Below are 143,373 nucleotides of genomic sequence, written 5' to 3' on the forward strand. Positions count from 1 at the left end.
GCAGTTATACAAAAACAATAAACTTGTAATGGTCACTGATCCACAAATTCATAAAAAATTACTTTTCTGAATAGCCCATGACGTCGTCTGGTTTAAAACTTTTTTCCACAGCCGAGTAGTTGAAGGGTAAGACAGGCCTACGCATACACGCTAATTAAAGGTCATCATGTCAAATCCAAAGACTGATGTGACAATCACTTGATCCGCATCGGAGTACCACCATCTGTACAAAGACCCTGTCACCATTCTTCAAATAGGCTGCACCGTACAACATCCTATGAAAAAACTCGCTTTCCTGCTGAAGTTATTTGCGAGCTCTCTTAAAAGGGGCATTTAATTTCACTTGCAAACCAATGTCCACAAAAAAATGGACCAGTCACGACCTGATCCCTGCTGGAGCACCCTGATATGAGAGAATTTAACTCTTTATGTGCAACAATGTAGCTATTGTAGCCGTTGCATTCTTGTAAACCATCCAAATTTTGCGAGTCTGCTGGGGTCTCCGCGCAAGTTGGAAACTTCGTTACAGCGCAATACTGCAACATCAGACGCAAAAGTCCAGCACACCTTGGGATGAAACTACAGTAAGTTTAATCCACCGAGCTAAGTCGCTTAAATTAGGAAGAGATGAAGAAGGGACATAAAATAAACAACAACAAAAATTGCCACTGCGTACTGTACCATTTTGACCCGAGGTTTTGCGGCGTGAAGGAGTCCCAAGATAACTCCTTCGTTATCGGACCTGGGCTAGCCATGAAAACGTCCGTTGTGTTTCCCCCGTTTCTTCAGCTTTGTCTCGCACTCGGTCTTTTTTCGCCGTGCTAGCATTCAGACAGACAAAAATGCAGAGCCTGCTTTTGCAGGAGGAATTGGTGATTGGAGCTCTGGGATCATATGGGCTTTTTGTCAGAAGTTTTAAAGGGACACGGCACTATATAAGATGTGGCTTTTCGCAGGCTCGGTTTCTACTAAACGCTAAACGTAGGCAAAATAGTGTTTTTTGACAAGCGAGTGCCAGCTGTGCAGTAAGTCGCTCGGCACTCTGCGTTTCCAGAAGTTTTGTGTGTGTGTGTCGAGTGTTGCAAGTGTCAAATTAAGAAGTAGCCTACTGCTACCTGAAATTCTAATATTCAGATATATTTACAAATGACATATTTCGTTGTATACTCAAGACTATTATGATGAAATATAAATGTTGGTAGTTACCACACGGGTTGTAACAAGAGGATGCTGCTTTTTGAACAGTGAGACTCAATTCGCATACAAATGATGTGTGTACAGGTTTTATGCCAAAAAAAGAAAAAAAACCCTGAATTATTCGATGTCAGAAGCATCTAATTGGGAGCGTCTTGTAAATCATGAGGATACCCATCAGGATTGGAGCCCTTTCCGCGCAGCATGGTCTTCACCGGGTTCGTCGGTGTACCAAGGTCGATCTCCCTCGTGTCTTTTACCGCGATTCTTGGACCTCCTCAACTACATCAATAAAGCGGAGACCCTCCAGAAGTGCGGTTACGTTATTATAATTCCATTAACAAAGCTTCTTCTGCAAAAGTGTGTTTGACACAGAGGATTTCCGTCGAAAAGATGTAAATGGTGCCAAGACAATGTTTAAAATTACACAACCGCAGTAGCCTAATACACATTTTTATTAGCTTTGGCCAGTGAACGTTTACCAAACACGTTAACTTGCATTTTTTTTAATAATAAAAAAAATAGTATCAATAGACAGTATAGGAAGTCATTAATATTAGGGCACAGCAGTATAAGCTGAAATATCTCCATATAAATAGTGATTTTTGAGGAAGTTAGGACCTGTGATATCAGAAATACAGACAACTCACCTAATGGTTGCAAACTGATATTGATATTAGAAAAATGTCCCCCTTTTCTATTAGTATGTGTGTATGTATTATATATGTATGTGTATATATATATAAAAACAGGGAATGACCTCTCTGTCCTGAGAGAACCAGTCCCACTTTCCACTACTGCAAAATGGAGACCTGAAACTTTACATGAAAAGTTAAAAACAACACAAAAAAAAAAAAAAAAAAAAAAAACACAACAAAAAAAGGTCAGTGTCACGTGCCAACCTCCCAGTCCTACTGTTCCAACACAAATGGACATTTAGCTCTCAAATGGAGGTTCCTGATCAGACAATGTCTTAGCTAAGAAATGTGTGTCCCTCACGATAACATGATGAATTTCATACAAATGTAAATCAAAAGAGTCAAATCAAATTTTGTATAGAAAACATTCATACAGGTCACAAGTTTGAAAAATAAAACAATTCTGTTAAAACGCTGTTGGAATTAAACATTATGTAATGGTATAATCACACAGTGAGGTATTTACAAGCCAAAAAGAAAAAAAAATCCCTCGTTTCAGAAGAAACAACCCCTAATTTATTTTAAGAAAACAAGATCAAGGAGGTTGTGATTCAGCTCCAACAGCCGCTGAACAGAAACAGAATTTGTCTGAATGTGTAATGTGATCTCTTCCCAAACTGATCTCAGCTGCATCGGCTGCTGTGACTTCCATGCCTCGACCAGCTGCGACTGTAGGACCGATACGATCTGCAGGACACAAACAAACGAATAAACACAAATATGCATATTGAACAGAAAGGGAAATGAAACATGTTCATGAAAACATTACACAAAGCGTAACGTCGAGCCTACTCACGTAGATCTGCGGTTTGAGCTGTCACTCCGCCCCCGCTGACCTCCTCGGCTACGGCTGCGGCTGCGGCTGGAGTAGCTGTCGTAAGTGTAGGATCTGGATTTCCACCCAAACACCGGCCCCCGCAAACGGTATATCGCACCGGTCAGTATAACACACAAACTGTTTCAACACAACTGCAAAGAGATGCAGGCATTCTTTTGACTAACCGTGATCTATGCCGACCTCTGGAACGACTCCTGGACCGACTTCTACTGTATGTATGACTGTGGGGGTGAAGAAAATAAATCAATCCACACACTAGAACGGGAGCTGGGATAGGGCACAGTGAAAAACTCCAGACCCCTCCTGTGTTCTGGCTTCTGTTTTGTGGACGGTGGTCTTGTACATCTACAACCACTGAGTGTGTGGTACCCAAACAGTGGTAACATCACCCACAAATATGGGACAGTTTATTTTTGGTTAGTTATTTTTGGTTTTGATCACAGTCTCGATGCGGATGCAACACAGATTCAGAACTTCCCGAAACTCACTGCAGGGCGGCGCCATAGCTGCCAGCCCCACTTGGTCAGTCTTGGGCACCTTTTTCTCTGCCCGTGTTTTCTGCCAGCAGTCATGCGTGTACTTTGCCAGTGAACCGTGGTTCTGCCATGATCTTACAACATGCTTGCAAGCAACAGCCAACAGGATCTGCCAGCGAGATTTCTATGCTGCCAGTATCCTTTGAAACACTTGGCTATGGTGTCGGCTGCATTATCGAATAAAATCAGCAACGATCAATCACTGCTTTTCAGGGGAAAAAATAAGGACTCTAATGTTTGCAGTCAAAGGGGCAACTAATTTTCAGAGCCAAGTGTGGTACCTGATGTGTTGGTACAAAGCAACAATCTCAATGTCTTTGAGGACTTTTTTTCCCCTCCTTAATGAATTCAACGCAATGCCACAAAACCCTTAGGGGAATACGCAGCCAGAACCTGAGATGCTCGTTTTGGGCGCCTGCCTTTCCCCCATTGCTGGACACTTTCTACTTCCCATTCGATATTTCATGGAGCTGTTTCCAACTGGCCCGGCAGCACAATGCTGGCCAAAAATAAACAGCAATAAACTGCTGTAGTTGTGCAGTTGTTAATTTAAGCTTAAAGAAACAGGTTTACAATGTAGTTTTGGGAATGACTCACACAAAGTACTGTAGAAATGGAAGTTGGAAATGGATGTTAAAACATTTTTTTATTTTAACAAACTATAATTAAACTATATTAAACTAAGTACCAAGAGTATGCTTTGCTGCTTATCATAGTAATTGCTAAAAAAAAAAACCCTTTCCAGTTACCTGCGATAACTGTTGTAGGTGCTACTTCGGGAGCGGGAATGCTCTCTACTGTATCTCCTTCTGCTTCTACTTCTGCTGTAGCTCCTGTGTGCATAGAGCATGCAAACATTTAGTAAAAACCCGATCTCGTGAGAACGACCGAAATGTTAGCTACTTTTCATGTCATGTGCAGTCATGCAATTCTGTATACAAATGCATATTTATGTGAAGTGTATGGACACAATAAACACACCTTTTTATTTAAACTGTGAAAAATGTTTTAGAAGGTACACACCTGGAGGAAGAACTCGAGCTCCTGGACCTGCTTCTGGAGCAGGTGTATGAGCGAGACTTGTCTTTACGACGGGACCTGGGACCGGACACGGAACGGGACTTGCTACGAGAGCTCTTTCGGGATCCAGCCGGCTCTGCTGGTACAGAAGGCGAGTCCTCTTCACTGGAACTGTTCTGATTTCTTGGCCGCTGGTTTAGTCGAGCAGTTTTCCGCACCTCGTCGAAAAGGGACCCCGGTCGGACCCTGCTTTTGCTCTTGATCTCAATCTTGAGGCCGGGAGTCTTACCCTCCGTTTGCTCTTGAGGCCTGTTTACTCTCATAATGAGAGACCCCTGACCGAACGTCTGTACTGCAGCCATGCCTTTTAAAGGTTTCCATTTAGTATCTGCAGGTAGGTCAGTGTTACTAGATGTAGATTCTCCTGGTTGTTTGGCTTGAGTTAAAGCAGGAGGAGTTAAAACTGAGGCCTCTTGACATTTCTGAGGTAGTGGAAGTGGATTGCTGTTCTTAACAATATTTTTCAGTGGTGTCAGGTTAACTACAGCGGGTGCTGGTGGTTCTGTGTGGGTCTCTGGGGTGTGCTCAGGGGTACATATCTCCATATCATCTTGCTCTTTTGGTCGATCTTGTCCATGTGCAGTAGCTTTTGACTGACTTGAACTAATATGTGGATGGGTAGTTTGTGCTTCACCTTTTGTTGACCGAAGATTCAACTTAAATTGTGGGCTTTTTGTCACATTGCCAAAATGCTCAGCAGATTTAGAAGCCTCCATGGCGTGGTAGCCATCTTTTGAGGAATTGTGACCGACACCTTCATAACCCTTGATTTTATGATCTTGAGATTTCAGCTGATTGGAATGCTTCACCTGGGCAAGAGCACCATCATCTTCTCCTTCTTCGCCAAACTCTAGTGGAGGCTGCCAGTGAAACACCTCCTTTGGCTTAATGTGTTTCTTCTTGGACTTCTTGGTTTTGGTCTTCGGTCTGTGGGAGTCAGACCTGTCCGAGTTTCTCTTCTTGTGTTTGTGCTTGCGCTTCCCCTTCTTGCTCCTGTGCTTTTCAGCTTTTGCATGACAATCAGAATTTTCCTCATTACTTTTGAATTTCTCAGACACCTTAGTGGTTTGGTTTGGTTTACTGTGCAGCCCAATTAGTTCTTCACTGTCTGAACTGGCTTCACCCTCTTCCTTGTCCGACAAACGTTTGACTTCAGAGACCGTGCTCTTCGTTTGCATCAGTTCAGAGTCACTTTCAGACTCCCAGCAACGGGTCAAATTCTGCATCTTCATTTCAGGAAGTGCTTCCACTCTAGCAGGAACCTGAGGTTTACAAGAGGTTAGCTTGTTCACATCATCACCTTCACTTTCCCATCCAGACCCTGTTTTACAATTGGCAACACCCACTTGGGAGGCTTTGCTGTCAGTGGAATTCTTCGCTTTTCCTGCCTTGAATCCAAGATCCGACACAGAATCTACTGCGTCATCCTGCACCCCAGAACCACTGCGCCTGCGTATGGGACCACGTGCTCCATCTGTTCCGTCATCCGAGTGGGAAAGAGACGTGTCGTTTTTAGCACATCTCTGTATTACATTCTTGGTCTTCTTTCTGCTCCTCCGGTGAGAACTATGACGGTGATTACTCCTCTTTTCTGAGGATCTTCTTTTATGTGAACTATAAGAGTCTGATCTGCTGGATGAGGAGGAAGGTGTAGAGGACCTGCTGTTGTACTGGCCAGGAGACACAGACCGATACCCTGAGCCACTCCTGCTCCTTGACTGACTAGATGATCGACTCCTGGATGAGCCCCTTTGCAGAACATCAGGTGGTTTGATGTCATCTACGTACTTATTTATGTTACTGGAGCTCCTCTGACACATGGGCTTCTCCTGCTGATCCTTCAACGTCGATGGTGGTTCCGTCTCCACCGTCGTGCCCTGGGTTCTGCCAACACCAGCATGCAACGGCACGTCCGTCTTTGCCTTGATTTCTTGAATGCGGACATAGGAGGGTTTCCATGGTTTTTGCCCTGGTTTCCACCGAGATGGTGGGGGACTGTCGCTCAGAGGCAGCACGGGGACAACTTCAGAAGATGCTCCAGGAGCTCCTTTCTCCAGTACTTGTGCGGTGGAGAGTGTTTGATTGTTCACCTTCTGAGTACCACCGTCGGTAAGCTTTCCTCTTACAGGGGACCTTGACGGGTGCCTTTTTCTATGATGTGGTGATGGTGACCTGTACCTGGATCTAGATCTGGTTCTGGACCTTGTCCTGTATCTGGATCTAGAGCGAGAATGTGACCTGGATCTAGAAACAGAGCGACACCTTGATCTTGAGTAGGATTTAAAGCTACTCTTGGATCTCGAGTAACTTCTGGAATAGGATCGGCCTCTAGATCTAGAGTAAGATCGAGAATCTCTAGATGAACCTGACGAGGAGTGCCTCCTGTTTGACCCTGATCTATACGTCCGACGTGAGTGGCGTGAAGTGGGAGGAGAGTAAGATTGAGAATGAGAACGAGTTCCCTTGTCATGACAGCTGGACGGTCTCGACCTCCTATCAGACGACACGGACCTCTCTCCCCCAGAAAGGGACACCGCTTTGTATTTGTTTTTCTTATGTTTTTTCGAATGTTTTCGTTTCTTTGCCTTCTTCTTGCGTCTGGCTTTTTTCTTTTCCTTCCTGCGTCGGTGGTGCTGGATGGAGTGGTTAGAAACGCGGTCTGTAGAGCGTCCTCGAGACCTTGATCTTGACCAAGGGGTATCACTCTCATCATCCCATCTGGCAAATTACAGTTACTTGGTGTGTTTACCATCATCACCATCAGTGCTTATTCTCTACCCAACTAAACATAAACCACCATAACTATACACCCACCATATGCAAACCATATGTCCCCCATCTATGTTATCATTTTGAACTGTGACGCTGCTATAGATGTACGTTCAGCAACAGCAACGTCAGCACATATAGTTTATGCATCATGTCTGACCTAGGGCAGGTTCATACATCACAGCGTGCACGTGAAAAGCCTTACTGTTCGCCTCTGCTCCATTTCTCCGTGTTGGGAGGCTGGTAACTATTTGTTCTCTGCATCTCGTCTTTCCAGTGTGGAGGGGTCTCACTGCTTCCTCCCTCGTCCTCAGACTCGGACCGGGACTTTGAGCGAGGAGGAGTGTGGTACCTCTGAAGTGAAGAAGCAACATCATCTCACTAACAGCTCTGCCGCCTGCTGAAAAGACTGCGACTCCCTTTATTTTCTCACATGTTCTCCACACAGCTCAAATGGCTCTGATTACCTTAGTTCCAGGGAGTCAACATCGAAGGTTTAGAAAATTAAGTTAGTAGAAAATTAATCTAACAGTTCAAAATCAGACAGAGGCAGTAATAGTGAGAAATAGTGGGCAAATATGGGGGCTGAGAATGAGGGCTACACTGACATGGCTGAACGTAAAAATAAAACCGATTTTACAGGGTGCGTAGTGCCAATACTGGATCAAACTCCATCAGACAGCAGCCATCACTCGTTCTGTGTAACCGTTTACGTCAGATGAAAAGGAGTAGTTGCTGTGTGTTAGTGGGAATACCATGGTTCCACGGCCTTTCAGCTTGCGCCCAGATTTCGTGAGTGCTGGCTTGGGATCGTGTGGAGTTGCAGTCATGTCTTGTTCAGTCCTGAAAGAAAGTGCGTGGGAAAGAGAGAATGCAGACAGAGAAAGTGAAAGAGTGAGTGAGAACAGGAAAGAATGAGTGAGAGATAGAGAGAGATAAAAACAGAACCATACCATTTCACAAATTTACCATGAATCACAATTTTAGTTTTTTTTACACGTGTTAAGACTGCTGACTCCACTGGCCCTGAGAGACCTGTCCTGACAGGGAAGGCCTACATGTTAGCTGTGTCTTCTTGTCCTGGCATGTCTCGCCGGAGCAGGAAGCGGTTCTCTGGCACGGGCGGGATCTCCTCTGGTCGAACCACAGGTTTCTCCCTCTTCACATTCTGCTCTTTCTCTCCATCCTCTTCCTCTGCCATCTCCTGCCCAGCAGGGCTGTGGAAAACCCAATGGGGAAAGGGTGAAGAGTCAGCATATTTCAACACGCCGACACACAAGCGATGACCAGGAGAGGAACTCCACATAGAATGATTAATAAAGCAAACAGTCCAATGGGTGTGTGGGCCTGTGTCACATGGACTGTATAAATTTGGATTTATGAATATTCCAGGTCACTGATCAGTGAGGATGAAGAGTGCCAACCTTCCTTGAGCTTTCGCTTTTCCACGCCGCCCCTCTCTCCTCCTGACATCTTTATTTCTCCTCTTTGAGGGCTTGCTCTTGGACATCTTTTTCTTCTTTCCGTGCATGTGCTTTCCATCAGATTCTCTTCCAGACTCGACAGATGAGGACCAGGACTCTGAAGAACTTTTCGAGTCGTCCTCAGAAAGGAAACGTTTCCTCTTCTTGCTTTTAAGTACTTTAGAATGCCAAAAAACAGTGCTATGGTTAAATCAGCAAACACTTGAGATCTCTTGAGATTAGATACATTTGATTTTGACGCTTTTTCTGTATACCCTGCACATGACTAGGTTTATGTCACAGAAGTTTTTAAAAAGTTTAAATGTTACTCACAGGTTCACTATCCTGGTGCAAGGGATACAACCAAGTCCACCAATAGAAGTGCTCAATCTCTCTCTCTCATAAAATTTACATTTATAGTACTGCCACACCCACATACATTTACTACACACACATTTACAACACTAACACACATACACATTTTTAGCATTTCTCTCTCTCACACACACACACACACACACACACACACACATCTCGAGGGCCACGATTACCATCGTTAGCGGATTTTGTGATTAGCTGTCCACAGTCGATCAGTCTCACGTCAGCATAGGGCCTGCTAGCAGAGTCAGTCTTCAGGGCCTCGATTCTCTTGATCACTTCAAAGCCAGAGATGACCTGCCCGAAGACCACATGGACTCTGCATTCAAACAGATCAAACAAGCTTAACACGAACCTTTGGAATAAATCCCAGGCAGAAGTTGGTGCTGAAAAACAACATTCATTAATCAAAAACATGTCAGAAGCCACACCATGGCATGCAAAACTAAACAGTGTTTGATTGTAGATTGTTTGGTTTGAGTGCAGACAGACCTACCCATCAAGATGCGGTGCTGTCTTAGTCGTTCTGTTTACGGGATAGTGACATTAGGAGAGCCAACGCAGGTCAGTCGACACACATGTAAAGAAAGAGAGAGGAAGTGGAAATCCATTTAACCCTGAGAAACCCCCACACATGCCACGACTCATGTGCAGTCAATCATCAAGTGGATAACTGGCTCCACACACGCGCACACACACACACACACACACACACACACAACAGGTAGAAGAAGAGCTTTATTCAGAGAGGAATGTTCACAAATCAGCACAGTTTACACCATAGAAAATTATTTAAGCTTAAAAATGATTCATAATTAATAGCAGGTGTCATAAGTTAGGAATTTCCACTGGTTTATTTAAACCAGTATCAAATATCATCTCCAACCTCCTTGCACATACTAAAGAGTACTAGGAACTAATGTCTGTGGTGTGAGTTTTCACAACCATACGAATCGGTGCTACTTAAACTTAAGGAGAGACAATCTGCTATCCACAGGTCTCTTAAATACTGAACTACTTCACCATTAAAGAGTCCAGCTCAGCACCAGGAGTGAAATTGTTTACCAACTTAAACACAGTTCAGAAATAAGTAAGACGTGGCAAATACTAGCTAAAACAATCAAAACAACAGTCAGGAGAGAGAGAAGCACAGCCTTGGAGAGACACTTTACCTTGGTAGAGCAGGATGCTAGAGTTTCTGCAAATTTTACACAAAAACGGCAAGAGAAAAATTGTAATACATTTGTAGGCAAAAACGGAGACCAAGTTTGTTTGTAATATATTTCTAAACGTACACTGAGAAGGCAGAGATGAACATGTAGAGGGGGCCCGCATCACACAGAAATACTGTATGCAGTGTTTCCAAAATAAACAAGGAAAGCAAAAGTAAACAAACAAATAAAGTGTAACTTAACAAAAAAGAAGGAGGGGGAGCTATTTGCAAATGTCACAGAGTTTATGAAAAGCTCCAGTGAGATGACTGCTTTTCTAATGGGCCGCGAGCCTGAGTGAGTAACCCAGTTAGGCTCCCAGTTAGCCACACTCGGAGCAGCTAGCTGAGGCCGTCACGCAACACCCACTTAAAGAAACTGGGAACAAAAACCATGAAGAAAATGACACCTGGGTCAGGAGTCCAGACGCTTCCTCCATTCTCCACTGAACAGCTCGACATTACACTGCTTCACTGCCGTACTAAGGAGCTATTTCTACGAGTGACAGTGGTGGTTTTGTCCCCATAGAGGGTGAAACCAGAGTGTAATAAATCATTTAAACATACAGAATGGTGTCATTTAATATTGACCAGTCAGTCACATTAAATGATGAGCAGACAATGCACATTTATGTGAAATGATTAATCAAGCCCACCCTCCTATACACACGTCCACATCTCCACACCCCCTCACGCACTCTCCCCCCAGCAGACTAAGGCATACTCACATAAAAAACTGGGAACCGTTGGTGTTTTTGCCACGGTTGGCCATGGACAATAGGAAAGCTCTGTCGTGGTTGAGAATAAAGTTCTCATCTGTCGGAAAAAGATATGGGGAGAAGGAGAAGACACTGAGTGTGGGCGAGGCGCTTCAGGAAGGAAGACATGTTGAGGAAAACGCTCCGACCAATCACAGCCTTCCCTCCGACATCACAGCTACGTCACTCCCCACCACAGTGACCTCTACGGTGCTCCACAACACTGGGGATCAGGAGGAATCAGCTGGACTGATCCTGGAACAGTGCTGTGTGCGCAATGGACCCTCAGAAAACCATTTTGTGTGGGAGGGAAACACAGATGAGCCTTAATGAGAGCATGCTGTCTGAAGGCCAAGGCTTCAAACGTCCTGTCCGAATCCGTCCAGAACAGTGTACTACAAGCTAGATATACTGTAAACAAATGAACCTAACCAACTACACTGGAAGGAAAATGAAGGAGTGAGAAAGTAACAAATAAGACCGGATCAAATTCAAGACTCGAGAGTCGTTCGTGAGTGGCCTGCAGATGTTTAACCCTCGGGTCACACAACAGAAAGGGAGGGGCAGTGGTTAGATTGTGTTACTGCACTGTTCATATCTCTTACCTTTTCATTTTGCAAAAGACCACACTCTCTACAAATAAAAGAATATGTTGAAACATTTAGGCAGGAAGACTAGATTTGTCATTAATGAAATACTCCCTAACCTCCATGCTGAGTCAGAGAGAAACCCATTGTACACAGACAAAAACCAACACCTACATGAACAAAAATTATGTATATCCATCCATGCATGAATTTAATCTGCCCATGCACCCTCTTAGCCATGCAACACACACACACACAAACACACACACTATAGTCACATCATTAACATAATCTGTATTTTTTACAAGTTTTATAGCAGTTTACCTTCAAAATAGCCACCATATATGGACTCTCCTCCTCTTCCATTGCCTAAGCAAAACAACGACAGGCATAACTGCTGAATAACTACACTGTTAACCCTGAGCCTTATTATAATCATAAAGCAATAATGTGGTGTAAATGTTTGAACATACCTTCCGTGAAATCTCCACCTTGAATCATGAAGTTCTTAACTACCCGATGGAAGGTTGAGCCTTTGTAACAAAGGTCTTTGCCAGTGGTTCTGCCCGAACCTTTTTCACCTGCAGACAGGTCAAAATGCTCATATGGTTTTGCCATTGCTTTACTGTGTGCTACACCTGAACAAGGTAAACAGACACCACCATGCCTGTGGAACCCGCTGCAAGATTTAAAACCAAAAAAGTCTTAAACACAGAAAATGAGGAACAGGACATCTCAGGTCAGTAATTAAAGGAGTGAAACAGGCACCGTTTTGGGATCTCAGATCTGTAGCTAATGTCATGTTCCCTTTTGCGAGCCAGGAAGGTAAGAGATCTGCGTATCGATCTATCCAGGAACTGCATTTTGATTTCCAGCACAGGGACATCCACCCAAATCCAATTCATCTCTTGGCACTGTCAGCATGTCATTTACACTGCTTAAGGTACAACACACGTCGGGTGTCTCTGCTCAGGGCGTTACCGTTTTAATCTGCAGGAGCGCGAGTGTTTCTATGCTCCGTGCGGACTGCTTTGCGAGCTTGATTTACCACTCTGCTTGAGCCAGTGGGGATATTACATTACACCGAGGTGAGGGGGGGACTGTCATAGCGACTTCATTATGAGTTTAAACCTGGAATCGTTTCTCTTTTGATACGCATGTCCTGTGCATTGCTGAAACCTTTACTGCAAACTGAAGGTGCGGTTTCAGAAATTGTACAGCTGTATTCTTACAACACGGTACGCACACACTCACCAGTACACAAACAGAGGAAATTTTTGCTCGTCTTGGGACAAACATCGGAGAACAGTTGAAATACAATGCGTCCAACTAGAAGAAAAGAAAGGAGAGATAATTAGACCTCTGGTGGACAGAGACAGTATTGCATTACCCTTCACATAGCCCATATAAGTTTCATGAGAGCATTAAAAAGAATTGCTGTGTGAAGCTATATTTCATTTCGGCATGTAGCGTACAGCTGTTAGGTCTCCTTCAGGGTGGCATGAGGCAACCCCCCTACTACCACTCTAGAGTATGTGGGTATTCAAATTACAAAGGTCATTCTGTGTTATATCACTGGACACAGCACCACCAATCACACACCAAGGGCTCCTGACTTCAGAAGATTAAAGGATGTTTAAAGAGCTGCTTCTTTACTGGATGTAAAGGGGGGGGTTGATTTATTTAAAGCTATTTCAAAGTTATGCTTTTAACACTCTCCAACCTCCTAGCCGGAACTCCAGTTTGGACTAAACTCAGTGCTGGGAATATTAAAGGAGGATCAGGGCAAATACAATAATCTCATAATGAAGCTTGTAAATCCACAGGTATTAATAAGGATTTAAATGACTTACAAGTAAGACACGCGTGTTATTAACATCTGATGAAGAGCATGTAGCAAGACCTGACAGTGCCGTTGGGGAGTGACTGTGCTAGCAGTACTCAAATCAAAACCTCATGAAGATGAGTGAAGAATCTTCCGACAGGAACAGAGGACTACCCCCATTTTACCTGCACCACCTGCCACATCTGTGTACATTCGTACTGCGCACATTCGAACCCAGTTGGGCCAATACATTTGGTCCAAAACAGAACCATGGCAATGAAAAGACTGAAGAGACCAACTCGGCTTTACATTGGCACTTATGTTGCTACAGTTTTCTATGCAAGTATCTTCTCATCCAAATTCTCAAACTGTGGCAAGACATGATTTCATATCTTGCACAATGGTTTCAACAGTTCAATTACCTAAAAGGATGAGCAATTTATCTTAAAGGACAAATCACTGCAGAGTTCTCATCATTGAAGGACTGCAGGAAGAATCATAAATTAACTACAGTCATAATGTTAAGGTCTGCAATCATTGAGAAAGGCCACATTTAATGCAATTTGTTTTGTTTATGCAGCTACTGAATCAATAATAAGGCCTTTATGGATTGAGATAGTACCACTCACTGAGTCTCCAAACCACAAAGTGGTCTATAGAAACCCCACGACTGACACACTAGTAAACAAACAGAATCATGATTGTGTTTAGAAATAGGATTAGGGGCAACACTCAAGATATGGGGTAAATAAGGAAATATTCAGATGACTATTGAAATGCCAGTATTTACATGAATGTTGGCATCTAAAAACCACCCACAGTGGTCTATGGAAAAGGGGTTTCTCAGTGATTCTTTAGTTACGGCACATGTTAGCATACTGATTAAATCCAGATGTTTCAATACAATGTTATTCAATGCTTTCACATATCTGATGTTCATGCAAAACCCAGTTAAGTGGACTATGAAAATAACTATCATTTCTCAACTCTTCTGAACTCTGGGACATCAAGAAATGCCTTTTATGTTTCTGGAAAGGGGTGCACTCCTATGACAGCTGACTTGTGACTTACATGTGTGATTGATGTCCACCTCTGGCATCTGCTGCTGATGGCTGGGAGACCAAGTGACTATATTTTGGTGCCATGTTATTGGTACATGCAGGCAGATGATAGCAAAGAAAAGAAAAACTAATGGACATAAAATGCCCTATAATTAGTTATTTGAACTTCAAAAATAATTAATGGGATGGTGAAATAAGGTGCCTTAACGTGATGACAGTAAACTAGGTGCACAAAGCATGTAGTTAGCAGAAGGCGCCGGTGGAGTGCAGGTGCTAATTCAGCACATCTGTGGTGGGTAAAACCAGTACTCAGCACATGACGTGGTCCCTCTTCGTCAGCACACACAGTATAAAGGGATTTTAACACCTTCGACTTTAAAACGTGAAGACGATGAATGTGCAATATTGCTATCTACTACTTGAGAACATCTACCCACAGAAAGTTCAGTACTAATGGGTCAGATGAAGCTAATCTCCTGGCCCGAGTGCTGGCCATTTTAGGTAGTCCCAAATCACTCTCCCGCAGAGTTCCTGTAATGTGTCACAATGATTCCCGTTGTGCACAGGGATATAGATTTTATAGATTATAGATTATTATATCGATTCTTCAGTAAATAGGATATTACTTAAAACACCTTTAAGCCGCAAAAAATGTCTCGTCTTTCCTGCACAAAATCAAAGACTTGTAATGTTCAAAAGCCTTTGAATTGCCTTTGAATAACCTTGTTCTTTAACTGGTAAGCCAGTGTCACCTCTTACCTGGTTCTCTGTTGATCTCCACATCAAAGTAGCACTGGGGCCGATCCTTCACTCCCATTCCCAATGGTGCAGCCTGCCTAGAGGTTACTGTAAATGTTGGACAGAATGCAACAGCGTTAAAGTTCTTCCTTTTTCTTCTTGGTGTTCTCAGGTTCTTGTAGTAGAACAATGTGTCTTTGACTCCAAAGTGTTTAGCAGTGCATACAGGGACGACTGAGACCAGGGACGTGTCCCTATCTACCAATGACATGCAAATCCCCACACACTGTTCTGCAAGCAGAGCTTCCAAGCGCTCTCCCAAGCCCTGCACGGTCACACACAGCCCCTGATCGCCAAACAGCAATTCACCTGCTGTTGTCACAGCAGAGAGAGAGAGAGAGAGAGAGAGAGAGAGAGAGAGAGAGAGAGAGAGAGAGAGAGAGAGAGAGAGAGAGAGAGAGAGAGAGAGAGAGAGAGGTGCTGTGTTGTTAAACCAAGAAACCCTGTAAACAAAAGCCTGTGCAGTGTTTCTAAAAAGGCACCTGCAAAAGAAGACATGCAGTGTTCTCATTCAGGGGTTTAAAAACATGGCGGGACACTTTAAGCACAAAAAAGTGACTTGAAAGGATGATTCAAACAAAAACTTTAGGTATGTACACATTGGAACAAAAACTATGTGGGCCTATTTAAATTACACATCTCTTTCTGACATGATTAAACATTCTGGCTGTTTTCCAGAAACAAACTCAAACAAGCTTGACAAAGCTGAAATAAGAGATCAACTGTACAAGCAATCCACTGTGTAGGGGCCAGTACAGACTACAGTTACCATCAAAGATCACACGACAGGTGTTTTCGGCCGGTCAAGTCATCTGATTTTCACACTGGCCTTCAAGCTTATACAGGATATCTACAGAAGAATGCTCACCAGCTGGATTCAATAGGAAAGAAATGTCAGGCAAATGTTGGAAATGCAAGCTGCAAGGGATTGAGCAGGAATCAATCCCTTCAAACTAAATCCATTTCAAAACTTCACACCAGACAAAAAAAATTACAAGGCTTAATTTGCTAGTGCAAATGAAGGCATACCTTGATTCCTGCTTACAGCATACACAACACATATTTTGGCCCTTACTACTCAAGAGTAAAACGAGGTATATTAGATATATATTTCTAAAGGAAACACAATCACAAATTCCTATTACACTGTTCCAACATAATCTTGTTCCAACATCCTCAAACAGCAAAAAAAGACAAGATACCATCTTCAAGATACAAATATTCTTGTGCAAAAACAACAGAAACAGTAGATAAGAGCCAGTTCCAGACTGGCAAATATTAGTGGACTCGCCGTACACATGTGGTGAAAAGATAATTAGCCAGCCCATTATGTCTTTACTGAAACAGGTTAGTCAGGAGGCGCAGTAATTGTTTATATGTTTGTTTATTTATTTGTTTTGTTTCAGTTTTGCGGGAGAAATGTCGCTATCTAGTAACATTATGCAGAGAAACGTAGGACAAACCTATACGTGAAAAGTATTCACGTCGACAGTATCAGTTGACAAATAAAAAAAATTGTGGACAAGTTCGACGAGTGGTTATGATAAATCCCAGCTTTGACAGACACACATCAGTTAATTTAACTAACGTTAGCTGCTATTTGTTAGCTAGTTAAACAGATAACATTATTGTTGTTAGGCAGCCAGTTGGGAGTTATAGCGAACTTGTTAGCTAGCTGCATAGTGTTAAACTATCGGGTGAAAATAGCTAGCGTAGCTTTGAGTTAGGTAGTAAACACTGCAAATTACAAGTCAATACGGCCAACATGCATTAGTCTGGTAGTCAGAGTTATGTTTAAGGAGCTAGATGATGCATGTTGGCGAAAGGTTTTCCTAACACGAACCAATTTAGTTTACGATACCTAACCTAGAAATGTAACCCTGTTAGCTGGGGAGGGGTTAGCTAGTTTACCAGACTCGTACTGAACTAGTACAGCCGTGAAACGTTCATCAACGCCGCTCGCAGCATCGCCGAGCCGGGCTACATCACAGCCCCGACGGCAAGCACACGCCTGCGACCTAACACCGTTTAAACGGCAGCGGTGTTCTTACCTAGTTAGCTACAGCTGTACGCGGCGTGACCGTCGCTGGACTGGACGCGATGCCACAACTTGCGATGTTTCCCCCCATCGATTACCAGGAAATAGGATCGACTGACGTTAGCGGGCTAAACTACCTGGTCCGATCACAACATCCAAACAGGGTTGTTAGAAAACCTGAAATATGACCTTTTCCAGAGAAAGTCGAAGGACATAAACGTCCTGGCTATGTACTAATAATGCAACGTCACGTTTCGGTAAAAAACGAGTAAATCCTCTAATACTGTAATTAAAACGATACCTTTCAGTAAACTGTTAAGAATTGAGGGCTTTTATTATGAAATGCGTAAAAAGTCAATACCGGAAGTTGAGTACCTACGACGTTCACGTTTCTGACGTTCTATACGACGCAGAGATAAATACAAAAAGCTTTTCACTGTTGACGCGCTCACGTTTTAAAACAATAAATAACTAGACTAACCAATACACTGTGGTTGTCGCGATGCTGAAGATATGCCATAGTACATTTAAAAACATTTCACCAGTGCCATATAAAAAGAGTTAAATCGAGAAAGTATGAGGTAAGGCATGGTTATATACATGCACCTGCTAACGATAACAAGTCACTAGTCCGCACTGAATAAATCCGTCGTGATTTTTTTTTCTTCCTGTTCAACATGTAGTATAACAACATTCCACTGTTAAACTACCATAACTAATCCGCGAAGATCAGCCAGTACTAACGGATGCCACCGCAAACGGCATCTACGATATATTTAGCCAAGTACAGAGAAATATTTTGTGTAAAAAATAAATTGTTGTCATCTAAGCATAGCGAAACAAAGCCGATAAGTAGTGCTTTGTATTTGCATCCTAGCTATATGGCGCACTGACCTTACCTGGTGGTAATCATGCTCTCTCTCCCTCCCTCCCTCCTCTTCTCTTCTCTTCTCTTCAGGATGCACCTTCCTCAGAGAGCATGTCACTGATCCTGTTTGCCTTTGTGGTTCGGGTCAGGGATGGGCTTCCTCTGTCCGCATCCACAGACTTCCAGCACAGTAAAGAACTCCAGGAGAGGAAGCAGCAACTAAAAGCTTGTTCAAAGTTGCTGAACTCGTTCCCTGAGAGAGGGACCATCAAGGGCCATGAGCTTCATATTCAGTGAGTTACAAGGGAATATCAACCTGTATTCATCATGTGTCACAGTGGCACCTGCACCAAAAGTGATAAGTTAGGGAGGCACAAGAACTCAAACCCAGTTGTAAAGGAAGGGGGTATTTTACAAAGCAGGTTCTCTCACTTAGCTAGATAACTTCAGCTGAAAGTCAAGGCTGTCCAAACGAGGGAGAGGTCGAAGGCATTTCTACTTTACTGGCTTTGGTTTGAGCTTAAGTTGTTCTGCTTACAGAGAAATGATGTATTATAAAATACCGTGGGTTCCTCCGTGGGTTATGTTGAGAGGCCTCGGTCAGTGGTTAAATTCCTCTATTGCTTGAATTGGAAAAAAAATACTTGAAATTAATACTAAGCCAAATGATGAGTGTGCATAAGGAGAAGCAATCTGTTGTGCATTTGTGTGTTTACTCAACGGGCCTGTGTGTGCTGCTGTAGCTTCTTCTTATCTGAGGGCGTGGCCTACTGGACCGTGTGTGCGTGCAGCCTGCCTTCTGCCATTGCCTTCTGCTTCCTGGAAGACCTCCGCTGGGAATTCACAGCAAGCTTCGACAACTCTGTGGTCACCCTGGCAACCCGGCCATACCCGTTTTTGGAGTTCGGTCAGTGTACAGAAGGATGTGTTTATAGTGAAGAGCAGTACACGAACTGGACACAACAGCAGGATGACAAATATTATCGCTAATTTGCTTATCAATGTGTTGCGTTAAGATTAGCCTTTGATTTATCATGCCTCTCCCTCTGCAGTTACACTGTTGCTGTGCTAAATTCAGGCTTGTCCTGAATGTGGTGTAGGCCAGATTTTGCACAGGGTTCAACGTCCCTTTCCTCTGCCCAGACAGTGTCATTCAAAAACTGCAGCAGCACTACAACCAGAGAGGGGGCCCATCTCTGGACATCACTCTGGCCGAAGTGCAGGAGGAGATGAGACTGAACCCTCCGCAGGTCCTCACCATGGATGACGTGCAGCTCACCAACGGATCCGCCAATGGGCATGCCGAGCCGGCAGCCTCACCAGGTTTGTCCCAAGCTCACCGCACTACCATTGTGATGCTCTGAGTCAGTGGTCTGAAAGGCAACAGCTGCAGTGACTGAACTGCTGGTTTTGAAGGTCAGAGTCAAAGGCTGGAGCCAGTGTCGGCTCCTGGCATCCTCTCCCTGGTGCTCAACATCATGTGTGCTGCCCTCAACCTCATCCGGGGCGTCCACCTCATCGAGTACACCTTCCAGGTAACGCTCTGCTAATGAGGAAGCGAGCAGTGAGGAATATTCCCATTATGTCTGGAAAATCTTTGATTTGATGAGTTTTGTTGTTTTTCACAGGACGATTATGATGGATTGTGGAATGTTGTGGCGTTTCTTTTGGCTTTTGTCTGCTGCATTTGCCAGGTTTGACACCCAGTGTTCCACTAAACACTAAATTAATAATGCATCTGCCAAATGCTATACCTGTATAAGCTATATATGCAAGAATATTTACCTGTTAGGGTGCTTGATCTTGCCACTGTTGTGTTTTATAACGATTGTGCAATGACACAAGGATGCTTGTCCCATTGCACGTTCAGACCAAGACTCTCACCTTCTCTTCCGCACAGTGTCACCTCTACTTATTCAACTCCACTCTGAAGAAGCTCAAGTCCTTCGCGCTACTCGCCGTCATCGTGCTATGTAACGCCTTCTTGTTCGGCCTGAGGAACATTTGGCAGTTGGCCTTCCACGTGTCTGTGGCCTGCCTCTCCACACTGCTCTGCCTCCACCGAAGGCTGCTGGACAGGGCTGTGGACTGCGAAGTGTGAGTGTCTCCCAGAACCACGTTTGGGACGGGCACGAGGTAGGGCACGCCACTGCGTCTCTCTTTTACCGTGAACACTCAACGCGGCAAGAAGAAGTGTCGGTGGAAGTCTGTAGTAGTACGTGCAGAGGCAGCACAGAGCAGCCACACATCGGTCTTCGTTAGGAGACTAGCTTCAAGGATTGACCAATCACTGAGACTGGTCAGGACAATGTCTGTATGTCAGGAAGTATTGTGTTTACAGCACCTGTTTCCCCTTTTTACTGAGTCATTATTTGGATATTGGATTAATATACAGATTATAATCTCACTCGCACAAGGATACTTGAGGAAAGGTTTTTACTCTAGGCTTTTCATTTCATTTTTTTCTTGATGAAATAAGGTCACAGTACTTTTCAGGGCATAATTTATATTGTATAATTTGATTGTACGAAGGTTAAGGAATCCATAAAGGTTCACTGTATCAAAGAATTCATCAGAGAATCACCTTAGTTACTCATCGAAAATAGGAAAATGTCCCATTTGGTTTAACAGAGTTTTTAAAAAGCTACATTTTGATATAACACTTGTATGTATGGATAAAGCTTAGTATTGAGGCTTAAATTTAAATATGTTTGAAAGCTAATTTCAAGTTTCATTCTAATTTTCTAGTTTCATTCTCTTCTAAAATCATGATTTTGTTTAAATGAAGCAGTTTATACTTTATAATTTATTTAATTACCTTGGTCAACATTCAGTAACAAATATTTCACTCAGTTTTCCTATGAATCCGAAATGTGTTTTTCACCGATTTATCAATCATTGATAAATTCACAAAAATGCATTTGTATGTTTTCTTAGATGTCATTTTTGTAGTTTACAGAATTAGATGTTTTTTAGTAATGAAACATGTCTGGTATTCATAGCAGATGAAGAATAATATTTTATTTATTTTTGCTTTATTTATTTATGTCCACTAAAGTTTAAGAACCTTTAGAGATGTGGCTGTGATGATAAATGACTAGATTATTAATATTCAATGGGACATAAAAAAAATAAAGTCAATTTTCAAAATCTTTCAATTATCATTTTATTTTAATTATCATGATTTATTTAAAACTAATTAACACAAGTTCATAGAATTGACATAGCTTGCTTTGTTCACTGTCACAAATGGGTCACATAAGTACATCTGGTTGAATCCTGCTACAACAGGACCTAACATCTAGATGCTTTGATACTTAATATAGCATGGGGTGTTATGGCAAAATACGTTGGTGGCAGTTAAGGCTGAACTTAACTGAAATGCATAAAAATCATAGAGAAGCAAACATTTCCTTATTCATATGAAGTATTCAAAATATGCTTAATGTTTTTTATATATGGGAATTCAATTATTGTAAACCCCCAAAACTAAAGAACCCTGCTGCTATATAATATCAGAAATTCTGTTTTAAAATTAATATACAGATCACATGACTACTAAAATGACTTGTGACAACTGTAAACCTTCTAGCATAATGCTACAGGTTTTTAATCTTCAATTTGACAGTAAATCACCAAATAACTACAAATCTACACCTAATCTGGCTGACAGTGAAACCTAAGAATGCATGTGCATATATTTGCTATGTGTAGGCTATACTGTTTATTTTTGGAGTAATAAACACATTTTATCATTGTACATTTTAATGTTTATAAACAGGTATTTTGTTTACAGTGGAAATAATTAAGGTTGAGTTTGAGTAGTATTTCAAGAAAACATTAAATGGTTTTGAATTGTCTTCTCTATTTCAAAGCACATTTTATGGGAAATGCTTTAGGAGCTACTTATTGTTTAAGATGATGTATAAATGATTATTTTATTTTGATTAATTTTTATTACTGTTGGTTTGTATCAAATATAAGTTACATGGCATATACTTATATATACATACTTATGCTTACATGGCCCACCTTAAATATTTCTACACCATAAACGGGAATTTGAAGATAGCAAATAATTTTATTATTTATTTATTATTCAAACTTTCAGTCAAAGGTGTTCAGAGCTCCCAGAGCTTTTTCTGGCTCGTATGCAGGGGCTGGGTTGTTCGTTGGGGAATGGGGAGTGATTCGGCCTGTGGTCTCCAGTGCAGCTGGAGGTCTGGAGCTCTTCACAGCAAATAACCACCATGGTTAGTAGGAATGTTATGGAGGGAAGATCATCAACTGTGCTGTATCTTGGCTGTCTGGCTCCACAGAATCAGGCTGACATTTAAGATGTGACATCCTTTCTGTGCTCTGAGTCAGGCACTGATACTCAGGCTCATGGGGTCCTCTAGGGACACATGTTGTACTTCAGAAGTGCTCAATTGGCTTTCAAGTGAAGTCTCATCCAGTGCACTGCAGGGGTGACTTAGTGTTTTTTGCTCTGATTGGTTTGTACCAAAAACAGATACATGTGATGCTTGTGAGATCATAATGAATGTTTGATTGGACATTTCAGTGTTTCAATATTTGAATCTTTAAATATTTTACAGTTATGCTATAATGTGAGACTGTGTTTATTCAGCAAACTGCTCAAATGATTTTACAGTTTGTTCTGTGTGTGGGCGTGGCTATGATTAATTCGTCAAGGATTTATTTTTTCCTTCCCAATAGAACTGTGGTTATTCAACAAATTAATAAACTGTGCTGACCAAATGAACAACATTTGTGATCGTTTCCATAAGTGGAATGAAATGTCAGATTTTTCAAATGGTTGTAATGAACAGGACCTTTACAGCTTTGTCATACACAAAGGTTTGTCTGTATTGTATCAAGCACTATTTTTATCATGATTTTTAAATTAAATAATTTGTTACAAAAACGGCTTGTATTTTGCTCATCTGTTGAGAAAACAACAGCGATGGACAGTCAAAAAATTGTAGTAAACAATAAACTTTAGCCAATAATATAACTGGTATCTTAACATTTTTCTATGTAAATTGTTATAATTTTTCAAATGTTTAATTCATTTTTGATTATTAAATGTATAATAAATTAACAGACTGTATTACCCCTGCTTCTTGATAAGAGGATCATTAAGTGTTCACAGGGATCCAGTTGACAGGGAAGACTCATCCAAAGCGCTTATCCAACTTGGACTTCAGACCACAGAAGGATTCTGTATGTCTGCCATACAACTTTGCATTTAAACATGAAAAGATAATAAACCAGATCGTTAACTGTGTAAATGTCAAATTGGATTTTCCTCCAAGATACAGTATATGCATTGATAGGAATATAAAAAACAAACAAAAACCCCTGTGGTAACACTACAGGACAGGACAGGACACTTGCACAAGTGTTTTAAGACAACTGACATACATAAATGCTTATTACTCAAATGTGCATAAGCTGTTGGATAATTATTTGTCCTTTGATGTCAAGTTGTAATAACTATGTCACAGATTTCTGGCAGCATTGTGATTTGCAGCTATGTTTGTTTTTTGATTTATTTTTTTTGGTGTGTCAGGGTGACATAATTCTGATGACATTATCAAGTGAGACTGCTGGTAAAAGTCAGGATTTAGAAAACATGCTGTGGTTTTCTGCACTGTTCTACAAGATAGCCAGGATGTTTACATGATGTTTGAATGAACTGACTGTAGCACTGAAGCACTACCTCAAGACTTATCTAATATTTTAGAGCTATTAAAAGCTACAAACTAGTGCTGTCAATTCCAGGTGCCGCGATTAAAAGTCCTCACCAGGATTTTGCTCAAGCTTGCTAGATTTTCTAATTAGCAATCCAGGTAAAATTAGTGGAATCAACACAATCCAGAAAGCCTGAGCAAAATCCTGGTGAGGACTTTTAATTGCGGCACCTGGAATTGACAGCACTACTACAAACAAGATGTAGCTAGCGTGCTATGGCTAGGTATCTACTTTCTTCTATTATAGTTTTCATCCTTTCATTGTGAATTTCCTCACTGTGGGACTAATAATGGATTATCTTATTCTCCAATAGATGAATTAGATCGGAGATATCCTGATGGCTCTTTGATCTAGCCATGCTTTCTATGATGTTACAATAGGCTTTGGATTGTTAAGTAAGCTAAGATACTTGGGCCTTCTTTATAAACAACTTTTCATCTTATGTACTCTACATAAGTTATTACATTATTCTTTGCATGGGACTATGATGAGCTCATAGGGAACTTACCCAGACCTCTCTCTGAGTACGGACGTACTGAGAACATCTACAGAGTCAAGGGAAAAAATGGAAGCTGGTGAAATGATTGTTCAAAACGTTTTTGAGTAGAGGGTGTCCAGCTCACCCAAAGAGTGTGAACACAGTTAAAACAGTTAAAAGCCTGTCTGTCAGTGTTTATACAAAGTCCTTTAATGGTAGCAAAATAAAAAATTTATAGAATAGACAATATCTTCAAATGCCTAGGTACAGAGTTTTTACAAATTCTTTTACAAACTGACTTTGCCATGACTGTTATACCAAATAACATTTTTGTACTGTGAAGCTTACAAGTTTTTTTTTTCTATATATTATTGCTGACAGTACAAGCCTGGATAATCAAAAGAATATGATCTATGATTTCACTAAAAATGTACAAAGCATGCACTAAAAAAGAAAAACATTTGCTGTTAACATGTATGCCAGGCAAGAAGCTTTAATTGCCTAAACATCAGGTGACTGAAGCTACAAGCACAGTGAGAAGACCTTACAGTCACAACATTGGTTTACATGGTTTAGTTAGGGTTAGGGCCTCTCTCACACCAACCTCTTAAATCCTTGTTATGTTGTCACTTATTTCTGCGCCATCACAAGTGCTTTGCCCAGTATTCACGTTCCACTCATGTTTAGGCTTGTTCCAAAGTGCAGAGAATGTTCAGCATGCTGACCAGTAGAGGGCGTTTTTTGCTTTACTGCACCTTTTGGAGTAGGCTCTACCTGTTAAAATGTGTACTAAGAATTTGCCTAATGTGTGTTGGCCACTAAATATTCACTGCAATTGTCACAAATCTTGTATATAAACATTTTCGAACCAAGACAAGAGCATAACCGTTATAGCCCTGTTCCTTTAACCATTTCATCAAGCAAATACATTCTCTATGTATTACACTTTAACTTTTACACTAAAATCACACTCAGATAATAAACTGCTGCCCAATCATATTAGTGCATTTAAATCAGCAGTATGCAACTCATTACCATAACTGTGCATATAAAGAATACACAAAGAATAGTCACGGCGATGTCCATGGGTGGTAGATATGGCCTTATTTATCACATACTCAGCCACAACTGTGCAGAAAACCCCTAACCCACACAAACATTTAACTACACGGATTGTTTAAATTCCAACACCTATAACACAATGCAGCCGAGGATTAAGCTTGACTGTACAACACAACATAAACACCAAAATAATACAGAAAGCTCCCTGACTGCCCTAAACTGCTGGCTGAAGCTGTCCTTCCTTGTATTCATTCATCCATGACGAATCAGGAATTCTAGATGATCACAGAGAGAATGTTTACACTGATGTCCAAAAAATTGTTGACCTGAGTTAGAGGATGTTCATATGAAAGGACAAAAAAACCCCACAAGATGTATCAACTTTTCCCAGCAAAAGAACAGACTTAATGGGTGGTGTTTGGGTGCAAACTTATTAACATTTATTTACACTCAGCCCTATTCATTAGCTATTATGTTTAGCAATATCATTGATTATCCAGGTGCTCAAGTCATTAGCTACCTAGTGTGTCTGCCTTAAACATCACCAGTAAACAATTTATAGTGAAATATTTGCCTGAAATTCCTGTACAAATAGACATGGCATTCTAAGCTCAATCTTTTAAATCAGGTTAGAGAAGCGCTTGCTTCAGACAGCTCTGTGCACTCCCGCATGGCCACAGTTCCCCATCATCTTCTGATTCAAGCCTGCTCAGCCATGTGAATGTGCCCTACCTATCAACCTAATTATGCCATTTTATTTTTTGCAAATAATTTCTACAACAGTAATGTCCATATTTAAAAATACATTTTGTTAAATATGTATATATGTATGTAAATATGTTCTATGTATGAATCAATATTTGCTCAAAAAAATAAACCAAACCAAAAAAAAAAAAAAAAACAACACACCTCAGGCGGCTGATGACCCTTGAGCAGTACCAACCTGGCCCACAGGCTTGAAAAGTCACCACTTTATAGCAAAGAAAGTATCGTGTTCCTGTGCGCTTTAGATGGACTGTAGGAGAGGACAGAATGGACTCAGGGCATCAGGACACCAGCTGCACCGTCATCGTCGTCCGACTGCTGCTCTGCGGGGATGGTGCGGGTGTTGCTTGCTCGGACGCTGGTGAGGTGAGGGCAGGCGGTGACCAGCTCACTGACGCCCTCTAGTGTCACGCCTGTGCCGTCCAGATTCACCTGACTGAGTCGCATACGATAAAGGAACTTCAACCCTGGAGGAGTGAAAGTGAAAGAGACATGATTTGCAGAGGTGTGTCTGGGCACGGCTGTGGGTTTAAACTCGACTATCAAGATTCTTCCTGCGCATACACTTTATATACACTCTATATTCAAAGCACTTTGTAAGTCGCTCTGGATAAGAGCGTCTGCTAAATGCCGAAAATGTAAATGTAAATATTCTCATATAACATCCACTTACAATCACTACAATCAGAAAGCATTGGTGGAATGATAATACACAAATTTCTAGGTTCTGTATGATACTGGAAACTTTGTGTACTATATATAAATATATGTCCCAACATGTATGCTATTTAAAGCTTAAAAATACTAATCATATGGAGACCCATCTATTTCATTACAAATGTAGTAAACCCTATTTTACTCAGTACTTTTTTTTACACTCAGTAAACCCATCCATCTATTTTACTACAGACTCAGTAAACCCATCTATTTTACTACACTCAGTAAACCCATCTATTTTACTACAGTAAATGCCTTTCAAGTAAAGCTGTGAGGTAACGCCGTGAGGTAACACTGTGAGGTAGAGTGTTAGGTGTGATGACGGTCTGTGAGGTGGTGGGGTAATTCTCACCATGGTCGGTAATGCGGGTTCTGCTCAGGTTGAGTTTAAGGAGCTGGGTGCAGTGAACAACACCGCGCTTCAGGACCGTGTCTCCCACAGGTGTGCTGGCCAAACCGATTACCTTCACATCACAAATATTCCATAAGTGCACAGGTGCATACTAACAAGCACACAGACAGACCTCACCATGCCAGCTGACTTCTATAGTATCTGAAGATCAGTTTTAATACTGACAAATATGAAACTGTGTATTAATGGGTTTCATGTGTATATCCTCATGACCAGTACCCTTAAGTACACACTGCTGCTATCTAGGCATGTTATCTAGAGCTACTGGGTGACACTGGTTGATACTGCTGGGGAAATATATAGGTCTTTCCTTTACAACACGAGTGCTCACCTGCAGCTGGGACAATATAAACAATATGAAATACCAAAGCTAAAGACAAACCCTGGGGCTGGGGTACCTGTAAGTATGGCAGGTGCGTAACCACGGCAGCTACACCTCGGCTGGTGACGGCGGTGCGGTTCAAGCAGAGCTCCAGGAGCTCCCGCAATCCCTTCAGGCTGGCCAGCCCCACATCACTCACCTGAGTGTTGCTAAGCGACAGCTTTTTCAGCCTATCGCATGACAGGAGAGGACAATGGACAAAGGTCAGGTGCATTGCCACAGCGGGTTATGAGAAGTACATCAAGCTGTTCAGATTTTCTAAGCTGTCCGCTGAAACACCTACTGGGCCGTATGCTATTTGACTAAAATCAAATAATACCTGAAAGAACCAAAGGCCAAAAACAACAACAACAACAACAACAACAACAACAACAACAATTATTGTTATTATTATAATTATTAATAGTAGTAGCAGTAATAGCAGGACACCTGTGTTACTGGCCCACACTAAAAAGTCTTTAAAAGGTTGGTTACATCATATGGCAGCATTCCTGCTCTCCTGACACGAGGCACATGTACCGGGTCATACTGGCGAGGTGGCTGATCCCCTGGTCCGTGAGCTGTGTGTAGTCGGTCAGGTCGAGCTCGGTCAGCAGGGTCTGCTTGGCCAGGTATGGCAGTCCAGCGTCAGTCACTGAGAGACGTCCAGGCAGGGTCAGCTGGGTCAGTCTCAGACCTGCAGCGCACGGAGACGATGGACGCTCTGTTGAAGTTTGTCTTTGACGTTTTTGTTTTAACTGGGAATTGCTGCATATATAAAGTCTGGATAAAAACATAGTCCCCGCACAGGACCCACCAGAAATGATCTCCAGTGTGTGGTTGCCATCGGCGACTGGGATGGAGGCGATGCTGAGAGCCGCGATGCTGGGCAGTGCTGCGATGACCCGGAGCGAGTCCTCCCGCACCCTCGTACCGTCCAGGTGGAGCGTGTGGAGACAGGGCAGCGCCACCAGAGAGGACACATCACTCACCTGCAAGAGAGACGCAACACACTCACACACAGGCAGCTCATTCATTTAACAAATGAATGAAGAGAAAAATGCTGACAGTTGAACAGATCAACAGGTAGACAATTAGTGCAGTGTTTACAGTATTACAGATTAGTGCAGAGTGCAGTGTTTATGGGATTACAGGTTAGTGCAGAGTGCAGTGTTTATGGGATTACAGGTTGGTGCAGAGTGCAGTGTTTACGGGATTACAGGTTAGTGCAGAGTGCAGTGTTTATGGGATTACAGGTTAGTGCAGAGTGCAGTGTTTATGGGATTACAGGTTAGTGCAGAGTGCAGTGTTTATGGGATTACAGGTTGGTGCAGAGTGCAGTGTTTATGGGATTACAGGTTAGTGCAGAGTGCAGTGTTTATGGGATTACAGGTTGGTGCAGAGTGCAGTGTTTATGGGATTACAGGTTGGTGCAGAGTGCAGTGTTTATGGGATTACAGGTTGGTGCAGAGTGCAGTGTTTATGGGATTACAGGTTAGTGCAGAGTGCAGTGTTTATGGGATTACAGGTTGGTGCAGAGTGCAGTGTTTACGGGATTACAGTATGATCTTTAGTAGAAACCAGGAAAAATAAGCAGTGTAGAATTTTGATTTGAGGAATAACATAATTGAGAATTCAAAATATATGACCAATACCAAAGGAATGTTTAAAATTTTTAAGCTTTTGTTTGTCCTGGTTAGCTATTGCAATTTACATTTACATTTATGGCATTTGGCAGACGCCCTTATCCAGAGCGACTTACATTTTTATCTCATTTTTTATACAAGTGAGCAATTGAGGGTTAAAGGCCTCAGGTCTGGGGATCGAACCCACGACCCTCCGGTCACAAGACCAGTTCCCTAACCACCAGGCCACGACTGCCCACGATTGCCCGACTGCAATTCTGTCCAGTGGTCTCCACGAGCTATCCACCATCACGCAACGTTCAGCTGCCTGCATCTCACCAAGGCTAAACCAACCATACTACCCATAGATACAGCAGCTTCCTAATGCTGCCCCTCACGTCTGACACGTAGAGGAAAACACAGCCATCCTGTCTGAAGAGTCACTCTTCCTCCCACGTCTTCTAGCAGCCCAGAACTGTTCTCCACTGAGACTCCACAGAGACTCGCTAACTGCTCACCAAATGACCTCAGCACTCATACTGCTGCCTACCCGATCACTAACATACCAAAAATCTTAATTATCATAACTATCTTAAGTATCATAATTTGCTTAATTATTTTAATCAGCATAACTATAGCGAGAATGTTTGGAGTGCATGGTAAGAATGTTTAGAATGTTTTCCGTGTTATTACATATAACATTGTGCCACTTGACAGGACAAATAAACAACACATCGGTGCCTACATATAAACATTCCTTCTCACATTCACTTCCTCAGATGCTGTCGGTCAGTATTCAGACAGACAGCGAGGATTCAAGAGCAGGTGTGGAGAAGGTGACTGAAACAGCACACCGGTCCTCCACGCGTCGGGGGGGACGGCGGTTACCATGGTGCGCGCGATGCTGAGCAGGCGGAGCTGGGGCACGCAGGTAGGCAGGGCCGACAGGGTCGCCTCGGTGACGGCGGTCTCGTTCAGACTGAGGTGGGAGAGCGCGGGGGGGGCAGAGCGCAGGAACGGGAGCAGGCCTGCGTCACTCACTTTGGTCTTATCCAGCGCCAGGAACGACAGACACTTCAGATCTGAGTGTAAAACACAGGGAAACAACTCTTGCTTTAAATCAAGACGAAGGGGTTATCGTCTCAGCAGACATACTGAGTTTGTACTGGCAACGCGGCTGTGATCGTCCTTCGGCTGCTGTGGGCTGTGATAGGCCGGTAAGGGGTGGGGAAGAGCGGCTTACTGGAGATGTGCTGCAGACAGCAGTCCGTGAGCTTGTTGCAGGACGAGAGGTTTAGATGCTGCAGTTTCAGAAGGCCGGACAACACTGACAGCGCAGCATCTGAGGACCACACACAAACACACACTCCATCACTCCACACGCAACAAGGCCAAAATATGTGGCACCATCACTTACTATTTACTATATGCAACCTTATGCAGGACTGTAAATGTACCACTAAGACTCTGGACAGACTGATGGGTGTAACACACACACACACACACACACACACACACACAAGCCCACTTGCACAGCCTACACAAACACAGAAAAAATAGATGCACTCAAATGGGTATACATGGGTGTATACGTGCAAATACACACACACACACACACACACACACACACACACACACACACACAAGAAATGTAATAAATTTTTTCAAAGCATAATCCTAAAACTAAACATCCCACAAAATAAAATGGTCACCCCTTACCATTTTAAAAGATGAATTCTGGCATTTGTAAAAAGCACTTTGTAAGGGTTATTTTGGTACATTAGCCATTTTCTCCTAAACAGTCAGGACATTTTTGTCCTGACCATTCACACACCTGCACACACACACTCACCCACCAGTGATGAGCTGTGAGTTGACCAGGCTGAGGTGCTTCAGGGCGGGGAAGGCCCTGAGTTGTCGCAGTAGCTCATTGGTGGCATACGGGTAGCTGTTTAGGACAAACTTCCCGAGAGGGCAGCCAAAGAAGAGCTCGAGCGTGCGTGGCCGTAGGAGACGCTCACTGGCCATGTGTCCCAGCAGAAGCTCGGCCAGCTGTGGGGTCAGGCCAGAGAGACTACTGGTGTACTGCATCCTCGGAGCTGAACGGGTAGAAAATAGGGAGGTGAGACGGGGGAGAAAGAGAGGGAAAGAGGGAGAAAGAGAAGAGGGAGAGAGTGCCAGTTGGACAGGGACGAGGAGGGACGAGGAGGAGGGGAGACAGAGAGGGGGAGAAAAAGAGGGAAAGAGCAATAGAGAGAGAGAGAGGAGCAGGAGAGAGGAGGGATGAGAAGGAGGTGAGAAAAAGAAGGTGGCAGGGAGACAGAATGACAGAGCAGCACTTTTGATACTTTATTTAATCTCTATTTACTATTTTACTGCATTATTGTTTTTCATTATGATTTTGTTACTTATGACTCATTTCCACAGAGAACATGTTTGGGAGAGAAAGAGATCTGTTCTTTGGAGTGGCTTTGGTAGCTTGTAGTTTCTCTGACTGACCCAAACTGTTTATCAACTCTGTAGCCGATGTCCGTCTGGCTACACTGTGGCCTGTTGTTCGACTACATTAAGGGATCACCCGGCTGATTCTTAACCCAGTCCTGGACTGGATGTAGTAGTGGCTGAATTTGCAGAATGCGGCTTGTTAGTTCACCCTAAAGTTGAACAACAACAGCAGGAAGACGTGTTGTTTGTGTGACCTGTCATGAGAGAGACCGTGGCCCGCTTGGCCAGGGCACAGAGGGAGGGCACGCTGTGGCTCCTCAAGGCTTTCTTAGGTGGGGAAGGCTGTCTGGACGGGGCCTGCGGCTCGTCTACACGTCCTGCTCGCTGGAGACGTTCTGCTGCAGCTTGTCCTGGCATTCGGCTCTCCTCTGGGGACGCTGGCTCATTAGCCACAGGCTCCCTGCAGAGGCAGAGGCACACACACACACACACACACACACACACACACACACACACACACACACACACACACACACACACACACAGACACACACACAATATAATTGTAATACAAGCTGAATAATTACAATTACTGAAAAATAACAATTACTGTTATGCCATTTGACATTTAGTAATTAATTACAATTACTACTAATAATAATGATGATAATAGTGAGAACAACAACAAAAATATACCACCAAAATTAAAATGTGATTAAGCATCATTAGAATAGTTTTCCCAGTAAAATGTCAGGGTACAGCCCGACCCCTGACCCCTGCCTTCATTCGTTTGTGTGTAGTTTCATGTTCATGTTTCATGTCTATGTCCATGTTGTGCCCGTCGCTTGTCTTTGTTGAGTCAAATCCCTGTTGCGTTTGTTTCATGTTGATACGCACTAACGCACTGTATTCACTAACTTTTTTTGTCAAAGCAACACCTCGGTCTCGACATCATCCGAACCCCACGTTACAAAAATATAAATGCTGTGCCATTTGGGCCACGGTTACTTAGATTTAGGATATGAGGGGTCGATGTTTTAATCCATTTATGTTAAATATGTAAATTAATCACATTTTCATATTTAGACAAGCCACTACTTTTGTCATTTAATAAAACATACATATTGTGACCGGAGATGAAGTGCAGGGAAAAGGTTCAGGAGGTTTGATCAGTTTCTAGATTTTCTACCTGAGTCTGTTTCCCTGGTCTGGCCAGAAATGTGGAGGCTCTACCCCACCTCTGATCCTATGCTCAGGGTAGGGAAGAAATGGAGGCAGACCTGCAGAGAAAGCAGACTGAGTCAGGACAGACCTGCAGAGAAAGCAGACTGAGTCAGGACAGACCTGCAGAGAAAGCAGACTGAGTCAGGACAGACCTGCAGAAGAATTACACTGGATTAGGACAAACTTGCAGAGAAAACAGGCCAGGTTTTTGGGTATAACACTTCTGCTGGTGTTCATGAGTGAAGAGAAGAGAAGGAAGTATTTAAAGTATTTCTGCATTTGATCAAATAAAGATGCCCACCTACAGACTTCATATAGTTCAGAGGCAAACCAAGGAGAAGTATGAGATTATGTGATCAGCCAAGGTCATTGAACAGAGAGACAAACAAGTTACAGGAAGAATGTATGTTTGTGTTCAGGCTATACAATTTGTCAATATTTGGGGTAAGGTTTCTGTAATGATTTGGTTCAGGGTTTGCCAGTAATGTTGTCTTTCAGGGTTTGTTGTGTTTCATTACGCTCAGGTTCAAGCTACATCATCATTTGGTTCAGGTTTTAAGATTCATTAGGGTTCACGCACATAAGCTTCCGTAACTGGGATTCACTGTGTCATTCTGAGTCACTGTGAATCACTGTGTTTGGATTCAGGCTGTGTGATTCATTGTGTTTGGGTTCAGGCTTTGAGATTCACCGTGTTGGGATTTACACTCCGCGATTCACTGTGTTTTGGTTCAGACATTGTGATTCATTGAACTGGGCTTCAGTACCGTTGAAAAGCGGCTCTGCTGCCTCCTCTGGCAGTTCATCCTCAGCTTCACCAGACACCAGACGCTGCCCACGCCCTGCCAACCAGAGACCACTTCAATTAAAGAACTCACTTCAATTATTCCAAAACCTTAGTTGGCCAGAGTGGTGCACAAGACATTTGTATGGTCAAAGAAAAACATTTAATGTCAATTCATTCTAAAAGCCCTTTTGTTTCGTCACGTCTGCGCACTCTAGCCATGGTCAGCGGACTAAAAGCTTCAGATTCAGATTTTCTTTTTGTCTTATCTCCTTTTAATGTTTCTTTTTATTTATACTGTAAAGCACTTTGAGTTGCATGTATGTATGAAAGGTGCTATACAAATAAAGATTATTATTATTATTATTATTAGTTCATAAAGTATTTGTGCACTGAGTGGCACTGGTTTATACCCCAGTGGTGAGAAATTCCTGAGTGTGGAGGTTGTATCCCAGCATGCTCTGCTGCCTCTGCCCAGAGTTGGTGAGGAAAGGGTTGCGGGGCTCCCGGCTGGTCCAATCCGGCGGCCTCCTGCTGCTGTGGGTCAGTGGGCTGTGCAGCAGGGTTCTCCTGCTCATCAGCCACGTGGCCCGTAGGGGGGGCCGCGTCCTGGGAACTCACAGGGGTCACGGCCTGTACACAAAGTGATGCGTTGGGAGTCAGTCCCAGTGAGTGCAGGGAGCAGGCCAGCTCTGCCTCGCTGAAGCGCCTCCGGGGGAAACCCTGGACCAGGGTGAAGGCCGGTAGAGACGGATGCTGAGAAGCAATGTGTTCCACAACGCTGCTCAGAGAAGAGTCGGCCGGGAAACGTTCACGCATGGACGCGCCGGAGGGGAGACGGATCTGCACACAAGACAAAGAAGTAGATATTACTAATTAGCACAACTGAGGAAAAATACATGATCCTTCAATCAAGACAGCACCATTACATTACCTTCAGGCCTATCCAAAATCCACTGGTAATAGTGTTCATATTGTCATCGTTGGGTTATTTTTGGTCATTGTGATTAAGATGTAATGTGTATCAGGTTTTATGGTGATCCTTTCAGTGCAGTTTACTTCTCAATTAAATGGAGACGGGTAAGACAGCAGAAGGTGGATGGTGCATGGTTTGCTCATCCAACACAGGTCCATGCATGGACGTGCTGCTAAAGTCCTACCACTGAAGTTCCTCATGATCAATAAGCTAAATCTGTCCATCTGTCTAAGTGCTTTTACAGAGAAATTTACAATTCCATATATTGTAAATAGCCAAATAGGTGGTCTTAGGAGTCTTGTCCAAGCACGCTTATTAGTACAGGGTGCTGTGTATGTCCAGAACGTCCCCATGGGAGAGGCACGGTCACTACACTAATAGGGTATTAGTAGGCTTAGCCAAGGCACACAATGCACTTTTGTCATCCAATACCTCACCATGAGGGTGCACTGGTTGTCAATGCTGGGGTGGACCTGCCCACCCAGCCTCTGTTCCTGAGCCTTGGGTGGGGAGGTCAGGGCCTTGTCCTGCTGGCTGTGCCGGTCTTCTGCTATCCTCTTCAGAATCAACTCACGCTCCTGAGGACAGCAGGCAGTACTGTCATGTTTTTGGGATGAGGACGTATCTGAAACATATCTTAAACATATCTGAAAGCTCCAATCTGAAAGCTCCAATCTCGCTCAACTCCATAATCACAAGTGTGCATTGTAAGGTAGACTACCAATTTCACTCAGAAAAATGCCATATCTGCTCGTAATGTCACTCTTGTCAATCTCGTGTACCTGTTTCTTTTGTTTCCTTTCCACCTGAACCTCCTTTGCCAGTCGTTGTCTCTGTTGTTCCTGAAAGTTGCTGGTGTCCTGTTTGATGCGTGACTCTACTGGCGGGGGCTCTTGTACTGTTCCTGGGGCCATAGCAGCGGGATTCAAGACTAAAGTCAGACCTTCCAACACAACAATGCACAGAACAATCAGTTTTTTTATTTGCATCAGAATCTGTAGCTCATGATAAAACAAAGTAGAAAAAGATAAAGATGGAGTCACTCAAACTGCTTCAGATTACTGCAGCAGAGCCCAATGTATGACGCCATGTCTAATGTGCACATAGCTAAGTAGCTAAAGCTGGTATACAAGCAATTATTCACATGGGGCTGCTTGTAATGACAATGTTTTCCCTCAGTAATACATTGCTTGCTGGATACTTAGTGGATGCACAATAAAGAGGGCATGGGGATAAAGGGTAATCACCTTGTTACGACAAAATCTTCATAATCAACAATATCCAACTGTCAGTGTTGTCGAATAATGGCTTTAACTGTACACTAATTAAATGCCTGAGCCCATTAAACCTTAAAAAACCCAACTGATTAATGTTACATGACACATTTACTTCCTCCAATGAACTCACGCACAATGCGACAGCGCAAACACTCTTAGAGATAACCCGGTGTGAATGTAGTAAAAATGTAGAACTCATACCGGTTCCTTTTGACTGTGGAGCAGCAGAGGTGCTACACCCTGGGGCATCTTTGGGGGGGTTAAACGCAGAGAACGCACCAGCGGATGACTGTGGCTGCTTCACCAGCCTGTGCCTTGGACTGCCATCGTGCACAAGCCTACCAACACAATCCAACAGGAAGTATGTGTGTGTGTGTGTGAATTACATATAAATATATATATATATATATATATATATATATATATATATATATATGTGTGTGTGTGTGTGTGTGTGTGTGTGTGTGTGTGTGTGTGTGTGTGTATGAATTATTTAATTCATTCAGATCCACTAATTTGATCCCACAATCCCTCATTCACTCACACACCCACACATATGTGTCAATCAATTAAACAAAAGCTAAGGTGCTCCACATTGTAGAGGACATTAAAACACAAACACACAGTTCTGGATAAATGTTATATGATAGGAACAGACCTCAGCATAGGTACTGTGCACAGAACTGCCCAGTTTACACTGAAATACTGCAAATGTACATTTACACTTCAGAAAAACCGTGTTAGTATACAATTTTGAGGGGACACTGAGGAGTGAATGAATGTGTAATTAGAGCATATTGTGATGCGGACACAAGCTCACCATTCTGCCGCCTCTGGAACAGACAAACATCCAGCCTGAATGGCAGACTGTATTTGGTTTTCAGTGAAGCCCATTTCACTGAGTGTCTGCAGGAACTCACCAATTGTCTGCAAAAACAAAAGCAACAAAACAGATGCAGTGTAAAAGTTCAATAAACTGCATCAAAGGCCATAAGATACACGTCTTTACTGCACATCCGCGAACCTGGCAAGCCACCATTCATGTACACGCTCAGTATCGTTAATGAAATCCAACTCCGTTAACTAGTTAACAGTTCAACCTGATGCATTATGCATACAAAGAAGAAAGGTGTTTGAAGTAGTTGACAGAGTCTTCATCAAATTTGTACATAACGTTCACAACTAAACCACAATCACGTTACAGTTTTTTTTATGTGGTGATGCAAGGATTTCAGACACAGCCTTCAGTACTGGACCACCCATTTGTGAAACCCTGGAAAACATTTCACGGTTGAATATCCGAACAACCTCACTTGCATTAACACTTCTGCGTTTTATTTTTGCCTACACAGGAACTAATCGTTTGCCTCAACATCACAGCATAGTACACAACAGTAAAATACAGCAGTACCTTTTAACACCCACCCCCCTACAAGTTCAGCAGGGGTCAGCTAAACACACTGTGATGAAAGAGGGGGCAGGCCAAGACCGCTGTAGCTCCTTAACAATTATCTAGCTAAACAGTACCTAATTGTTTAAACATTTATGGCATTACATTGCGAAATGCGCCCTTGCATTTTGTTGTAATGTTGTATCGTCTAGTTAGGAAGCGAAGTTTGCTGGACGCCTAAGGCCCTTCTTCACCCCCTTGGGTTAGTTATAGTCCGCTACCATGTTCGTCAGCTTAGTAAACCTAGATGGTTGTACACTAGGTGCACATGCCAACTTAACGTTTTATTAGGTTATTAAATAGATTAAAGAACAAAGCACAGTAACTGACACAGCTACATGTCTGTTATTAGGAGGGACGCACGCTAACCAGCTAACGAAGAAACCAATACGCAAAACAGCGACAGTTAGGAGGGTTACGTGTCTCGTTTAAGGCGTTAGCTGTCTGTGCTCCAGCTAGACGTCCAGCGACACACACACAGCGGGGGTCCGTGCTCCAGCTAGCCGTCTAGCGACACACACACGTCGGGGTCCGTGCTCCAGCTAGCCGTCTAGCGACACACACACGTCGGGGTCCGTGCCCCAGCTAGCCGCCTAGCCTCCCGTGTGTTGACAAAGTCGAACGGAAGTTTGAATGGCCAAATCTCACCGGCGAGGACTCCATTATCGCAGCTGTTGGTGACAGTCCGACGTTTCTACCAGATTACGCCCGGAACAACCGTCTGAGAGCTCGGGTAAGTGGGGGAAAACTGTTGATGTGAAACTAATTTTCTTGTAAAAAATGTCCAGTGACAGTACTTTGCACAGTAAAAAAATGGGTGGAGCCAACCGACAAGCAGATTACAAGTTCCGATGACGACGTGTGGGAGATCAGCGACCACATCACTACCACATGAGGTAAAAATAAGCACGGTGGTTGACGACTAAAGGGATAGTTATTTACACTTTTATTTACATGAAATATTACTTAATTAGCCCAATAGCAACATTTATTTTTATAAGCATGACACAAGACACAATAACATTGAGGATAAAGCTATAGTTAGTGTCAGCATTTTGACAAGCAATGACAAAAAGTCAATCCACACACGTGCAGCAAATGGCTCAACTCTGAATATATACCCTAAATAACTTAATTTGTCTGTCACGTCACTCATGGATGAATTTATAAGTAATTAATTCTCAAATACTTTGGTGACAAATAAATACTGGAAAAATTAATAATTTGGAGCGGGTATATAGTTGTGTAGCTCATAAAGCAAGTACTTAAAAGACTCAACTATGTTTGTTGTTGCATCTCCCCACCCATTTACCAAGGGATATGTGTAATGCCACTGTAACTATTTAACTTTCATCTGAAGATGGTGCTGTTTATCCCTTTTTCCACAGCAAGAGAACATCCCCCAACATCCCCCAACATCCCCCAACAGCCTCGTATGGAGTAAGTCAAGCAAAAATTATCTTACATACAGGCTGCATATAGAATATATGGTGGTACTTACTGAACTGTAAAGACAAGGTTCTGTCAGACATGTATGTTGTTAAAAGTAATTACCTAGAACTTGATATATAAGTAAATGTGGTAAATACAATGTAATTGTATTCTATATTGTTTATTGGTGTGTTCAAATCAAAATACCCAGTGATTAATACACCTCCAGCATACATTTAAGCTTAGCTGGATTCAAAACTTAAACACCAAAAAAGGACAAAAGCAAATCTTTTGTACAGGGAATTAAACAGTACTTTCCTATTTCAGTAAGGAGCGTAAAAATATATAAGTACCAGTACAGGAAGATATCTGTAAAAGCACGAACGCAGACTTTTTGAGTTTTGAACACAGACTTATGTGAAAAAGTTATATAACCCCCTCTTCCCCCATGATACTGGGAAACTCGTAAATGTTTCATTACCTTTAGATTAATCAATTGCAACACATATGCTGCACTGCTGTAAGATTATTAAACATTACCTGCATGTGTCACAAAACCTAGTCAGGTGTAAGGAAAAATTTGTGCATTATCGACATGAAAATGTAGAACCTTTTTTTTCCAGCTAACACCAGAGTTAATTAGCTTATTTGTACAAGCGAAAGCTGATCTCCCCTCCTGCTGACCTGCTGATCAGCCCACACTCCTTGGGTGGAAATGTCCCCTGACCCCTCCTCTGTTTTCTGAAGCAGGTCTGAGAACGATGTTGTACTTCTTTGGCTATGTCTGAGGGTAAGAGCCCTTCAGGCCTCTCTCTCCATCTTATTATGTAGGCACTGGTTTTCATCTCCAAGTTAAACATGCTTGACTGTGAGAAGACAGACTTACCTTTTGTTTGATGGAAATGTGAGTTTGCTCCAGTGCGCTGGTTAGTTATGATCTGCTTCTTGGTGAATTAGCAGGACCCTTAAAGTGACATAAAGCTAAACACTTTGTTTATTTTGGTATTTGTATGGGCATGATTACGTGCATACTAGTAATGACCTTCATACCAATATTAAACTTCATTTTAGACTATTTTCTGAAAGAAGAAATACAACATTTCTTTATGTATTTACAATGAAGTTCTTATTTCTTTAATCCCTCAAACATTTTTACAATAAAACATGGCATATACAATGACGATAGCAGTCTCTGTTTATAGCAGTCCCTTCTCCTCACTTCCCCTGGCTGGGATCACATAGAAGGCCTAACTGTGATAAAGGCTGCACTCACACACCAGACACGTGCCTTTCTACCTTTGTGAAATAACACACGTTTACCCGAGTGTGTTGCACGTCTCTCTTCCCCTCGGCTTAAACAGCCATTTTATACCAACGTGAACTGCGCATTAAACGTTCGATTGTGCAAGAGTAAAGGGCATAGGATACAGGAATGGTCCTTGCACAAATTTGGCCTCCGCCCACTAATTATCTCGCCACACAGGAAATTATATCAGGAATGATAACTTTGATCTTGTCTTTTCCAACATTTTCAAATAAGTTCAAATAATTTTCAAATTATTTTGAAAAGTTTAGTTCCAAATAATTTGGAAAATGCAATAAAAAGAGAACATAAAAAAACACTTAACAAGTTCACACGGATTCTAAGTAATTGCTTCGGTTAGGGAGTATTGAAGGGTCTACACATATAAGCAAGTTCACATTTACCTGAAAATACCACACACATTACTGCAATGATGTTGACATTTACCTGAAAATACTACACATATAACTTCAAGCATGTTCACATTTACCTGAAAATACTGCACACATAACTGCAATGATGTTGACATTTACCTGAAAATACTACACACTTAATTGCAAGGATGTTCACAAAATTACATGTATATACTACACATATCACATCAAGGATGTTCACTTTTACCTGCAAATACTACATATCACTTCTTGGATGTTCACATTTACCTGTAAATACTACACATAACACTTCAAGGATGTTCACTTTTGCCTGAAAATACCACACATATAGTTTAAAGGATGTTCACATTTACCTGTGAATACTATGTGTGTACCTTCAATAATGTTCACATTTACCTGAAACAGAAACTGAGGTCTGAAAAACTTATACATAAAAATGTATGTACAGTTCAAATCACCAACAGTGTGACTCTTGGTCACTGTCCTGGAAGGAACATTGTGGCTGATGTAAGCTTTGCATTCGGCATTCCCCCTGAAAAACTTGGTACCACTGTGCTAAAGTGCCATGTCTCTTCAAGTGACAGAACACTGTTTAATCTGACTACAGGCACGTGAAAAGTCACAGTTGTGAGAGAAAGAGGAGAGGCTACTTATAAAGACAGTAACATAAATGACTCCTGATCATTGGTTCCTACCATCCCAGATTTAGACCAAAACAACCCTATCAATAGCCACCAGCGGTCCCTCTTGAAATAAAATACAATTAAATGTGACATTAATTCAATTGCAGTAGCAAATTAATTGAAAACACACACACACACACACACACACACACACACACACACACACACACACACACACAATTTTAATTTATTCTCACACACCCCATATCCAGTTAGAGCAAATTGATCATGTTGTGTTGTGGATATAACTGATACATGGCAAAAGACAATACCACAAGTTTTCGGAGCTGCAAACAATACTTTTATCATTTAGCATTAATGGAAAGTCCTTGCCTAGACTTCTTGCTATTTATGGCTGAAAAATAATAATGGTAAAAAAACATATCAGTTTACTTATTCATGTAAAATAGTAAGCACTTAGGAAATATATAAAATGGAAAAATATAGATTAAAATATGTCAAGATTGCACATTAGGAAAATATATGGAAACATAAAGCAGGGGCTGACTGGAGTGTCGTATTCCTGTATTTCCCATTCGAATCATACACATGTGATGTCCAGTCGGCTGTTTTTCCTGCTGGAATATGTCTGACCATAACAAATACAAATACACAGTCCATAAAATACAATACATTCAACAAGTTGAAGAAAAAATGCTTTCACACAAGTCTGTACAAATGTAAATAATAATGTTTATTCATAGTACTATGCCTCTATTGATCTTGTGTAATTTTAATGTGTGTGTGTGTGTGTGTGTGTGTGTGTGTGTGTGTGTGTGTGTGTGTGTGTGTGTGTGTGTGTGTGTGCGCGCGCACACACATATGTACACTCACTTGCGTGCTATAGTTGACTCACTACTGAGTAGTAATCACATGGTTGGACATCAGAGGTCCAGAGGAGGAAACATAATTTGCTGGAGGAAGGAACTACCCACCAGTGTGTGCAAAGAGGCTCTGCTGGAGTGGGAGGAGAAGCAGTCGGCAAACCCAGAGCAGCAGATAAGCATTCCTCTTCCCGTTCTTCCGCTCTCCCTCACGTTCTCCCGCTCACTGGGCACTTCCTTGTGCAGTGACTGGTCTTCAGTAAGATGTCATCTGCAGTGCCTCTGCACTAACACACTACGGTAAGTCGCTAAGAAATTCATTAGCTTTTCCTCTGTTTCTTAAATTTCATTATGCAGATGCAAAATGGTGATGTAATATCCAAAAACTTGGTATTTATGGTATTTAGGGTTTTTATTAGGCCAACAGTGTAGTGACAAGTTGCATTATCTTCTAAGGCTGTGTTTAGCTTTAGGCAGTGTGCCAGGCCTGATTAAAAGTTAAGTACACATTACCTCCAGTTACACCTAGTTTTGTACTTACTGAAAAAGCATAAAGCATTGTGTCAAAGAAAGCAAGCTTTGCATTTGGACAGGTTTATAGAAACTGCCATTTGGGACCAGAGTAAAACTTTCATGCTTCACCTCTGAATTCAGTGGGTTTTTTTGTAGAAGGGTTTTTTTTTCCATTCAAGCATTTTATTTACTACTACTGTATATACTTAAGTAGCATTACTGCTGCATTTAATGTTTCAGTTAGTGTTACTGTGGTTTTTCAGTAACTATTGATATATAAAAGTGTAATTGTAATTTGTATAAATGTAAACAGAAATGATAAAAAGCATGAATATAGTTAACATGATCAGAACAAGTTACATTGAGCCTCTTGAAGCTTTTTAAAAGTTATTTTAGGTTAATTTAGACACATCAGGCAAAAGTATAAATATAATATAAATATAATATTTTGATTCATGTTGTGAAACACATCTTGGAGTTGCTTTCAGTATGTTGTTTTTCCATTACCCAGTGCACAGAAAGAGGTAATAATGTGTGTGCTACCTGACAGTGGCTTCTTCAAGATGACGTCCAGCGACGCTTCCAATACCCATAGCATTCAATTATCCAACTCATGTACTGCTGGATAAACTGGTCATGATATAACAATAGCCTATTTGTAATGTTTATCTTATTTCATAGTATAGCACTCAATAGCAGGGATTAGCATTCCATAACACATTTAATTCATGTGTGTTTAAAGAAACGTGCAGAGTAAATCCAGCCTAATGTGCTATTGTTTCCATCCTCACCCGTAGTCTTCCTCCCTCTGGTGTGCACTACATACAGTCACAACCACATGACTTGACCACTTCCTTGTTCCCTTGTTCTCTGCCCACTTTAATCTGTCATTTGATGTTGACTTAAGATTGCACCTTGGATCTACAGTAATCATGCTAGATGCTGTATCATAGCATTGACCTTGCTAACACACACAAAAGACACGTTTCTTTTACGGTTTAGGAAAAAAAATTGCCATTACAAGAAATGTCTTCTTCTTCTTCCTGTTGTTATTAACATTACATTTTTTGTTATTATTACTTTTGAATTCACAGTAGGCTATAGTATGCTGTAAAGAATATTGTAATGGTAACTGATACTATTCTTTCAGATCTGTATATTCTGCTTTTGAATACTTTATGGATATACAAGGGCAGATTTAATAATAGTTTATATTTATTTTACATAGTCTCTTAATATATTTAATCTCATACTTTCTTTTATCTTAAATAGAATAGTTTGATCTAAGCATAAAGTAATTATTTTACTAAAATTACCAGAGTGAAAAATACCCTAAAATGATAGCTCGGTGTCTATTTGAGACAGAATATATGCTTTCTTGTATTCAAAAGCTATGACATACATTAGGAACACCTTGGCCTATAAGACTATGTGTTACACTGTATATAAATCATTCTGTGCTTTCTGCTCTCAGGTTATGTTGTTCTTAAGCTCCTGTTTGAACTTCAGTGAGAAAGAGAAAGGCTAAGGTCAAGTTTCAGCTGTCCCTCCACAATATCCTGCAGCATGGCCGATCTCCAGACAGCTAGCCAGCTGACTGATCATGTGACTGTACTCACCCACTATGTAAGTACTCTGAATAACTATTTGTTTATAATGTATTTCATCAACTTTGACTTCAGTGTGTTTTAAGACCCACAAAAAGTATACATGATGACCTACTGTTTCGTGAAGTTAAGATTACCTTTCAGATTTCACTGCACATGACTCAAAATGGCTATGATGACTGGAAGTATGATAAATACCTAAACATGTTATTCCCACAATACCCTACTATAGCACACTGTATGTACTGAGCGTCTATACACTGTGGTATTAAGTCACACATAGTAAAGTTCCTGACACAACATGTATGACAGTGTAAATGCATCTTTAATTTTTAGCATTCTTCAAAGTTGCTTTGTGCAGAATTTCTGGAGATATTCATGAGCAGTGGTATATAGCGGATAAGACATTCTCTATCTATCTATCTATCTATCTATCTATCTATCTATCTATCTATCTATCTATCTATCTATCTATCTATCTATCTATCTATCTATCTATCTATCTATCTATTGTTGTTTTCCTTTTTGAAATCTGGGCTGTGTGGTGGGCCCATAGTGCCCCCCTCTCACCCGGGTTGTTCCCTGGTTTGCATCATATCCTCTGAAAGTGCTCTCTGGGCTGATTCAGCTCTTTCCAGTTCATGTTTTGGAACCAGTTCCAGCTATCTCTCTCTCTCTCTCTCTCTCTATCTCTCTCACTGATACCTTTTCACTTTGTTTTGCAAAAAGAGCAAGTTTCAAATGTATATACTTCTTTGTATAAAAACATATTCTCTCAATAGCAATGGCAACGGGCAATGAAGTAAAAACCTGTTGCTGATCAAGTGAAACTGGATGATTGACACTGTAGTCAGCTGACAATCTTAAAAACAACCCTGAATTTAGTTACAGTGAGAAAATGCTCATTCAGTCCCAGATTCTGTTTGTTACTCCAACAACTTAACTCAATACAACTCTAACTAGAGTAAAGTATAGGAAAAATGGATCAATCTATGGGACGGATTATAATTATTATGTGTATGAAAATAAACTACAGGTGCTAACCATAAAGTAAAAATAAGGTATCACTCCCTTAGCATCGTGATACATAAAACCACATTCATTCTTACAGATTTTATCTGAAATTTAATTGCCTAATCAAATTTCATAAAAAATGTATGACTTACAAGTAGGCAGTGTATCTGGTTTATGGCCCAGTACTTGCAGAATGGCACAATCTGATTGGTGTCAAAAGAGAAAAATTGTGTATTGAGGGTAACTTGGTTTGCTGCTATTGGCTACTATCCTTATTACAAGCAAAAAGGTAATGATTAAACTGCTTGAGCCATGACTGTATGTTGTTTGTGTGATTTGGGGGAAGCTCGGAAAGTCAGTAATTGCAGTTTAAGGGCCCAGTTTTATGAAACTGAATCTATATCTTCTTCCAGCTCTAGTCATGTGATAAGGGATGTAAGTTGCATTATTGTGAGGTCTGTTTTATGAACATACAGTAAATGTGCTTCAAAGAAGAGCTTGTTATTGTTCTTTATTTGAAGAACTCGCTGAGGTTCAATGGAGTTCCTTTACACTAAGGTCAGTATTTTTCCAGAGAAAACCCTACTTGAGCAGCCCCTGGTCTGTGTGCTTATACGAACTCTGAAGAGAAGTCTGATGAAACGGGTGAAATCTGTAAACCTGGAAATGCAAATGTGACATTTTTAAATAACTTAGCATTATACTGTTATATCATAACAACATAATGAATTTAAATAACAATTATACAAATGTGCAAACCAATTCTCAATGTATAAGTACGATTATGCTTAATTTTAAATGAAGTGAAACATAAATCAAGAATGTATAAAATATTAATGAACTTACCTACTTGAGTACTGATGCACTTGGGATTGTATATCTTAAACAGTTGTTTTCACACAAAAAATTGTAAATTGTAAAATGTGATTAGAATATAATTCATTCCTGATATTTGCATTTTTACATGCATTCTTTCAAAGCAAAAAAAAAAAAAAAAAAACGCTATTCCTTCATAATAACCCAGAAAATGGCTTTTGTTCCAAGACTTGAAACGATTTAACGTGTACATAACTGGCACACCTTTTGCACACAGGTGCACAGAGTCAAATCCCCACCAAAGATTTGGATGCAAATAGTTTTCTTCAAGAAATAATTAAACGCTCAACATAAAGTTAACAAGAATATGTCTATTTACTTGGTATGAGTGGGACAGCACAAACAAAGAATGAAAACCAAATGCTGAGAGAGTGCCATCCCATCAGACCATGCAAATCCCATTTGAATGAACGTTGGGTCCAGCAGTGCTTCTGGGGTCCTCTCACCTTCTTAGTTGAATGGGAGATGCTGTTTACTGCTTGAGCAGGAGAATATTATATACTGATAAGGTGCAAAGCCTCAGCCCATATGGCACTACGATCATGGTGTTCATGCAGCCTCATATGCTTCCACTGCATCAGAAGAACCTGAACTTCTGTCTCTTTTGTGTTTCTTCATTTCCAACTTCTTCCACTGCTCTTTCCACCCATCATTGGCTGCTTCAGTCTTTCCAGGACACCGTGTGGTCTGTGCCTGTAACGTCTTCCAGGCTTGGACACCTGCCTGATCTTCCTACCCTGCCTGAAAGATCTGCGTGTGATCGTTGTAGGTGACGTCTTTCGCTGTGACTGCGAGCCCCACTGTATAGTCTCAGTATTTGTACAGGCAGATCAGCAGAGTGTACACACCTACGACAAAGCAACGCGTCTGTTTCCTGGTTGCTCCTGCAGGTGTACTGCTGAGAGTCTGTGGTTGTGCGCCCCCCCCCCCCCCCCCCCCCCCCTGTGAACAGTGCAGCTGTTTCCTGCTTGTCCCTGTGCCACCGCACCTGACATTTCTGCCTCCTCCAAGTCCTTCTTTTGTCTGTCAATTCTTTGTATGTGAAAGTATATTGATTTCATAGGGAATCATCATCAGGGATTTCATATTCCATGTCCCATGTCTCCTAGTAATTACATTTTCTGAGTGAAATTTCCTTACAGTCTTGATGAACTTGCACTGAGCCATCAAAGAGCCAACATAATTTCAGAAGCTTTACTGCATGAAATTTTAGATATTAACAACTTAATACACAAAAGAATATGAATTTTGAGAGGCTGGATTAAATTGCTTGGATTTTAATTGTTTGTGGTTAGTAACTAGCCAGAGCTAAATGCTAAGCCACTGTTAAATCACTAATTGTACCACACATCAAAATGGAGGAAATGTTGTTGTTGCCTGTCTTCAGCTCCAGCCTGTTTTGTGTAGAGATGGGCAGATTTGAACAGTTAATGAGCCTTAATAGTGGGAATTGCTTTCTCACTTCCTAAGAGCTGCTGCTGAGTCTGCATCCATTGTTTCTGTGTTATTTACTATCTCACCTTTGGTCTTGTGGTTTGCTTTAACCTCTCGTCCCTCATAACAAAAACTCTTTTCTGCTGCTTTAGGTAAAAGTAGTGTCTTCTCTTGTGTCTTCTCAACTGGCCAAGAGATTTTCTCAGAGGTTTATGATCAGGCCTTGCTCATCTCCCCTTTCCTCACCCTACTATAATATCCCCATCGGTACCACTAGCACATATCTGGCCAAGGTCAATATTATTTTTGCATTTAAAGTCTTGCTTTTTTAAATTTTTACTTTACTTTAACTTTGGACTTCCTATTCCTTACGTCCAATCTCATAAAACTCATTTGTATTTGAATTTCTTTTTATCATTCTGGTCATTGTATCCTCTCTAACTTTATTTCTTTAGTTTAAGCTTGATCACATCAAACATACATTGTTTAGCTTTGTTGACTCTCTCTCTCTCTCTCTCTCTCTCTCTCTCTCACACTCTCTCACTCTCTCTCTCCCCTAAACACCTAGACTACATCTCTTTTGTGTTTCTTCATTTCCATCTGTGTTTCCCTTGCCAACATCTGCATTATGTATCTCTGGTTTTGGCCAACATTTCTTTCTTCCTCTAAAATTCTGTCTCTTCTCCTCTATGACCTGAATCGGATGCCTCTCTGTTCTGTGGCTATTATGGTCTGTGTACCAGTTGTTGGTTGATTATGCCAAGACATTTCAACTATGCTGAGCTCTGTATTTTCACATGTATTTTCTTCCATTTTGTTGTTGATTTACTCCTGTGTATCAGATCATTGTCTGGTTGCATCAGCCAATGTCCGTTAAGCTTCAAGTGTTGGTCTGTTCCAGTAAACCTGCAATTGAGAACCCGTCATTCTCTGTATAATAGCAAAGCTGTCCAAGTCCCGAGGCAGACAAGCTGCTCTAGATTGTGGTGTAAAAAAATTGACATAGAATGAACAAAAAAAAACATAATTTGTATGTGTACTCACTTTTGCTATACCTCAACCAAGCTAGGGTTCTCAAGGTATGCTGCTTGACTTCGTCTTAACTCAGGCGGGGCTACAGAACATGGCTTAGTGTTAAAAGTAGGGCACTCACAGCATACAGTGTGCTGTAAAATCCTCCACAGTACTCCCAGGACCTGGCTCAAGCCCTTCCAGCAGACAGGGCAGCCAAACAAAAGTCTGACCTGTGTCTTAAGACTTAAGTCTTCGTTCGGAAAATAAACAATAGCCTGAATGTTTGCAACAAACTGCCTATTTGGATTGCAACAATCTGGCATCATATTTAACTGCTGGACATGCCCCAGGTCAAATAGATTACAAAGATTCCTGAGAACCACCACAGTTTGGCATTGTACCAAGAACTAATACTAATAACTCTTACAATTATAGAGTGTAGCTTATAGAACACTGATGTAGGTTAATGCTTATATTAATTAAGCTACTGTCATTAGACGGGAGTCATGTAAACGTGCAGACAAACAGGATGATGGGGCCAGGTGACCACATCTGACCCTCAGAAAGTGGTTAAGACAAAAAAACACAAGAGATGACATTACAGGGAAGCAGTGATTAACCATAAGTGAGGAAGGCAGTGAGAATTCATTCTTTCATTCAGCCACTGCTGTTTTCTCCACTGTATGCCGTTATTCACTGTATAAAAAAATTATGATTTTTCCAGGCAAAATATCTTCCACCCTGGGTTCAAATGCCCACACTAAAGGTGTTTTCTGAGGTTTAGGATTGCTGTAGCTGTATCAAATGCTTGAATCTGTTGTCAGCATGTAACATGAAGATTCCCAGGGGTTTTGGAAGCCTTTGGACTGTAATAGCTAAACAATATTCACAGTTTATTTTCTGACCCCCTGCCAGAAGTCTTCAGTTTAACTTCAGTTAAAGGTTACTTATAACTACAATTAACTATTGTTTCAGTACGAGAAGTTAGAAGTCCTTTTATGAATTCTTAGCGTCATATCTGTGTCTGACCTTCAGTTTATTTAGTAAGGTCAGCTTTACAGTCCTGAATAGAGATTACCTGAAGGAGAACAAACATGTCAATATTTACCTTTGAGGAAATGTCGAAGTGTACGTCTGAAAAAAAAAGATTGCTTTGATCTAGATTATCTAAATCGCGTATGAGCTTATGACCACACGCGTTGGTCCTCACGCAGAGAACCAACACTGTTTGTCTTTAATCACGATGAGGAGAGAGCGGATAGCCAATGCGTCCAGTCTGATACCAAAGCCACCGATACTCCAGGTTCACTGCAGTAGTGACGGGGCATTCACGTACTCTGCTGCTCACATTGTTAAGAGCACTGGCGGCATTAGGCAGAGTTGGCACGGGCAGTATCACTGGACGTCTCACTACTCCACTGCTTGTGAAACCAAACCATGAGTGAGGTAGGTTTGATTCTTAGGCAGGGCCGTCGACTGGCTGGAACCAGGAACACTGTAAAGAAACATTTACTAATAAAAATACTAAAATGATACTGTAAAAACAGCCCTTTGAACTGAGTCATATATAAATGTCTATTGTGTTGTTAAATGTTTGGTTTTCCACAAATCCTGGGATGGTTCTTATTTTGATTGAATGATAAGGAATACCTTCTCTCCACTTACTTTGTTTGTGTTATTTGTATCTAGTATCCACTTCTTCTCTTACTTTCAATTTTCTCTGTTTGTCTTACTTGGGTCTTGTATTGGCTGTAATATTTTCTTTTCCATATCTTGTTAGTAGTTACACCATTTTTGAGCCAGTTCTTATGGAGTTAAATTCACTCAGAGTTAAATTATAATAACTAACTCTGCAGAGCTGCATCTAATCCCTGAGATTTAACCTTGCACACACTTGGAAGGCTCTGGACTCCAAGTGTTCCGTAATCCCTCTAGGTCTGTAAGCTCACACCTCTGACCGTTACATCTTGATGAGGTACTATGCATCCATGTTCAAAACAGTTTGAGCAATGACTTGAAGCTCCAGTGATCTGTCTCTTCCTTCCAGTGGGTGGTCATATTTTATGTTTGTTCTCACTCTTGGGTCTTCTGCCAGAGGGCTGCTGGGAGTTTGAGGGTGAAGCGCAATGTTGTCGTTTTTTCTGGGATTATGTTCTGCTGGACTGGAATTGATGTTGTCATTTCTGTACGGTGTTTGATCCACTCCTTCAGATTATGGGAGTCAGCCTCATGTGACCCCTTTCATCACTGGAACAACTTTCCTGGACACTCTTATACAGTTGTAATTGTATTTTGACGCGGTTCTCTCCAGAAGTGTGGCTAATGCCTTTTCAAATGTCATGTTTCCAGCCTGCGCTCACAGGTCCTGGGACACAGAGAGAGGAAGAGGAGGATGAAGGAGACCTGAACAAGGCCTTGGGTGTTCAGAGATTCCAGCAGATCCTCAGTCCCAATCTCAGAGTGCCGAGCGAGCAGAAGCGGAACTACAACGAGGAGGACTTCGAATGTGAACTTACTTTCTATATTCTTACCGTCTCTATATGTTTTGGCTTTCTATCCACTAGTCTAACTTACTGTAGCCATAACTTAACCAGTCTGTAAATGCTATTGGTCTCTATATGAGTCTACACAGGCTTTCTCTCTCTTTCTGTCTGTCTTAGCCTTAGTTTATTGCATCTGCATGCTTCAACTCCATATAAGAGTCTCTCTTTGCTGACTCAACTTTAGCATCTTCACATGCATTTTGTTGTCTGTGAAGTTAAAAACCAGAATGTGAGGGTGTTTTGATCTACACTGTGTGAACAATACAGGTTCCCCGGGTTTCCTGCATTCACTAAGAAGAGTAAGATTTATTCAGGGCAAATCCATAAGCAAAATCATTAGAATGGTCATATTTTGAGGGTAATCAGAGTCATATTTTGAGGGTAATCAGAGCTTCAAACATAACTAACACAAATGGACATGATAAATGAAAGTAAAACATGAGAAAACGAGGCAAAATATAGCTGAGCTAGTTACAGGCTAGGATAACGACACACGGAGGCAAGAACTGTGACATGTGACCTGTGACAAAGAACTGAAAACACTGGATATATAGGATAACAAGTACTAATAACAAGACACGGGTGAGGAGAGACTAAATGATGGGCGTGGAAACCAAACAAAAACAAAAAGAACATGCAAAATGAAAACAAAGATGTGATTGACAGGTGGGGGCGGGTCTAGGCATGACAGACTGTGGAGGCAGGCAGAAAAAGTATTCCAATTATTCCGATTCGAATTTTGTTGACATGTTATGTAGATGTAATCTTAAATTAGGGATGATTACTATACTTTAACCTTCAAGCCATTGTTACTGTCCTTATATTCTTCAAAGCAAAAGAAGAAATGTTTTGTTTCTTTGAAGTGAACATGAAAATAAAATTAGATTAATGGTTTTGTTTTGACAAACCCACTTGCAAACCACTTCATATAAATTTCTTTAGCAGTAGATAACAGAGTGGAACTCTTTGAATTTGCTTCAAACTTTGGATCTGTGCAAAAGTTTAAAAGTGAAAATGAATGAGGTCATAAAATCAAAATGGTGTCCAACTCTCCATACTGCTGCTTCATGTTCCATCTTCAGATCATCGTCAGTCCTCCCACCACATCCACCACCCTCTGTCCAAGCTCCACTGTGACAGCAAGAGAAGACGAAGTGGAAAGAAAAGGAAGAAGACCAGGGATGTGGGGAAAGTGAGTCCCAGTGCCAGTGGGGCTTTGACCCCAGAGGAAGCAGAGGAAGAGGAGGAGGAAGAAGATGAATCTGTCAGTCATGCAGACAGCACTGTCCCCAGACCAGAGCATGATGTTGGGGAAGGTGTTCAGGTATTGGCACAGTCCGAGATTCTTGCAGCGGGTCAGATGAGCAGAACTTGATAAACTAATGAATTCCTATGAGTTTCTTTGAATACACTAGCAAAGTTTTTCACCATGCTGGTTGTGGAGATCCCCGATCCTTGATGAATCTCCTCAACAAGGAATTTAAACTCTATTTACATAAATACTACACATAAATTATGTTTGGTTAAATTCGTTAAGTTTAATGGCTTAATTTGGTCTTCAAGTTTGGGCTCACCAAAATTAGGCTCACCAAGTAAAACACTAGAAATGCTGACAAATTCTTATGAGTGTAAGATGCTATAGCCCACAGCCACCACAGGGGGTGCTAGAGTGGCTAGAGAAAGAAGATGTGGCACTGATCCATTGAGAATGGCATCAAATCTGTTTTTATTCTGCCCAGTTCTTTGTGTCCGATGACGACCCCCACCTTTCAGTGCTGGATGACTCAGAGAGTTTCACTCCTACCCAAGGCGCCCAGATGTTACCAGTCTCCTCTGTGGTGACTGAACATCTCTCTCACGCTGAGTAAGTCACGCTGCTTCAGGTCCTCATTTGAAACTTCAATGACATTGCAACTATTGAACAGTTCTTTAGTGACAGTAGAAGATTCTCTTGAAGTAATCAATGGATTTGCAGCTCTAGAGGAGGAGCATTCAATATTCAGACTGAATTCAGTATTCAGACTTCCCAAGAAAGCTCTGTAATTTGGAACATGTTTCAGGGCAATGGAATTTGATTTGTTTCTTTTTTTCTGTGGTCTCAGCTCGGCCTGTTGTGGGTGTGTTTCTTCAAAATGTTTGTTTTCTGTCAACTATCTGATTTGACATTTGACCAGCTCTAAGTACCTCTGTGCACGTTACTGGCATCTACTGTCTCTATCTGTAAAAGACTGTTCTGCTCCATCTGGCTGAAATCATGCATGACGTCTGTTGACCTGATTATATTTCATTCCAAAAAATGTTTAGTAGTCCAGAATCCATCTTGATGATGACTTCTACTCTAGAGAGGATATGCAGTTTCCTTGAGAATGTTTGGCATTATATTCATGTTTGTGTACATGAAAGTTCTTGTGTTTGGCCTGTGATTACAAGTTTATCCATTTAATTGATCAATTTAGTTAAAAGTATTTATTTACCAGGCTTACAGTCACTTGGTCTTACAAAAAAAACTAAACAAAAATAAACACTCATTTAACTCCTAGGTTGGCCACTCCAGAAAATAATGTGCTTTCCTGATCTTTGTGTTTCGGGCCTGGTTTGGCTTAAGTAAGGATATAATGTGCTTATACTGTATGCTGCATGATTCCCAAGCTGTGAGCTGGTTCAGTAGCAAGAGTCCCACCTCCTTCCAGAATAACCTCTGTCCCATTACTGAGCCGTCGCTATTAGCAACTGTATTTTTTCCCTTGATCTGCCTGCCTTGTTCTCCTTTCTCTGGAGTTGTACTGGTCTATTTCCATAATACCTACATGCCTCTACATCCATCCAGTTTAGGATCTCTTATCTATCTGGGTCATCAACCTTTTCTCTTCCCTCTGTCATTTTGTATTTAATACTGTCGGAAGTCATGGTAAGTCTTGTTTTATGATTTGATTTTGATTTCACGATGCTGTGTAGACGCAATCTGTTTGCACTAGCATTTAGTGATTTGAGCTGTAGTTTAACTGTTCTAGTTGCAGTCGTGATTACCTGTAAATGCAGATTTCTCTAGAATTAAATGTAGAACTCTATATCATTAAATCAAGTGTTTTACCCTTTAACAAAGATTTGCTTTGATTTGTGAATTTTATGTGCGTTGGAGATGACGGACACAGTAAACAGAGTGTGGAACTGTTAACAGGAACTCTGTTAAATAAAAAGAAAATTGCAAAAAAACATTCTTATGCTGAAAAAAACTTACACATACAATACACACACACACACACACACACACACACACACACACACACACACACACACACACACACACACACACACACACACACACACCCATCTGCTTGCTTGGTACCAGGAGAATGTGTTCTGGTGACTTTGCTGTTTGCATCAAAGGACAGTATAGAATATAGAATATGTTCAATATAGAATTGTATGGAAAATAATTAATATAAGGAACAATTCAATATTGTATTTACACAGTATAAAGTGTGAAGACAGAAAATGTGATTGAAACTGTGAAATTAATATTGAAATAATTGATCTGCTTTGGAGTTTTTTTTTATAAACATACCTTTTTTTCTTTATTAGTACCAGTTTGTAAAATACTTTTTGCATTTTACATCATGTGTTTTTGTATCATTTAGCATACAGAGGTATGCACTATAGAGGTGTGTACATTAATATAGGGTTTCATATAGGGTTTCATACAAGATTTCATTTAAGGTTTCATGCAGGGTTTCATTTAGGGTTTCATGCAGGGTTTCATACAGTGTTTCATTTAGGGTTCCATACAGGGTTTCATACAGTGTTTCATTTAGGGTTTCATACAGGGTTTCATGCAGGGTTTCATACAGTGTTTTATACAGGGTTTCATTATACAGGGTTTCATTTAGGGTTCCATGCAGGGTTTCATACAGCGTTTCATATAGTGTTAACTAACCCTTTTTATTTTCTCTTTACCACAGTACTCCTGAAGCCAAACCTCCACCGTGTGAGTCCGTCTCACTCCCCTGTGCGTCCTCAACAAACCGCAGTCACGATCTTCCACAGCAGCACCTCACGGGCATCATGACGGGCACGGAGGGAACCAAGTACCAGCGCATCCCTGCCGAAGAGTCCGAGACGCACACCCTCGCCTCCGCGCACCTGGATGGCATTAAAAGTACGTGGGTGATTAAACTTAACGCTGTATTTGTCTTAATGAATGAGGCTTGTAGTTCTGCGTTCTTCTTCTCCAAAACACCAGACTAACGTGATGTAGATTGATGTTGTCCAGCAGAACCTTAAATAATTGTGTTGAACAGGAAAGTCACTAAAGGAAACTGTGACCAGTAACAAAACCAACATCCGTGATGAATGTAACTATTATTAATAAAACCTGGTGATTTGGCTAGCTTTCTGCTTTAAATTCTGCTTTAAATGCAAGATGAGTCTCATAACGGAGACATGTGCATAACAAAAATATTCAAGATTCTCTTTTCCCTTTACAGGGAAATGTATCTGAATTTGTTTAAATTAAGGTTAAATGTCTGACTTTGTTTCAAAGCCTTCATGTCTGGCCAGGTGGTCACAAATCCTTAAAAATTATTATTGATAAATGTCAGTACAGTCAATAATTAATAATATTAATAAAATCAATAATATCAATATTTAAGGCCTGGCTCAGCATCTGTTTAACTGAAAGCAGTTATGTGATGGAGTAGGAAGAGGAACATGAATCTATCCAATCACAGCTCTTCACTCTAGATGAAGAGGAGCATGAATCCATCCAATCATAACTCTTCACTCCAGATCATTATGTCCTATTTGTTGGTTTGATTTACTGGTCATCTATTTTAAATTATATTGATCCTGGGAAAATACTCTACCTCAACAATTGAATAAGTAAATAATATACATATACTTTTGTATCACACTGGTGCTGTTGCAGTTTTTAATATGTCTTGTCCATATCTTTTCACTGACATCATTAGGTAATAAGATTTTTAGAAGGACTAAGTTAACACTGAGTTAACACTGCCCTGTGATATTTGGCGGTGTTACCAGCTGAATGGTTTGAACTGACCTTTTAAATCTCACCACATCCATCCTGGAGTCCCTCCCAGTCATTTAAGGCTCCAGGTTTGTGTGTGTGATGTCTGCATCTCTTCATGCTACACCCTTCCTGCAGAGCTTTGACATTAAAACACTCCACCGGTCTCTGTCCATGGCTGCAACAGCAGGAGCGTGTTTGAACTCTGAGCTTTTACAGTACAAGTACTGCTACATGTGTAAGATGAAATTCTGCTATTACTTATGTATTACTTACTATTGCAAACAGTTTGTGACTGTGACTATTACCGGTTTGTTATGGGTGTTACGTCCACTATGAATCCATCAGAATGTGCTCAGAACACTGCAGCCAATCTTGCAGGACAAACAGTGTTTAAATACTATTTCACTGTTTGGCCAAAGTCATGACCTTGATAAATATATGATGAAATGCAGTGTTCTATGTGACACGAGGTTTTGAGTGCATATTAATATTGTTTAATGACACCTGGAACATCTGCCATATTCACAGTGCAACTCCATATGTCTGTCTTTGATCTTTCTGGATCTTTAACATAGGGTGACCTATTTATGCACAGGGTTACATGATCAAATGTACTGTGTAGTGAAGTTTAGTGTACGATAAAATGTACTGTGTGTACCAACCATTAGCATGTCAAAGTCCCAGACTAATCAGATCTGTGACTCGGGGTAGAGACATGAGAGACTTAAGTCAAAGGTTTAATGGAAGGCAAAGCCTTTTACATAAAGAGTGTAAATTAGAATCAGTGTTGTCCATGTATATACTGGTTTGAAGATTATATTGTGAGAATTCAAGCTGATCTGGAAACAGTCCTTACAGTTTTGAAACCTTAATGAGCATCATGCCTGGGCGCCTGTACAACGTTAGTAGCCACAAGCAAGGTTTTCCATAGAAACTTCATAGTTTGGGGTGATTTGTGTGCGGCACCCTGCTGTACGCCCCTGCATGGGACTGTTGTGTCTCTGCACATCAGCCCTTTCACAGATTACAGCTGTATATCAGCGGACCCTTTAGCTTACAACATTATGTGTGTTTGTTCTGCTGTGGGCTCTGTTCATTAGTTTGGGGGGATGATGATTCTGGTTGTGGTAATGGCTGAGCAAAGTGAACTTCTGTTACTCTCACTGTAGTTCAGTGTTGGTCTAGTATTTCTCATAGTTACAGCACAGTGAAACACAGACATCGTCACTGCCGGACTTGTGAAAAAGATTTATGCCCTTTTGACATCACTGTTAACACAGCCGCAACGGAGTATTGAGTCTGAAAGTTGGTTTAAATGTCAGGGTTAGTGTTAAATTACAGGTTTAGTGATAAATTAAGTACATGGATTACATATGGACAAGGATTAACATACTTATACTTAGTAATGTCATGATTATTATCGGACATGTTGGTCATGACACAAATTTCCTAATCACACAAGGGGAGTGACAGGTGTAAATCTTAGTGACACAAAAATCAAATGTAGGCAAGATTTTAAACCTCTATTCATTGGTTCATAACTCCTACTATGGACAAAATATAAAGGACCAGACTTTAGATTCAGAAAATGTTTTGAACCACGTAGCTACAATGTCTTTGCATAGAGAAATTAATAAAAACATTGATTATGACGTGAGTAAATTGAACGGAGTATAATATGTTTATAGACTCACAAGGATCTGCACAGATAGGCACCATAACCATGCCATGAATGATTAAACGGCATTAGCATCAATTTGTTAGCTAATGTTAAATTAAGCTACTAAGACAACATCTTTTCTTTATTCTGTTGGTAAATTTGCCAACCAAATTGCTATTGTTCTTTTACTATTGTTTTCTCAACATCATGCTAGTTCAGAATCTGAAGTTTTAAAGACGATACACAATCACTTCATCATCACTTTATCATGATTGAGCTATTTTTTTATCACTGGTAAAAAAAAAAGATGGTAAAGTAAAGGTTCTGATGCTACTGAGTCCTGACAGGTTCTGATCCTAGCTGAGTCATTCAAGTAAATTCTCTTTTTCAGGTCATCGTCTTGAGGACGTCCCAGGAGTTCGGCGACATCTGGTCAGAAAAAGCAACAAGGCTCATGTAGTGCACGTTAGCAAAGATCACCATGAACTCAGCACACGAAACCGCAAACTAGATCGGACCCCCCATGAGGTAAGGATCTTCTCAGGTTTGAAATGCAAATGTAATATTGACTAAACTTTGAATGATACCATCCTTATAAAGCACTCCCTCCTTATGAAGAACTCCCCTCTTATAAAGGTCACCTTCCTTATGAAGAACACCCCTCTTTTAAAGCACTCCCTCCTTATGAAGAACACCCCTCTTATAAACCACTCCCACTTTATGAAGAACACCCCTCTTATAAACCACTCCCACTTTATGAAGAACACCCCTCTTATAAACCACTCCCACTTTATGAAGAACACCCCTCTTATAAACCACTCACTCTTTATGAAGAACACCCCTCTTTTAAAGCACTCCCTCCTTATGAAGAACACCCCTCTTTTAAAGCACTCCCTCCTTATGAAGAACACCCCTCTTATAAAGCACTCACTCTTTATGAAGAACACCCCTCTTATAAAGCTCACCCACCTTATGATGCACTTTGTCTCGGTGCTTGGCTAATCTGGCTAAAATACACCCCAGGCACATTTAATCCTGGCTGTCAATCCCTAGAAAATCACAATTCTTATTTTGTTAAGGAAAATCCAAATGTCCTTTTAAACCAATTGTCAAGGGAATTGAAGGGACAGGACCTCATTAAAAATGAATTAATGATGGTTTCCTTTCACACACCTGAGAGAAAGAGGTTGGGATCAGCTTGGGTAATCGGACACCCTGAGCTCATGGAGTTAGCCATGCTTTATTAATGCCCTCAGACCCCCAGCACTCAGGTAGACTACAGGTAATCTCAGCCTGTCTGTGTGAACGCCTCCTCCTGCTGTGGGCCAGAACACATGCCCGTGCCTCCTGCACCCCCAGTTAGTCGTGACTCCTGGACAGACAGCATGGTCCTTATAGACTTCTCCCTGAGGTTGGCCCAGCAACAGAAGGTTAGAGGTGCATTTTGTATATGGTGTGTGTGTGTGTGTGTGTGTGTGTGTGTGTGTGTGGGGGGGGGGGTGATGTGAGTCTGTTTGTTTTTCTGTTAGTCAGTAGCCACATTGTCTTATATCATTTGGGTTATGCTGAGCAACATGAAGTTGTGTTTGACATGTTCACAACCTCATACCTTTTCACAGGTCGCGCTCCACACTGCAGATCAGACAGCAACACGGTTGTACTGTCAGGAGGCGTTGACAATTAATGTTTTCCATTACACGCAAAATGTCCTCATAATTCCACTGGGGAGAGCAGGCAGGCAAGAGGAGCAGATATGTGCTGAATGTCTGTTACTTTATACACCTGCTTCTAACTTAAGGGACGACTGCAGTAATCGTGTGGATGGAAGCTCAGTGCACTGTGAACCTGCTCTGGCTCTCAGTAATATGCGATGCTTGTCTTTCACGTATTCTACAAACATATCAAATATGCCCATACTTTTTATGCATGATTGATTTTAAGGGTATGTAACCATGTAACAGGTAAGAAACAACCAAACTAATATAGTGTTAACAGTGTGGTTGAGTACAAGGAAGCATAAACTATTTAGTTGGTGTTTCTTTCCCGCAATTGTTGTTGTTCTCAGACTATGAGACAGCCAGTTGTTGGATCGCTGGACCATCCCAGAACGATCCCAAGGCACTTGTAGTTGGATCGATGGACTTCACTGAGCGTGAAGCCTCTTATCGTTTCAAACTTCGCAGCCACCCTGACACTGCACGCTGTTCCGCATGACTCACAGGTGTTTGTGGAGCTGAACGAGTTGATCCTGGATAAGAACCAGGAGATGCAGTGGCGGGAGAGAGCGCGCTGGATCAAGTTTGAGGAGGACGTAGAGGAGGAAACGGATCGCTGGGGTAAACCCCATGTAGCTTCGCTCTCGTTCCGTAGTCTGCTGGAGCTGCGCAAGACCATCTCGCATGGTGAGGACAGGGGACTCCTGGGGACACCTGGGGACACCTGGGGACACTCACCCACCTCCTTCACGCACTGCATTACTATTCTGTTGCTGCTCAAATTACTGTTACTGTTCAAATGTCCTGGCTGGTTGAAGGGACGAATGAAGGGGAGGGAAGAGTTGAATAAAATTTTTGGTCTCCGGCGAAGTGAAGAAATAATTTTTTCATTATTCATTATTATTAGTCATAGTAAGTATTACTAATATTAATTGAAGCAGTAGTAGTTGTGGTGGTTACAGTAGCAGTATAGTAGTAATTGTGGTAGTTACAGTAGTAGTAGTACAGTAGTAGTAGTGATGGTTACAGTAGTAGTTGTGGTGGTTACAGTAGTAGTACAGTAGCAGTAGTGGTGGTTACAGTAGTAGTTGTGGTAGTTACAGTAGCAGTAGTGGTGGTTACAGTAGTACTGTAGTAGTAGTGGTGGTTACAGTAGTAGTTGTGGTGGTTACAGTAGTAGTACAGTAGTAGTTGTGGTTACAGTAGTAGTAGTAGTAGTATAATAGTTGTAGTAGTAGTAGGTGGTTACAGTAGTCATGGTCTGGTGGTTAGGGAACTGGTCTTGTGTGCTCTTGAGCAAGACTTAACTCCAGCTGCTCCCCTGGCACTGTGCTAGGGTACCACAGCCCCCTAGTGATTACTAGTGTCCACTAAATGCCCTAAATGTAAATAGTTACAGAAGTTCTAGTGGTGGTTACAGTAGTAGTGGTGGTTACAGTCAGGGTACCCGCGGGTCCTTAAAAAGTCTTAAAATGTCTTAAATTTAGTTTTCCATATTCAAGGCCTAAAAATGTCTTAAAATGTCTGGAATTTTATGAGGGGAGGCATTAAATTATTATAAGTGTGTGTTGTTCAGTTGTTCTGGCGCGATGTGAACGCGATGAGCTATTGCAGAAAAAAACCGCTCCAGGGTCCTAGTGCTAGATTTCTAGCGTTGGAGTATACAGCCTCAACAACGTCAACAATTCTCGTTCGCCACCCCCCAACCCCCCCCCCCCCCCCCCCGTCAACGATGTGGAACACACCTGCATCCCCAGTAATAGTATTATTTTTTCTTGTGAGAGGTATTAAAAAGGTCTTAAAAGTCATTGAATTTGAGATTTAAAAATGTGCAGATACCCTGGTTACAGTCCTAATGGTGCTTACAGAAGTAGTATTGGTTTGTTTATCTTGACTTTCAATAGCGTAACTGGAACCTCCAAAAATGCTTCGTTTCTCAGGCGCTGTCCTGTTGGACTTGGATCAGAAGACCCTGCCTGGCATTGCTCATCAGGTGGTGGAGCAGATGATCATCTCCGACCAGATCAAGGCAGAAGACCGGGCCAATGTCCTGCGTGCTCTGCTGCTCAAACACAGGTGACCTACATTGTATGGCTACTCTAGTGGGTTTGGCACAGTGGCACTAGGACACATGATTCAGAATGAGGAGATACACTGTGACAGCTGACCTGGATTGATAATGAAGATAAACTCAGAAGCAACAGCAGTTGTAGCTTCACCAATTACTTCACATGAGGGGAGGAAATTACGCTTTGTAACATAAGCTACACTGTGCCTGTTAATATTTAGAAATGATACATTTTTATTTCAATATATCAGTAGGCAGCTTGTGTGGTAGGCTGCTCAGTAATAGCTTATATTGTTTGTTTATAACGTTTGTTTGTTTATAATGTTTGTTTGTTTATACCATTTGTATTCAAACACCACAATAAACACCAACATGCCAGTTTACTCCAGCTGTGGATCGCTGTGTATATTTATAAATAGGATTCTTCATATTCTTCATATTCTCTACATCTTAGACTTATCTGTGCCAGTTATTTTCGCTGTCAGACCTGAGCCATACGTCACCCTCCCTCCTCTGTAGCACGCTTATGCTGCCACACTCCTCTCACCAGTGCATGACCACCTGCTGTCCTTGATGATCTCTCTCCTCTAGTCATCCCTGCGATGAGAAGGAGCACGCACCCTTCCCGAGGAACATCTCCGCGGCGAGTCTGGCCTCGCTAATGACCCACCACCATGGCCACTACCACAGCAGCAGCAGTAACCACCTGTCCCAACCCGAGGCGTCGGTCACCGAGCCGCTCATGGGCAGCTCCGCCTCCAAGGCCGACACCATTCTGCACATGGAGGTGGAGAGAAATGAGGCAAGCAGTGGCACTCAGAGTGACAAAAGCATCGTAGTGTTAAGACCATCTGGAATGAGAAGGAGACTGTTGAGTATTAATATCTCTCTACCATTTAAAGACATCTTTGTGTAGCAATGGGGGAAACCCACTCCTGGTTTATATTTGCACACTTCATATTAATCCAATAATCAAAGGATATGGTTTTCATACACACCAGCTAAAATCGCCTAAATATCTTAAATAAATTCAGGCAAAACATGAAAAAGGCTTAAAGAAATTACTTAAATTTGGGGACAGACACCAATGTAATCCATTCATGTCTAAAAATGCATAATGACTCTGAAATTATGTCATACTAATGTTTTCATGTAACTGAATATTTTGCAATACTTTTATTGCAGAATATTCAGTGGCATTTTCATGTGACTGAAAAAAGTCATTGATTATTTATCCAGATAGAAAGATCGGTCTAAGACAACTCTAAAGCAAAAAGCTTGATTTTGCATATATTAATTTATCTATTTTTAATTTGTATTTTAGTTAATTGATTGAGTGTATGTTGCTTGATTCTCATGTAATTTTCATGCATATTCCGTGTGATTGCAGAAAGAGACTGCGCCAGCTATTGGCATGCACAAATCCAAATCAAAACATGAGCTAAAACTGTTGGAGAAGATTCCAGAAAATGCAGAGGCCACTGTTGTACTTGTGGGTAAGTTGTTTGTGGGTTAAACCATTGCTATTTTTGCGAGTAAGGTGTTTGTGAGTCAAACCATTGTTCTTGTGGGTAAGGTGTTTGCAGGTAAGACCAGTGTTGTACTTGGGGGTAAGACCACTGTTGTACTTATGGGTATGGTGTTTGTGGTTAAAAGTAGGCCTACTGCTGTACTTTAGCCTGCTCTTGAATACTCTGTTGTTCACATTGGCCACTAGAGGGAGGCAGAGAGCTCATCTTAAGTGATAACTGGCACTACCTTTGCCTTTTGTCCCTCTTCAGGGAGCGTGGACTTCTTGGAACAGCCCACCATGGCATTTGTGCGTCTTCTGGAAGCCGTAGAGTTGGAGTCAGTTCTGGAAGTGCCAGTTCCTGTGCGCTTCCTCTTCCTTCTGCTCGGACCCCCCAGCACCAGCATGGACTACCACCAGATCGGCCGGTCCATATCTACCCTGATGTCTGACAAGGTCAACTAAAGCCTGCTTGTGACTCACCAATCACAACCGGCCTTCAATTAAACCACTTTTACATAACAGACAGCTTTACGGCCGACATGTTTAAGGTAACGGAAGATTCTCGTTTGACCCATGTGCAGTCCTTCCATGAAGCCGCGTATCTGGCGGATGAGAGGCAGGACCTGTTGAACGCCATTAACAGTTTTCTGGACTGTAGCATCGTTTTGCCCCCCTCTGAGCTGGGAGGGGAGGAGCTTCTGCGATCCGTGGCTCACTTCCAGAGAGAGCTGCTCCGCAAAAGAGAGGAACAGGAGGTTAGCCTGATGTCCAAAGAACCCAAGAGCACCGAGGAGAAAGGTCAGATAGTGTCTGAGGACATGTGTCAGAAATCAGTCACAGACAACTACAGACAATCACAGTCTGTGACTTTTTACACCGTGTTACAGCTTTTACATCACAAATATATTAAAAGATATGTTATAATATATACTGGTGCATCTGAAAAAGTAAATTTATTTCAGCAATTCAATACAAAAAGAGAATCACATATATTATATAGATTCATGACTAAAGTGATCTTTTTCAAGTGTTTATTTCAGATAATGTTGATGATTATGGCTTACAGCCAACAAAACCCCAAAAGTCATTATCTCAGGAAATTAGAAGACCAACTGAAAAAATTATTTTTAATTCAGAAATGTTGTCCTACTCAAAAGTATGTACAGTAAATGCAGTTGGTCGGGTCTCCTTTTGCATGAATTACTGCTTCACTGCGGTGTGACATGGAGGCGATCAGCCTGTGGCACTGCTGAGGTGTTATGGAAGCCCAGGTAGCTTATATAGCAGCCTTAAGCTTGTCTGCATTGTTGGGTCTGGTGTCTCTCATCTTTCTCTTTATAGTACCCCATATATTCACTATGGGGTTTAGGTCAGGTGAGTTTGCTGGCCAAACAAGCACAGTGATACTGTGGATATCAAACCAGGTTTTGTACTTTTGGCAGTGTGGACAGGTGCCATGTCCTACTGGAAAATTAAATATTCATCTCAAAAAGTTTGTCGGCAGAGGGAGGCATGAAGTGCTCTAAAACTTCCTGGTAGACAGCTGCTGATTATGGAAACTTCACACTAGACTTCAAGCTTGTACTACGTGCCTCTCCACTCTTCCTCCACACTCTGGGAAATGAGGTCCCAAATTAAATGCAAATTTGTATCTGAAAACAACATCTGAAAACAACACCTTAGACCTCTGAGCAACATTCCGGTTCTTTTGCTCCTTGGTCGAGGTAAGATGCTTCTGCTGTTGTCTCTTGGTCTCCTGAGTGGCTTGAGACAAGGAATGCGACATTTGTAGCCCATGTACTGGATACGTCTGTGTGTGATGGCTCTTAAATTAAGCCTTGAAATAGTCATGAATCAATAATATATGCGTTTCACTTTTTGAGTTGAATTACTGAAATAAATGAACTTTTTGATTATATTCCAATTTAGTAAGATGCACCTGTGTATATACATACACATTTATATATACTGCAATGCTTTTTTCAGAGCTCTTCAGTGTTCCACAGTAAATGTAGGACGGACAGCTGTTATACATGATCTGACTTTGACTGGACCCTTGGTTCTCCTCCTGCAGAGGCCCTGCTGGCTCCCTTCAAACCTGACCACGACCCGCTGCAGCGCACGGGCCAGCCGTTTGGCGGCTTGACCCGGGACGTCCGGCGAAGGTACCCGAAGTACTTGAGTGACTTTAAGGATGCTCTAAACCCCCAGTGCATGGCCGCCGTCATCTTTATTTACTTTGCCGCTCTCTCACCTGCCATCACGTTTGGAGGGCTGCTCGGTGAGTCCAGCACACCTGCAAACCTTCACACACGAAACAAGGTTTTGCTGAATCGAAACCACTAAAAGGTCATCAAAATGACCTATGTGAATGCACATCCAGATCAGGTGTATATGTGAAACTATCCTAATAAATCTATGTTTTATATTTAAATCATATACAGTGCGGTTTTAATTATGAGTTATACAAATTCTAAGATAAGCTGAAGTGTAGTCATCTGTGTTTTAAACCCAAACTGAACTATTCCTAACTGAACTGAGCTATTGTGAAGAAAGTCGCTGAACTGCCTTGAACATGTAGGTGAGAAGACGGAGGGGCTGATTGGTGTGTCTGAGCTGATTGTGGCCACGTGCGTACAGGGTGTGCTCTTCTGCCTGCTGGGAGCACAGCCGCTGCTGGTTGTGGGATTCTCTGGACCTTTGCTAGTATTTGAAGAAGCTTTCTTCTTTGTGAGTTCAAATTTTTTATGCACTTTTATACTGACAGCAGTTCTTAAATTGGTTAATGACTAATTAACACACCATGTGTATATGAGTTAGTTTATAAAATATATTCAGTGCCGTGTTGGGCCCTTATATTGACTTCAGTTCAACATGGTTTTGTTTGTTGAGTGTATAGTTTGATAAACAACATACAATGATTTAACTTCTGGTTTTGTTGGCTATAGTTTTGCAAGAGTAACGATCTGGAGTACCTTACGGGCCGGGTTTGGATTGGATTCTGGCTTATAGTCATCGTGGTGGTCATGGTGGCTTTTGAGGGCAGCTTCCTGGTTCGATTCGTGACCCGTTTCACTCAGGAGATCTTTTCTATCCTAATTTCCCTCATTTTCATCTATGAGACCTTCTTTAAACTTGCCAAGGTCAGTTTGTAGAAAAATTATCCAGTAAACCGAAAGTGCAGTTTCGAGTGAATACGCAGCTTCTGGAAGTCAGCTTTGATGAATATACCATACGGTCCAATATGAGCTTTCATCAGTGTGCATGATGACTTAGCTGTTTTATTTGTGCAGTATGTAGTTGTGAGTGTACATCTTACTTTTCATGAAGATATTTCAAGAACATCCACTCCAGCGCTGCTCGCTTGTGAACGGATCAGTAGTGCTGAATGAGTCTGAAAGCTCCTCTGTGATGAACTTCACCTGGAACCAGCTAATGGAGAACAGCAGCTCAACACAGACGGATGAGGTGGTTGGAGAGCCAAACACGGCTCTCCTCTCCCTGGTGCTCATGTCAGGGACATTCTTCATTGCTTTCTATCTACGCAAGTTGAAGAACAGTGCCTTCTTTCCCGGCAGGGTGAGAACATGTCTACTTGTTTTCTAGTTCTTACACCAGGATCCTATAAAGCTATGAAAGCAGACAAACTGCACTTATACTATCAGCTATTTGAGTTTACTGATTTAAAGTATCACTGAATTAAATGTGTGGCCTATAGCAGGATCAGCGTTGATATCCTCTTTGATGTCTGTCCCAGCTGAGGAGAGTGATTGGAGATTTTGGCGTTCCCATTGCCATCCTGGTCATGGTTCTGGTAGACTACAGCATCCAGGACACATACACACAAGTGAGATCCCGACACTGTTTGTTCTATGGCTGTGAAAGCGACCGTGTCGTGATGGCAGTAAAAGTTCATCTCACTGTCCGTGTCTCCAGAAGCTGAGTGTCCCGCACGGTTTCTCGGTGACGAGCCCTGCGAAGCGAGGCTGGGTGGTGAACCCCTTGGGCTCTCGGACACATTTCCCCATCTGGATGATGGCTGCCAGTGTCCTGCCTGCTCTCCTTGTGTTTATTCTCATCTTCATGGAGACTCAGATCACCACGTGAGTCCCACCCTTCTCACCTTAAACACTTTTCCTCAAGGACAGAGCTTCAAAATACTTTGCTAACTGAACTTGTAACATTCAATTTGAGAAGATAAAACATTTGAATTCTGTGGAAAAAAAGGGCAACACAAGCAAAATACAATAATGCAATTAATAATATATATTGTATTACACACAGTAACACGACTGCGTAGTGAGTGAGTCGAATGTACATTGTGAAGCACTGTGGCGTTTTTGCTCTTAATCACTGCAGGCTGATAGTGAGTAAGAAGGAGCGCATGTTGATTAAGGGCTCGGGGTTCCACCTGGACCTGCTGCTGATCGTCACCTTGGGAGGGACGTGCGCCCTCTTCGGCCTTCCGTGGATGGCTGCCGCCACCGTGCGCTCCGTGACCCACGCCAACGCCCTGACCGTGATGAGCAAAGCCGTCGCTCCCGGAGACAAGCCTCGCATCCAAGAGGTCAAAGAGCAAAGGGTGACGGGACTACTGGTGGCGATCCTCGTAGGTGGGTCACCTGCAGCATTCTGATGTCAACATTCCAACTTAATTGATTAATTAAAGCACGCGCAGGTGCATAATTGATAAATTAAGGCACATGCATGTATAGCTGGTCTGGTGTAGTGATGAGTGCTGTCCCTGTCCAGGTCTCTCCATAGTGATTGGGGATCTCCTGCGCCAGATCCCTATTGCGGTGCTCTTTGGGATCTTCCTCTACATGGGTGTCATGTCCCTGAATGGGATCCAGTTAACCGAGCGCCTCCAGCTGCTACTCATGCCACCAAAATACCACCCTGACCACATCTACGTCCGTAAGGTCAGCACTGATGTGTCCCCGACACGCTCTCACAACACAACATGGAGCTCTACGCCCATGTGTTTCTGAAGGAGTACGCAGTGTTTGCACTTCTGTGCTCAGTAATACACTGAACATTTAGTTAGTAACAGAACTTTTTCACAGCTTGCTGGTAGGACTAAACTGCTCCTGTTATTTAAATCGTGTCTCCCTTTTTATACAGTTTTTCCATTTCTGGAAAGACAATATAAAAGAATAAATAATAACAAATTGCTTTGTAGTTTGCAAGCATTCAATAACTTGATCAGGAAGTCAGTGCCTGAGTCTGCAAGCCATGGACATCTGCAGACATTGGGTCTGATTCTGCAGACATTGGGTTTTATTCAGCCGACTTTTGGTCTAGTTCTGCAGACATTGGGATATCATGAGTAGCCTAGCCTATTCATTTTTTGTTGTTTTATTAATACTCCATATCCATAGTGACCCTCGATTTGACCTTTGACCCCTTGTGCTTGGCCCAGGTGCGGACTCTGCGCATGCACCTGTTCACGGCGGTTCAGGCGGTGTGCCTGGCCGTGCTTTGGGCCGTCATGTCCACCGCAGCCTCACTGGCCTTTCCCTTCGTCCTCATCCTCACCGTGCCCCTCAGGATGTTCCTGCTTCCGCGCCTCTTCACAGCGCGCGAGATGCAGTGTGTAAGCATGACGACGAACCCGCCATCGATGTTCACACACGCTTCACAGGGTCTTTCCACATCAGTCTGGTTTTCAGTGACTTTGATTTAAGCCTGTGGTCATGGATGGAGAGAGTCATGGGTTCTCATGTCTGTAAAGATGTACAGATACTCATATGAGGAAATTTATCAATAGAATAAGCACTGCTGTCTGTAACGTGGTGCCTATGGGAAATATATATATTTATACACACACACACACACACACACACACTATATTTGTGGAGCAGGGTCCTATTCTGTGTTTGGCCTCATGCTGTTTACTGTGCCGCAGCTGGATGCAGATGACACGGAGCCGACCTTTGACGAAAAGGAGGGTCAGGATGAATACACAGAGATGCACATGCCTGTGTGACCTGTGTGACCTGTGCTGCTACAGCTCTCCCCTCCCCCACTACCCTTTTACCTCCAACGTCCCTTGTTCACCCATTATTGGTGATGTATTGATACTTCAGCAATGCATTTTATTTTTAGCAGCATATCTGCTGTATTGGGATTAAAGGGTCAGTTTTAAGGATGTGTATGTTGGTAGCTCTGATCAGTAGCTTTGCCCATAGAGGTGATTGATTTATACACTTGGCTTTAACTATGTATAATCTTCATATTTATAATCTTGATAGAGAGTTGTTGTGACGCCCATATTTACAGTTCAACACACTTGAAATCCATGTATGAAATCTGTGTCCCATGTAAATGTTACAAGAAGTCTGTAGAAAATTACTTCGATATTCCCAGACTAGAGGCATCGTTGAGTGTTACTGAGGGGCCAGACTAGAGGCATTGCTAAGTGTTACTGTTTATAAATTCACATTGACAAAAGCTGAATTCTGTTCGGCCGCATCAAACAACATTGAAGAAAACCATTTCACTGGACCTCTCCAAACGAGCTTGGAGATATTATAAATAAATATTTTGCTTTCACCTTTTCTGCAGCTGCTGTAGGGCCTTTTCACATGTCGCTATTATTTTATTATGGTTATTAGTTTCCTGAGCTGTATTATTTAAAATCAGTCTACATTGCAATACAGATACATCAAACTATGACAGTAGACTGATGGTCATCCATTAATCTTAATTTGAATTCAAAGCAACTCTTTGCGTACCTTCACACTGCAGGTAAATAGTAGGACAAATCCAGTTATTTACTCCCTATGTTTTGTCAGCAACAGAACAGATGCAACAAGGTATTCATCTGCAGGGAGTGGTCCCTGGGGCTGCAGGGAGTGGCCCCTGGGGCTGCAGGGAGTGGCCCCTGGGACTGCAGAGTGTGGCCCCTGGGGCTGCAGGGAGTGGCCCCTGGGACTGCAGGGAGTGGCCTCTGGGGCTGCAGGGAGTGGCCCCTGGGACTGCAGAGAGTGGCCCCTGGGGCTGCAGGGAGTGGCCCCTGGGACTGCAGAGAGTGACCCCTGGGACTGCAGAGAGTGGCCCCTGGGGCTGCAGGGAGTGGCCCCTGGGGCTGCAGGGAGTGGCCCCTGGGACTGCAGAGAGTGGCCCCTGGGGCTGCAGAGAGTGGCCTCTGGGGCTGCAGGTAGTGGCATCTGGGGCTGCAGGGAGTGGCCCCTGGGGCTGCAGGGAGTGGCCCCTGGGACTGCAGGGAGTGACCCCTAGCGCTGCAGGGAGTTGCCCCTGGGGCTGCAGAGAGTGACCCCTAGGGCTGCAGCAAGTGGCCCCTAGTGCTGCAGAGAGTGGCCCCTGGGCCTGCAGGGAGTTATTTATAATTATGTTTTAACACTTTTCATATGCTGCTGCATTCACTAATGTAATTTGCTTGCAAACATTGGAGATACAGGGTAGCTTGTAACTACCTTGAATTTTCTATTAATCAAAAAAATATATATATAATTGTTTTGTTTTGCAAAGACTTAAAATTCAATAGCAATAAACATAGTGCAATTACTAGTTGCTTTCATTTCAATTACAGTATTTGTAGACAGTCTATATACAGATTTTAAAATATAAAACGTAATGAACCAGTACTAAATTACTGCACTTGGCTATAGCACACACACTTATTTGGCTTAGAACTTGTTTGGGATATTTTTCCTTTTATAATCAAAACATTTTTAAATAACATGAACATCTTATGTACTATGAAATTTAAGGAAGAGTAATACAGTAATAGTAGAGTAATACAATTCTGATTCTGATGCTAGGCAAAATAATTAAATAGTACATTTACATTACACTTGCCTATTGCACCTGCTAATGACTCACTGAACATAAGACTACTGTGTAGACTTGTTATTCATCAATAAATTGCATTTATTGATCATTAAAGTTATTAATAAGAGTACAATAATATATCTGTTTATATTCATTTTGAAGTTATATTATTCTGTGGATCAGAAATAATTTATAGCATAATTGTTTGACAATAAAATCAGTTCATGCAGTTGTTTTATTTTATTTTTCAAATTACACTTTAGTATTTCAAATTGAAGTCCTCATATTTCTGTGACAGCTGAAGACTGACTTTGCAGCTTAGTGAAATGTGTGTCATTTTGGGTCTCAAATGATTGTTTGACTTTTATTAAGGCTGAACATTTTAATTGGACAAACTGCTTTGTCATATCATGGGCCACTCTGTTCATCCTGTGATCTTAAACACACGTGAAAGCACTTTTATAGATCCATATATGAGACATTAAAATAAATAAACATTTCAGTCACTTGGGCTGGGGGAAGAGGCAAATCCATGAAATATGTATTGATATAACTTTCTTTGGTAGGCCTATAAAAAGGTTTGTCTAACTCCCTATCACCCTACGTATTATCAAAAGTTACCAAATGTTTTTGAGGGAATTTAGTAAAAGTATTTACTGCTAAGATCAATATGTAAAATAAAATACATGATGTAAAATAAAATACATTTTTCTATATGTTGACATTTGTTCTTATGGAATTTGTAAACAAATACACTGTGTGTCAGTCATATTAACCAATGTAGTCTGATAGGAATAAAGTTGTAGTTTATTTTTAATAAACCCAAGAAGAGGTAATATCTGATTATCATCATACACTTAAAAATAAGTTTTAGAAAGTGCAAATTGATCATAATCAATAAATGCTCTGCAATTACTAGGGTAGCCCAGGCACAGCTAGGCAATCACCTAGCAGCATTAAAAATAATTATAATAAAAATAAATAAACAACAGCATGGTTTTACTTGTATCATTTACTTTCGTCTCTTCAAATATTTAGTTGATGGGGAAGAAAGCCCTCTAAATGTTTCTTAGACTAAACTTAGACTAAACACAAATTGTCAAAGGCTCCTTTTATTTTCACACTGGTAATGTCTTTTATCATAAAGATCATAAATCATATTATAAATTCAGACACATTACACTCATCCACGATTATGGATAGATAACCATGTTCTGCCATTTCTTGACCAAGAGAAGGACTTAGGAACAGTATAATGGAATGGAAAAATGTCAGCATGCTGGGAGTAACAATACCATGAGCTACCCTTTGGTGATAAGAATTACAGGTGATAATGAATGGGGCGGAGCCAATTACTGTAAAGGGCATAATCTGGGTGGAGACACACGCATGGGGTGGACCAAGTAGGATGGGCGGAGACAAAACTGACATTAGAGATGGAGACAGGAAGTATGTGCTGAATGTAAACAAAGGCAGAAGGGAAACAGGCTAGACAGGAACTCCGAGGACTGAAGAGGAGGCCATGTTCACTCCTCAGTGGAGTGGTGGAGTGACAGGAGGAAACCGTCACGCCTTCTATGTCACATGTTTATTTTCTCTAAAGCACTTTGTAAACTGTGTTTAAAATGATGTTATGTGTTATACAGTATTAGTGTTATATTAACAACAACAACTTTACTTATGATGAAAACAAAGGTGAAAGAGGGATTAAGTTAATTTCCCAGTCCTTGATCATACATCTGCTGTTGACTGTAGATCATACATAGTTTTGAATATATATATTGCAATTTAAAAAACTTCATAAAAATTTCATCCGAAATGAAATGATTATGGACCAAAGGGCACTGTCCTCTGAATTGTGCAATTCAGTTTCAAAAACAAATCAAAGCCCCTGTTGACTGTGACTTGAGGGACTCAGTTAATGTTTAACTTGTTTGCTACATGTCCTTTACTTCACCCACAGACACTCAGAGTGTAGAGAGATGGCTGTGTGGCTGTATATCGTGGGTTCTCTTGCTGCAGTCTTTCTAAGGACATCTGAAGGCCTTAATGACTTTGAAAAGCTGTCAGATTCCTACAGAAAAGGAGTGGAATTGGCTGTACAACAAATTAACACGCATGAAGGTGTCCAGCAGCATTTTCTCTTCTTCAAAAGCCTAAAGCAGTCCTGCTTTGAGGTATTTTTTTTATTTTACCTTTGACATGTTTGTGAAGAAAACTTTTTGTTCACTCTCATTATATGTTGGCATTTCCTTTGTGAGTCCTCACATCTTTTAATCACAGTTGTAAATTATCTAAAATATAGAACATTCAGGTTCTTCGGAACCCATTTTATTGCCATGACGTATGATCTCTAAGCAACTCTGATGCTGTAATGTGTAATGAATTGTTTTGGCAGGCAGGATTTCAAGTGAGTTACATTTACCATCATTTTTACCTCAAAGCAACCAAATGCACCCGTGGAACTGAGAACGCAGACTCAAAGAAATGTCCTTTCCGAAATGACAGGGTATGTCCTCTTTAAAAAAAGTAGCTAAACTTCTGGACGTGTTAATTCAGGTTTGGAGTTGCACCTTGCAGACAGGAATATGAAATCTAAATGTAGGTGCCAGTTTGAGAAGTATTTGATACAGCGGTTAGCTTTCTCCATCGGTTGGCATTTGCTAATTAGCTCAAGCCAACAGGTCAGACTGGTCAATTAAATCACCTGGATGATACAAAATCATAGCAGAACTTTTTTTTTTAGAATGTGGTCACCACCTTTGGTTTGGTTTAAAAATAATCTCAGTTTGCTGCATCCAATCCACAATAAAACCCCTGTCACTTTATTTTAGCTACAATGTGTGTAAACACAGTGTTGTGACATATTCCGTTCACACACGCCATGATAGTCATATAGGTTATAAACAGTGACCTCATTTACAACCTGAAATACACAATAAGGGTTATATGTAATATGTGAAATCTTATGTGTACTTGGTTTATACAGCCATTTATTGACTGTGCCATGTGCTACAAGACCTTTTCTGGGAAGATAGAGGAAGACCCAAAGCCATTTGTGCACTGCGTACATAAGCCTGCCCTGACAGAGGTTTGAACGACATCTGTAATAGTATATATTAGAATCGTCTATAAATTCAAGTGCAAAACCTTTGGGGATCCCTTTGAAACACTGCATAAAAATGTCGCAATTCACTTTTGTTTTGATTTGAAGGATATGATGAAGACTCGAGTGGACCACTGTAACAAAATGGGCTACGGTAGCGGATCTCCAACACTTCTGGCATCCACAGGATCTGACTGACCTGACTCTGTAGCACTGTATAAGTTATCTTTCTTCATCAGACATGGATAAAACAATAAATTGTAATATAGTTTCCGCATGTGATTGAAAACAATTGACAACTAATATTAAATATTAATAAAGAATTCAGAGTTGAATGTCATTATTCCATATGCCTGTATGTTAATGTACCGTTTATGTTTATGTAAAAAAATTACAGTCAATTTTTTTGAGTGAAGCCACTGTTTTTGACAACCACCAGATGGCAGTACAACCATGTCATGTGAAATATATTTTGAAACGGTTATTGAAAAGGAGAGCGCGTGAGGCGGGAGGGGGTCCTGTTACGCAAGTGAATCCTTTCATTTCCCAATTTCTGGTAAGTGATCGGGATACGCTGGTGCGGCTTTGTGCGCAGTTACCCTGGAGTGTGCGGTCTTTTTTTAGTTCTTGACAACGCTGTTAGGAGTAAAAGAACAACTAAAGTTAGAGAAATCTGAGATTTAACCAGGTCAGATTTGAAAGATGGTCGTCCAGTTACTTTTTGGGATGTTCTTTGCTGGAGCTTTGCTGAGCTTTACTGAGGGGCAGAATGACTTCAAACTTCTCCCCGATTTCTACAAGAGAGGAGTAGAACTCGGATTGCAACAGATCAACTCGTCTCCAAACGTGCAACAACACTTTCTCTTCTTTAAAAGTTTGAGCAAGTCGGATATGGATGTAAGTTTACCGTTTGTGTTGAGTTAATCCTTCATTGTAAACGCTGACAATACATTGTACTCTGGTAATGGGTTTTGTATTTTAGAAAGTGCAGTTATTTTTAAACAATTACTGAAAATATGAAATGTCTTGGTGGATAATGTTTGAGTCATGTGATCCTGTTGAAAATAGGAAATGTGAAATAGTGATGTCGTTGATTTTATGATTGACAGGCAGGTTTTGGCGTGAGGTACGCCTATCATCACTTCCTTGCCAAAGCTACCAAATGTCAAAGAGGAACTGTGGATGCAGATATCATGAAATGTTCATTCAGAAATGACAGAGTACGTTTTTGGTCACTTACAAAACCCCTATTGTTTATAACTGTTGCTGTTATACAATTCAGCAATAATTATATAACAATAATTTCTTTTGAAAGTTCCTACAAGTCATAAACTAGTTCAGCTTGCATTTATGTTAAATGTAGTCTGCACAGTAAATACATTATCATGAAGCAGGATTTGTTATTTTCTTAAAGTGCAACTTCATTTATTTTTCCTCCCAAAGCCAGTAATAGACTGCGGAATATGCTACAAGACCTACAATGGACGGATTGAGGACAATCCGAAGCCCTTCATACACTGTGTCTACAAGCCCAAACTCACACCGGTCAGTCAGTATGCTGGTGCAAACAACAGAGTTGAGCACTGACAACGTCTGTACTTTTTAGAGTTCACACACGTGGGAAACCTATTGTAATTGTTAGGATTTTTCCTTCTTCTTCTTCTTCTGCCCATTTTGTTTTTTTTTACATAAAATGCATTGTGCAGCCTACACCATAATGCCTAGAAACACCAAACTTGGCAAATTGGTAAAGTATGGTCCAAGGACCACACTCTAGTAGAGACCCACATTGGCCTTCGGATGGAGCTATAGGGCACCATGTTATGTTTTGGCCCTTAAGTCATAGAAACAAAATTCCACTTTTTATGCACTCCTTGGCAAAATTCAATGGGACTATTCATATATAACCATTAAGCTCCGCCCACTTTGATTTGTTGCTAATTTGCATAATATGCAAAACCTACTTTTTCCTACTAGTCCTTGGTTTTTCATCTGATCACCACAATCTTGGTGTCAAACTATTCACAAGACTTTCATTATCAGGAATTATCAACAAAATTCCATAAAAAAATGTGACTGTCACATGTCAATCAATCTGAGGCGGGGCATAATTTACTTCAGCAGTTATATCTCAGCAATGCTTTGACCAATCTTCATGAAACTTGATAGGCCAAGATTTTCCAATAGGGGGCGCTATAACATGGAAATGGTCACATCAAGCCAAAACTTTACATGCAGCATCAAAGGGTCAAGTGGTATCAGGAAACTTTGTGAAGATGTCATCACTCAAAAAACATGGCCACCATTCGCCAATTAATTGGTTTTGGCCATTTGACAGTCTTATCATAGGTACATACACATGGGGGGCGCTATACTAGAAAATCCAGAAAATTTCTCCTACATATTTTCACTTATCAAGACAAAGTTGGACTCATTTGATTCTATGCAGTATTCCTAACAACTTTGTAATTACATGTGACTTGAGGCCTTTGGGCTTTTTTGCCTTTTCGTGTGTGAACCCCCCATCGCCGCTTGCAGCTATATTTAGATTTATTTTTGTTACTTTACTGATTTTCTTACTATATTTGGAAAACCCCAGTCCTGTTTTGTGGTTGACAGTGGAAACTTGCTGACACAAGAACTAATAAGAGAGTGAGGCCTCTGAGAAAAACAAACATCTATGAGCTCTCATTTGTTCTGACTTTTCCTGAAACACAGTTCTAGGAAACCAGACCTGTTAGTCACTGAGTAATTCCCCCCGACACGTGAACGTAAGAGAGAGTGACACCTGTCATCAAAAGAAAAACAAAATCTCTGAGCTCTCAAACACAGTAGCAACTAGTTCAATAAAAGTTTATTATCAAAGAGTGCAATGTTTTAAGATTTTAGCATTAGGAAAGTGGTGGAACTTAAAAAATTCAAAATGGTAAATTACAATGGCAAAGGTCGCACAGATTTAGATAAGAGTTTTCAGTTAAATATATACAGACAGCCAGGCAAACAAACACCAGGCAGACAGACAGAAATCACATGAATGAGATTTACTGCATGTGGAAAAAACGTAAAGTATGTTGGGTTTTTTTTCCCATGAACCTGTATTTCATATATTGCAGGAAATGATCAAAGAAAGAACTGAGCACTGCAACAAAATGAGCTACAGCAGTGGATCTGCAAGCATCATGTTGGTGAGGGGAAGCAAGTAGACGTTCGGATGGAGCGCCTTGTCGTGGCTCACACTGCACCGTCCTGATAATACTGCTTATGACAACAACATTCCTGTATCGGCTCATAATGGTATTCCACTGAACCACATTTCAACTTTGTTAATAATGCCTGGTTGCTCACAGGACATGTCAGGACATGAAGACGAACAGTGATTCATCATTATTACATGAGTTTTGTTTTAGGAAATTTCAATATTGTTGATTTAATAAAATGTCACTGCATATAATGCATATAGTTTACATACACTTCCCATTTCTATTTCAGTTTCAATATTAATACAACATTTAGTTAGTCATTTATCTCAGGACATGAACTGAGCAGAAAATCATTTTATTTTTTATTATCTCTACCTTTTTAGTCTTAAATGTATACAGATGTAAGATTTAATTAAAATGGCTTTTCCACTTTCATGTTTGTGAATTGTGCATGTGTACCTAAACTGAAGAGCTTAAGTAGCTGAAGTGTTGTGATACTTCTGCATGGACTATTGTGTGTGCGATCCTTATCTGCACACTTTGGACATTAACACTCCCCTCTTGAAGCACACAGGTAATGTCCTCTGTGTCATTCACACACCCCACACACATACTTGATTGAACAAGTAATACTTGATTTTCCCCTTACTACACCCTGCAATAAAAACCTGATCTACACATATATGCAGGTTTCTTTTTATTATTCAGGTTTCTTAATTCTAGGTCACTATGTCCTTTACAACTAACACCGCTCCCCTACTTTACGCTGCTTTGGATGACGCACACTTGAATGGTGAGACGGTTTTATATGGTGTTTGTTTTGAATGGATATATGAATCTCCAAGTTTATTAGGTGGAGCCTGTAGGACGTAGATCAGGTTTTGCATTAAATGTTTAAATAAATTCAACCTGTGTCAAACGTGTTCCAGAAGCACATGCTCTCTGGGTTAACCTTGAGTTGCCACATGCTCTCTGGGTTAACCCTAACACACAAATTAACACTAACCCTTAAACTCAAAGTATCATGGGTAAAATGAGGAAACATTCACTATCATGAAGACTTTAATCTATCCAGGCTTCGTTCACAGTTAAATTAACGAATTACAAAATTGAGTCACAATGTCTTACAGAACAGCAAGTTACCAAAAAATTTTGAAATTCCTCTGTAGTCTAGTGTGTAGAGCCAATTTTCAATTCACTTGGCAGAAATGCCTGTTTTTCTGTTCTCTTTATCTATAGGTTTGTTGAGGTCCCATAACTAAAAACTAAAGATATCCGAAGCTGTACACACTAAGGCTAAAGAGACTGCAAAAGAACCCAAATTAATTCCTTCTGATCCTGAAGTCACACCTTGGAACACGTAAGCCGGTTCTCGGGTACCCCAGGAAACGTTTGGATTGAAGGGTTTTCAGTGTCTATAGACATGATCTTTAACATGTGTGAACAGTTTTCACTGTATCCTTCACTGCTAATGTATTTGAGCACATGTCCTGTATGTGTCCAACTGGGTTGGGATCAAACCCAACATGTACCCATGCACTTACACTCAGCACTCAGCACAGCATCCACGTCTTGCAGCTTTCTAAAACATTTACTAAAACATTAAGCCCTCCTTGATACTATTCCTTTTTCCCCAAAAAAGAACAAATCCTATTTTAAACAATTTTTTTACTCTTAGCTAATGTTCGGTTACTTTCCCACACCAAGCAGAATTCTTGCCTTCAGAAAGAGAACTCTCTAAGGGCGTACTCACACTAGGCTCTGTGATCCGGGCCCGGGCACGGTTCCCTGCCGAAGCACGGTTCGTTTGGCTAGTGTGAGCGCTCCAACCGTGTCCGGGCCCGGATCAGTTAACCGTGGGCACGATTCGCGTGGACTCGGGCACGGTTCACTTCTAGTGTGAGCGCTATCCGTGCCCGGGCCCGCTTGGTGCCTCGTCTGATTGGTTCATTTCGCTGGAACTCAAACATGACGTCAGTGATGCGACGCTCACGTTTAACAGTCATAGCGGCAAAGCGATTAGCAGACAATTGTTGTGTTAAATTATCGATAAATCTGTGCTTGCACCGTGTTTCTGCACTCCCAAAACGACTCCAAAAATACAATAAAAAGAGAATCGTGAACTCCATAGTGTTGTGCGAGCGCGCTTTTTTTCCAAATAAAGTCACGTTGTGATGACGTAAGCGTGCTCGGGCCGGGTTGATAAAGCCAGTGTGAGTGCAGGCCAGAGGGGGAGTGGGGAGGGGGGGTAACCGAGCCCCAGCACAGAACCAGCAAACCGTGCCTAGTGTGAGTACGCCCTAAATCATCTGGTCTGTGAGCTGTTCTACCACTGCTTGTGTCTTGGAGTTCACATTCTGGCGAGGACTGTGTTTATCATATTCAACAATGGAAAATATGTAAAATATTCCAGCACTGGCATCCTCACATAAATCATGCTACTCTCACTAATAGGCAAATTCTGTCCTGTTACAGATATGCACCAAGCTATATCCCTGCAGGTTGTTTGGGGTCAGACAAGCTACAGAAGAGTGCGTTAGGGGCTGGGCGTGGTGGCGGTGTCTCCCAGATCACCTTCACCATGGACGCTGGCAGGTGACAGGCTTGGTCGTGTGTCATCTTTGGCAAAAACTGCAGTACTGCTAGAAGTCCAAAGCTCATTTAGACCAGAGCAAACATGGGGGAGCTCCCTTACACACCCAGTGCCTTAGGGCCTGCTGAGAAACGCAAAACAGCTTTTGTGTCCAAACACCTTATGTTGTTCCACAGATCACGATTGTTCCAAGGTTTACGTTTCAAGGCATCGATTGAACATGGTATAACATTTTACTAAAAAGGCTTGTATCACCCTAAAGTTGAGTGTTCAATATGTCGCAAAGTTTGAATAAAAAGACCATAAAAATTTGATGGAACATACTGTACATATATGAACATACAATATGAACATACTGTACATATTATGTCCCCTCAAGACAAACTTGATCCTACAAAGAAATCACAGCTTAAAGTTTCTTTTGCTTTTAAGTTTTCAAATCTCCAATATTTAAATACTTAAAGGTATTCAATACATCTTCTTTATATTAAGAGAACATGTTTCAATGTATTTAATAATAATAATAATAATAATAATAATAATAATAATAATAATAATAATAATAATAATACATTTTGTTTGGCGCCTTTCATGGCACTCAAGGTCACCTTACAAAAATTAAAACATACAATAAATATTAAAATTCTAACACAACAACAGAGATAAAGTTACATTTGTTAAAGTGAGTAAGCCAGTTTAAACAGATGGGTCTTAAGAGCGGTTTTGAATTCTCAAATAGAGTGCAATGTTCGTATGTGTGTGGGGAGTGTGTTCCAAAGCTTTGGAGCAACATGGGTAAAAGCCCTTGCACCCATTGTGCTAAGATTAGCAGTTGGTACTTCCAGGAATCCTGCTGAGGAGGAGCGAAGAGTGCGGGAGGGAGTGTAAAACTGAAGGAGATCTGTAAAATAGTCAGGGGCCAGGTTGTGAAGTGCCTTAAATGTCAGTAACACAATTTAAAAACTGATCCGTTGTGATACTGGGAGCCAGTGTAACTGGATAAGCAGAGGTGTGACGTGCTCGGTGGACTTGGTGCGTGTAATTATCCGTGCTGCTGAGTTCTGTATAAGCTGAAGTCTTTGGATGAGTTTATTTGGAAGGCCTGCCAGTATTGCATTGCAGTAGTCAATCCGTGATGTAACTAATGTATTGACTAGTATTTCCGTAGAGTGTTGTGATAGGATGGGCCTTAATCTGGAGATGTTTCTCAAGTGGAAAAAAGCAATCCGGGAGATATTGTTTATGTGAGTTGAAAAAAAGAGCGTACTGTCCAAAATCACACCAAGATTTGTAACATGAGTGGAAACAGGTACAACATCCTCAGCAATAGAAAGTGAGCTAATGGTATTTTTTGAGAGTGAAGCTTTGGATCCAATAAGAAGTATCTCAGTTTTCTTGCTATTGTGTTTCAAGTAATTATTTGTCATCCATGTGTGCACATCACGGAGACAAGCAACTAGATAATTTGGTAGAGTAGTGGAATTAGGATTAGTGGATACATAAAGCTCTGTATCATCAGCGTAACAATGAAAATGAATACCATAATGACGGAAAATATTGCCAAGTGGTAGAAGGTATATGTTAAACAGGAGCGGTCCCAATACTGAACCCTGTGGGACTCCACTACAGACTGTTGAGCAGTCTGACCTGTGGTTCTGGATCTGAACAAACTGTGTCCTGTTTGCAAGGTAGGAGGCAAACCATTAGGAGGTAGGAGGTTTGCCTCCTAAACCATTTATACACTGTACCTCTGACACCAATGCTAGCCAGGCGATCCATGAGAAGCCGATGAGATATGGTATCAAAGGCAGCAGTGAGGTCGAGGAGAATAAAGATAGAAAGTAAGCCAGAGTCAGCTGCTCTCAGGAGGTAATTGGTTACCTTGACTAATGCAGTTTCTGTACTGTGCTTACAACGGAGCCCAGATTGGAACCTTTCAAAAAGATCATTTTTATGAAGGTAAAACTGGAGTTGAGCTGCAACTACCTTTTCAATGATTTTGGAGATGAATGGCAAATTTGAGATTGGTCGGTAGTTGTTTAAGTCAGAGGGGTCTAAACCAGGTTTTTTGAGAGTAGGCCGGATTACTGCAACTTTCAGTGAAGGCGGAACTATACTAGTGATCAAGGAAGTGTGAATAATTCTAATTATGATGGAGATGATTGAAGGCAAACAAGCCTTTAGTAATGATGTAGGAATTGGGTCCAGACATGTAAATGTATTCGATTTGGTAATGAGTTCCAGTATATGACCTTCAGTTGTCTACGTCTAGTTATGTCCGTCTATGTATCTCCGTGGGTGTGGTTGTCTGAGCATGTTCATCAGTCTCACCTGTGGCTCGTCTCGTGATCACTTGGGGCTTATGTGGTTTGTCTATTTAATGTGCGTTAGCGCAGTGTCCTGTGCTCGTCTTTGTTAGAGTCATTCATGTTGTGTGTTTCATGTTCTACATGCGCTGTCTGTGCATCATTTAAAAGAAAAAGACCCGTTGAGTTTCTATGTTCTGTGCCCTTTCGTTGTTTGAAGCGCACTCAGCCTCAAATTTATAAATACAACATCCTTATATGTATACTCAGTATCATTGTAAAAGTTATTATTAAATGGTTCATCATTTAATATAATCTATAAAATATTAGATTCATTTTAAAATTATGGTTTGAATTAGTGTGGTTTGAAGTGAATTAAGCTAGATTTGTATTTCCTGAAGGAAAATACCCTGAAGGGCTTGAAAAGGTGTTTGCTGTTCTGACTGAGATTATGTCTAATACCTTTAAGTGAGGACTCATAAAGTCACTCATAAGGTCAATGCCCTGCCAGGGACCAAGATTGGTGGTTTGAATAACCAATTAAATAACCAATTAAATGCATTTTTTTTATTTTAGTTGAAAAGAAAATTAAATAAATCACATGAACCAATTTTATAAGGAAGCATCAGTTCATGTACTGTTGCACACATCACTATCACTGCAAACATGTTTTCTTAAGATTTAAGACAATACTGGACTGAGAAGACACATGCTCACACACACAAAATGTGTCACGTGTCAGTAAACAGCACATGCTCTCAGAGCTTAAGAATGCATATGTTTAAGTCCAGTTTAAGACCAGACCATAAAGTTGTTGGGTTGCTTGCTGCACGTGGCAAGGCTGTATAGAGATGATATACCAGAGCAACAGCCGAAGCAATGGCACCATTTTGCAGAGTCACTTGTCAGCCAGCTGCTGATCTCTCCGTGCATTGAGCATCACAGCAGTGCATTATTAGTTATGCTATTGCATTTGCAACTGTCACAGAGTGTGACAGATTGTCATGCAACATGAGGGACTCCGAGCCCCCAGAATCCTTTGCTCCGGCACTAGCATTCCTCCTTCCCTCATTACTAACACCTGAAACCTGTTCCCTGTCACTATATATATGCATCTTCATTCCACTCGTTGCGAAGAATTGTCTACCCATGGAAAACATATAATCTTTTAATCTACATAGTTTATTCTGGTTTGACCTATTTTCTGTATGCTGTTATCTTTTGGATGACCTGTTTTTACCTCTGTTTTGGCTGCCTGGTTGTATTTGCTCTATGGTTTTGGATCTGGACTGTTTTTGCAATATGATTTTCTCCAATCTCCTTTCACCTATTCTCATTAATGTATTCCACTGTTGCTTCAAATGCCAGTGAATGCATTTTCAGAACTATACGTTAGAGGTGGGCGATACGAATTTTGGTATTGATCTGATACCAAGAAAATGCAGGGCCAGTATCGCCGATATCGATACTGATGTAAATATTTATTGAAGTTAAATTATCCTGTTCATAATGTTTTTTCTAGTCCACCTCTTATGATATAATACTGTGTGCAGTTGCCTGTGGCTTTAATTCTATAACATTTCTTGTTGTCGGATAATTAAAGCTTTATCTAATGTTATCTTATCTTAGATAACACTTTGCAATTGAATAAATGTAGTAAGTTATTTCAATGTCTTAATTAAATACGTATGCTAGACTGAAAGGCCTCTGGGTCGAGAGTCTGGGTCTGTCTGGGCTAGGTAATGGGGGACGTCTCTCCTCTTCTCACCGTTTCTGCAGTTCCGCGTTTTCTGCTGCATGGTTTTTCATGTGCTTGTAGAGGTTTGTTGTTTCCACTGTAACAGCCCTGTTGCAAACTATACAGCTTGCTGTAGTTTCATTTTCTGCAATAAAATGAAGCCAAACGGCGCTTCTCTTCCTCTCAGACATTTCAATACTCAGGTGGTGTCTCTCTTCGTACTGTGATGTGTCGACGTGGGGAGAGTGCTGAGGGGGCGGGGCCAGGCTGAGCCTACCTGCATGGTTGTTTGGCTGGCGCCGCTGAGGCACCTGACGGTGCTACAACAAAAGACGAGAGGAGAGGGGAGGGGAGGGGGGCACCACTGTATGACACAGCACAGAGCTACTCTTACAGACAGAGAGGAGACTTTGATGAATCCCTGTGCTCAGCAGTCAGTGCGTGCGGGAGAGAAAAAATATCAATATTATCGATATTTGGATGCCTATACTAGGTGGCTAGCATAAACTGGGATCAGATTTGGGAGCTTGTTTCCTAAAATTCTCTGTGCAGTCTTAACTATCTGAGCCATGTTTCTCTGGTTTTCTGCAGTGTCGTTTGTGTTTAAAACACTGTGGTGCAGTAGCAGAGAATCTCATGTAGAAAAGAGCTTAGTGAGGAGTTAAGCAGTCTTCCTTGATTTTGATTATGTTTCTTATTTTGTCCTGATTCCTGTTTTTTTTTCCATTGGTATTGTTTGTCTCAGTTATTGTTCTTTGTCTTATTGCCCATCTGATATGACCCCAGACCATTTTACTAACTGATTATGGATTTGCGCATAATAAATCTCACTCCCCTCAACACTTGTGTCTGCCTCCTATTCACACAAAGCCTGTGACTCAGAACCCCAACTCAGAACCCCGAAGACAGAAATACTTATTAGCAAAGACAGACAGGAGACAGACAAACTAATCCTGCTGGTATGATCTTGTTGTTATATTGCTGGACTACTTCCTCCATATTCTGAAAACAAAATGTGGCAATTACACAGAAACATATTTGGTTACACCTACCAAACCTTTAAAAAATATTTTTAAGGTTTTTTTTTTTGGCTTACTTTTTTTAGCGTTAACCTTTGCAGTAATGTTGTCACTTCTGGAAGGTCTGTGATGCACCCTTCAAAAGCATTCTGGGTAGATGAGTCAGAGTAAGCTGGAAGATCTTAACCATTGTGTCTTATATTAGGAATCATGCCACATCTGATAGTGAATCCTATTGTATACTATGACACCACGTGTGGGCAAGCAAAACACAGGGCCGGATTTACACGTGAGATGAAGCATAGTGAAAAGTGAAAGCAGAAATGGTAATTGAGCTGGAAATTGGTAATGCAGATCAGGTAATATAAACCAACACAATAAACTAGCTTACAGGACGGATTACAGCAGAAATGGTTTTATATAGTACATAACAAGGAAGAAGGCAATGACAGGTGAGGAACATCGTATACCTGTGTGGGGATGCAGGCTAGAAATGAAAAACAGAGCACATGGAGGAATAAAAGACAACAAAGGACCATGTGGACGGGAGGATGCTGGCAAGGAGACATTATTATCCAAATGTCATAAAAATCTATTTTGTACTTTTTAGCCTTGAGACCGAATCAGTCCAACTCAGATGAAATGTAAAATGAAATGTGCCATATTTGTCAATTGTGATTTTTCACTACAATTGAAATTTGTCCTCTGCATTTACCCATCTGTGCAGTTAGAAGACACACGCACACACACTAGTGATTACTAGGGGGCTGTGGTGCACACATGCCCAAAACAGCCCTAGCCCGGCGCCCAGGGAGCAGTTGTGGTTAGGTGTCACAGCTGATAGTGAATCCTATTGTATACTATGACACCACGTGTGGGCAAGCAAAACACAGGGCCGGATGTACACGTGAGATGAAGCATAGTGAAAAGTGAAAGCAGAAATGGTAATTGAGCTGGAAATTGGTAATGCAGATCAGGTAATATAAACCAACACAATAAACTAGCTTACAGGAAGGGTTACAGAAGAAAGTACATACCAAGAACCAGGGCTGGACTGGGACAAAAAATCGGCCCTGGCATTTTTGGTTTAGACCGGCCTCTCATAATTAGTGGAGCACAACCGACTTGTAATTTATGTATGTGGGGCATGACGTAGAAATTTTTTTTTTTAATTACTGGTTAAAGTCATTGGATTCAATCTTAGCATTATTATATCATAACCACTTTTATGATTTTATTGAAATCATCTCTAATATGTATTTTCTGAATTTCTCCGATATAACAGCTCAATTCTAATTCTTCAGGTTAAAGGTGCTCCCTCATTTAAACAGCTATAACATGTATTTGTACCTGGCTACAAACAAAGCTGCTTTATGAATTCATGCAACGCAAACATGTCTTAAAAGCATTTGACACTGTTTTACTCTTATTCATTATGGGCATATTTTTTGCTAATATTACTTTTATATTTTTTACACTTACTGTAGCCATGCTTTAATTGCAAAGCTTTTATTTATCACTTATAAGTTTTAAAATCTGTATTTTACTTGTTTAAGTGCGTTTTAAAACATGTTGAACCACAGCATAGAGGCTACAAATTCAAACTTCTAGGCAGCCTTTCAACACACCTTTAACCTGTAGCCTAAAATGGACACTTGCTGTTCATCCAACACTTCTCAGTCTTGACCATTTTCTATTTTATCAGAATAAGGGTGCGTGGCTGCCAGATTTTGGGAAGTATGCAAATACCAATTAATACTGATACTTTCACAAGCCTGCATCTCTGGCTACTGCTCTCCCTGTCTGCTGCTGCTGTCTTCAACTACAGAGGACGTGGAGGCTACAGCAGCGAACATGTCCGTGATTTTTACACATTTTGTAGCATCTACATTGAGACTTTTCAAATTGAAAATTGCGCGTAACTTCTCCGCACCCCCTTTCTGCCGCTTCTGTTGCTCCACGCTGCCTCTCCTTTAACAATGCTGTCCAAAAACATGGAGATTAGGTAAATAGGCATTCCCTGAAAAAATTCTCCCTGACTGTGTGTCTGTCTCTTCATGTCCATTAAAAAGCAGTTGTCTGAGTGTGTGTGTGCATGAATGTGTGTGTGCTTGTATGCCCAGTGGTGGATGGTGCTCTGCCACTAGGGTCTGTCCTCTCTCCCTTTCCTGCACCCCATTCAGTCCCCCAGGGGGCTGTGGATCCCGGTTGAGAGTACGCTGTGCGCAATTGGCTGCCGCTTCTCGCCGGTGTGTGATTGGGTGTGTAAGAGTTTAAACACAACACAAGGTTTCCTTTAAACACAACACAAATCATGAGATCACACAGCACATTAACAGACAGATACATAGACACACACGCCTTACAGCTGGCCTTTCTGAACAGGCAGACACTGTGTCCACATCCCCCTGTACCATCATGGATGGTCCAGCAATCTCCCCCTGCAAACAACAAATTAAGACACATAAATGTTAACGGTCCTCAGGGTTCAGCTATCATCATTGTCAAATACAGGAGGGTCCAAAAGAGTCAGCACACCCCCCACCACTGTAAAATTTTAGTCATCAAGTATATAGTAATACTACGATGTAGCCTGTAAGAATAAAAATGTAAAATCTGAGAAACAACTGAACCTACCTTTAACATAAGGCTGTGTATCATGAGGACAGACAGGATCAGATGATGTTCCTCCTTCAATTCCCACAATGATGGGGCGTCCGCTGTTTTGCTCCAAAGCAAGGTCTTCTGCAGGAGTGAGGGCTGCTACAGGAGGCCCACCACCAGTAGCAGCAGTAGCAGTTTTCTTTCTGGTTGCTAAAATATTTTATACAGTTATTTAAAATGGTGTTTTACCTTTTCCTGCACATTGGACTAATCAACTGTACTTACCATTCTGGAGTATATTTTTATATTTCACCTTGACCTGCTGCCACGTTCTCTTAACCCCGCTCATGTTACTTCTAAATCAGGAAATTATTAAATAACATTATTAATTTACTATAACACTTTTAAAATGCCAATGAATGGATTAAATGATATGCTCACGCATTTAGTCTGCAATATTTTGCCAGACAGCTTCTCTGACTTTATGAAAACGACGTGTTGCCATTCTTCATAATAATGTATTTATATTCCTCATACAGACGTATAAGTAGCTCATGTTCAGCAGAAGAAGCAAAAAAGCTGCTCGTTCCTTCAGCTCTTTCGACATTTTCTTGCCTTTTCGAATATCGATTAGTGAGGCTGTGTAAATACTGTGTGCGCCGATTTCAAAAGCCTGGCTTGAATTATCGGGAACAGGTTGCGTCTGGATTTCGTTAGTGGAACGGAACTAGACGGAAGTGAACTGTTTGGCTAACTCAAGCGAGGCTCACTCTAATAAGCGCTGCTTTCATAAGCTCGCTTCGTGGAATAGCCCCCTGGAGGCGTCCATACTGTGACAAATATTAGCTTATATGTTCCTCATATTTCAGGTTTTTGCTGAGTAATAGGATTAATAGCTACACCACATACCTAAAATAATTCTGATTATCAATAAACTTATTGCAAAATCTGGTGGTCTCTCTGCTTTAACTAGTAACCATAAACTAATTGAGCATAGTAAAGTTTTTATTGACCTTCCACAGTTGATAAAATCTCGATTTTCAAAACAACTATATTTTTTTCTGCGCAGCTGAAATTGAAATGTATATATTAAATAAACCTTAAGTTCTGCATGTCTTCTTTTAGATTCTGTCATGGCGGAACCTTTGGCAGAGTTTCTGATGTTGGTGCGGGAACATGAGTATCATTAGCATCAACACACATCTTTCAGCACTAAACTCTCCCTTCAGTAACGTCACTAAGTCAGAAGCCTTGTTGACACATGACATGATGCACTGGGAATGACACGGAGTGACAGTACTGACTTGTCAATCAAATAACATGGTGAGTTGGTTAGTACGGACTCTGTGTGTTCAAACACCACCGCAGTTCGGATTCTGTTGTCTCATAGTCGATACATGAAAAAAGTAAAGACGTGCAAAACAAACGAATTTAACCAACATCTTCATTTAAAGACTCTCATTATCTCAGTGAGAATATTTAGCCATAACATCAGGACAACGTCTCTTCCTGTCAGCACACAGTCTTCTGTTTAATGTAGGAATGCAGCAAACAATAAGTCATCATAACAATAAAAGGTCATAAAGAGCTTTACAAGTCAAAGTCAAATTTATTTATATAGCGCTTTTCACAACACATGTTGTCACAAAGCAGCTTTACAATGGTATGGGCCCAGATCCCTAATGAGCAAGCCAAAGGCAACAGTGGCAAGGAAAAACTCCCTACAAGTGGAGGAAGCTGAACTTTTTGATAACACCTGCTGTTTGGTCTTGTGTGTTTGAGTTTAAGCAATGTATTTTTAACCTATTTGAAGCAAACAATAATTGCTAATTTAAGAAATGTAAAGTAGATTCATAATCATTTAATAACATTTTTTTACTTCATTACTACAGAATAGCCTCTAAATGTTCTTATATTGAGTGCTACAGAATGATGGCTAAATTGTCTCTCTGTGGTGTATTACTGCAGTATGGCTAAATATTCTTTCTGAAGTGTATTACTGCAGTTTCACTACATGCAACTCCGAAGTGATTAAGTGTGTGTGGGAATGTGTGTATCACAGAAGATATTTATTGCATGTAGTCAAACTTCACCTGAAATGACCAAGTAAAAGTATTTATGGGCTTTCACTGCACTCGGCACGATACTGACGTGTTTCCATGGGAACCTTATTGAACAATTTTCATTCTCAGCATTCAAAAGCATTCATGCAAACTCCCACACTAAGAGATGATTTAACGGAAGAGGAATTAGGCTAGGCACATCTGCTAACAGCCTCCTTTGAACCCAAGACTTGTGCCCAGCCAAATGATGACATGGAGGGGAAACTTAAGCTTAACTTAAACTCAGTCATGTTGCGGTATGATAGCTTTTTTTTTACTTTTGCAATTCCAGTTTTTATCATTTTCATATTATAGTATTTTAATAATAAGTAGCTGTCTGAGAGTTTGAGTCCTCAGATATTTTTGTGGCCCACCTCCAACCACCCCCCCCTTTGCTTTTATGTACAGATCTTAACAATTCTGATAACAATGATAACAATTCTGTATAATATAGTGCAATAGTGATAACAATAACTGGGGTTAGGTGGACCATAGGAGGATATAGAAAAGAGGGGGAAAAGAAAAGAGGGGGAGAGAAAATAAAAAGGGAAAAGACAGAAGGGCAGGGAAAAAATGTAAATAAAAACAACCAGCTCAAATGACCACTGCAAAGAAGAGCAGAAAGTGTACCCAAGACATACAGCACAAATGACTGTGATGTATGTGTATGTGTGAGTGTTTTATGTGCAGCATACAAGTGCAACATAGGATAAATGTATGGAATGGACATGCCAGCAAGGGTAGAAAGCTGCAAAAAAGGGTCAGAAACACGGACACTAAGAGCATGCAGGAAAAGAGCACACAGAGAAGCAAAGAACACAGTGCATGTAAGAAAAGTCAGTGCTAGCTAAAGCCAAGTCAGTGCTAGTTAATTTAATGCTGGAGGTGTCGAGGCAAGAGGAGGCGGACACAAACACTGAGAGGAGCGAGATTTATTATTTGCAAATCCAAAATCAGAATCACAGAAATGGTCCATAGTCGTTTTAAGTGAGCAGTCGGACAGAGAAAAAAAACCACAATGTGAAGACATGGCAGCTATATCACAAACTACAGAAGACAAAGAGAAACAAGGACATGAAATACATAAATCATATGAAAACCTGCTCCATTGCCACTCAGAAGACCATCCCAATAACCCACAACCCAAACCACCAAACACAGGGCATTTACTGTATACACCGATATAAACAAGCAACACATGATTTCACTGACAAGGGGGCGGGGTTACAAATAATGAGGAGGGACTACACTGACAGCATGCACATGGCTATATAAACAAAAGGTACACTTGACAGGTGGGGGCGGAGCTGGACTTGACAGCTAAAGCCAAGTCAGCGTTAGCTAAAGACAAGGGGATGCTACACAGGAAAGGGAAAAGAGGTACAGCAGAACAAGATTAGTCAGTCACAGATGAAGGGGAGCACAGAACAAAAATAAAAGGCACATTGATAAGGGTCTGACTGCTTGGAAGGGAGAGACAGACAGGAAACTCACCATTCATGAGAATCAAAAGCACATGGCAAGGCTACTTTTAAAGCCATGTGATGTCTGACATCACAAGGAAGTGGTGTCAAAAGGAGTCTGATATCACACAATGATTCCTTTATCATCACAGAGAACACCATGGAAAGATATCATGATAGAACTCTCCCAGTGTAGTACTATAAATAAAAAAATACTTAATACAGTGAATGCACCAAGATCCAAGTTCTAGACTATATACTGTCTATGGAGCCAACAAACTGAAATGTGACAATATTTCCTTGTTTCTGCAGAAGTACTTCCATAAGACCAGTTTTACACCCACACAGGCAGCACCTTGAGCTGTGTGTTTTTATATGTTGATAAAAATGGGGTTAACTATGCACTCTGTAATTGTACTCTTTACATTTAGACCAACCTAAACATAAATATTGTCATGGGCGTAGAAGGAAGTGAAAAATGTCTCGTGCAACATGAATTTAATAATATGAATTGTGCTCAAACAAAAACCTGTGACATTAAACAATACACAGCAATGTGCTGGATGAAACCCTCAACATATATACATAAAGACAAACAGCCCTGAGGTGGTGAACGCACCAAAGACAACCTCCTGAGGGGCGGGGACACGACAGGACAACACAAACACTGCTCCTGGCGATGGGGGCGTCCATACTGTGACAAATATTAGCTTATATGTTACTCATATTTCAAGTTCTTGCTGAGTTATAGGATTAATAGCTACACCACATACCTAAAATAATTCTGATTGTCATTTGTTCTAATTAAACTTCTTGCAAAATCTGGTGGTCTCGCAGCTTTAACTAGTAATCATAAACTAATTGAGCATAGTGAACCAAACACACAAACATGCTATACATTTAAACCCATGACCGACAACAATAACAGAACAACTTAAACAACTAGACGACAGAAAACATCTTAAACAAGGACACATAAGAAACCAAAAAAACTAAGACCACAATCGGCTAGGGACGAGGGAGTGAGAATAATAATACAACCTGAATCATGTAGAGAACACAAACAATGACCAGCAAAGACAGTGTTCAAACTAAAGATTTAAATAGGAAGATAAATGAGGAAATGAGGCACAGGTGATACACCTAACACACGGGGCTGGATCTAGGTGGAGAAAGAAAAAACACTAAAACAAAAGGAGATTGAAAATGATTGAGGGGGGGAAGGGGGGCAGGACAATGCGTTATGGGGGGGGGATTCTAGAATAGAACAGAATAGAACAAACTAGAATAGAAAAGAGAGAGAGAGAAAAAAAACCAACACTAAACTGACCACAACCTAGTGACCGGAGAATATATTACTGGACCAGGCACAGAACAAAAGGCCGGGGTAGAAAAATAAGAACAAAAACCAGACTGCGAAATGGGAACTATCTTAGACTGAATAGAGGGAGACAGACAAGGACCTGGGACAAGAACCAAAACGAGACTGTGACATAAACTAACCGGATTTAAGGTTACAAGACCGGGAAAACCAGGGACATGTGACCTCGGAGAGGAAATACGCCTAGACATAGACTTAAACCGGGTGGGTTTAATGAGACATTGTGTATCCAAACACTGGACATGACTAGGGCGAACTGAAGATACTAAAGAAGAGAAAATGGACGGGGCAGGCGTAACAAAAGAGGCTGACAGAGACATTGAAATCAGTTCTGAGGGAACAGGGTGACATAGAGGCATAGACACAGACAGAGAATTAAGGAGAAGACATCTAGAAATAGAAGATGAGGTCAACACAGAAATAAGCACACCAAGAATAATAGACTTATGCACATGGACTAAATGAACAACCACACGAGGAATCGACATATGAGCAGGAGCAATCCCAGACATACCAATTGTTGCAATTGTTTGCTGCAGTCAATGGCACAGTGGATGGACTTATATGTACTTATGGACTTATATAGCTTATATGTTACTCATATTTCAAGTTCTTGCTGAGTTATAGGATTAAACTTATGGCAAAATCTGGTGGTCTCTCATGCTGACTAATCATGTGCCCATTTTTATAGTGTAGGGTAAGGTAAGGGCATTTATTGAGGGTAAACGCAAGGCAGTAGGCTCACACTTGGAATCCGACAGACAGATTTTACGTCCAAAATACACCTAATTTTCTCAGCTAAATTAAGGCGAACTTGTACTTCTGCGTCAAACCTACGACGTAGCGGGACATAGGTTATCTGTTTTTTGTGTACGAAGTGTTAAGCCCAGTTTTTTAAGTTGCTACTTGTTTGTACAGAACACTTGTATTTGTGGTTTTTGATATATTTGATTTGTAAGTGATATATAAAAACAATTGATAATCAAACTTTGACGGCTTTCTTTAATTGATTCAAAACACAATACTTGTACTTTTTACTTTCAGTACTTGAGTAATAAATTTTAGAAAAAATTACTTGCAATACTTAAGTACAAGAAATGCTGAATACTTCTGTACTTCTACTTAAGTAAAGTTTTTAAAGAACATTTCAACTTCTACTCAAGTCAATTTTTTGATCGAGTACAGTACTTGTACTTTTACTCAAGTATGAGTCTCTAATACTTTATACAACACTGAAAACAACTATATTTTTTCTGCGCAGTTGAAATTGAAATGTATATATTATATAAACCATATGTTCTGCATGTCTTCTTTTAGATTCTGTCATGGCGGAACCTTTGGCAGAGTTTCTGATGTTGGTGCGGGAACATGAGTATCATTAGCATCAACACACACATCTTTCAGCACTAAACTCTCCCTTCAGTAACGTCACTAAGTCCGAAGCCTTGTTGACACATGACATGATGCACTGGGAGTGACAAGGAGTGACGGTACTGACTTGTCAATCAAATAACATGGCGAGTTGTTTAGTACGGACTCTGTGTGTTCAAACACCACCGCAGTTCGGATTCTGTTGTCTCATAGTCGATACATGAAAAAATGTAAAGACGTTCCAAACAAACTAATTTAACCAACATCTTCATTTAAAGACTCTGATTATCTCAGTGAGAATATTTAGCCATAACTTTAGGGCAACGTCTCTTCCTGTCAGCACACGGTCTTCTGTTTAATCAATGTAGGAATGCAACAGTTATCATAACAATAAAAGACGCACGTAAGTTTTTTTTTTTTGGGGGGGGGGGGGGGGGTTTGAAACGTTGACGGGGGGGAGTTTGAAAAACCCTGCTGTAGTGTATTACTACAGATTCACTACATGCAACTCGGAAGTGATGAAGTGTGTGTGGGAATGTGTGTATCACAAAAGATATTCATTGCATGTACTCAAACTTAACCTGAAATGACCAAGTGAAAGTATTTGTGGGCTTTCACTGCACTCTGCACGATACTGACGTGTTTCCATGAGAACCTTATTGAACAATTTTCATTCTCAGCATTCAAAAGCATTCATGCAAACTCCCACACTAAGAGATGATTTAACGGCAGAGGAATTAGGCTAGGCACATCTGCTAACAGTCTCCTTTGAACCCAAGACTTGTGCCCAGCCAAATGGTGACATGGAGGGGAAAGTTAAGCTTAACTTAAACTCAGTCATGTTGCGGTATGATAGCTTTTTTTTTACTTTTGCAATTCCAGTTTTTATCATTTTCATATTATAGTATTTTAATAATAAGTAGCTGTCTGAGAGGTTGAGTCCAGTTTTATTTGCACAGTGCGTTCTGTAATACACTGTGATTTGTATGAGTTAACAATGTAGTGCGGAGCTAATTCAGAAGCATTTTGCTTGCCCTGCAGATGAAGGACCCCTGCATGACAGGTCCTGTTTCTTTGGAAACTTTGTGTACTTCATTAAAATATTTAATATCTCTACGTATCTTACCCAAGTACACTGCAGCTTAGAAAAATCATGTAGTAGCAGTTATACAGTTATGACTTAACAACAATATAATTATAATTACATCCCAATTATTACATTACATAATAATTTACAAAACAGTTTACAAAAATAAAAAAAAATTTACGCTCTGAAGGCAGTGAAAGACAAAAAATCTTTTTATAACTCGGTAGAAGAAAAGTCTTCCAGCTTCCTCCTTCTTAAGAAGATCAATCCAGAAATGAACTTCCTTGTAACTATTTTTATAGTGAAGATACTGATAACAATCAGAATGACTTGTAATTCAACAAAGACTTCCTCTACAGACAAACAACATTACTAACATTAATAATCAATGATCGTAAGGAAATATAAGGAAATGAAATTTAATTAAATCTTATAGATCTGACGTAAATTTGCCCTCGTATGGGATCCCATTTCATTCCACTTCTCAAAGCTAGAAGTGGGGATTTGACAGTAGGCCTACACTCACAGTGGACAGACTAGCCTATGGCTGCATGGCATGTGACACATTCAGCCCACATATTCTTACTGGGCAGGCAGAGTTCCGCTGAATGAGAATAGTTCTGCATGACTTACGTTCCTGCCGTATGAAAAATTTAAATCATCATTTCTCTCAAACCATTTCACCTCAGCCAAGAGTTTTTCCATTCATATATTTTTTTAGAAATTTTAAGCATTTCCCTAAAATGAGGTGAATGGAAAACTCACTATGTATTTGTTTTTTTGTTTGATATAGCACCTCTTACAGCCATGGTCACTTATTGGATTTCAGATTCCTTTAATTAGAAGATCTGAAGATTTAACTGGAAGACCTGAGATAAAACACAAGATGATAGATAATATGAATTATTCTAACCATGCTTTCTTTGCCACTATGATCACATGTTCCGTAAACCTCACCAACCTGAAAGGCTTCCAGCACAAAGCATTGGAGGGTTCTAGATTTCAGCTCAAAGCAATGGAGGGTTCTAGATTCTAGATTTCAGCTCAAAGCAATGGAAGGTTCTAGAGTCCAGCAGAACATAAGCTTTAAAGGGAACCCCGGCTGATAACATATGTAAGCCTTAATATTGTGTAATTACTCTAAATTATTAAGACACGTTGTAAAAAATCACAAAAAGTAGCAGATTTATTAGATTTTCTGTAAAATCCAGCTGCACATAGGTCGCCATTTTTATAACTGCTGACAATGGTTGCAGTGACTGGCCGTAACTTTTGTCTTACCGGTATTTCTATGCTGATAACGTGTAATAGCGAGCTCTTATTGAAGATTGAAGTCGCATATAAGGTCAAAGGGCTTTCTTTTATACATGTCTAGTAGTGACTAAATTCCAATAGTAAGACTGCATCCGTCAACTCTCTCACCAGTCGGGGTCTACTGAATGATTGAAACGCATCGGGACTGAAGTGCGAACAGGGGACTGAAGTGCGACCCTGCGCGAACAGTAGGCGTTTATACTTTCGCGAGCGTCGCGGGCGTCACTGCAGTGTAAATATGGCTTTGCAGTGTTGTCCGAAACCATACGTTAAGAAATACGAGCCTCTTGAAATTCCAGGACGAAACATGAGAGAACGTGAAGACGTTAAGATTGGGCGTTTTGAAAATAAACAACCATTAAATAATTTGTTAAAAAGCGAATAATTTCGAGTATATGTATAAATATTTAACTAAGTTTAACGTGCTGGGAAATATTGAAATGGACCTTGAAAGTGATGTACAAATGCTTTAATTCCACCTTGTTAAGGTGTATGAACCCTGCAAACATGACTTTGTTCATCGTGCTGAAGCGCGGCCTGGTTTATTCACTATTATTTCGCCACGCCCACTTTCAAGTGTGTGTTTCTTCCGCCTTTGTGTTAGAACTTCCGGTCAGCTATTTTTGCATTAGTGTACACTACTACATTTTAATGATTTTTTTCATAAAATAGGCATTCTTGTCTATTTACTTCTTTACTTAATTACTTTAAATTACAAAATGAATGCAAGGAAAAGATGTGGCCACTGATTATAAAAGTTACTTATCTGATAGCCTCACAAGCACCCGACGCGTTTGCTTCATCGGAGCTTCATAACCGAGCCATTTCTCGGGATAAGGATGATCTGGTGTTGGTAAGAGCAGACGCATGGACGTTTGGGTGGATGTTTTAAATTTAGCGCCTTCAGCCTTAGATGCAGGTCCTCTTCTTTGGAAGGCGGTGGATATAAGTTATAAGGTGCCCCACAACACTCAGATCTTTTCGAGCTGTGTTCATAACACTGTTGGTCAAGCACTGCTACATCTTCGTGCTGCGCGGTTTGTTTACAAGCCCAGCGAGCCGCTAATACTTTTTAAACCGGCGTAGTGGAAAACTGGAGACTAGCGGTATGAAGTGTCTGTGCTATTGTGATTGGAGTCTCGTTGGTGAGACGCGGTTCTTCTGTCACACGGTTGGAATAAACCACATACGAGGTGCAGCAAAGGCACCGCACACGACTGAGGGAGGTTTAAAAACTACTGACACTGTCTGTTATTTTCTTCCTAAAAGTGAGTGCAGGTCAGTGGCGTTGTAACGAGTGTTGATAACGGAGTTTATCCACTTTTTACCTAGAAAAAAACAGTTGCGTACATAACAGAGCTCGTAGTGTGCTCCAAACGTGACAAAGTCCTGAAGCACATCACGCCTTATGTTTATATCGAAGTTTGTGTTCGTTTTTTTACTTAATACTTAATTTGTGTCCATTTTATATCCCCCCCGCTAATAATTTACACTCGCCACCCCTCTTGGTCTCTGACGGGTTGGCCACCTCTGCTCTAACTGAACATATTATGCTAGTCATTTTGTGTTTGTTGTCGTTTTGCTTGTAATCGTTATCAGCGTATCCGTAGCACCGGAAGTTCCAACACAAAGTCAACCAAGATGGCCCTGCCCTGCCACAAACTTCGATATAAACATAAGGCGTGATGTGCTTCAGGACTTTGTCACGTTTGGAGCACACTACGAGCTCCGTTATGTATGCAACTGTTGTTTTCTAGGTAAAAAGTGGATAAACTCTTATCAACACTCGTTACAACGCCACTGACCTGCGCTCATCTTTAGGAAGAAGAGAACAGACAGCGTCAGTAGTTTTGAAGCTCCCTCAGTCGTATGTGGTGCCTTTGCTGCACCTCGCACCTTTGTCCGTCGCGCTGAAGCTACAAAATTCGAGAGGTGCACGACCTCGCGCCGCGACCTCGCGCCGCGACAGCGTGCGAGTCCCTCGCGCACAGGCGGAGCCACAGCGATTAGGTCATTTTCGCCGCGCGGACCCTCAAGTATAAACCAGGCTTAAGCGTGGGGGAAAACATTAACATCACCCAGGAGGATGACTAAACAACAAACTCGTCCTAAGGCGGGGCCCACCTGTGTTCGGGGCCCCCCCGCAGTGCGTGCCTTGCGTGCCCCTCCCCTACGCCAGTGGTCTTCCCACTGCCTTTCGACTAGAAATAACATCCAACGGCAACACAGTGTGGCATGGTTTTCTTTAAGGTAGCTCAGCTAACTAACATTAACTCCTTCCAACCGCAGTCAAGTTTAGCGGGCTGCAACCATTTGACATAATTTACCCAGCAGGCATTGCGCGTCAGAAAACATGGCTGCGCCCATATGTCAAATATTTCGAATAAAAGCATTGATTTGTAAATAAATCTGCTGCTTTTGTGATTTTTTTAAAACATGTCTTAATAATTTAGATTAATTACAGCATATTAAGGCTTAAAAGTGTTACCAGCCGGGGTTCCCTTTAAGGCTATTTCACACCAAACATATTTTTGATGCAATTTATTTAAATAACAGTAAATAAATTCAAATGATTTTTCAGAACTGAGGGGGGCCTAAACTGTGTCAAAGGTCCCCCCCATGAACATCTCAGAAGGCCAACTGTATAGGAGAGAATTCAGCCTGTGCCACAGTCCCATGAGAAACTACAAATCACACTATTAAATCTCTCAGACCTCTCCAGATCAAGATGTTGGAGGGTAAAGAGATGCAAGCCAGACTGAGTGGTGACACACACAAACATACACAACGTTACTTGTTGACCATCAGTAGTTACACCACCAGGGGTTTATTATGTTTTTTCTGTTATACCTTAAATATATGTTATGTGTGTTTCTGTTCTTAGGACGTTGTCTCTGTATGTTACACAGGCTTCTTTTGTTGTAGTTAGTGTGTTGTAGTTTCATGTTCAGTATTATTTCATTACTTTCATTCATAAGATTCAGTAGGAGACTTGTGTTTCAGTAGAAGACCAGCATTTCAGTAGTAGACGTGCGTTTCATTAGGAGACTTGCATTTTCCTCTTTCGTTTTTTTCTCTTTCAATTTCATCTTACATTCCTCACTCGAGATATCATCATTCTTGGTTTCGTGAAATTTCACTCATATTGTCTTTACTGATCAGCAAACCATTTAACCTCAGCTAAAAGTATGGGCCTTCCATTCAGATTTTCTTTTTTGCAGTTTTAAACATTTCTCTAAAATGAGGTGAATGGAAATCCAACTATGTAAAATGCAGACCATGAATTACATAATGATGTCATAATGACGTCAATCACTACTGTTTCAATTCATTCATTTCACATCATGAACAAAAAACCAGCTAAGCAGTTGATTGAAATAGTTGGCTAGCCAACTACTGTTAATGTGACAGGTGTGTTAACATCTACTTGTGCCAGACTTTGGTCAATGTTGACAGGTGGGTGTATTACTATAGTAAAAAATATGTGCCATATTATTAGTCTGGAGTGATAGTTCTGCCAATAAGGAATCTTATATTACCACCCTGCGACCATGGACTTGTGCTAATGGGCTGCCCAATGGAGGATGGGTTCCCTTTTGAGTCTTGGTCCTCCCGAGGTTTCTTTCTAATCCCCACCCTATAGGGAGTTTTTCCTGGCCACTGTTGCCTTGGCTTGCTCATTAGAGATCTGGACCCATACGATTGTAAAGATGCTTTGTGACAACTTGTGTTGTGAAAAGCGCTAGGCTATATAAATAAATTTGACTTTGACTTTGACTATTAGTTCTTAGTTGTGGGAAAGTTTTGTGAAAGGTTCGTCATGTACAGCCATGGATTGAAGAATAGAAACTAGGGCAATGAGCACACTACCAAATGTAGAGGAGGTGTTACATTGTAGCTAATCACTCCAAAAGATGCTTCCAAGATTAATTGAACCTGAAGCACCTGAGCAGGTGAGGTCATGGTTATGGTCATTCTGAAAGAGTTAGTCCTGCCACATAGCCAGTCCACTTTATAGAACAGAATGTACAAAACGTTAGTCAATTCAAGGTTCCTCTGGACTCATAAGCCCGATGATTGTTGTGGTTGCTACAAAGTTACAGAGTAGGTCACACCTAGCAACATTAGATACCTTTAATAAAACAATAGAACATCTTCCCATTACTAAATAAGGGTGGATCTAGAGGTTCATGCGTAATTCTTTGTACAGTGTGCTTTACACACATTTTGCCAGTTATGTGTAGTTAGCCTATGTAGCTTTATGTAAGAAGCAGGACACACATCGCTGAATATAATAAATTGTTCATTGAACAAATTGTTAATTAAAGATCCTTAATTTCAAGCAAAAAGGCTGATTTAGAAAATCAGGAGACATGACACAAAGAGCTAAAAATAAAGCAATTTGACTTTCCATATATGCCCAAACACTTGCACATGTTCAGCCAAAATCACATTACATGCCAACTACAGATTGGTGACAAATTAGAAACATGTGAAGGTTTGATTCATATTGAGTTCTGATGGACATGAAAATAACCACAACATAGAGCCACCAGACCTTCTTATTATAGAGGACAATAATTCAGGTATTTCCTTTTACTTAATACATCATGTCATGAGAAGATAATAAATAATGCCTCCCCTTCACCTGCCGTCTCTCTCTCAGACTAGTTTGCTGCTGGCCTGGTGAAGGAAGGTCAGAGGTCAGAGGACTTCAGCTCAACACTGCTGTTGCTATCAGACCGGCTCTGATGCTCTAACCGACTCACTGGCAGACGCTACCAATACCCATACTTACCTGGCAGGGGTGAGACCATGATCAGGAAGGTGGTTCACCCAAGGTGAGGCTCAGCCATTGCACTCAGGCTGTGCTGACTCTTGCGAATTCCCCAAATGCGGGAATCTCGACTGCATAACATCTAGTAGTGGGGGACTGCGTTCGCGCTCTCCCCTGATATTTTTTGGGGGCAGTCATGGCCTGGTGGTAGGGAACTGGTCTTGTGACCGGAGGGTCGTGGGTTCGATTCCCAGGCCTGAGGCCATGACTGAGATGTCCTTGAGCAAGGCACCTAACCCCAACTGCTCCCCGGGCTAGGGCTAGGGCTGCCCACCGCTCTGGGCACATGTGATCCACAGCCCCCTAGTAATCACTAGTGTGTGTGTGTGTGTGTGTGTGTGTGTGTTCTAACTGCACAGATGGGTTAAAAGCAGAGGACAAATTTCGATTGCGGTGAAAAAAAAATCACAATTGACAAAATATGGCGCATTTACATTTTCACATTTTTTTACCCCCGTGCCCATGTATTCTCATGACTTCTGCCTCTGACAACTTGGCATGTCAATAGGGCCAAACAAATTACTTACCTTTAAGTCAAACATTTAACTTACCATGGGTGGCAGATAATGTATTATTTTTTAAAATTGCATATGTCTCTCATTACAAACAGCCAGCTATTTAAACCTATATAAACAGGTCATTCAATGCTTTGCAATGGCAGTCTAAGATGCTTCTTCACCGCCAAGAAGCCTGTGTTCTGTGACCTTGTCTTAGCACCTTCCTTTGTTTCTTTAATCACATCTATATTGTTTCCCTCATTTACAACAGATGATGGGCATCTGATGAATCAATCTGGTGAAGTTATTGGTGAAGTGTAAGCAGAAATAGAGTCCATAAACAACTGTGATGTTGCACAATGAAATTAATTAATCAAAAAATTAATTAATTAATTAATTAATTAATTAAATGTCCTCAGTTTATCAGCTAAGCTTTTAATATTTTGGTGCAAAGAAGTGGGCAAAAAAGGAAAGTCTTTTCAATATTTTTATTTAGTACTATTGCAAGTCATTTATACAGGAAAAAATGACAAGAGCGTTTAGCAGTCACATATTTAAACAATGAGAATGTGTATAATGTTTTGCAGAGAGGAGATATTTGTTATGACTGATCTGAGAAAATAATTGGTTTTACTGGTTGTGTTTAAGAAGTAGATGAATTAATAGATGCTTCGATGAATAAGGATGACTTATAAGATAAATATATATACATGTATATATTGTATAAGATTCATAAATAAGATACATAAATAAGTACAATGTATACTTTAACTGAATATTAAGGTTTAACTTTAACTGAATATTAATCCTACAACATGAGATGCTAAACACCTGTGTAAACACTTTTGTAAACACTTGTGTATCACTTTTGTGAACACCTGTATGAACACCTGTGTCAACACCTGGTCTTCTGGAGATTGTTCAGAAGAACCAGGAAATAGGAATCTCATATCACAACAGAATCTAAACTAACAGAATCTGGGTCCTGTGTGTCAGTTGGCATCTCATCAGAGTCACGGTGAGCTAAAACTGGTCCCTCAAAACTAACAGAATCTGGGTCCTGTGTGTCAGTTGAAATCTCATCAGAGTCACGGTGAGCTAAAACTGGTCCCTCAAAACTAACAGAATCTGGGTCCTGTGTGTCAGTTGAGATCTCATCAGAGTCACGGTGAGCTGAAACTGGTCCCTCAAAACTAACAGAATCTGGGTCCTGCGTGACAGTTGGCATCTCATCAGAGTCAAAGTCACTACCTACATAGTCAGCCACACCACTAGGGATAATCTTACAAATAACTAGGCTAGAGTTTTTACTGTGACCCATGTCCCTGATGCAGAAAGCAGGAACAACCTCACTCTTGAACCTCGCAAGGAACACATGTATCTGCTTCCCTGTGAGAGCATCGAAGAACTTAACCCTGCCCTTATCACAGTCCACAAACACACCCAGCCTCTGCACACTGGCCTCACGGACAGTGCTAATGTCATTGTGGTGGAGCACTGTCAGATTTCCCTCATCTGATTCCAGAACCCATGATCTCTTGTCTCTGCCTAGAAGACGTCCCATTCCATTTTTAAGCCAGTCTTTCTCCACGACACCAACTGACCAGTTCAGGCTGCCAGCGACATCTACCTCCCAGTAGTGCTGTCCTGTACTGAAGCACTGAGATGCCAGGATGTTGGCTGATTTTGCCGTGGTACGCTTGGAATCCTTTAAAAGCTTCTTTGGGATGCTGCGAAGGGAAACCTGGCATTTGTCCTCTGAGATTATCAGATCCTTGTGTTTGTTATCCAGATCAAAGGTAATGGCCTCAGGGACTGCAGAAGAAAAAAAATCAGGTACAACTGAAGTTATGTAATTATAATTTGACTATTACATTTTACATGTAGCGGAGTACATCCAATGTTTCCATCACTTGGGTTTGATTGTAATGATAAACCTGCGTCTGCCACTTACATTCCCAAGGCTGAGGCAGCAGTTTCTCATTCTGCAGGAGGATCTTTGTGACAGAGTTTTCCAGGGCGTTCATCCTCATCCCATCCACCGTCATCCTTTTTTCCACGTTTGAGTATAATTGGTTCATAGTCTCAAGGCTAAGAAGGACAGTAAAATGTGTAAGCATGTAACATTTTGATGTATTTAAAAAATATATTGCATCTAAATCATTCTAGCTAATGAATAATTTAGCATCTACCTTATTAACTGTGCCTCGGTTTCATCCTATAAAGAAAAAAAACATGATTTGAGTCGCTTGCCCTTATTGGCTGCCATCCCTGTAATAGTGCATCCCATAACAGGACAGTTAAATATAAACTCACTTCTAATACATTTCTAATAGTTTTAGCTTGTTGGTGCTGATAAGATAATCCTATAATAATAACTTCCTTCTGCATCCCTGCCCAGAATATACTGGTTTGGAGACTGAGAAAGCAGTACTCACCAGCAGAAGGACCAGAGAGTCATACTCCTGTCTTCTCTCAAGATCTTGAATCTTCTCCATAATGCTGAAGTATCTCTGCTCATAAGTGTCTGCCTCCTCAGCTAGCTGGTACAGACCCTCTGCCTGAGATTCTTTCTCAGCCTGCAGTAACAGGAAAGCCTGCTGTTGGTTCTCATCCACCAGAGCCTGGAGCTCTCTGTACTGGGAAGTCATGACGTCTTTAGCACTCTGATATGTGTTCTGTGGGAATGGTAGGAAGAAAAAGTGTTTATTTAATAGTATAATAGTATATTTTGGATTTAAAATTAAAAAATGGATGGATGGAAAGAAAACTAAGTTTGAAATTAATAGTTCATGGAGTAGATTAAGAGAAGGAGTGAAGGGAAGGAGTGAAGAGAAAGAGTTAATGGAATGAGTTAATAGAAGGAGTGAAGGGAAGGCATGAAGGGAAGGAGTGAAGAGAAGGAGAGAAGGAGTGAATGGAAGGTGTGATGGGAAGGAGTGAAGAGAAGGAATGAAGGGAAGGAGTGAAGAGAAGGTGTGAAGGGAAGGATTTAAGAGGAGTGAAGAGAAGGAGTAAAAAGAAGGAGTTAAGAAAAGGAGCGAAGGGAAGGAGTGAAGGGAAGGAGTGAAGGGAAGGTGTGAAGGGAAGGTGTGAAGGGAAGGAGTAAAGGGAAGGTGTGAAGGGAAGGGGTGAAGGGAAGGAGTGAAGGGAAGGAGTGAAGGGAAGGGGTGAAGGGAAGGAGTGAAGGGAAGGAGTGAAGGGAAGGGGTGAAGGGAAGGGGTGAAGGGAAGGAGTGAAGGGAAGGAGTGAAGGGAAGGTGTGAAGGGAAGGAGTGAAGGGAAGGAGTGAAGGGAAGGTGTGAAGGGAAGGGGTGAAGGGAAGGAGTGAAGGGAAGGAGTGAAGGGAAGGGGTGAAGGGAAGGAGTGAAGGGAAGGAGTGAAGGGAAGGGGTGAAGGGAAGGAGTGAAGGGAAGGAGTGAAGGGAAGGGGTGAAGGGAAGGAGTGAAGGGAAGGAGTGAAGGGAAGGCTGTGTAGTACTGATGATGAAGTGTTCTGTTTTACATCAAACTGCTTCTTTGCTCTGGACAGCTCTTGTTTTACATTTCCAGGTTTATTGGTTCTGGTTTTCAGGTGTTTCAAATTGGATTCCAGTTCTTCCTGAAATACGCACGCAAGGACGCACATCACACACACACACACACACACACACACACACACACACACACACACACACACACACACACACACACACACACACACACAAACACACACATACATATTGTAAAGTTACATATATTGTCTCATCTATATGTTATTGGTGTGATTGACATACAAAACATACAGCCACTAGTTATTTTTATATATTGTTATAGTGAAATGAAATGAAATGAACCTTTATTGTCATTACACATTGTACTTATAGTGATAAGTAGGAAGCAATTAAATACATTATATTATATTTAATATATATATATTTAATATATTAAATATATCTTCTTTCTTTCCAATCAGGTATTTATATTTCTTTCTACATTTTTCCTTATTTCACACAACATTTTTAGCAAAAGAATACAGAGTACTCACAATTTGTTTCTCGACAACATCTTGTAGCTTTACGAATGTGTGATGTCTGTGTTTTCCCTCTGCAAGGCATGCGTTGGTAACATAGCGTTTACATTCGTTACAGAACAGGACAGGAGCGCTTGCTTCGTGGGACAAGGTGCTGCCGATGGAGGAGTTGCTGGAGGAGAAACTGCCAGAGCTGAAGCAGCTGGAGGATGAGGTGGCGGAGGAACGTCGGCTGACATCCACGCTGCTGTTGGTGAAGGACGATGAGTGCAAGGAGTCGGAGGAGCGTGAAACAGTTGATGAGGCTCTCATCATGTTGCGTGGCGAGGAGTTGAGCTGTGACTGTTATCGCCGACCAGAACGATTTCACTCCGGCTTTCTTTCCCTCGAGTCTTTTGTGAACTTCACCTGTCAACAATGCAGAGCCCAACCCTAAGAAGGAATTCCCCTCCTCCTAACAACTGGTTTCTTTGCGCATTTCCTTGTGAGCATAAATAATTGAAATGTATTTATATCTATCATTTAAGCAGAATGTTGTTTTTTTTATTTAAAAAGTGTTTTATTGCACATGTTTTTATGGTCATGTTTTTCCATAAAGTATATACTTTTTTTATTTGACTCGCTAATACAGTTGTCTTGGATGTATCATAACAACTGCTCCAGCACTAAATATATCTCCACCTTTGAAATAATGGTACCATAATCACTTATCCATAAAAAAACATGGCAGTGTTAATTTTGCAAGCGAAAATGTTTTTTGAGAAAAACGTTTTAAGGCTTCTTTTTCGGTAATGAATGCACCAATAAGTTAATGATGACATTTCCAAAAAATGTCAGCATGGGCACCAACATTGCAAAGGTGCAAAGAGAAACAAACACACTTTTGTACTGCAAGCATGCAAGCATACAGTCTGCAAAATGATAGACAAATGATACACAGGTAGGCTGACCTGTTTGCATAACTGCAACAGATTGGATCTTATCACTAACCCTGGCTCAAATTGAAAAACTTACTTAGAATGCGCATCACTTGAGTTGCTGAGAAATTTACAGAGTGTGAACTCTCATTTTCAGAAGAAAGATACAGTTGGTGACTTCCGTGAAGATGGGTGACATACTGGTGCCATGTCACGTTCTCATTTCAGCTATGATCAGTGGTTTGTTGGTACAAATGGGTAGCTTGTCAACTTGTAATAAAATATTAGTGTTAGATCAGAGACTCCTTACTTGCCAAGGAGATCAAACATAAGCTGGATCTAAACTGCTGAAAACACCCCTTTTAATAGAACAGTTTCTTTCTGTCATTCAGTTACCAGCAAAGTAGACATTGAGAGCTGTCAATCTAGCTTTTCTGAAGACCAGAACATTTATTTTCTTCCAGTATTTTTTTTCCAGTAAACGATTTAACCTTAGGCACATGTAAGCATAAATCTAAACTGCCTACATATTTGTATTTATATTTGGAACTGTGGCTATCAATGGATATTCAGTACACTGTGGCATTACTACTGCATGGGTGTAATGTGCAATACTTACATCTTGCTGTACTGCAACAGGCGTTAAGGATTTACGTATGTCTGAGATGAAATGCTTGCACCATGCACGGTATCATTTCATTTAGGACATATTGTACAAATGCCATAATTAAGCCCTAATTAAGAAGGTGTAGTCTGTTCACACTGTAGCAAGGTTGACGTCCCTAAAATGTTAAGAGAATGAAACCTTGGGAACAGAAAAGCATACTGATGTTAGAAGTATGAATTCATAGGAAAATAATAGTTCTCAACAGTTTTTCATGGCCATATTTAAATAAAGACTTAGATTAGTTTTATGTAAGTTTAGTTTAACTACAATCTGGGTCTTCCGGTTATGTGAACCAGAGTGATCCGGAACTATGCCCTTCCTACTCTCTAATGATTTTACGTCAACGTTCATTTCAATGAAGGAGGTGCGTCTCCCGTATATATACAACTCGCTAGGCTACTCACCATTCATACAGCACAGACAGCAGAAGCGTCTAAAACGCGGAGATCGGCGTACTCCAAAGTGTTTTCAAATCCACATCTGCGTAGGAAAATGAGTCCGCACTCTTCTTCACTAATTTCCATTAGGTCGCGAACACCCTCAGACAAATGCGACGCATACAGACATGTAAGCACGATAATCCTCTACTGCGTAAACTGCAACGAGACATTGTGCGACCACTGCCTGATTAACGGCAGTCACCGGGATCACAAATATGAAACTTTGCAGGATGCTGTCAAAAATCGCTTGGTAAGTAGCAATACACATACCATGTTATTATTTTGGTTTATTTATTTTTTTACTTTTGAGCTTTTAGAGGTAGCCTAATTGCAGAATATGTCAAGTATTCAAAATATGTATAAATGAATTGGATTTTGTTGTGGTTGTGGTTGCATCAACTTATTAATTTTTCATCACGGCAGGAAAAAATTAAAGTCGAGTCAACGAAGCTGGCATCTAACGTGGCGAACTTTCAAGATATTAAAGCTCGCGTTTCAGTAGCTGAACAAGAACTAGAGGTAATAACAAAGTTCATTTTAGAAAACCAGTAGAAAACCCATGCATAATACAAATAATATTTATCTTAATTGATTGAACTGAGAATATTTGAACTGAGAATATTTTTACTATATCAATGTAATTCTTAGCCTATATGTTTGACTATCAGAAAAATCATTATTAAAAATGTACAACTACTGTATGTCTGTTTTGTATGTGTGATGTATGTGTGATGCATTTACCTTTGGTCTTGCAGGCGAAGTATGATAGAATCAAAAGAAACATCACTGAAAAATACACGGAACTCTATACAATATTGGAGAAGAACCAGCAGAATGCTTTCCAGTTACTGGAGGCTGAGAAAGAATCTTTGGAAGATTGTCTGTCCCGCATCACCGAGGCTGGAGACACGTATCAGCAGACATCGTTGGCCATGCAGGAAAATATCAAGATGCTCAGGATGAGAAAGAAGATAGAAAGTGCGGCCAGTCTGCTGGTAAATTACAGCTGTATCTTCATCACACGAAAAATTACGATCTATGAATTATTAGCCTAGTAGTTTGCGAATGGATTTTGCCAGTAGTACAAAGCCGTGTCTAAGATGCTGTTTTTGTGTCTCCACAGGTTGGAATCAAAGAACTGGAGATGAGGTGAGAGCGGTTCTTATATTACATACAAGCAAGTGTAGTTGTTACATTTGTTTTATAAATACATAATTTATAGCTAGAACAAAAAAAACTATGTTGTCTTCTCATGCCAGCCTGGAGAATATGGAGGAATATTATTCCACACTCAATGAACATGTGAAGTCGAATGGCACAAGACTAAGAGCAATGCAGGAATCTGTCAAAAGAATCTTCAACAAGAACAAAGAGATTCTCCCTCGCCCATGGCAATGTGAGTTTCATAGCCAATATTTACACATTATTTATAATATATAATATAAGGTTTTATATATATATATAAAAAATAAAATATAAGTATAAATATAAAATTATTCTTGTTTCAGCTCTTACTGTTACTTATAAAAAGTTCTATTGTAAATGAGAATTTCGAATTAGCGGGCTAACTCCCTTTGTAAATAAATGAATAAAAACGATTTATTATTTCTTCTCTGAAACAGTCTCAGCAGCCATCACCTTTGATCAGGATAACAAACACAAGGAACTGACAGTCTCAGAGGACAAAACCCAGGTTTCTCTTCGCGGGTTGTCGACCAAGCACACAAAGGATACCAGAGCACTATCGGCCAACATCCTGGCATCACAAAGGTTCAGCAAAGGACAGCACTACTGGGAAGTGGACGTAACTGGCAGCAAGAACTGGTCTGTCGGCGTTGTTTTGCACGATAAGAGTAAAAACGGAGTCAACCGTCAACTGGGAAAGGATAAAAGATCCTGGGTGTTGGAATCAGATGAAGGAGAATTGACTGCTCTTCACGACAACGAAGTACGCAGGGTGAAAGAGGCGAGTGTGCAGAGGCTGGGTGTGTTTGTGGACTGTGATAAGGGCAGGCTGAATTTCTATGATGTCATAACAGGCAACAAATTGCACATGTTCATTACCCGGTTTAAGGGGTCTGTGTGCCCTGCCTTTGGGCTTGGGGCCCAGGCAAACAGCATTGCACAACTGCTGATCTATAGTCTGACTCCGAGAGGTGTGCATTATAACAGCGCAGGAGAAGAGTCAGTAGACTCTGGGACGTATGACATGCAGGACGGGGAGCGTATAGAAGTTGCAAGTCTATAGGAGGAGGAAATATTCAGTAGTCTTTTAAATTGAATTGTATGATTTTAATGCAGGGCCGGCGCCAGAACATATACAGTGAGGGGGCATCAGAAAATTTCGCGGTGGCGAACGTAAGTTGTTGAGCGGGCGAGGGGGCGCCATGTAGCGATTGTTGTAAAATAAATAGGTCTTATTTTTTACATTGAGGGGGCGGGGCACCTCGCCTGAGGGGGCGACGCCCCCTTATTCCCCCCCCACCCGTGGCGCCGGCCCTGTTTTAATGCAAATATTAGTTATTAATATATATTTATATATATATTTAACTTTATTTATTTAAAATGTATTCTATATTGTTACATGAGCTAGACTCATATGTAAATGTGCAAGTAATATAGTATATATAAACAAATGTATAATTAAAAAAAAAAAATAGATTTTTCAATGTTTCATTTTTATTAAAAATGTTGTTCAATGATCAATCCATCATGTATATTTATCTGTGGTCAAAAGTGTTAAGGGAGTTCTTGAGGAATTCTTGTTAAGGGAAATATTTTTTGCTTTGAAAAAGTTAATGAAACTATAATAAAACACCTACTCAGAGTGCAGTAATGTTCTGTTGTTATTGTTGTTAAAGTGATTTTTTAGTGCACAGGTTCTGCTTTAGGTCCAATGCTATTTTACACATCAATGACATTAAGAAAAAACCAGCATAATACAATAATGTAATGCACAGAACAAAAAAAATCATAACACCAAAGAACCAGCAGACTGGTAACCTTTTTCTACCAATAAGGGACTGGAACCGTTCAGGTTTGCAAACCTAATTTGGAACTGTTGTGTTTCCACCAAACTAAACAGGTTCTGCTCTCACACAGTGTAGCTGGGAGGTGTAAAGTGCATTATTACTTGTGAGTGTATGGTGTGCTGGATAGCAGACCACAACCCAGATGACTGCGGCAGACCACAAACCAGATGACTGCGGCGCTGGAATCAGCTACCTTGCTGGTAGTTGATCCTGCAACTCCATCTACATCAGCTATTAATGATGTTAGGTTAATGATGTTACCATAAACTTAACCTACATGTAGTGTTAACTAGCCTACCTAATACATTTATACTGCTGGGGGTGAGCAAGTGACCACAATATGCGAGACGTAGGTCTTTTGCTGTACTGTTGCACAGTTAAAATATACTGACACTATGTATAAAAATATAATACAATATAAATACAATACAATACAAATATACTGAACAAAACAATGTGCAAACAATTACGGTAATAATTGTGGCAGGTAAAGTATATTTCTGCTGAATGTTTTATCTTCTGTTCAAACAAGGAGCTGTTGTTGCGGCTGTTGTTGTTGTTGTTTTGTGACGTCGTGTGCGTCCCTCAGGTGGGCGGAGCCCATGATCCGTCTCACCTGAGGGTCGTTTGTTTGCCTATATATGTCTTGTCTTTGTACCAGTTGACCGCTGGTCATTATACCATTTGTTTCAGATACGTCACGGGTTTTTGGTTTGCACACTTTTCAATTAAACCTTCCATTTTCCCTGAGACTTGGCGTGATCGCTTCCATTTTATTCGCTCACCCTGGCCGTCACATAATGGAAAAAACTTGAAAAGTTATATTAATTAATTAATTATTAACATCATGCTTTTTGGACATAAACAAACATCTGTAAGAACAGCAAAAATGCTCACAGGTGAGCCATATGTTCCGCCATCATGTTACCACAGGCAGGCACATGAGCAAATTGGGCCCCTCTCCCTACTTGGGCCATGGGTTGTCAGGTCCACTTTTCTATCCTTATTGTTTCACGTGGGTGGACAGTTCCTAAGCATTCCACTACTAATTATATCATGTATGACTTTGTATATGACAAATAAACTTTGAAACCTTGAAACAATGGAAAGTACAATGACAATAACACAACCAATTAGTGCTGGAGTTTGACTCTGCAGGGTTAGTGCTTATTTAAGTACTCTACAAACAGATGGGTCAATCATTCCACCATCTCAGAGCAAAGACAGAGAATATTCTTGAAGTTTGTCTTCTATGAGACCTTAAACATGGAATTTCAAGCCAAGCTGTACTTGAGGTTCAAAGAAATTAAGGTACTGATCACGCTTTAACCGTGATCATCATTTAGAGAGGGGCTGGTCCATTGTTGGCTTTGTAGACAAGCATCAAGGTTTTATATCTGATACATGCCGCTACTGGAAGACAGATAGCAGAATGCAGTGACGTGTGGAGATACAACAGTGGAGGTTCTAGAGAGTACTGCTCCTTCAAGTGTAGCTAGTGTCATAAGGAAGGTCAGCACTACTGAATCTGCTTCTATATTGTTGGTCACCACAAAGTACTCAAAACATTCTAAATATAACCTCTACTACTCCAGAATCATCAAATGTTGAAATAGCCACTTAGTTTTGTCTTTTCTTTCTCAGTTCCATGTGTGTGCAGTGCTTCCATCACCCTGCTAGCAAGGTTAGGCCTATATAGTATTGTAGCGTCGGGCCAATGGGGGGTGCCGGAGGGTGACACCATTACCCATGAGCCCTTGCGGCCCCGGAACGGCAGGAAATCGGTCAGACATCATCTTGACGGGCCAAGCGACATCGTACCACCGTCCCTCGGACGCAGAACGACACCCGCCGGGACGCGCCACACGCGCGACGAGATGTTACCACCACCCGCCGGGACGCGCCACGAGACGTTACCTCCCGCCGCCACGCGTACATCGGCAACGGAAGCGACGACCGGCCCGACACGCCGGCTCAGCCTGCCTGGCTATGACGGCGAAGCGGATTGGGCAGCGTTCGAGGCTCAGCTCGATGCCGTCGCCAACTACGAAAGCTGGTCGGACGCTGAGACGGCGGTTCAACTGTGCCTGGCGCTACGGGGACCTGCGCTCAGGGTTCTAGTCGGGCTCCCAGCGGAGGACAGGAACGCGCTGACGCCACTCAAAGCGGCACTGAGGAGCAGGTTCGGGCGGCAACCGGACGAGTCGACGGCGAAGCAGCTCTTGGCGGGACGTCGCCGTGCTCGGGGAGAAGGCCTGAGAGTGTTGGCGTCGGAGCTGGCACTGTTGGTTCGCCTGGCCTACCCCCTGTTCCCACGCGAGGCCCAACGGCAGTTAGAACTAGATTTTTTTCTGGGCGCGGTGGAGCCGGCTGAGCTGAGGAGACACGTCCGCCTGTACAACCCGACCACTCTCGACGCTGCCGTGGACGAGGCCGTCAGGGCAGAACAAATCTTCACCGGTGACTGCCTTAACAGGATGCCCCGTCAGACACGCCCACACGACCGCCAAGCAAGCCACCGACTGGTCTGCTGGAATTGCGGGGCTCACGGCCACAAAGCCAGCCAGTGCAACGGCTCGGGAAACGAGCAAGGAGCCGCCCGGTGAGGGGCGCGGCGACTCCGGTTCTCACTGGCCACCCCTCTTTCGTTGTTTCGAGAATCGCCGGACAACGTGACTGGCATATTTCATGTAAGTTTGGCGATATCTCTGTTACCGCTCTGATTGACACGGGGTCTTCGGTCTCCTTAATTAGGCCTGAACTGATTAATGATTGCTCGGGGGGGCCCGATGCTGTGGAGTGGGTCCGGGGGAATTTAATATCAGTAACCGGCGAGCGGTTTGAGCTGCTAGGGCGCACCAATGTCTCCTTTGACTTCGGGCAGGGACCCGTGGCGCATGAGTTCTGGGTCGGGGATGTGTTTGATCGCTGCATCCTCGGTAATGACTTCTTGGGGAAGAACGGGGCTGTTATCGACTATAGACAGGGGGAGTTGTCGCTAAACGGGCGAAGAGTTGACGTGTGCTGTGGAGATGATGCAGCCTCACGTTCGTGCGTTACATCAGCTGTGCCAGTGAGTCGAGAAATGCTGTCTCCGTCACCGGGGGACCCGGTCCATGAGTTGTGGCTTAGATGTAGCGTGGGCCTGTCCGCGTCGCAGGGCGAGCTACTCAGCGAGCTGCTGAATCGCTATAGGGGACTGTTCGCTGTGAGCGAGCGTGATTGTTCGAGGACGGGGCTGGCGAGCCACGCGATTGACACGGGCGACGCAAAACCTGTCCGCCTGAGACCGCATCGCCTCCCTTTAACCAAGCGTGTGGCAGCCGAACGCCAAATCCGCGAAATGGCAGCGGCCGGCGTAATTGAGCCTTCAAATAGTTCATGGTCTGCCCCCGTGGTCCTAGCCAAGAAGAAGGACGGTTCATGGCGGTTTTGCGTCGACTACCGACGTTTAAATGCTGTGACTAAACTCGACTCTTACCCGATGCCGCGAGTAGACGACACACTCGAGCGGTTAGCTGGCTCAGACTGGTTCAGCTCCCTGGACCTGCGTAGCGGGTACTGGCAGGTCCCGTTGGACGAGTCAGCGAAGGAAAAGACTGCGTTTTCGATCGGTGCAGGTCTTTGGCACTTCAAGGTCCTCCCCTTCGGGCTCTGTAACGCGCCGGCCACTTTCGAGCGGTTAATGGAGCGAGTGTTGTCTGGGGTTCCGAGCAGTAAATGTGTGGTGTATTTGGATGACGTGCTGGTCCATGCTACGGGCTTCGAGTCTGCGCTGGCCAACCTAGAGTTGGTACTGGGCTTAGTGAAGGAGGCCAATCTGTCCCTCAACCCGGCTAAATGTAACCTCCTTCAGCGTCGCATTAATTTTCTCGGGCATGTGGTCAGCGGAGAGGGCATAGCCACTGATCCCGGTGTTACACCGAATTCTGCGACCGTCGAATTTTGTGACCGCAGAGGGCGCTATTTCGCAGTTTCAGTTAGTTTCAGTTCACAGGCACGAGCGCTTTACGAATGCTGCGTAAGCTACGCCGACGCGCTTTCTTTTCTCGTTTTGCTGCTGTCCACGAGCCAAAATATGAGAGATGCGTGTATTTACATTTTATGTCGTCTGTTAACAAGAATGTTTCATTACAACATTTTTACACGTGACGACAGGAGTAAAGTCAGCCAATACATACGCCTGACAATAGCAAACTTTTCATAAGTTATGTAAGCTGCTGTCATTTGGACCTCATTCCGAATGGTAATTATACACTTCTGAATAAAATGTTTAAATATAGTCTACTAAAACGTTTTTAAAACGATCTTTTAATATTTTTTGAAGATACATTAAAGTCACAGATCCAGTTGGCAGCTGTCAGAATGGGTGACTCCTATGCCACGGTCAGTCTGTCCACTCCATTCATGAATGTTTTTCTTTGGCTAACAGGTGTAGGGATGGTAAGTCACCTGAAAACATTTGGTTGGGTTTTAACTAGTTTGTATGGAGATGGACAGCAGTCACATATTTAGACAGCAGCCGTCAGAATCGGTGACCCCTATTCCAAAGTGCACTTGTCCATTCCATTCATAATTTTTTTTTCTGTCTAATTAAGGTGAAGGGATGGTAGGTCACCAGGAAAGACATGGCTGTTTTCAAAATGATTATAGGTGGAAATTCAGTGGGGTCACATTAAGAACTGGTGACCCCATGCCAAGGTACATCTGTCACATCTACCATGGAAACACATCACCCACTGTGACTCCACAATAACAGAAAACAGTGATAGCAAAAACGTTTAGTAGACTATATTTAAACATTTTATTCAGAAGTGTATAATTACCATTCGGAATGAGGTCCAAATGACAGCAGCTTACATAACTTACTTATGAAAAGTTTGCTATTGTCAGGCGTATGTATTGGCTGACTTTACTCCTGTCGTCACGTGTAAAAATGTTGTAATGAAACATTCTTGTTAACAGACGACATAAAATGTAAATACACGCATCTCTCATATTTTGGCTCGTGGACAGCAGCAAAACGAGAAAAGAAAGCGCGTCGGCGTAGCTTACGCAGCATTCGTAAAGCGCTCGTGCCTGTGAACTGAAACTAACTGAAACTGCGAAATAGCGCCCTCTGCGGTCACAAAATTCGACGGTCGCAGAATTCGGTGTAACACCGGCAAGACGGCCGCGGTCCGTGAATGGCCCACTCCGCGTACGGTGCGACAAGTTCGCAGTTTCCTCGGGCTCGCGTCATACTACCGCCGTTTTGTAAAGGGCTTCGCGGACATTGCTGCCCCCCTTCACCACCTGACAAGGGGTGGCGGAACGAGATTTAGCTGGCCTGACGACGCCGAGTGTGCTTTCCGTACACTAAAGCAGAGACTGTGCAGTGCGCCTGTTCTGGCCTATCCTTCCCCCACTGAGCGCTTTATTGTCGACACTGATGCAAGCGACCACGGGTTGGGTGCTGTACTGTCACAGGTCCAAGAGGGCTCAGAGCGCGCAATAGCATACTTCAGCCGCCGCCTGGACAAAGCTGAGAAAAATTATTGTGTGACACGGCGCGAGCTGTTAGCAGTGGTTGAAGGGCTTTGGCATTTCCGACCTTATGTGTACGGCGTACCTTTTCTGCTGAGGACAGACCATGCTTCACTGCAATGGCTGTTGAACTTCCGGGAGCCTGAGGGCCAGCTAGCGAGATGGTTAGCCAGGCTACAAGAGTTTAACTTTGTGGTAGAGCACAGACCGGGCAGAATCCACGGGAATGCTGACGCACTGTCTCGCCGGCCGTGCGCTTCCCACGATTGCAAGCACTGCCAGCGCGCTGAGGGAAAGGCAGAAACTGTCGGTGTATGTGCAGCGGTGGGCCGGACTGCTGTTGCCCCTCCTGTGTCACCCTGTATCTCCACTGCGGAGCTGGCTGCAGCTCAGAGGGCCGACCCGGAACTGGCATGGGCGCTGGACGCTTTGGAGGCGGCCGCCGTGCCGGACTGGGATGACGTGGTACGACGGGGACCCGTAGCTAAGGCGTTGCGATCCAACTGGGACAGCCTGAGAATCGCTGGGGGCGTCCTGCACAGAACTTGGGAGGACCCGAGCACTGGGAGCCGCTTAACTCAAACTGTAGTACCGCAGGGCCTGCGTGACACTGTTCTGCAGGCTGTCCACGGTCTGCCAGGCTCAGGCCACTTTGGCATCACAAAAACTCTTCACAGACTGAGACAGAGATTCTGGTGGCCGGGCTGCAGAGCTGGAGTTGAACTGTTTGTCCATTGTTGTGACACGTGCGCTGCCAAGAAGGGACCGGCGAGAGTCTCACGTGCGCCCCTCCACCCCATGCAATCCGGCTGCCCCATGGAGAGGGTGGCAGTGGATGTACTGGGGCCGTTTCCAGTGACTGAGTCGGGCAACCGCTACGTGCTTGTGGCCATGGACTACTTCACGAAATGGCCCGAGGCGTATGCGGTGCCCGACCAAAGCGCCGTTACTACAGCAGAGACCCTGCTCCATGAGTTTTTCTGTCGCTTCGGCGTCCCAGAGGTCCTACATAGCGACCAAGGCCGAAACTTTGAGTCGGACGTCATGACCGAGGTTTGCCGCCTGCTGGGGGTGCACAGGACTCGAACAACTCCTCTTCATCCACAGGGTGATGGCCTGGTCGAGCGGTTCAATCGAACCCTGGCTACTCAACTGGCCATGGCTACACAGGAGAACCAGCGTGACTGGGACAAACAACTGCCTCTCGTCCTGTTGGCATGCCGCTCCGCCTTACAGGAGACTACTGGTTTCACCCCCGCCATGCTTATGTTCGGCCGTGAACTGCGATCACCTGTGGACCTGGCATTTGGGGCACCTCCCACTGATGATGTTAATGTTGAACCTGGCCCTGTGTTCGTTTCTAGGCTGCGGACAAGACTACTCGACGTCCACAAGCGAGCCAGGGGTAGCCAGGCGGGGGCCGGACTGCGCCAGAAACGCGCCTATGACATGCGCTGCTACGGCGGGCCCCTGCCCGTGCACTCTGAGGTTTGGCTGTACAATCCCCGTCGAAAGAAGGGACTGTGCCCCAAGCTGCAGTCCGCATGGGTGGGGCCTTGCACTGTGCTCGCGCGTGTCAGTGACGTGGTCTACCGGATCCGCTGGGGCCGGCGGCGCCTCGTGGTGCACCGCGACCGCCTTGCCCCGTACCGGCCTAAGGTGCAGGGTGCTGGACGCTGCCCGGACTCTTCACCGCCTGTCTCCCCGGTTATTGGTCCTGCTACTTCCCCTGTGGCCGGTCCGGCCAGGCCACAGCGCACGCGGAGGCTACCGCGGCGCCTGCAGGACTGTGTGACATAGATTGTTCTGTGAACTGCATTGTTAACATTCTCATGCCGAGTTATGGACTGTTCTTTCTATGTGTGTACATGTATATATATATATATATATATATATATATATATATATATATATATATATATATATATATATATATATATATATACGCATTTTTAATTGTGTCTGTAACTATTGATTGCCTTATTTACTGTTCTCCCTCTGTTTGTTATGCCAAGTCCGTTATGTGCCAGGTGTTTATTGTGCATTGTGGTGATGCCTAATCTTTTTGATGCCACCTTGACAACGTTACCGTACTGCTGTGCTCATGTTCAACACCGGGAGTCGTTATGTTAATGCCTTGTACACGACATGCGTATGTCTTGAGTTGTACTGCCCTTGCTGTTTTTTTCTTTCCTCCAGGATTGTATTTGCGCTTTACATGCGTGTTGAGTAGGATCTGCCTCATACGGCTGTAATTGTGTGTTTGATGCCATGTTTCTGCCCTTCTACGCTACTGGACTGTCTTGTGTGTGGTCGCCGGGACGGCTGACCTCTTGGGGGGGGGCTGTGTAGCGTCGGGCCAATGGGGGGTGCCGGAGGGTGACACCATTACCCATGAGCCCTTGCGGCCCCGGCCCTGTTGTGTTTAATTATGCAATGTTTATGTTTGTATAGTGTTTTTAATGATTATTTATTGTGTTTTATCAGTTAAGTCACCCCGGTCCATCCTTTTGTGTACCTGTGCATTATCTTAGTTTCCCCTCCATGTATGTGTAACGTTGCCGTCGTCATGACCTCCCCCTGTGTTTCATGTGCAAGGGGTACCTCATTTAGGCCTCGAGTTATACTGATTGTGCCTGTGAGTGCCAGTTTTATTACAAAGAACAATAAAACCTCTGTTCTGTTTGGAGAATGGACTTCTCTGCAACTTCTTTCTACCACACCACGCCACAGTATACTATTATATACTAGTTTTGGATTTATCATTATAGTTTAGATTTTATTTAGTTGTGACTTTTTTTTCTAATTCAGTTAGTTTTAATTAAGTTTTCATTATTTAAGCTTAGCTTTAGTTTAGTTTTCGTTAGTTCTAGCATTAGTTTTTTCATACATTGGGTTATTTGTCAGGTTTAGAATTCAAAATGTTCAGAGTAAATATTGTGTAATAAAAACTCTTCAAATGACACCATTTAAAATTATTTATTCAATTACTGATGAACAACCAACAGTCCACAAAATAGCAGCCTTAACTGCAAATGTGTTATACTGCTGCTGAAAATTGCCAGACTAGTACAGACATGGACATAACGTAACCTAACCCCAGAGCCGGAGTGGCTAATCGGGAGATTCGGGAGAATTCCCGATGGGCCGGCTCAAGTCAATCTCTAGTTTGGGCCGGATTTTGACATGAATTTCCCGGGCTGAAAAAGTGGCCCACTCCGGCCCTGCCTAACCCTATTTTTGGTTCGAGGGAAAAGCTAAACTTTTTTAACGTAATCTAGTCACACAGTGGTGTGGACATCCAGTCTCAACAAATTAAATAGTGCATCCTCCCGCTTGCGGTTTTCCTGCGTATTAACTAACCAGCAGCTATTTGATCACTGGTGAAAACGGTCCATTATGGTTCTCCTTCCCGGTGCTACCCAGCCGGGATAGTGCTTCTCTTTTGGCGTGGCGGAGCTACTCAGAGAGGGTAGTTTGTCAGGGTGCTGGCAGGTAGCCCATAGTGTGAGCTATGAGATTCGGGGGTTTTTTTCCACTTGAGGACTACTTCACATATTTTCCACTACAAGACACGTAGTCTTTCTCGTAGTCATTTTTTTTTATCCCATACAGGACATATTTTAAAAAATCCCAACATTTGTTGTCGTAATTTTGAAGGCTAGCATGGCGAGCAGGAGCTGTAAACAAGAAACGACGTGACTGACCACGAGGTGCCGTAGGCTACAGCTAATGTGAAACTTCTAGTGAAAAAAAATCTATTTCATATTAGTCCACAACACATATAAATTGACAAACACGAAAATGAAGGGTATACTATCTATAATTTCAGAACGTTTTAGTTACTTTTCTAAACACCGCAATACAGTTACAGTTTGTAATCGTTTTTTTCTTTTAATTACTGTTATTTATTTCAGTTAACGAAAAACGTTTTTTTCAATATCAGTTTTCGTTCGTTTTCGTTAACGATTATAACCTAGTTGCATTTAGTACTTTGTGTCTCCAGAGCTCTTAAAGTCTCTCGATCTGAACTATACTCCGATACTATAGTTTGAGATGTACTAGATAAATTATTTCCTTGTCGCCGGTGTGGCTGTCTCATCATGGGTAATTCACTTAACAAATAAATGGAGAGAAAGAGGAAAAGTTTAATCTACAGGCTGAATGTTTATTCACATGAACAAAGACTACAATACCCACCCAGATATGACAATAGTGCAGATAGAAAAAATGATTCCGTAAGGAACAAATTCAGTAGTCTTTCTGTGAGCAGAAAAGTAGCTCTACTTGTGCACAAGTACATTAGTGGCTTATTTCTTTTGTGCTATTTAATCCTGTTTGCGTTCATGTTATAATTATAAATCTGCCACATTTTCTCTAGTTAATCCAAAAAGCTTCAGGGCAGCAACACATTAACTCACTGTCACCTGTAAGTCAATAGCTCTGTCAATGTCACTCTTTTTAGCAATCCAGATTTCTTGTAAAACCTGTTCTGAAATTCAAGCCTAAAAGAAAAACATAAGGTAGCCTATAGTATAGACAAGTGAATACAGCATTGAATAATACAATATGCATTACAGTATTGACATACTGCACTATATAACACATTGCAGCATAATGCTGGGTATCACAATCTGCAGCAATATATAATATAACTTCACGGTGTATAACAATATATTGTACTAGAAAAATACATTCTCATGTTCTATTCAGGTTGCTATTGCCATTTGTGGTTGATCCTGTTAGTCAACCTGACCGATGGGCAAACTCCAGTGAATTCCTATCTTCTCAGGAATTGAGAAAAAACTAATATGCTATAGATAGAAATGTGTATAGAGACCATATCTATTAGACTGTGGAGCTAAAGAAGGAGAGTGGTAGTGCAGAGACGAGGCTCGGACACACAGCGATGTTTAATACAATATGAAAAGAGAAACACTTTTCCACAAGAACGAACAGAGATGCAAGATAAGCACGATGTCATAACACTTTGTCACATCAAAACCACTTGCCGGCCTATACACTAAGATGCTGGAGGGAGTACGTAACATGTCAGTATAGACATTTTAATTGTGTAGTTTGGTTTTAAATATAAATCCACGTTTACTTAATGTTTGTAATTTATCTTTAAATGATCTTCATTCATAACTGAATCCTTTAAATCATTAATTATGAATCAGTCATTCATAAATTGATCATGTTCATTCTTTTCATGTATCTTTTCATTTTTCACTGTGTTCTTTAAATCATTTAATTGAGAAAAAAAACATTCAGCAACTGCTACATTTGAGAAATGGTGAGATTCAAATAGATCATTTTAAATTGTAATGGTTTCTCACTGGCATCATAGTGAAGTGAATAGAGTGAACACTTTCTCCCTTGCTTTTTGTTTTTGTTTCACAATCATGACCTCTGCATTATGACTTGTACTTACACGCTATGCTCTTCAGTATCGACATATTGCATGCAGGAAAACTCAAAGGATTGATCAAGTGCTTGATTATCTCTGCCATGGTCAGCAGAGCAAAACAGGCTGATATCAGTGCAGCAGAGAGAACATTTTTGTCATGCTTCTTAGGGGAGATGGAGGCTCTCCGACAGCACCATCCACCACAGCACCACCCAACACATCACCGTCCACCACAGTACCACCCACTAAAACACCATCCACCTGCAGCACCATCCACCACATCACCTCTGTGGATACAGACATGCACTACAGGTGCAGACACAGTTCTGTGGCTACAATCACAGCTTGGCTAATGGAGACACACGTAGCACTGCACTAAGTAACTAATTTGCTCAAGAGTTATAAACAGAATAATATAATAATTAAAAATAACTGATGCAGAGCCAACAGCCACTGAACTGTGACAATAAAATTGTTTTGCATAACATTGTCATTCAAGAGAAAAACAAAATTCTCATGCTACTTTTAATAATGGAACATTTCCTTACCACTTAATTGCCACATATGAGTACATATGAGTTGACCCAATCACCCACATGTTCCCTTAAGGAGGGTGTGTGTGTGTGTGTGTGTGTGTGTGTGTGTGGGTGTGTGTGGTTTCTCTTCTTGTTTTTTATCAAAGCAACAGCTTCTTCTGCTCTGACTCTGTGCAGGTGTGTACGGTTCAAGAAAGTTCAGAATAACATGCCCTTAGGGCACATATGTCAAAGTCAAGGCCCGCGAATTGATTATCTATGGCCCCTTGGATGATATTTAATTACTATTAGAACCGGCCCGCAGGCCACAGCCGCCCGATGGTATTTTGCACGCACAAACACTACATTCCCCACAATGCAACGGTAGCCCGCGAAGTCACTGCAGCACATAAGGCGAGAGTCTGCGCGGCGAAAATGATGTAATCGCAGTGGCTCCGCCCGTGCGCGAGGGCGTCGCACGCTGTCGATTTGCAAGGTCATGCACCTCTCGAACTGCGCCCACCAGTTAAACTTAATTAAGTTAAATATTTATACATATAGTCGAAATGATTCGAAATAATTCGCTTTTTTATTCCCATTATTTAATGGTTGTTTATTTTCAAAACGCCCAATCTTAACGTCTTCACGTTCTCTCATGTTTCGTCCTGGAATTACAAGAGGCTCGTATTTGTTAACGTAATACAAGAGGACTGTTCAGTCAGACAGATATTTTTTGTGAAACGAAGTCGTTACAATTTCAAGCATTTTCAAGTACTTTAGCCTAAATTCCAGCACTTTTCAAACCTTTATACTTTAATGTACTTTATTCATTTAATGTACAGGACATGTTTTCTTTGACGGAAGTTTGTTTTTATCTGTTTGCTCAGTGTTCTCAGGTCTCACGCATTGAGCGTGTGACACACGCATTTGACCGTCTTCACACGCCACAGAGCCCTGTGTTTGCTTGTTGAAAAATGTTTTCACTAGAAATTACTGACAGATCCATAAGAAAATATTGCTTTATTCATTTAAGCATTAAATAATATACACTGTGTTAGGTCTTGGTTCAATAGGCTATGTGCAATCATTTCAATACGTTTAAATAAACATTGAACCAGTCCGGCCCTCGGCTTGTAGCAAATTTGGTTTTTTGGCCCTCGGTGTATTTGACTTTGACATCCCTGCCTTAGGGCAAGACACGGATAGGGCAAAGCAAATAAAATTAATTATAGGTTGACTGAGAATGAACAAAACAGATAAAACAAACCATGAACCATAGCAGTAGCAATAACAATAACCATGAACAATAATCATCCATCCATGCAAGAACCAGAATCACAACAATGATCCCAAAGCATTCAACATAATGAACAAAGATCTTACTTCAACTATACAACTGTAATCATTGATCCACCCCTGAAGAAAAATCCTTGGATACCTCCTCCTTGGAGGCCAGGATTTAGGGCAGAGAGCAGGAACTGATGGGGCTTGATCCATAAGACAACTAATGGATCCAACAAGTAACTGGACCTAGGAGAGGTGAGCGGTCCACACTCTCATTGATCCCTTTTCTTAGGATGTTGGCTTAGTCAACACCTACCCTAATTACATCAGCTAAATCCCTCCACTGCATCTTTACAAGGTTATTCTGTAACGCTTTGACCTAGCACCAGTTAAATTATTAAGGAAGTGGGTTTTAATATCTCACAAACAAAAACATGACAGAACTAGACAAAGAAAGGCTAACTAGACATGACATGGACAAACCAACCAAGACCAAAAAAACATGAACACACTAAGACCATAAACATACCATAAGTTGACCATCACAGAGACGCTTACAATAACCGACAACACATAAGACCAAACACAGGTAGTAAATACACAGAACTAAACAATAAACACCTGAACACACTAACTATTACAGACAAAGCACATGGCTACATAAACCAACAGTCTTGACAGGTGGGGATGGAACTAAACGTGACACCTGCCCTGCCCAGATGTCAATCACCATATTTTTTGTTCATTCCTTACACCTGTTTTCACTGTGAGTGGACTATTTAAGTCTACAGGTCCACAGGTCCATGCATTCCATCCTGTCACCGCGCTGCTCCTACGCTTCTGAACTCCACCCACATTCAGGCTACGCACAGCAGCACCACGAGTCCCCTCAATTCTCAGATGGTGCGATGCTACATAGCGATGCCCGAAGTGTGACGGGGATTTTGAAGCCTGCGACGAACTCGTGGTGCAGTGTGACCTGTATGCTAGCTTCCAGCCACGCCTGCACGACGAAGACGTGGGGGTATTCAACATCTTGAGGGTAATGGGGAGTGGGTGGGGGGGTGGAGGAATATGCAGTTAGGCCCTGTTGTGCCTTCTGCAGGCTGAACTGCAAGCAGGAGAAGGTCATGAAGTCTATCTCGCTGTCACCTTAGGCCATGTACTGCAGGCGGAATACAGATCTGTTTCTGCAGTAGCCATTCCCTGTGTGCAGATCTTCAATAAGAGTTTGATTCAGTTCACTGACATGTGTTGTTTCAGAGCACGTGCCTAAGAGAGATGAATACTTGTATGTTGGCAAAAAACTATAGTATGGCATAGCATTGTATATTATATAATATATAGTTTAGGCAGAACTATTTTGATTTTGTTGATCTCACACATTTCACACAAAGGGCATTCAGTTGCTATTACAGTTGATTTAAACGGTTAATTTAAACAATTTCAAAATTAAACTTAATTCAGATTCAACAGAATCAAGAAAAATACTTTAAATTAGATTAAAGTTGAAAATTTAGCAATGTCACTGCAGAACTAAACCTTTGTGTACATGTAAAATGTATGATAAATATTTTAAAACTGTAGACTTAATTAAGTTTATTGGGCTAAATGTATATTTACAGCTCTGGTTAGGGTCAGCAATGATCTTTTAATGGCAGCTGACAATAGCTCACCTTCACTACTCATCCTCCTTGACTTATCTGCTGCATTCGACACTGTTGACCACCATATTCTCCTCCACCGCTTACATACCATCGTTGGTCTTAGGGACACTGCCCTAAACTGGTTTGAGTCCTATTTTGCTGAAAGGACAGAATATATTTCAATCAACAATGCAAGATCACATATACATACCATGACCTGCGGAGTCCCTCAGGGGTCAGTTCTTGGCCCCATCCTTTTCAATCTGTACATGCTCCCCCTTGGCCATGTTATTAGTCGCTACGGCATTTCATTTCACTGCTATGCTGATGACATACAACTTTACCTAACTTTTCCTCCTCTGGATCACTACTGTCAACTACCCATCCTTCAAGACTCTCTGCCTGCTTGGGGGAGATAGAGAAGTGGATGGGACACAACTTTCTCCAGTTAAACAGCGCCAAGACAGAAGCAATCCTAATTGGCACCTCTCACCAGACAAAGTCTACATCTATAACCAGCTTCACTTTCTCTGGTCAGAACATCCCACTCTCCTCTTCAGTCACTAACCTTGGTGTCCATTTTGATCCACAACTCACATTTGAAAGCTATATCAATCATCTTTGCAAAGTCTCCTTCCACCACCTCAGAAATATTGCCAAACTTCGTCCGACTCTGACTGTATCAGATGCAGAAACACTGGTTCATGCTTTTATCTCCTCCAGACTGGATTACTGTAATGCACTCCTCATCGGGATCCCTAACAAGAGCCTTCAGCGGCTACAGAACATCCAGAATAGTGCTGCAAGGGTCCTGATGAGAGTTCGTAAATATGAACACATCACTCCGGTCCTCCGTTCTCTTCACTGGCTTCCTATCTCTGCCAGAATAGAGTACAAGAACTCCCTCCTCACCTACCAGTGCATCTACGGCAACACACCCACCTACCTAAAAGAACTACTCAGACCACTAACCTCCTCACGATCACGCCGCTCTGAAAACACACATCGTCTCACGCAACCAAGGACAAAGCTCAGAACTATGGGTGATCGGGCCTTCTGCTCTGCTGCCCCTCGGCTGTGGAATGCCCTCCCTGACCATCTAAGGTCACCATAGTCAAAGGAATGTTTTAAAAAGAGACTTAAAACTTTTCTCTTTAGGAAATTTTACGACTTATAATTAACCTTCTTTTAAACACAGTTCCTAGTGAACTATTAATAATGAATTATTTTGATCATATATATTTTAACATGTATTTGATCCTTTATTTTACCATATATTTGATCATATATTTTACCATGTTTTTTACTATGTACCTTACCATGTTGCACTTTGAGGTTTGTTTCAAAAGTAAAGTGCATTACAAATAAAATATATTATTATTATAATTATTATTTCCATGTTACCTGCGTATGATAAAAATACATTTGTTGTCTGTTATAATTTACACATTCAAAAGTGGACCAAAAACCAATCGCTGAGGATTCCATGTTACAACCTTCCCACCAGTTGCTCAGTAACAAACACTCTTACCACTTTCACTGTGGATAGCTGCAATACTGCCTCTCGCCAACCATTATTCAGCAAATCTCATTACATTTAGATTGTACGAGCTTGTAAGACATCAGAGGTGAATAAGGTTTGCACTTTAAAAGGAAGTCCCTCAGGCAGCCTGTGGTTGACAGGCTACAGATGACATATCAAGCTAACCATTCAAACAAACTTGTATGAAAGGAAAATTCCCTGTTCCTTTCTTTAACTGATTAAACAGGAACAGAGTCGTTTACTGGCATGACTTATTATTAGAACTATAGCAGAGAGCTCAGCCAAATCAACATACCTCAGGTGTTGTGTACCCTGGTGATGTAATAGGTAATGTTTCTTTTTCTTCTATTTTCCTCATATTATTGTAAAGGTATTTTCTTTCTCAATCTATTTATTTTTTAGATTTTGCATTTAAATTTGTTTTTATAAAGGTGTTTATTTACCTGTGTTTTTTGTTTGTAAGTATCTGTTTTAATTCCTGTAGATTTGCGGTTTCTTTATGGTCTGATATTCAGACTATGTGTATTTTTCACTTCTAGGTATTGGCATTGATACCTGTAGTTTAGCAGTATTCTGGACTAAGGGTATTGTCACGTTGAGGACCCCGGCCCCTCCCTTTTGGGCGTGTGTATACGTAGTCCACGTGCTTTGTCTGCGTCTGTGGAACTCCGGTGGTGAGGGCTATGTCGCGTGATAATCTGTCTCACCTGTGAATCGTCTCGTAATCACGTGGGGCTAATGTGGTCTGTCTATTTAATGTGCGCTCGCGCAGTGTCCTGTGCTCGTCGTTGTCTAAGTTTACACGTTTGTGTGTGTGTAAGAAGTGTTTGTTGCTCGTGCGCTATTGCGCAATCTATGTCAATAAACGAAGTGACGTCAGTCCAGAGGATTCCGTGTCTCATCCTTCGTGACAGCCCGAACGTCACAGAACGACGAGCCGACCAGATACACCAGGACCATGCCGGGCTACGCAACCCGGCCGAAGAAGGCAACTCGCCCGAGTAAGCGGCGTCACCGCGCTTCGTCCTCCCCAACGCGCCGCGACTCTACGCCAACTCTGGCGCAGCTGAAGCAGGACCCCGAGTGCGCCTACCTACTGTGCGTGGCTCGGGAGACCTCCATACCAGAGTTGGCGGAGGAGTACCGCAAGACAGCGGCGCGGGTGTGGCAAGAGAGACACTCCGCGCCTCCACGGGAGCTCTCGCCCATACGGGTTAACGTCCCCGAGCTATACGGGACAGGGACGACACCAAAGGGCGAGCTCGAGGGGGACTCCTCCCCACGCCACAAGATCGGACCCACGCAGGAGCAGCTGGAGACAGACCCAGTCTGTGCGTCCCTGCTGCGACAGGCGCGGGTGCACCACGACCCCGAGGCGGCGGAGAAGCTCCGCCAGGAGGCGGTGCGGCTTTGGATAGAGTACAACCCCTCTACATCCAGGGAGCCCTCACCCCTGCGGGTAGGCTCCTTCGCGCTCTGCGGGGTGGAAAGGACCCCCGAGAGTGAGTTTGGGGAGGGGGATTCCTCAGGCGAGGAGGAGGAGCAAGAGGACGAGGAGGAAGCTTACCCTCCGTCGTTATACGACGCCTCCACGGTGGACTACGGGGAAGAGGAGGAGGAGGAGGAGTCCGAGGAAGAGGACTACCTCCCTCCGCCTGTAGGTCCCTCTACCACCGTGGAGGAAGGCGAGGAGCAAGAGTATGGCGAGGAGGAGTACCCCCCGTCGGAGTGCTCTGCTTACCCCGAGGAAGACGGTGGGGAGGAAGAGGAAAACGGGGATTACCCTCCGTCCGATGGCTCCTTTACCGAGGAGGAGAGCCCTCCCCCCTCGGAACTGTCAGTCGAGACGGTGAAGAGGAGGAGGAGTCCAGAGGCGGGCTCATCCCCCGAGCGCTCCCCAGCCAGCGACATGGACTGTTCCCGTGGTGGCAGCTCGGGGCAGCCCATGAGCTGGAGCCGTGGCAGTGAGGAGGAGATGGAAGCGGAGGAAGCCACTCCCACTGCCAGGTCCGGAGGGAGATCCTCGAGCGAGGAGGGCCTGGCGCCTGTTTCGTGTGTGTGTGTGCCTGTGTTCGTAAGTCTACCTGTATGTGTACCTAACCCCCTCTTCCCGTTTGTGTCTATGTGTGTAAGCGTGCCTGTTTGTGTGTTTGTGACCGTGCCGTTGTCTAACGTCTTTTCCCCTGTGTTCCCAGGGAGGGTGTTCTATGCTTCACCGAGGGCAGTCACCTCCCAGACGCAGGACTGAGTGCGTCGGATCCGCCCATCGTCGTGGGTTCGGGGCACTCGGTCCTGTTGGCACCCCAGGACGGGTAGTGCCCTTGGAGGGGGCGTCTGTCATGTTGAGGACCCCGGCCCCTCCCTTTTGGGCGTGTGTATACGTAGTCCACGTGCTTTGTCTGCGTCTGTGGAACTCCGGTGGTGAGGGTTATGTCGCGTGATAATCTGTCTCACCTGTGAATCGTCTCGTAATCACGTGGGGCTAATGTGGTCTGTCTATTTAATGTGCGCTCGCGCAGTGTCCTGTGCTCGTCGTTGTCTAAGTTTACACGTTGCTGTGTGTGTGAGAGTTGTATGTTGCTCGTGCGCTATTGCGCAATCTTTGTAAATAAACAAAGTGACGTCAGTCCAAAGAGGATACTGTGTCTCGTCCTTCGCCGACCCACGAACGTCACAGGTATCTTGAATTCTGGTAAGTGTCACAACTGGAGAGGAGCCATATTTTGCAAACATTTGGGGCTGAGCCCAAACCTGGGGACCTAACGTTTGTTGTTTATTTTACCTGACATAAACTTAACTTGGCCTCAGGACAGTAACTTTACATTAGCTTAAAATAAGGACAACATGTTTTCATATATCAAATTCACCACGGTCATAAAATAGAATATGTTCACACCCATGTTCTTATGTCCATAGGTAGCTAGCAAGCTTTCTCACTGAGGTAGCTACCACAGAGGAGGTCATGGCAAAAGATCTGCGCCAAGCTGCATGGCGGGGGTGGCGAGAGAGACACCTGCCTTCCTCCAGAAACCCCTCGCTGCTGAGAGTCGGCTCAGTGGAGCATTAATGTAGTGTCATCGCTACTCATTCGCCCTGTGTTATCTGTTTGTTTCAGTAGCTCTGCGTTTTACCCGTGTTTTGTTTTCCCAGTGTCCAGTTATGTCGCTCAGTGTTTCTTGTTCTGACTCCCTCGATGATTTGACCCATGCATTCCTTCTCGACCCTGATTTTGGTATTCCCTTTATTAAATCTCGCTCATCTCAGCGTTTGTGTCCGTCTCCTCGCTCCGTTGCTTATGCAACGTTACAGGAAGATATGGCAAGTGTGACGTCCGGAGCGTGGTGAAGGACGAGACAGAAAATCCTTGGTTTCTCCAGACGTTACGTTTATTTTAAACATATAAATAGTGCAGACAGCGCACGTAAAACAATCAACATGTATCGGCACGTAGACTTCAAACAATGACGAGCACAGGACACTGCACGAACGCACATTAAATAGACAAATCACATAAACCCCACGTGATGACGAGACGAGCCACAGGTGAGACGGATGATCACAAGACGCACCCGCACGCACGAAGATCTACAGACGCAGACGAGTAGACGCAGATGATGTAAACACACGCCCAAAAGGAGGGGTCGGGGACCATAACGTGACAGCAAGAAAATATAAAGAATATAATAATGCACGTGGGACTGCAGCATCAGTGGACATATTATATGTCACAAAGTGGCTTAGTGAAGTATTATTATAATGTTTGTAGTGCTATTGCCAAGAGTTCAGTAGTCTGACAGTCTGTGGATAATAATGATTCTCTTTGTGTGTGGTGGTAAACTCCTATAACCTCTGCCAGAGGGTAGCAGATGGACCTTAATGATGCTGTGTGCATCATTATGGTTATGGTAGATATCCTGGATGGTGGGGAGACTGCTACTGGTGATGTCATGTTGCTATCAGTGATGTCACACTGCTACCAGTGATGTCACACTGCTACCCATAATGTCACACTGCTATCAGTGATGTAACACTGCTACCAGTGATGTCATACTGCTACCCATAATGTCACACTGCTATCAGTGATGTCACACTGCTACCAGTGATGTCATACTGCTACCCATAATGTCACACTGCTATCAGTGATGTGACACTGCTACCAGTGATGTCATACTGCTACCCATAATGTCACACTGCTATCAGTGATGTGACACTGCTACCAGTGATGTCATACTGCTACCCATAATGTCACACTGCTATCAGTGATGTGACACTGCTACCAGTGATGTCACACTGATACCAATAATGTCACACTGCTATCAGTGATGTGACACTGCTACCAGTGATGTCACACTGCTACCCATAATGTCACACTGCTATCAGTGATGTCACACTGCTACCGGTGATGTCATACTGCTACCAGTAATATCACACTGCTACCAGTGATATCACACTGCTACCAGTGATGTCACACTGCTACCCATAATGTCACACTGCTATCAGTGATGTGACACTGCTACTGGTGATGTCATACTGCTACCCATAATGTCACACTGCTATCGGTGATGTCACACTGCTACCGGTGATGTCATACTGCTACCCATAATCTCACACTGCTATCAGTGATGTCACACTGCTACTGGTGATGTCATACTGCTACCGGTGATATCACACTGCTACCAGTGATGTCACACTGCTACCGGTGATGTCACACTGCTACCGGTGATATCACACTGCTACCAGTGATGTCACACTGCTACCGGTGATGTCACACTGCTATCAGTGATGTCACACTGCTACTGGCGATGTCATACTGCTACCGGTGATATCACACTGCTACCAGTGATGTCACATCATCCCAGAGATACCATCAAGAGAGTTTGTATTGGATGTATGGATGTAATATTTAATATATTTAGTCTATACCTTTATCACATAGCAATTCAAGCTCTATTCATACCAAATAAGTAACATTCCACACTCCCAGAGTGTCTGTTTCCATAGATCATCTGAGACCATCTAATTCACACCTGTCACCTGAAAGGCATTGTTGTTTCCTGAAAGACATTGTTGTTTCCTGAAAGACATTGTTGTTTCCTGAAAGACATTGTTGTTTCCTGAAAGGCATTGTTATTTCCTGAAAGACATTGTTGTCTCCTGAAAGACATTGTTGTCTCCTGAAAGACATTGTTGTCTCCTGAAAGGCATTGCTCCGACCTGCACTTCCACTCCCACATGGTGAACCCACATCACTTCCTCCCTCAAATGTGTTCAACAAAGATTGGAAGTAATTAAAGTTCCAGTGACATAGTCCTGATGTTCACTGATGTATGCATGACCCATACCATGGCAAAGTTGCAACTGTACAATAATAATAATAAAAATAAGGTAAAAAGAACAAGGGGTGATGAAAACAAGGAGGCAGAACAGAACAAACCCAAAAGGAAGAAATGAGACCAGTGAGAAAACAAACAAAAAGATTAATTGTGGGAACCTAAAAATTATTACTTTAAAAATAATATCCATCCATTCATTATCTTTACTGCTTAATCCCACTAGTCGAGGTCATGGGGAGCCAATCCCAACATCATCTGGCGAAGGCAGGTACACCATGGGCAGGCCAACGCACACGTGCGTTGAAAATAATAATTTATATTATTATAATAATTATAATAATAATCTAATATTACGTTGGAGGCATTATAATTAATGTAATATAATATCAGTTAAATCAATCAGGTTTCAATTTTTAATGGCACCAATAAACTGAATCCAACCTTAAATAATTGGATTATGAATTCAGACAATAAAACATGCAGAGATAATATATATGTTCTAATTATGTATGCATAAGAAATTAATCCTAAAGAAACATGATAGGATGTGGTGGACTAGCGACCTGCCCGTGGTGTCTCTGCCTATGCCCGGAGATGCTGGGATTGGCTCCAGCACCCCCGTGACCCAAATAAGCTTCTCTCTCTCTCTCTCTCTCTCTCTCTCTCTCTCTCTCTCTCTCTCTCTCTCTCTCTCTCACTCTCTCTCTCTATGTCACTCTGCCTCTCTGTCTCTCCCTCCCTCTCTCTCTCTCTCTGTATTAGGGAACAGTCATCAGGTCACCAACACTATTATCAGGTAAGTTGTCAGGGCAGTTCAGCTGCACTTGCGTGTGACATATAAATGTAGGTTTGCAGGACTCTGGGTATGAATCATAATAGTAAAGAATTATAGTGCAAATTCATTAAAGCAGTGGTTCCCAAAGTGGGGGGCGCGCCCCCTAGGTGGGGCGCGGAGCTATTGCAGGGGGGGCGCGGAGCTTGAAAGTAAAACGTGCACATGTGTCAATATTAGGGATGCATCGATTCCGATATTAATATCTGAAAAAATTCTAGATCGGGTATCGGGGACAATGTGACCGATCCATAAAAACAGATCTATTCACTCTAATTCTATGCTTGTATTGCTTGCTTTTCGGAGTTAGTTCAACCCTAATACTCGCGCTGGTGGTATTCCACTTAGTCCGTTTATTTGCTGGTTGACCAAAATAAACCTGGGCTCCAGCAATACTTCACTGTTCATACATGAACTGGTGAGTTGTCCAAAGCTCATTTAATGCATTACTTACAGAAATAAAATAAAGAGCAGTGGTCTGACTCGGTCTACGGCAGAAAGCTAAAAAAACAATATTCCATACGCGCGCTCAACTCGCTCCCTTAAAGAGACAGTACACATATTTCTGGCCGTTACATGCTTTGTGCTCTGCGTGATGTCTGCGCTTGCAAACTAGCTGCATAGGTATTGCTGTTTCTCTTATTTCATTTTTAATTATATTTATAATTCTTGAACTATTTAAAAGGTTTCTTGCAGTTTATTTTTTTCATGTTTGACCAAAGTTGTGAACCTATTGTTTTTGTAAGTTTCAGGTTCTTTGGTATTATTTATTTTACATTCAATGTTATATTCGTAATTGCACTGACTGAACAAATGCAAGTTGTGTTGTTTTTACATGTTTTATGTGTGTTTAAGTGTGCTTTACTGGTGCAGAGTTTTCAATAAACTTGTAATTCAGTATGTCTGTGTTTTTAAAAAAATGTTTAAAGTCAATTCAGCAGTTTTATCAGATCGGTATCGGCAGAGGCGGTCTTTGCATAGAGGCGTGGCTAGGCAACTGCCTTGGGCCCCTCCCACTGCAGCCCACTGTAGGGGCCCCCTGATTAGCTGACTTATTTCTCGCATATTAATGTTGATGGGCCCCCTACCTAATTTCGCCTTGAGCCCCCAAATTGCTAAGTCCGCCACTGGGTATCGGATCAGTATCGGCCGATACGAAGCCTCAGATATCTGAATCAGTATCGGAAGTGAAAAACGTGAATCGGTGCATCCCTAGTCATCATGGGGGGGGTGGGGGGGTGGGGTGATAGGGGGGCGCAAAAATATTCTTATCTACTAAAGGGGGGCACGGCAGAAAAAGTTTGGGAACCACTGCATTAAAGGGATTAAAAGGTCAGGGCGTAGAAACTGAGATTAGAAAGATGTTTGACTGTTTACCCATCTTAGAAACCAGTATCCAGGGTTACCACGCTAGGGTAATCATATCACACTAGAATCTGTAGACTACAGTACCTTCTAGCAGGCTGACACCAAACCATAAGCAGTGTGTCTCCTCGCTGTGTTCACTCTGGTTATCTGAGTACAGTGAGTGTGTATCAGTTTCTACAAAACCAGGCTTTGCCACCACATTACCAGCAGGGTCCTTGGGGGTTAGAGAAAGGCATTTGCATAATGTTTTTATTACTATATTTTTTGTCTCATCATTTGATTATATGGAATTCAATGCTGTCAGTTGACACACCCTGAAATGAATGAATTACGCATTCTAATCTCTGCAACGTCTACTACTGTATTGTTACTGTGTTATTAACTGTGCGGTTGCTCAAGATCTGAGAAGTGTGTGTTTGTTTGTTTTGATTCAGCTCAGCATGTTGCTTCCCCTGCTCATACTGAAGGGCACACACACACTCTCTCTCTCTCTCTCTCTCTCTCACTCTCTCTCTCTATGTCACTCTGCCTCTCTGTCTCTCCCTCCCTCTCTCTCTCTCTCTGTATTAGGGAACAGTCATCAGGTCACCAACACTATTATCAGGTAAGTTGTCAGGGCAGTTCAGCTGCACTTGCGTGTGACATATAAATGTAGGTTTGCAGGACTCTGGGTATGAATCATAATAGTAAAGAATTATAGTGCAAATTCATTAAAGCAGTGGTTCCCAAAGTGGGGGGCGCGCCCCCTAGGTGGGGCGCGGAGCTATTGCAGGGGGGGCGCGGAGCTTGAAAGTAAAACGTGCACATGTGTCAATATTAGGGATGCATCGATTCCGATATTAATATCTGAAAAAATTCTAGATCGGGTATCGGGGACAATGTGACCGATCCATAAAAACAGATCTATTCACTCTAATTCTATGCTTGTATTGCTTGCTTTTCGGAGTTAGTTCAACCCTAATACTCGCGCTGGTGGTATTCCACTTAGTCCGTTTATTTGCTGGTTGACCAAAATAAACCTGGGCTCCAGCAATACTTCACTGTTCATACATGAACTGGTGAGTTGTCCAAAGCTCATTTAATGCATTACTTACAGAAATAAAATAAAGAGCAGTGGTCTGACTCGGTCTACGGCAGAAAGCTAAAAAAACAATATTCCATACGCGCGCTCAACTCGCTCCCTTAAAGAGACAGTACACATATTTCTGGCCGTTACATGCTTTGTGCTCTGCGTGATGTCTGCGCTTGCAAACTAGCTGCATAGGTATTGCTGTTTCTCTTATTTCATTTTTAATTATATTTATAATTCTTGAACTATTTAAAAGGTTTCTTGCAGTTTATTTTTTTCATGTTTGACCAAAGTTGTGAACCTATTGTTTTTGTAAGTTTCAGGTTCTTTGGTATTATTTATTTTACATTCAATGTTATATTCGTAATTGCACTGACTGAACAAATGCAAGTTGTGTTGTTTTTACATGTTTTATGTGTGTTTAAGTGTGCTTTACTGGTGCAGAGTTTTCAATAAACTTGTAATTCAGTATGTCTGTGTTTTTAAAAAAATGTTTAAAGTCAATTCAGCAGTTTTATCAGATCGGTATCGGCAGAGGCGGTCTTTGCATAGAGGCGTGGCTAGGCAACTGCCTTGGGCCCCTCCCACTGCAGCCCACTGTAGGGGCCCCCTGATTAGCTGACTTATTTCTCGCATATTAATGTTGATGGGCCCCCTACCTAATTTCGCCTTGAGCCCCCAAATTGCTAAGTCCGCCACTGGGTATCGGATCAGTATCGGCCGATACGAAGCCTCAGATATCTGAATCAGTATCGGAAGTGAAAAACGTGAATCGGTGCATCCCTAGTCATCATGGGGGGGGTGGGGGGGTGGGGTGATAGGGGGGCGCAAAAATATTCTTATCTACTAAAGGGGGGCACGGCAGAAAAAGTTTGGGAACCACTGCATTAAAGGGATTAAAAGGTCAGGGCGTAGAAACTGAGATTAGAAAGATGTTTGACTGTTTACCCATCTTAGAAACCAGTATCCAGGGTTACCACGCTAGGGTAATCATATCACACTAGAATCTGTAGACTACAGTACCTTCTAGCAGGCTGACACCAAACCATAAGCAGTGTGTCTCCTCGCTGTGTTCACTCTGGTTATCTGAGTACAGTGAGTGTGTATCAGTTTCTACAAAACCAGGCTTTGCCACCACATTACCAGCAGGGTCCTTGGGGGTTAGAGAAAGGCATTTGCATAATGTTTTTATTACTATATTTTTTGTCTCATCATTTGATTATATGGAATTCAATGCTGTCAGTTGACACACCCTGAAATGAATGAATTACGCATTCTAATCTCTGCAACGTCTACTACTGTATTGTTACTGTGTTATTAACTGTGCGGTTGCTCAAGATCTGAGAAGTGTGTGTTTGTTTGTTTTGATTCAGCTCAGCATGTTGCTTCCCCTGCTCATACTGAAGGGCACACACACACTTAGTTTGGTTTGTTAGTTTAGTCTAAATGATTTAGTGTGACTGGCTCTGAGATGAGAATGTCATTTAGTTGAACATTTATTTGTTGAAGTCGTCTTCGGGTGGAGCTCCCGCTCTGGGTCGGGAGTGAGTCCTTGCCTCAAGTGGAGGAGTTCAAGTATCTCGGTTCTTGTTCTCGAGTGAGGGAAGGATGGAACAAGAGATTGACAGGCGGATCGGTGCTGCGGCTGCAGTGTTGCGGACGCTGTACCGGACCGCTGTGGTGAAGAGAGAGCTGAGCCATAAGGCAAAGCTCTCGATTTACTGGTCAATCTACATTCTGACTCTCAACTATGATCGCGAGCTCTGGGTAGTGACTGAAAGAATGAGATTGCAAATACAAGTGACCGAAATGAGTTTTCTCTGCAGGGTGTCCAGGCTCTCCCTTAGAGATAAGTTATAGAGCACGACCAACCGGGAGAGGCTCGGAGTTGAGTTGCTGCTCCTCCATGTAGAGAGGAGCCACTTGAGCTGGTTCGGGCATCTGGTCCGGTTGCCACCTGGGTGCCTCCCTAGGGAGGCACTCCAGGTGTGTCCAGCTGGGAGGAGACCCCCGGGAAGACTCAGGACACACTGGAGAGATTATATCTATTTTAGCAGGAAGCATTCATCAGCCTATTAGCCTTCTATCAGCCTATCAGCATTCTATTGTCTGGCTCTCCCGGTTACCGTTCTGTTCGGTTGCCTGACTCACGATTCTGCTCTTTCTGAACAGGCCGTTTAGGAGGATTGACACTTGACTCTGGACCCTTCAGATTGCACCTCTGGTCACCATCTCTGTCTGCAGACACGCTACAGAAATCCTGTGCAACCCGTATGATAAATCACATTTCAATGTCTGACCCTCTGTGTCCAAGTTACACGTGTGACAAAAATGTTTTTAATTAACATCTGGATTTTAAAACAGCTACATTATATTTGCAGCTCATGTGCATATCAATGATAAGACATTTTGTTTTCTGCTTACAGATAAGAGTGAATCCAAATCTGATCCCTGATACAACATTACAATGTCCCACCAGGTGCCCACTAACTCTTCTTACCACTGTCACGCTACAGCCCCTGACCCCTCCCCTTTGGGCGTGTGTTTATGTTGTCTACGTCTAGTCGTCTGCGTCTGTGGATCTTTGTGGGTGTGGTTGTGTCTGAGTGTCCCATGCTCGTCTTTATCAGAGTCGTTCACGTTCGAATGTGGCAGTCATGGCCTGGTGCTTAGGGAACTGGTCTTGTGACCGGAGGGTCGTGGGTTTGATTCCCAGACCTGAGGCCATGAATGAGGTGCCCTTGAGCAAGGTCCTTAACCCTCAATTGCTCACTTGTATAAAAAATGAGATAAAATGTAAGTTGCTCTGGATAAGGGCGTCTGCCAAATGCCATAAATGTAAATTAATGTTGTATGTGTTCCACGTGTGCTGTCTGCGCTTTTTTGTATTCATTAAAAGTTACGTTCGCGAGACCCACGTGACCCTCGACGAGATGCAGCAGGTTCCTGTGATTGCGCTTCTGCTGCATCAGGCTCAGGAAGCCACGGATGGTGGAGCATCTACGCCAAGCTGCGTAAAGGATTTGGCCAGAGAGACGCCTCCCTTCCACAAAATACTCCTCGCCTCTGAGAGTCGGCTCCGTTGAGCTTTATTACAGCGGAGATGAGGCCAAGACCCCAGAGAGTGAGTTCGAGGAGGAGGGGTCAGAAGAGGAGAAAAGCACCACACAGTCTGTATACTCGGCCCCCACCGAGTATAGGAAAGCTCTCCTCCATCCGTATACTTGGCCCCCACCGAGTATTACGGCGAGGGTGAGGAAGACGTCAGCCCTCCTCCATCCCTGTACTCGGCTCCAACCGAGAGCTACGGAGAGGAGGTGAGTCCCCCTCCATCCGAGTACTCAGACCTCACGGAGTGTGAGGGTGAGGAAGGCAGCCAGCCTCTGTCTGAGTACTCATGAGAACCCATGAGATGGCTGTGAGGAGGAGATGGAGCCAGACCAGGGGGGGGCGATCAGACTGGTACTGTGCCCACTGAGAGGGCTACAGGGGCATCCGCCAGTCACGCCACACCCGGCAGAGGGTTTGCAGCAAGGGTGGGAAAAGGACCGCCCACTGCAGCGCCTGCAGCTCCGGGAGGGATTTCCCCTCTGACCGCCCTCCTACAGGCTCGAAGCCTGGCTCCGTTTGTGTGTCTTCCTGTGCTTGTGTATGTGTCCATCCCTGTGTTTCTACCGAATCCCCCTTTCCCTTTCGTGCCTCTGTCTATCATTGTTCTTATTTGTGTTTTTGTAAACGTGCCATTGTGTGTGTCTAACGTCTTTTTCCCTGTCTTCCTAGGGAGGGTGTTCTAGGCTGTTCGTTGTGGACTCTCCACCGAGGGCGGTCATCTCCCAGACGCAGGACCGAGGGCTCCGGACCCGCCCATCGGTGTGGGTTCGGGGCATTCATCTCTGCTGGCACCTCGGGACGGGTAGTGCCCATGGTGGGGGGCTGTGTCATGCTACAGCCCCTGACCCCTCCGCTTTGGGCGTGTGTTTATGTTTTCTAGTCGTCTGCGTCTGTGGATCTTTGTGTGTGTGGTTGTGTCTGAGCTTGTTCATCGGTCTCACCTGTGGCTCGTCTCGTGATCGCTTGAGGCTTAAGTGGTTTGTCTATTTAATGTGCGTTCGCGCAGTGTCCCGTGCTCGTCTTTGTCAGAGTCGGTCACGTTCGAATGTTGTATGTGTTCCACGTGCGCTGTCTGCATTTTTTTGTATTCATTAAAAGTTGCGTTCGTGCTAAGGAGATAGGACTCCGTGACTCGTCCTTATCCACGCCCCCAACGTCACAACCACTCTCAGTGGTAACAGCTGCACTTCAGCTCCAGTAAACCACATTACTTCTAGTTCACACCAGCATGTAAGATTTATTGGCCAGAAATCTGATGATGAGGTGAGTCAGGTTCGCACTCTAAGAGGAAGTACCTGAGGTTGATATGCTGGAGATGTCAGATGAAACCAAATTTACATGCTGAAAATCCCCATTTCCTCATGTTACCTAACAAAACTTACCAGCGTAACTTATCACTGATGTATCATTTTTACAGTCATGTTCATCCGCTTTGTGGCATCGTGGTTCCCACAATTAGTAAAATTTAGACTTTTTCTTTGTTTTCTCCCTGGTCTCATTTCTTTATTTTGGTTTTATTCTGTTCTGCCTCCTTGTTTTCATTCCATCTTGTTCTTTTTACCTTATTTTCATAGCTTAAAATAAGAATAAATGAAACACAGATAACTGGTGTTAGTTGATGCTATATGATTGGCTCATTAGATACTGCTCATTACTTTAACAAGCAGTTAAACAGGTGTACCTCATAAACTGGCTTGTGAGTGAATATATTTTGGTAATGTAACATAAAGTATGTATGCAAAACTAACCAGTCCTAATGTGACGTGCTGAAATCTCTCTCTCTCTCTCTCTCTCTCTCTCTCTCTCCTTCTGATCCTCTTCCACTTCTGTACAAGCTTCTTTCTTCTCTGATACTTCTAATCCACTCTGTCCAGACTAGACAACACTATAAAGCAGTCTGAGCTTGTAAGATTTATTAGCCACATGTCTGAGTATCACGTTTGCTTTCTAACAGGTAAACGTGAGGTTGTCCATCAGGCAGCCTGAGGTTGACGTAAACTGCACGCACATGTCAGATGCATAAGATGCATAAGCTGCATAAGCTGTTCTGCATACCAGGATGGAATTAAAGAAACAAATATTTTAATTAAAGCATTTTAGACATTTTTTTTTCATTTCACTTTCTTTCTAATTTTAAACAGTTGCAGGTTGACTCCATGCCTTGACTTATCATGTTTACTGTATCAGGGACATGGGGCAAATCAATACACACTAACAGTATCTAAATCATCAGCTGCTCCTGTGCTTCTGCATACCAGTATGGAATTCAAGCCAAAGAAAACAATTTAAATTTTTGTGTGTGTGTGTGTGTGTGTGTGCTCTGACTGGGTGGATGTTCTGTGCAGCTGAATTGTATGTTGTCCAAGTGCCAGAAATGACAGCAACTAGTAAAGGGATCACCTGATCACATGTGCCATTCAGAATATACTCAGAGCAGGGGCGCAGATGGCACTGGGGACGGGGGGGACATGTCCCCCCCAGATTTATATTGACCCCATCCGAAATCTAGCATCTAGATTTCGTGTCCCCCCCAGATTAATATTGAGGTCATCAACAGGCGGACCGTGGTCCAGTCCGGATCCGAACCCGAATGCAGTCCTGTCCGGACCCAATCTCATTCCTGATTAACTGCATACGACAAAACCCCCCCCCCCCCCCCCCCCCCCCCCCCCCCCGATCTACAAGCATAAACGTATATTGTACAGCTTGGTCCCCCTCACTTCAGAATTTCCATCTGCGCCCATGACTCAGAGAGAGTAATTCTGAATATACTCAGAAAGTGTAATTCTGCAACTCAAGCTTTCATAGTTTGCCTCTTCAACAACCAAACACAAGTAGCTGGATTATACCAGAGTGTAACTTCTCATTACTAATCACTCTCATATATAAATAAATTACAGATTCTAAACAAAAATAACTAATGACACGTCGTATTATCTGAACAACATAAATTCCATTAACCCCAACAACACCCCAAACTCTGCTGCCCTGGTCTTAACCTGTACAAGTGCACAAATCAGTTCTGCAACAAGTATACTGAGGTAAGTGTTGCAAAAATCAAGGAGGGCATATTTGAAGTTTTTCTAACATATTTAACACGTGGTGAACTCTGTAAATTTGTAGTTGTACATTGAAAATGAATTAATGTACAAATAATTATACATGCATTTATCTAAATATCTGTGAAGTATAAATATCTGTTTTTCAAGTTTAAAAATACAGTTGTGTGTACATGTTCATGAAGTGAACACTTATGTTCAAAATTTTGTTCTCACCTCAAAAATACAAGTGTAATTTTTTTTGTTTACATGTTCTCACCTTAAAAATACAAGTACACTCAACTGTTTATATGGTTTTTATTCTTACAGACTCTTGGGAGGTTCACTAGCACCACTCAGTGGACAAAACGGCTCATTTTAAATTGCAGCCCATCACTAGCATTGTCTAAAAGCCACTTAACATAACACATTGATCCATCAACATAGCTGTGCCTCTCACTTATAACCCAAGGCCACCCCTAGCCCACTATCCTCAACCATGTCCCCAAACAAGAAGAGCAAGATCAATATGGTGAATGGACCCCAAAGAGAGACACATTAATCCTCATGAATGTGCATGGAATGTGTATGGATTCAATTGAGATTGTAATAAATATGAGGAATAATTATATATATATATATATATATATATATATATATATATATATATATATATATATATATATATATATATATATATATATATATATATATTTATGGGCAGTGCAGGTGCTGGTCATAAAATTTGAATTTCATGAAAAAGTTTATTGATTTCACTAATTCCAATCAAAAAGTGAAACTACATTCATTCATTACACACAGACTGATATATTTCAAGTGTTTATTTATTTTCAATTGATGACTAACTAATGAAAACCCCCAATTCAGTATCTAAGAAAAATAGAATATTACTTAAGACGAATAAAAAAATGATTTTTAGAAATGCTGGCCAACTAAAAAGTATGAACATAAAAAGAAAGAGCATGCACACCACTCAGTACTTAGTTGGGCTCCTTTTGCCTGAATTACTGCAGCAATGCGGTGTGGTGTGGAGTGGATCAGTCTGTAGCACTGCTCAGGTGTTATGAGGGCCCAGGCTGTTCTGATAGTGGCCTTCAGCTCTTCTGCATTGTTGGGTCTGGCATATTGCATCTTTCTCTTCACAATACTCCATAGATTTCTTATGGGGTTAACGTCAGGCAAGTTTGCAGGCCAATTAAGAACAGAAACACCATGGTCCTTAAATCAGGTACTGGAGGCTTTGGCACTGTGTACAGGTGCCAAGTCCTGTTGGAAAATGAAGTCTGCCTCTCCATAAAGTTGGTCAGCAGCAGGACGTATGAAGTGGTCTAAAACTTCCTGGTAGACGGCTGTGTTGACCTGTTGCTGCTCATTAGCCCTTTATCAACCATTCCCCCAGAACGATCAGTGCGAAGTATTGCCTCAACTCCTGTGTGTGCGTACCGAGTGTTTCTCCTCCTTACCTGCTTGATCTTTCGTGTTTTGACCTCTGAGTGTTTCGGATTTACCCTCCTGTCTTGCTCTCCTGTGCCGTGGCGTTGTGGTTACCACAATTACTCCTATTTTGACTTTTTGTTTGTTTTCTCCCTGGTCTCATTTCTTCATTTTGGTTTTGTTCTGTTCTGCCTCCTTGTTTTCATCACCTTCTTTTTACCTTATTTTCCTAGCTTAAAATAAGAATAAATGAAACACAGATAACTGAAGCTTAGGCCCCTGAAGCATGCCTAAATGCTAGTTGATGCTATATGATTGGCTCATTAGATATTTACATTAACAAGCAGCTAAACAGGTGTACCTCATAAACTGGCTTGTGAGTGAATATGTTTTGGTAATGTAACAAAGTATGTATGCAAAAGTAACTAGTAACTATATATATATATATATATATATATATATATATATATATATATATATATATATATATATATATATATATATATATATAAGGGAACAAATAGAGATAAAGAGAATGAATGGGAAGGTGAAAAATATAAAGTCAGAAGGTCGGCAACAATTATGTCAATCAGGAGGTTGTCAGGGCAATTCTTTATGAAAACCATAATTGTTCTGTCCTCGTCAGGCGCACATTCGCTTGACTAGACCATGGGTTAAAGCAAGAAATTTTCATTTGACTGAAAAT

At 41.9% G+C, this 143,373-nt stretch overlaps 8 protein-coding genes and 1 non-coding gene across 14 annotated transcripts; 6 read left to right on the forward strand and 3 right to left on the reverse strand.

Annotated features, from left to right (window-relative positions):
- Nucleotides 1–1,631: 1,631 nt before the first annotated feature.
- nktr (natural killer cell triggering receptor) lies at nt 1,632–17,578 on the reverse strand. Of its 2 annotated transcripts, XM_077012282.1 has the most exons (17): nt 17,247–17,578; nt 15,157–15,243; nt 12,766–12,840; nt 11,985–12,092; nt 11,836–11,880; nt 10,895–10,982; nt 9,453–9,482; nt 9,130–9,275; nt 8,540–8,756; nt 8,174–8,332; nt 7,871–7,958; nt 7,321–7,469; nt 4,290–7,064; nt 4,016–4,099; nt 2,895–2,951; nt 2,689–2,781; nt 1,632–2,579 (listed from the first exon to the last, which is right to left on the reverse strand). In XM_077012282.1, the coding sequence occupies exons 2-17, from the start codon at nt 15,212–15,214 to the stop codon at nt 2,516–2,518; spliced, it is 4,236 nt and encodes a 1,411-aa protein (XP_076868397.1). In that variant the 5' UTR covers nt 15,215–15,243; nt 17,247–17,578; the 3' UTR covers nt 1,632–2,515. The 2 variants fall into 2 exon arrangements, with proteins under 2 accessions (XP_076868397.1, XP_076868398.1); XM_077012283.1 differs by lacking the exons at nt 12,766–12,840; nt 15,157–15,243; nt 17,247–17,578 and adding an exon at nt 11,530–11,557 and having other exon boundaries at nt 11,985–12,038.
- A 23-nt stretch (nt 17,579–17,601) lies between these two features.
- Nucleotides 17,602–23,117, forward strand: sec22c (SEC22 homolog C, vesicle trafficking protein). The gene is made up of 7 exons (XM_077012284.1): nt 17,602–17,814; nt 18,192–18,394; nt 18,845–19,008; nt 19,245–19,424; nt 19,518–19,636; nt 19,730–19,795; nt 20,002–23,117. Exons 2-7 carry the CDS (start codon nt 18,213–18,215, stop codon nt 20,200–20,202), a joined length of 912 nt encoding a protein of 303 aa, XP_076868399.1. The 5' UTR covers nt 17,602–17,814; nt 18,192–18,212; the 3' UTR covers nt 20,203–23,117.
- Nucleotides 23,118–24,524: 1,407 nt separating this feature from the next.
- LOC143519155 (uncharacterized) lies at nt 24,525–38,256 on the reverse strand. The gene is made up of 17 exons (XM_077012290.1): nt 38,083–38,256; nt 36,805–36,911; nt 36,186–36,322; nt 35,490–35,650; nt 35,145–35,285; nt 34,145–34,574; nt 33,715–33,789; nt 32,913–33,003; nt 31,978–32,183; nt 31,135–31,377; nt 30,522–30,620; nt 30,167–30,360; nt 28,471–28,645; nt 28,194–28,350; nt 27,691–27,844; nt 27,233–27,344; nt 24,525–26,630 (listed from the first exon to the last, which is right to left on the reverse strand). The coding sequence occupies exons 1-17, from the start codon at nt 38,095–38,097 to the stop codon at nt 26,437–26,439; spliced, it is 2,691 nt and encodes an 896-aa protein (XP_076868405.1). The 5' UTR covers nt 38,098–38,256; the 3' UTR covers nt 24,525–26,436.
- slc4a2b (solute carrier family 4 member 2b) lies at nt 37,508–71,573 on the forward strand. Of its 5 annotated transcripts, XM_077012285.1 has the most exons (26): nt 37,508–38,167; nt 38,241–38,330; nt 38,823–38,874; nt 42,094–42,370; nt 44,058–44,209; nt 50,878–51,034; nt 52,154–52,395; nt 52,811–52,935; nt 55,031–55,227; nt 58,152–58,288; nt 59,982–60,162; nt 61,416–61,551; nt 62,135–62,345; nt 62,934–63,039; nt 63,325–63,509; nt 63,638–63,854; nt 65,131–65,337; nt 65,638–65,786; nt 66,005–66,199; nt 66,387–66,635; nt 66,814–66,903; nt 66,993–67,159; nt 67,416–67,669; nt 67,809–67,978; nt 68,479–68,652; nt 68,965–71,573. In XM_077012285.1, the coding sequence occupies exons 5-26, from the start codon at nt 44,150–44,152 to the stop codon at nt 69,043–69,045; spliced, it is 3,690 nt and encodes a 1,229-aa protein (XP_076868400.1). In that variant the 5' UTR covers nt 37,508–38,167; nt 38,241–38,330; nt 38,823–38,874; nt 42,094–42,370; nt 44,058–44,149; the 3' UTR covers nt 69,046–71,573. The 5 variants fall into 5 exon arrangements, with proteins under 5 accessions (XP_076868400.1, XP_076868402.1, XP_076868401.1 ...); XM_077012287.1 differs by lacking the exon at nt 38,241–38,330; XM_077012286.1 differs by lacking the exons at nt 37,508–38,167; nt 38,241–38,330; nt 38,823–38,874 and adding an exon at nt 39,638–39,655.
- Nucleotides 71,574–72,835: 1,262 nt separating this feature from the next.
- On the forward strand, nt 72,836–74,257 carry LOC143519751 (uncharacterized). The gene is made up of 4 exons (XM_077013501.1): nt 72,836–73,030; nt 73,252–73,362; nt 73,843–73,944; nt 74,068–74,257. Exons 1-4 carry the CDS (start codon nt 72,836–72,838, stop codon nt 74,155–74,157), a joined length of 498 nt encoding a protein of 165 aa, XP_076869616.1. The 3' UTR covers nt 74,158–74,257.
- A 228-nt stretch (nt 74,258–74,485) lies between these two features.
- On the forward strand, nt 74,486–77,841 carry LOC143519157 (uncharacterized). Its single transcript, XM_077012291.1, has 4 exons — nt 74,486–74,856; nt 75,069–75,179; nt 75,403–75,504; nt 77,073–77,841. The coding sequence occupies exons 1-4, from the start codon at nt 74,662–74,664 to the stop codon at nt 77,160–77,162; spliced, it is 498 nt and encodes a 165-aa protein (XP_076868406.1). The 5' UTR covers nt 74,486–74,661; the 3' UTR covers nt 77,163–77,841.
- A 23,086-nt stretch (nt 77,842–100,927) lies between these two features.
- Nucleotides 100,928–101,091, forward strand: LOC143519809 (U1 spliceosomal RNA). Its single transcript, XR_013132551.1, has one exon. It is a non-coding gene; the product is annotated as a U1 spliceosomal RNA (small nuclear RNA).
- Nucleotides 101,092–101,945: 854 nt separating this feature from the next.
- LOC143519158 (E3 ubiquitin-protein ligase TRIM34B-like) lies at nt 101,946–107,597 on the reverse strand. The gene is made up of 8 exons (XM_077012292.1): nt 107,470–107,597; nt 107,018–107,203; nt 105,497–105,889; nt 104,975–105,070; nt 103,910–104,149; nt 103,664–103,689; nt 103,426–103,562; nt 101,946–103,286 (listed from the first exon to the last, which is right to left on the reverse strand). Exons 3-8 carry the CDS (start codon nt 105,794–105,796, stop codon nt 102,418–102,420), a joined length of 1,668 nt encoding a protein of 555 aa, XP_076868407.1. The 5' UTR covers nt 105,797–105,889; nt 107,018–107,203; nt 107,470–107,597; the 3' UTR covers nt 101,946–102,417.
- Nucleotides 107,558–110,337, forward strand: LOC143519159 (tripartite motif-containing protein 14-like). Its single transcript, XM_077012293.1, has 6 exons — nt 107,558–107,755; nt 107,929–108,024; nt 108,261–108,500; nt 108,629–108,654; nt 108,765–108,901; nt 109,128–110,337. Exons 1-6 carry the CDS (start codon nt 107,558–107,560, stop codon nt 109,751–109,753), a joined length of 1,323 nt encoding a protein of 440 aa, XP_076868408.1. The 3' UTR covers nt 109,754–110,337.
- The last annotated feature ends 33,036 nt before the right edge of the window (nt 110,338–143,373 follow it).

This window comes from Brachyhypopomus gauderio, chromosome 7, assembly GCF_052324685.1.
Source record: "Brachyhypopomus gauderio isolate BG-103 chromosome 7, BGAUD_0.2, whole genome shotgun sequence".
NCBI lineage: Eukaryota > Metazoa > Chordata > Actinopteri > Gymnotiformes > Hypopomidae > Brachyhypopomus > Brachyhypopomus gauderio.

What these genes read in the sequence shown, in the direction of transcription:
- nktr (XM_077012282.1), bottom strand. Translation starts at nt 15,214, where the DNA reads ATGGGAGTGAAGGATCGGCCCCAGTGCTACTTTGATGTGGAGATCAAC. An exon ending in ATATGGTGGCTATTTTGAAG is followed by an intron (nt 10,983 to 11,835) that starts GTAAACTGCTAT and finishes TTTTTCCGACAG; the next exon opens with ATGAGAACTTTATTCTCAAC. An exon ending in AAATGGAGCAGAGGCGAACA is followed by an intron (nt 7,065 to 7,320) that starts GTAAGGCTTTTC and finishes GTAATTTGCCAG; the next exon opens with ATGGGATGATGAGAGTGATA.
- sec22c (XM_077012284.1), top strand. Translation starts at nt 18,213, where the DNA reads ATGTCACTGATCCTGTTTGCCTTTGTGGTTCGGGTCAGGGATGGGCTT. An exon ending in CGAGCCGGCAGCCTCACCAG is followed by an intron (nt 19,425 to 19,517) that starts GTTTGTCCCAAG and finishes CTGGTTTTGAAG; the next exon opens with GTCAGAGTCAAAGGCTGGAG. An exon ending in TCATCGAGTACACCTTCCAG is followed by an intron (nt 19,637 to 19,729) that starts GTAACGCTCTGC and finishes TGTTTTTCACAG; the next exon opens with GACGATTATGATGGATTGTG.
- LOC143519155 (XM_077012290.1), bottom strand. An exon ending in GACCAGGGAAACAGACTCAG is followed by an intron (nt 32,184 to 32,912) that starts GTAGAAAATCTA and finishes CTGCCTCTGCAG; the next exon opens with GGAGCCTGTGGCTAATGAGC. An exon ending in AACCCGCATTACCGACCATG is followed by an intron (nt 26,631 to 27,232) that starts GTGAGAATTACC and finishes TCACTCCTCCAG; the next exon opens with GGTTGAAGTTCCTTTATCGT.
- slc4a2b (XM_077012285.1), top strand. Translation starts at nt 44,150, where the DNA reads ATGGCCGATCTCCAGACAGCTAGCCAGCTGACTGATCATGTGACTGTA. An exon ending in GAACATCTCTCTCACGCTGA is followed by an intron (nt 52,936 to 55,030) that starts GTAAGTCACGCT and finishes TCTTTACCACAG; the next exon opens with TACTCCTGAAGCCAAACCTC. An exon ending in ACTGGTGGCGATCCTCGTAG is followed by an intron (nt 67,670 to 67,808) that starts GTGGGTCACCTG and finishes GTCCCTGTCCAG; the next exon opens with GTCTCTCCATAGTGATTGGG.
- LOC143519751 (XM_077013501.1), top strand. Translation starts at nt 72,836, where the DNA reads ATGGCTGTGTGGCTGTATATCGTGGGTTCTCTTGCTGCAGTCTTTCTA. An exon ending in TAAAGCAGTCCTGCTTTGAG is followed by an intron (nt 73,031 to 73,251) that starts GTATTTTTTTTA and finishes TTGTTTTGGCAG; the next exon opens with GCAGGATTTCAAGTGAGTTA. An exon ending in GTCCTTTCCGAAATGACAGG is followed by an intron (nt 73,363 to 73,842) that starts GTATGTCCTCTT and finishes TGGTTTATACAG; the next exon opens with CCATTTATTGACTGTGCCAT.
- LOC143519157 (XM_077012291.1), top strand. Translation starts at nt 74,662, where the DNA reads ATGGTCGTCCAGTTACTTTTTGGGATGTTCTTTGCTGGAGCTTTGCTG. An exon ending in GTTCATTCAGAAATGACAGA is followed by an intron (nt 75,180 to 75,402) that starts GTACGTTTTTGG and finishes TTCCTCCCAAAG; the next exon opens with CCAGTAATAGACTGCGGAAT. An exon ending in ACAAGCCCAAACTCACACCG is followed by an intron (nt 75,505 to 77,072) that starts GTCAGTCAGTAT and finishes CATATATTGCAG; the next exon opens with GAAATGATCAAAGAAAGAAC.
- LOC143519158 (XM_077012292.1), bottom strand. Translation starts at nt 105,796, where the DNA reads ATGATGAGAGCCTCATCAACTGTTTCACGCTCCTCCGACTCCTTGCAC. An exon ending in ACTCTCTGGTCCTTCTGCTG is followed by an intron (nt 103,690 to 103,909) that starts GTGAGTACTGCT and finishes TTTTCTTTATAG; the next exon opens with GATGAAACCGAGGCACAGTT. An exon ending in ACCGAGGCACAGTTAATAAG is followed by an intron (nt 103,563 to 103,663) that starts GTAGATGCTAAA and finishes TGTCCTTCTTAG; the next exon opens with CCTTGAGACTATGAACCAAT.
- LOC143519159 (XM_077012293.1), top strand. Translation starts at nt 107,558, where the DNA reads ATGAGTCCGCACTCTTCTTCACTAATTTCCATTAGGTCGCGAACACCC. An exon ending in TAGCTGAACAAGAACTAGAG is followed by an intron (nt 108,025 to 108,260) that starts GTAATAACAAAG and finishes TTGGTCTTGCAG; the next exon opens with GCGAAGTATGATAGAATCAA. An exon ending in TCTCCCTCGCCCATGGCAAT is followed by an intron (nt 108,902 to 109,127) that starts GTGAGTTTCATA and finishes TCTCTGAAACAG; the next exon opens with TCTCAGCAGCCATCACCTTT.